Source organism: Plecotus auritus (assembly GCF_963455305.1).
Source record: "Plecotus auritus genome assembly, chromosome: 4".
Taxonomy (NCBI): Eukaryota; Metazoa; Chordata; class Mammalia; order Chiroptera; family Vespertilionidae; genus Plecotus; species Plecotus auritus.
The window spans coordinates 135,239,214-135,364,788 of NC_137775.1; the positions used below are offsets into that span (position 1 = coordinate 135,239,214).

At 41.5% G+C, this 125,575-nt stretch overlaps 1 protein-coding gene across 1 annotated transcript; it reads left to right on the forward strand.

Annotated features, from left to right (window-relative positions):
- The first annotated feature begins 17,536 nt into the window (after positions 1 to 17,536).
- UBN2 (ubinuclein 2) lies at positions 17,537 to 115,032 on the forward strand. Its single transcript, XM_080665259.1, has 17 exons — positions 17,537 to 18,343; positions 24,133 to 24,225; positions 42,945 to 43,046; positions 49,637 to 49,774; positions 50,647 to 50,750; positions 55,984 to 56,473; positions 74,853 to 74,923; positions 80,952 to 81,081; positions 87,906 to 88,024; positions 88,853 to 88,966; positions 89,552 to 89,695; positions 92,826 to 92,876; positions 97,041 to 97,083; positions 99,640 to 101,187; positions 107,768 to 107,999; positions 108,420 to 108,509; positions 112,981 to 115,032. Exons 1-17 carry the CDS (start codon positions 17,873 to 17,875, stop codon positions 113,028 to 113,030), a joined length of 3,990 nt encoding a protein of 1,329 aa, XP_080521385.1. The 5' UTR covers positions 17,537 to 17,872; the 3' UTR covers positions 113,031 to 115,032.
- Positions 115,033 to 125,575: the final 10,543 nt, after the last annotated feature.

The window sequence follows — 125,575 nt, forward strand, 5'->3', positions numbered from 1 at the left end:
AAAGAAGAAAGGGGAAGAAGAAGGGAGAAGAAAGGGGAAGTAGAAAGGGGAAGGAGAAGAGGGGGAAGAAAGGGGAAGGAGAAAGGGGAGAAGAAGGGGGAAGGAGAAAGGGAAGAAGAAGGGGAAGCAGAAAGGGGAAGAAGAAAGGGGAAGGAGAAAGGGGAAGAAGAAGGGGGAAGCAGAAAGGGGAAGAAGGGGAAGGAGAAAGGGGAAGAAGAAGGGGGAAGAAGAAGGGCGAAGCAGAAAGGGGAAGAAGGGGGAAGGAGAAAAGGGAAGAAGAAGGGGGAAGGAGAAAGGGGGGAAGCAGAGAGGGGAAGAAGAAGGGGGAAGGAGAAGGGGAAGAAGAAGGGGGATGGAGAAAGGGGAAGAAGAAGGGGGAAGCAGAAAGGGGAAGAAGAAAGGGGAAGAAGAAGGGGAAAGGAGAAAGGGGAAGGGAGAAGGGGAAGGAGAAAGGGGAAGGAGAAGGGAAAGAAGAAAGGGGAAGAAGAAGGGAGAAGAAAGGGGAAGTAGAAAGGGGAAGGAGAAGGGGGAAGAAAGGGGAAGGAGAAAGGGGAAGAAGAAGGGGGAAGGAGAAAGGGGAAGAAGAAGGGGGAAGCAGAAAGGGGAAGAAGAAAGGGGAAGGAGAAAGGGGAAGAAGAAGGGGGAAGCAGAAAGGGGAAGAAGGGGAAGGAGAAAGGGGAAGAAGAAGGGGGAAGAAGAAGGGCGAAGCAGAAAGGGGAAGAAGGGGGAAGGAGAAAAGGGAAGAAGAAGGGGGAAGGAGAAAGGGGGAAGCAGAGAGGGAAGAAGAAGGGGGAAGGAGAAAGGGGAAGAAGAAGGGGGATGGAGAAAGGGGAAGAAGAAGGGGGAAGCAGAAAGGGGAAGAAGAAAGGGGAAGAAGAAGGGGAAAGGAGAAAGGGGAAGGAGAAGGGGAAGGAGAAAGGGGAAGGAGAAGGGAAAGAAGAAAGGGGAAGAAGAAGGGAGAAGAAAGGGGAAGTAGAAAGGGGAAGGAGAAGGGGGAAGAAAGGGGAAGGAGAAAGGGGAAGAAGAAGGGGGAAGCAGAAAGTGGAAGAAGAAAGGGGAAAAAGAAAGGGGAAGAAGGGGGAAGCAGAAAGGGGAAGAAGAAAGGGGAAGAAGAAAAAGGAAGGAGAAAGGAGAGAAGAAGAAGGGGAAGGAGAAAGGGATAAGGAGAATGGGGAAGGAGAGAAAGGGGGAAGAAGAAGGGAAAGAAGAAGGGAAAAGAAAGGGGAAAGAGAAAGGGGAAGGAGAAGGGGGAAGAAGAAGGGGAAGAAGGGAGAAGAAAGGGGAAGAATAAGGGGAAGAAGAAGGGGGAAGGAGAAAGGGGAAGAAGAAGGGGGAAGCAGAAAGGGATAGAAGAAAGGGGGAAGGAGAAAGGGGAAGAAGAAAGGGGAAGGAGAAGGGGGAAGAAAGGGGAGGGAGAAAGGGGAAGGAGAAGGGAAAGAAGAAAGGGGAAGAAGAAGGGAGAAGAAAGGGGAAGGAGAAAGGGAAGGAGAAGGGAAAGAAAGGGGAAGAAGAGGGTAGAAGAAAGGGGAAGGAGAAAGGGGAAGGAGAAGGGGGAAGAAAGGGAAGGAGAAAGGGGAAGAAGAAGGGGGAAGCAGAAAGGGGAAGAAGGGGAAGGAGAAAGGGGAAGAAGAAGGGGGAAGAAGAAGGGCGAAGCAGAAATGGGAAGAAGGGGAAGGAGAAAAGGGAAGAAGAAGGGGGAAGGAGAAAGGGGGAAGCAGAGAGGGGAAGAAGAAGAAGGAAGGAGAAAGGGGAAGAAGAAGGGGGATGGAGAAAGGAGAAGAAGAAGGGGGAAGCAGAAAGGGGAAGAAGAAAGGGGAAGAAGAAGGGGAAAGGAGAAAGGGGAAGGAGAAGGGGAAGGAGAAAGGGGAAGGAGAAGGGAAAGAAGAAAGGGGAAGAAGAAGGGAGAAGAAAGGGGAAGTAGAAAGGGGAAGGAGAAGGGGGAAGAAAGGGGAAGGAGAAAGGGGAAGAAGAAGGGGGAAGGAGAAAGGGGAAGAAGAAGGGGGAAGCAGAAAGGGGAAGAAGAAAGGGGAAGGAGAAAGGGGAAGAAGAAGGGGGAAGCAGAAAGGGGAAGAAGGGGAAGGAGAAAGGGGAAGAAGAAGGGGGAAGAAGAAGGGCGAAGCAGAAAGGGGAAGAAGGGGGGAAGGAGAAAAGGGAAGAAGAAGGGGGAAGGAGAAAGGGGAAGCAGAGAGGGGAAGAAGAAGGGGGAAGGAGAAAGGGGAAGAAGAAGGGGGATGGAGAAAGGGGAAGAAGAAGGGGGAAGCAGAAAGGGAAGAAGAAAGGGGAAGAAGAAGGGGAAAGGAGAAAGGGGAAGGAGAAGGGGGAAGGAGAAAGGGGAAGGAGAGGGAAAGAAGAAAGGGGAAGAAGAAGGGAGAAGAAAGGGGAAGTAGAAAGGGGAAGGAGAAGGGGGAAGAAAGGGGAAGGAGAAAGGGGAAGAAGAAGGGGGAAGCAGAAAGTGGAAGAAGAAAGGGGAAAAGAAAGGGGAAGAAGGGGGAAGCAGAAAGGGGAAGAAGAAAGGGGAAGAAGAAAAAGGAAGGAGAAAGGAGAAGAAGAAAGGGGAAGGAGAAAGGGATAAGGAGAATGGGGAAGGAGAAAGGGGGAAGAAGAAGGGAAAGAAGAAGGGAAAAGAAAGGGGAAAGAGAAAGGGGAAGGAGAAGGGGAAGAAGAAGGGGAAGAAGGGAGAAGAAAGGGGAAGAATAAGGGGGAAGAAGAAGGGGGAAGGAGAAAGGGAAGAAGAAGGGGGAAGCAGAAAGGGATAGAAGAAAGGGGAAGGAGAAAGGGGAAGAAGAAAGGGGAAGGAGAAGGGGGAAGAAAGGGGAGGGAGAAAGGGGAAGGAGAAGGAAAGAAGAAAGGGGGAAGAAGAAGGGAGAAGAAAGGGGAAGGAGAAAGGGAAGGAGAAGGGAAAGAAAGGGGAAGAAGAGGGTAGAAGAAAGGGGAAGGAGAAAGGGGAAGGAGAAGGGGGAAGAAAGGGGAAGGAGAAAGGGGAAGAAGAAGGGGGAAGCAGAAAGGGGAAGAAGGGGAAGGAGAAAGGGGAAGAAGAAGGGGGAAGAAGAAGGGCGAAGCAGAAATGGGAAGAAGGGAGAAGGAGAAAAGGGAAGAAGAAGGGGGAAGGAGAAAGGGGGAAGCAGAGAGGGGAAGAAGAAGAAGGAAGGAGAAAGGGGAAGAAGAAGGGGGATGAGAAAGGAGAAGAAGAAGGGGGAAGCAGAAAGGGGAAGAAGAAAGGGGAAGAAGAAGGGGAAAGGAGAAAGGGGAAGGAGAAGGGGAAGGAGAAAGGGGAAGGAGAAGGGAAAGAAGAAAGGGGAAGAAGAAGGGAGAAGAAAGGGGGAAGTAGAAAGGGGAAGGAGAAGGGGGAAGAAAGGGGAAGGAGAAAGGGGAAGAAGAAGGGGGAAGGAGAAAGGGGAAGAAGAAGGGGGAAGCAGAAAGGGGAAGAAGAAAGGGGAAGGAGAAAGGGGAAGAAGAAGGGGGAAGCAGAAAGGGGAAGAAGGGGAAGGAGAAAGGGGAAGAAGAAGGGGGAAGAAGAAGGGCGAAGCAGAAAGGGGAAGAAGGGGGAAGGAGAAAAGGGAAGAAGAAGGGGGAAGGAGAAAGGGGGAAGCAGAGAGGGGAAGAAGAAGGGGGAAGGAGAAAGGGGAAGAAGAAGGGGGATGGAGAAAGGGGAAGAAGAAGGGGGAAGCAGAAAGGGGAAGAAGAAAGGGAAGAAGAAGGGGAAAGGAGAAAGGGGAAGGAGAAGGGGAAGGAGAAAGGGAAGGAGAAGGGAAAGAAGAAAGGGGAAGAAGAAGGGAGAAGAAAGGGGAAGTAGAAAGGGGAAGGAGAAGGGGGAAGAAAGGGGAAGGAGAAAGGGAAGAAGAAGGGGGAAGCAGAAAGTGGAAGAAGAAAGGGGAAAAAGAAAGGGGAAGAAGGGGGAAGCAGAAAGGGAAGAAGAAAGGGGAAGAAGAAAAAGGAAGGAGAAAGGAGAAGAAGAAAGGGGAAGGAGAAAGGGATAAGGAGAATGGGGAAGGAGAAAGGGGGAAGAAGAAGGGAAAGAAGAAGGGAAAAGAAAGGGGAAAGAGAAAGGGGAAGGAGAAGGGGGAAGAAGAAGGGGAAGAAGGGAGAAGAAAGGGGAAGAATAAGGGGGAAGAAGAAGGGGGAAGGAGAAAGGGGAAGAAGAAGGGGGAAGCAGAAAGGGATAGAAGAAAGGGGAAGGAGAAAGGGAAGAAGAAAGGGGAAGGAGAAGGGGGAAGAAAGGGGAGGGAGAAAGGGGAAGGAGAAGGGAAAGAAGAAAGGGGAAGAAGAAGGGAGAAGAAAGGGGAAGGAGAAAGGGAAGGAGAAGGGAAAGAAAGGGGAAGAAGAGGGTAGAAGAAAGGGGAAGGAGAAAGGGAAGGAGAAGGGGGAAGAAAGGGGAAGGAGAAAGGGGAAGAAGAAGGGGGAAGCAGAAAGGGGAAGAAGGGGAAGGAGAAAGGGGAAGAAGAAGGGGGAAGAAGAAGGGCGAAGCAGAAATGGGAAGAAGGGGGAAGGAGAAAAGGGAAGAAGAAGGGGAAGGAGAAAGGGGGAAGCAGAGAGGGGAAGAAGAAGAAGGAAGGAGAAAGGGGAAGAAGAAGGGGGATGGAGAAAGGAGAAGAAGAAGGGGGAAGCAGAAAGGGGAAGAAGAAAGGGGAAGAAGAAGGGGAAAGGAGAAAGGGGAAGGAGAAGGGGAAGGAGAAAGGGGAAGGAGAAGGGAAAGAAGAAAGGGGAAGAAGAAGAGAGAAGAAAGGGGAAGTAGAAAGGGGAAGGAGAAGGGGGAAGAAAGGGAAGGAGAAAGGGGAAGAAGAAGGGGGAAGGAGAAAGGGGAAGAAGAAGGGGGAAGCAGAAAGGGGAAGAAGAAAGGGGAAGGAGAAAGGGGAAGAAGAAGGGGGAAGCAGAAAGGGGAAGAAGGGGAAGGAGAAAGGGGAAGAAGAAGGGGGAAGAAGAAGGGCGAAGCAGAAAGGGGAAGAAGGGGGAAGGAGAAAAGGGAAGAAGAAGGGGGAAGGAGAAAGGGGGAAGCAGAGAGGGGAAGAAGAAGGGGGAAGGAGAAAGGGGAAGAAGAAGGGGGATGGAGAAAGGGGAAGAAGAAGGGGGAAGCAGAAAGGGGAAGAAGAAAGGGGAAGAAGAAGGGGAAAGGAGAAAGGGGAAGGAGAAGGGGAAGGAGAAAGGGGAAGGAGAAGGGAAAGAAGAAAGGGGAAGAAGAAGGGAGAAGAAAGGGGAAGTAGAAAGGGGAAGGAGAAGGGGGAAGAAAGGGGAAGGAGAAAGGGGAAGAAGAAGGGGGAAGCAGAAAGTGGAAGAAGAAAGGGGAAAAAGAAAGGGGAAGAAGGGGGAAGCAGAAAGGGGAAGAAGAAAGGGGAAGAAGAAAAAGGAAGGAGAAAGGAGAAGAAGAAAGGGGAAGGAGAAAGGGATAAGGAGAATGGGGAAGGAGAAAGGGGGAAGAAGAAGGGAAAGAAGAAGGGAAAAGAAAGGGGAAAGAGAAAGGGGAAGGAGAAGGGGGAAGAAGAAGGGGAAGAAGGGAGAAGAAAGGGGAAGAATAAGGGGGAAGAAGAAGGGGGAAGGAGAAAGGGGAAGAAGAAGGGGGAAGCAGAAAGGGATAGAAGAAAGGGGAAGGAGAAAGGGGAAGAAGAAAGGGGAAGGAGAAGGGGGAAGAAAGGGGAGGGAGAAAGGGGAAGGAGAAGGGAAAGAAGAAAGGGGAAGAAGAAGGGAGAAGAAAGGGGAAGGAGAAAGGGAAGGAGAAGGGAAAGAAAGGGGAAGAAGAGGGTAGAAGAAAGGGGAAGGAGAAAGGGGAAGGAGAAGGGGGAAGAAAGGGGAAGGAGAAAGGGGAAGAAGAAGGGGGAAGCAGAAAGGGGAAGAAGGGGAAGGAGAAAGGGGAAGAAGAAGGGGGAAGAAGAAGGGCGAAGCAGAAATGGGAAGAAGGGGGAAGGAGAAAAGGGAAGAAGAAGGGGGAAGGAGAAAGGGGGAAGCAGAGAGGGGAAGAAGAAGAAGGAAGGAGAAAGGGGAAGAAGAAGGGGGATGGAGAAAGGAGAAGAAGAAGGGGGAAGCAGAAAGGGGAAGAAGAAAGGGGAAGAAGAAGGGGAAAGGAGAAAGGGGAAGGAGAAGGGGAAGGAGAAAGGGGGAAGGAGAAGGGAAAGAAGAAAGGGGAAGAAGAAGGGAGAAGAAAGGGGAAGTAGAAAGGGGAAGGAGAAGGGGGAAGAAAGGGGAAGGAGAAAGGGGAAGAAGAAGGGGGAAGGAGAAAGGGGAAGAAGAAGGGGGAAGCAGAAAGGGGAAGAAGAAAGGGGAAGGAGAAAGGGGAAGAAGAAGGGGGAAGGAGAAAGGGGGAAGCAGAAAGGGGAAGAAGAAGGGGGAAGGAGAAAGGGGAAGAAGAAGGAGGAAGCAGAAAGGGGAAGAAGGAGGGGGAAGCAGAAAGGGGAAGAAGAAGGGGAAGGAGATGGGGAAGAAGAAGGGGGAAGGAGAAAGGGGGAAGCAGAAAGGGGAAGAAGAAGGGGGAAGGAGAAAGGGGAAGAAGAAGGGGGAAGCAGAAAGGGGAAGAAGAAAGGGGAAAAAGAAAGGGGAAGAAGGGGGAAGCAGAAAGGGGAAGAAGAAAGGGGAAGAAGAAAAAGGAAGGAGAAAGGAGAAGAAGAAAGGGGAAGGAGAAAGGGATAAGGAGAATGGGGAAGGAAAAATGGGGAAGAAGAAGGGAAAGAAGAAGGGAAAAGAAAGGGGAAAGAGAAAGGGGAAGGAGAAGGGGGAAGAAGAAGGGGAAGAAGGGAGAAGAAAGGGGAAGAATAAGGGGGAAGAAGAAGGGGGAAGGAGAAAGGGGAAGAAGAAGGGGGAAGCAGAAAGGGATAGAAGAAAGGGGAAGGAGAAAGGGGAAGAAGAAAGGGGAAGGAGAAGGGGGAAGAAAGGGGAGGGAGAAAGGGGAAGGAGAAGGGAAAGAAGAAAGGGGAAGAAGAAGGGAGAAGAAAGGGGAAGGAGAAAGGGAAGGAGAAGGGAAGAAAGGGGAAGAAGAGGGTAGAAGAAAGGGGAAGGAGAAAGGGGAAGGAGAAGGGGGAAGAAAGGGGAAGGAGAAAGGGGAAGAAGAAGGGGAAGCAGAAAGGGGAAGAAGGGGAAGGAGAAAGGGGAAGAAGAAGGGGGAAGAAGAAGGGCGAAGCAGAAAGGGGAAGAAGGGGGAAGGAGAAAAGGGAAGAAGAAGGGGAAGGAGAAAGGGGGAAGCAGAGAGGGGAAGAAGAAGGGGGAAGGAGAAGGGGAAGAAGAAGGGGGATGGAGAAAGGGAAGAAGAAGGGGGAAGCAGAAAGGGGAAGAAGAAAGGGGAAGAAGAAGGGGAAAGGAGAAAGGGGAAGGAGAAGGGGAAGGAGAAAGGGGAAGGAGAAGGGAAAGAAGAAAGGGGAAGAAGAAGGGAGAAGAAAGGGGAAGTAGAAAGGGGAAGGAGAAGGGGGAAGAAAGGGGAAGGAGAAAGGGGAAGAAGAAGGGGGAAGCAGAAAGTGGAAGAAGAAAGGGGAAAAAGAAAGGGGAAGAAGGGGGAAGCAGAAAGGGGAAGAAGAAAGGGGAAGAAGAAAAAGGAAGGAGAAAGGAGAAGAAGAAAGGGGAAGGAGAAAGGGATAAGGAGAATGGGGAAGGAGAAAGGGGGAAGAAGAAGGGAAAGAAGAAGGGAAAAGAAAGGGGAAAGAGAAAGGGGAAGGAGAAGGGGGAAGAAGAAGGGGAAGAAGGGAGAAGAAAGGGGAAGAATAAGGGGGAAGAAGAAGGGGGAAGGAGAAAGGGGAAGAAGAAGGGGGAAGCAGAAAGGGATAGAAGAAAGGGGAAGGAGAAAGGGGAAGAAGAAAGGGGAAGGAGAAGGGGGAAGAAAGGGGAGGGAGAAAGGGGAAGAAGAAGGGGGAAGCAGAAAGGGTAAGAAGAAAGGGGAAGGAGAAGGGGGAAGGAGAAAGGGAAGAAGGGGGAAGCAGAAAGGGGAAGAAGAAGGGGGAAGGAGAAAGGGGAAGAAGAAGGGGGAAAGAGAAAGGAGAAGAAGAAGGGGGAAGCAGAAAGGGGAAGAAGAAAGTGGAAGGAGAAAGGGGAAGAAGAAGGGGGAAGGAGAAAGGGGAAGAAGAAGGGGGAAGGAGAAAGGAGAAGAAGAAGGGGGAAGCAGAAAGGGGAAGAAGAAAGTGGAAGGAGAAAGGGGAAGAAGAAGGGGGAAGGAGAAAGGGGAAGAAGAAGGGGGAAGGAGAAAGGGGAAGAAGAAGGGGGAAGCAGAAAGGGGAAGAAGAAAGGGGAAGGAGAATGGTGAAGAAGAAAGGGGAAGGAGAAGGGGGAAGAAAGGGGAAGGAGAAAGGGGAAGGAGAAGGGAAAGAAGAAAGGGGAAGAAGAAGGGAGAAGAAAGGGGAAGGAGAAAGGGAAGGAGAAGGGAAAGAAGAAAGGGGAAGGAGAAGGGAAAGAAGAAAGGGGAAGAAGAAGGGGGAAGAAAGGGGAAGGAGAAAGGGGAAGAAGAAGGGGGAAGCAGAAAGGGGAAGAAAAAAGGGGAAGGAGAAAGGGGAAGAAGAAGGGGGATGGAGAAAGGGGGAAGCAGAAAGGGGAAGAAGAAGGGGAAGGAGAAAGTGGAAGAAGGAGGGGGAAGCAGAAAGGGGAAGAAGAAGGGGAAGGAGAAAGGGGAAGAAGAAGGGGGAAGGAGAAAGGGGGAAGCAGAAAGGGGAAGAAGAAGGGGGAAGGAGAAAGGGGAAGAAGAAGGGGGAAGCAGAAAGGGGAAGAAGAAAGGGGAAAAAGAAAGGGGAAGAAGGGGGAAGCAGAAAGGGGAAGAAGAAAGGGGAAGAAGAAAAAGGAAGGAGAAAGGAGAAGAAGACAGGGGAAGGAGAAAGGGATAAGGAGAATGGGGAAGGAGAAAGGGGGAAGAAGAAGGGAAAGAAGAAGGGAAAAGAAAGGGGAAAGAGAAAGGGGAAGGAGAAGGGGGAAGAAGAAGGGGAAGAAGGGAGAAGAAAGGGGAAGAATAAGGGGGAAGAAGAAGGGGGAAGGAGAAAGGGGAAGAAGAAGGGGGAAGCAGAAAGGGATAGAAGAAAGGGGAAGGAGAAAGGGGAAGAAGAAAGGGGAAGGAGAAGGGGGAAGAAAGGGGAGGGAGAAAGGGGAAGGAGAAGGGAAAGAAGAAAGGGGAAGAAGAAGGGAGAAGAAAGGGGAAGGAGAAAGGGAAGGAGAAGGGAAAGAAAGGGGAAGAAGAGGGTAGAAGAAAGGGGAAGGAGAAAGGGGAAGGAGAAGGGGGAAGAAAGGGGAAGGAGAAAGGGGAAGAAGAAGGGGGAAGCAGAAAGGGGAAGAAGGGGAAGGAGAAAGGGGAAGAAGAAGGGGGAAGAAGAAGGGCGAAGCAGAAAGGGGAAGAAGGGGGAAGGAGAAAAGGGAAGAAGAAGGGGGAAGGAGAAAGGGGGAAGCAGAGAGGGGAAGAAGAAGGGGGAAGGAGAAAGGGGAAGAAGAAGGGGGATGGAGAAAGGGGAAGAAGAAGGGGGAAGCAGAAAGGGGAAGAAGAAAGGGGAAGAAGAAGGGGAAAGGAGAAAGGGGAAGGAGAAGGGGAAGGAGAAAGGGGAAGGAGAAGGGAAAGAAGAAAGGGGAAGAAGAAGGGAGAAGAAAGGGGAAGTAGAAAGGGGAAGGAGAAGGGGGAAGAAAGGGGAAGGAGAAAGGGGAAGAAGAAGGGGGAAGCAGAAAGGGGAAGAAGAAAGGGGAAGGAGAAGGGGGAAGGAGAAAGGGAAGAAGGGGGAAGCAGAAAGGGGAAGAAGAAGGGGGAAGGAGAAAGGGGAAGAAGAAGGGGGAAAGAGAAAGGAGAAGAAGAAGGGGGAAGCAGAAAGGGGAAGAAGAAAGTGGAAGGAGAAAGGGGAAGAAGAAGGGGGAAGGAGAAAGGGGAAGAAGAAGGGGGAAGGAGAAAGGAGAAGAAGAAGGGGGAAGCAGAAAGGGGAAGAAGAAAGTGGAAGGAGAAAGGGGAAGAAGAAGGGGGAAGGAGAAAGGGGAAGAAGAAGGGGGAAGGAGAAAGGGGAAGAAGAAGGGGGAAGCAGAAAGGGGAAGAAGAAAGGGGAAGGAGAATGGGGAAGAAGAAAGGGGAAGGAGAAGGGGGAAGAAAGGGGAAGGAGAAAGGGGAAGGAGAAGGGAAAGAAGAAAGGGGAAGAAGAAGGGAGAAGAAAGGGGAAGGAGAAAGGGAAGGAGAAGGGAAAGAAGAAAGGGGAAGAAGAAGGTAGAAGAAAGGGGAAGAAGAAGGGGGAAGAAAGGGGAAGGAGAAAGGGGAAGAAGAAGGGGGAAGCAGAAAGGGGAAGAAAAAAGGGGAAGGAGAAAGGGGAAGAAGAAGGGGGATGGAGAAAGGGGGAAGCAGAAAGGGGAAGAAGAAGGGGAAGGAGAAAGTGGAAGAAGGAGGGGGAAGCAGAAAGGGGAAGAAGAAGGGGAAGGAGAAAGGGGAAGAAGAAGGGGGAAGGAGAAAGGGGGAAGCAGAAAGGGGAAGAAGAAGGGGGAAGGAGAAAGGGGATGAAGAAGGGGGAAGCAGAAAGGGGAAGAAGAAAGGGGAAAAAGAAAGGGGAAGAAGGGGGAAGCAGAAAGGGGAAGAAGAAAGGGGAAGAAGAAAAAGGAAGGAGAAAGGAGAAGAAGAAAGGGGAAGGAGAAAGGGATAAGGAGAATGGGGAAGGAGAAAGGGGGAAGAAGAAGGGAAAGAAGAAGGGAAAAGAAAGGGGAAAGAGAAAGGGGAAGGAGAAGGGGGAAGAAGAAGGGGAAGAAGGGAGAAGAAAGGGGAAGAATAAGGGGGAAGAAGAAGGGGGAAGGAGAAAGGGGAAGAAGAAGGGGGAAGCAGAAAGGGATAGAAGAAAGGGGAAGGAGAAAGGGGAAGAAGAAAGGGGAAGGAGAAGGGGGAAGAAAGGGGAGGGAGAAAGGGTAAGGAGAAGGGAAAGAAGAAAGGGGAAGAAGAAGGGAGAAGAAAGGGGAAGGAGAAAGGTAAGGAGAAGGGAAAGAAAGGGGAAGAAGAGGGTAGAAGAAAGGGGAAGGAGAAAGGGGAAGGAGAAGGGGGAAGAAAGGGGAAGGAGAAAGGGGAAGAAGAAGGGGGAAGCAGAAAGGGGAAGAAGGGGAAGGAGAAAGGGGAAGAAGAAGGGGGAAGAAGAAGGGCGAAGCAGAAAGGGGAAGAAGGGGGAAGGAGAAAAGGGAAGAAGAAGGGGGAAGGAGAAAGGGGGAAGCAGAGAGGGGAAGAAGAAGGGGGAAGGAGAAAGGGGAAGAAGAAGGGGGATGGAGAAAGGGGAAGAAGAAGGGGGAAGCAGAAAGGGGAAGAAGAAAGGGGAAGAAGGGGAAAGGAGAAAGGGGAAGGAGAAGGGGAAGGAGAAAGGGGAAGGAGAAGGGAAAGAAGAAAGGGGAAGAAGAAGGGAGAAGAAAGGGGAAGTAGAAAGGGGAAGGAGAAGGGGGAAGAAAGGGGAAGGAGAAAGGGGAAGAAGAAGGGGGAAGCAGAAAGGGGAAGAAGAAAGGGGAAGGAGAAGGGGGAAGCAGAAAGGGTCAGAAGAAAGGGGAAGGAGAAAGGGGAAGAAGAAGGGGGAAGGAGAAAGGGGGAAGCAGAAAGGGGAAGAAGAAGGGGGAAGCAGAAAGGGGAAGAAGAAAGGGGAAGGAGAAAGGGGAAGAAGGGGGAAGCAGAAAGGGGAAGAAGAAAGGGGAAGAAGAAAAAGGAAGGAGAAAGGAGAAGAAGAAAGGGGAAGGAGAAAGGGATAAGGAGAATGGGGAAGGAGAAAGGGGGAAGAAGAAGGGAAAGAAGAAAGGGGAAGAAGAAGGGAAAAGAAAGGGGAACGAGAAAGGGGAAGGAGAAGGGGGAAGAAGAAGGGGAAGGAGAAAGAGGAAGAAGAAGGGGGAAGGAGAAAGGGGGAAGCAGAAAGGGGAAGAAGAAGGGGGAAGGAGAAAGGGGAAAAAGAAGGGGGAAGCAGAAAGGGGAAGAAGAAGGGGGAAGGAGAAAGGGGAAGAAGAAGGGGGAAGGAGAAAGGGGAAGAAGAAGGGGGAAGCAGAAAGGGGAAGAAGAAAGGGGAAGAAGAAGGGGGAAGGAGAAAGGGGAAGAGGGGGAAGCAGAAAGGGGAAGAAGAAGGGAGAAGGAGAAAGGGGAAGCAGAAAGGGGAAGCAGAAAGGGGAAGAAGAAGGGGGAAGGAGAAATTGGAAGAAGGGGGAAGGAGAAAGGGGAAGAAGAAGGGGGAAGGAGAAAGGGGAAGAAGAAGGGGGAAGCAGAAAGGGGAAGAAGAAAGGGGAAGGAGAAAGGGGAAGAAGGGGGAAGCAGAAAGGGGAAGAAGAAAGGGGAAGAAGAAAAAGGAAGGAGAAAGGAGAAGAAGAAAGGAGAAGGAGAAAGGGATAAGGAGAATGGGGAAGGAGAAAGGGGGAAGAAGAAGGGAAAGAAGAAGGGGGAAGGAGAAAGGGGAAGAAGAAGGGGGAAGCAGAAAGGGGAAGAAGAAAGGGGAAGGAGAAAGGGGAAGAAGAAGGGGGAAGGAGAAAGGGGGAAGCAGAAAGGGGAAGAAGAAGGGGGAAGGAGAAAGGGGAAGAAGAAGGGGGAAGCAGAAAGGGGAAGAAGAAGGGGGAAGGAGAAAGGGGAAGAAGAAGGGGGAAGCAGAAAGGGGAAGAAGAAAGGGGAAGGAGAAAGGGGAAGAAGAAGGGGGAAGGAGAAAGGGGGAAGCAGAAAGGAGAAGAAGAAGGGGGAAGGAGAAAGGGGAAGAAGAAGGGGGAAGCAGAAAGGGGAAGAAGGTGGGGGAAGCAGAAAGGGGAAGAAGAAGGGGAAGGAGAATGGGGAAGAAGAAGGGGGAAGGAGAAAGGGGGAAGCAGAAAGGGGAAGAAGAAGGGGGAAGGAGAAAGGGGAAGAAGAAGGGGGAAGCAGAAAGGGGAAGAAGAAAGGGGAAAAAGAAAGGGGAAGAAGGGGGAAGCAGAAAGGGGAAGAAGAAAAAGGAAGGAGAAAGGAGAAGAAGAAAGGGGAAGGAGAAAGGGATAAGGAGAATGGGGAAGGAGAAAGGGGGAAGAAGAAGGGAAAGAAGAAGGGAAAAGAAAGGGGAAAGAGAAAGGGGAAAAAGAAGGGGGAAGAAGAAGGGGAAGAAGGGAGAAGAAAGGGGAAGAATAAGGGGGAAGAAGAAGGGGGAAGGAGAAAGGGGAAGAAGAAGGGGGAAGCAGAAAGGGATAGAAGAAAGGGGAAGGAGAAAGGGGAAGAAGAAAGGGGAAGGAGAAGGGGGAAGAAAGGGGAGGGAGAAAGGGGAAGGAGAAGGGAAAGAAGAAAGGGGAAGAAGAAGGGAGAAGAAAGGGGAAGGAGAAAGGGGAAGAAGAAGGGAAAGAAAGGGGAAGAAGAGGGTAGAAGAAAGGGGAAGGAGAAAGGGGAAGGAGAAGGGGGAAGAAAGGGGAAGGAGAAAGGGGAAGAAGAAGGGGGAAGCAGAAAGGGGAAGAAGGGGAAGGAGAAAGGGGAAGAAGAAGGGGGAAGAAGAAGGGCGAAGCAGAAATGGGAAGAAGGGGGAAGGAGAAAAGGGAAGAAGAAGGGGGAAGGAGAAAGGGGAAGAAGAAGGGGGAAGCAGAAAGGGGAAGAAGGAGGGGGAAGCAGAAAGGGGAAGAAGAAGGGGAAGGAGAATGGGGAAGAAGAAGGGGGAAGGAGAAAGGGGGAAGCAGAAAGGGGAAGAAGAAGGGGGAAGGAGAAAGGGGAAGAAGAAGGGGGAAGCAGAAAGGGGAAGAAGAAAGGGGAAAAAGAAAGGGGAAGAAGGGGGAAGCAGAAAGGGGAAGAAGAAAGGGGAAGAAGAAAAAGGAAGGAGAAAGGAGAAGAAGAAAGGGGAAGGAGAAAGGGATAAGGAGAATGGGGAAGGAAAAATGGGGAAGAAGAAGGGAAAGAAGAAGGGAAAAGAAAGGGGAAAGAGAAAGGGGAAGGAGAAGGGGGAAGAAGAAGGGGAAGAAGGGAGAAGAAAGGGGAAGAATAAGGGGGAAGAAGAAGGGGGAAGGAGAAAGGGGAAGAAGAAGGGGGAAGCAGAAAGGGATAGAAGAAAGGGGAAGGAGAAAGGGGAAGAAGAAAGGGGAAGGAGAAGGGGGAAGAAAGGGGAGGGAGAAAGGGTAAGGAGAAGGGAAAGAAGAAAGGGGAAGAAGAAGGGAGAAGAAAGGGGAAGGAGAAAGGGAAGGAGAAGGGAAAGAAAGGGGAAGAAGAGGGTAGAAGAAAGGGGAAGGAGAAAGGGGAAGGAGAAGGGGGAAGAAAGGGGAAGGAGAAAGGGGAAGAAGAAGGGGGAAGCAGAAAGGGGAAGAAGGGGAAGGAGAAAGGGGAAGAAGAAGGGGGAAGAAGAAGGGCGAAGCAGAAAGGGGAAGAAGGGGGAAGGAGAAAAGGGAAGAAGAAGGGGGAAGGAGAAAGGGGGAAGCAGAGAGGGGAAGAAGAAGGGGGAAGGAGAAAGGGGAAGGAGAAGGGGAAGGAGAAAGGGGAAGGAGAAGGGAAAGAAGAAAGGGGAAGAAGAAAGGGGAAGAAGAAGGGGAAAGGAGAAAGGGGAAGGAGAAGGGGAAGGAGAAAGGGGAAGGAGAAGGGAAAGAAGAAAGGGGAAGAAGAAGGGAGAAGAAAGGGGAAGTAGAAAGGGGAAGGAGAAGGGGGAAGAAAGGGGAAGGAGAAAGGGGAAGAAGAAGGGGGAAGCAGAAAGGGGAAGAAGAAAGGGGAAGGAGAAGGGGGAAGCAGAAAGGGGAAGAAGAAAGGGGAAGGAGAAAGGGGAAGAAGAAGGGGGAAGGAGAAAGGGGGAAGCAGAAAGGGGAAGAAGAAGGGGGAAGCAGAAAGGGGAAGAAGAAAGGGGAAGGAGAAAGGGGAAGAAGGGGGAAGCAGAAAGGGGAAGAAGAAAGGGGAAGAAGAAAAAGGAAGGAGAAAGGAGAAGAAGAAAGGGGAAGGAGAAAGGGATAAGGAGAATGGGGAAGGAGAAAGGGGGAAGAAGAAGGGAAAGAAGAAAGGGGAAGAAGAAGGGAAAAGAAAGGGGAACGAGAAAGGGGAAGGAGAAGGGGGAAGAAGAAGGGGAAGAAGGGAGAAGAAAGGGGAAGAATAAGGGGGAAGAAGAAAGGGGAAGGAGAAAGGGGCAAGAAGAAAAAGGAAGGAGAAAGGGGAAGAAGAAAGGGGAAGGAGAAAGGGGGAAGGAGAAAGGGGGAAGGAGCTGAAACCGGTTTGGCTCAGTGGATAGAGCGTCGGCCTGCGGACTGAAGGGTCCCGGGTTCGATTCCAGTCAAGGGCATGTACTTTGGTTGTGGGCACATCCCCGGTGGGACGTGTGCAGGAGGCAGCTGATTGATGTTTCTCTCTCATTGATGTTTCTAGCTCTCTATCCCTCTCCCTTCCTTTCTGTAAAAATATCAATAAAATATATTTAAAAAAAAAAAAAAAGGGGGAAGCAGAAAGGGGGATGAAGAAAAAGGAAGGAGAAAGGGGAAGAAGAAAGGGGAAGGACAAATGGGAAAGAAGGGAGAAGAAGAAAGGAGGAGGAAGGAGAAGGAGAAAGAAGAGAAGAAGAAAAAAGATAAAATATGAATCATAAAATGGCAATAAATACATATCTATCAACAATTGAATCTAAAAATCAAAAAACAAAACAAACAAGGAATCTAATGAACAAACTAAACGCATGAATAAAATACAACCAGAGGCATTGAAACATGAACAGACTGAGGAATCTCAGAGGGAAAGATGGGTGGGAAGAGATTAACCAAAGATTTTATATGCATGTATGCATTACCTATGGACACAGACCATAGTGGTAAAGGCCTGGGGCGGGGCAGAAACCAGGTGGAGGGGGCAATGGGAGAAAAATGGGAGACATCTGTAATACTCTCAACAATAAAGATTTAGAAAATATATGGTAAAAAGGAAACAACATGAGATATATAACATTGAATTTACAAATTAATAATATATGCATGCAAAATTATGCATATTTACAAGCTCCCACGCAAACAAAAAGTTAAATTTTAGAATTTCTGTTGGAGGTACAGGTTGATAAGAAAAATTTCAGAGAGAGGGAGAGAAAGGAAAGAGATATTGAGAAGGGCCTTGCATAGACCAATGAGGATAATGTACCACAAACTAAAAAAGCTCCTCAAAGTCACTAATAATCTCCATTTGCCAAATGCAGGAATCATCTCCCAGTCCTCCAGACCTGGCCCCTACCTCTTGCTGGGATTTATCTCCTTTATCTCTCCCCTATTTGTTCGCTGTGCTCCAGCCATTCTGACCTTTCTTCCAATCCTTCAAGGTCACTCCCTCTGCAGACCTTACCTTTGCTTTTCTTTCTATGTGGTACCCTCCTTTATCATCTTCCCAAGACATTCTGTCTTAAATATGCCTTCCTTAGAGAAGATTAGCATAAGAAGTCATGAACTGTATTCCATGCTATCTATTAATGTTGATTCTGTTTGTCTCTGACGTTGCCAATGAAGTTTTTCCTAACTTCTAACTCAGGAGGGCAAACCATCTTACTTTGCAGGTAAATTGCAGCTAGGACAAAGAGTGATATAATACTATAAAAGTGTTTTAGAAGTAGTAATATCGCTCCATTGCAAGACTGGAGGAAAAGAGACTGAAGACAGAAAGGTGACAAAAATGCGACTCTAATGCAGGATCAGAAGAGGAGCAAAGGGAAAGAGGATACCGGAGGTAAAACAGAGTGCCAAGGGGAAAACGACAGCATGTTAGAGCCGGGAGGGGCCTCTGGATATTCCATCATCATCTTCAGGGAACGTAATAGGAGAGCAAAAAAAAGTAACTACTCAGAATTCGTCTGTGACGTCACACGACTCAGCATCGTTAATGGGTGGCATTGTTCTTATCCGGTTAATGGAATTAACAGGATTTCCTTCAGGGATGTGGAGGGCGAGCCCTGAAATTTACTTCCTACTTAATGGATAAAAACTGACAGTAATCGTCATCCATTTAATATGTAATCTAATTAGTTTATCTGGGAGTGCCTGCAAGGCGTGCCCAATCCAGGTTTCTCCCCCACCCTGAAGTGGATCATTCAGCACCTACTTTCAGAGTATGTCCCCTAAAATACCACCAAACCCTCTTAAGCACTTTGTGATTAATATCAACACTTTAGTCTTTATGAAAGACCCCAGAGCTGTTCACTTGCTTGTTCCATTTCCCAACTGCAAAACGTTTTTGAGCATTTTCGACCCTGCCACACACAATCCCCTCCTCACCCCCCCTCCTCCCCCGGCCAAGCAAGGAAACTGTCGGTCTAGGGAAGGGCGGCCTGTGGGAGTCAGTGTTGTGCTCAGCGGAGGGAAGCCGCCGGGCGAGTCTGGCTGGAGTTAGCCATTTCCTTTTTCCCCTCGATAAACTAGGGCTGCGGGAACGCTGGGCGGGCAGGTACCTCGGCTGGTCCTCGCATCCCTCTACCCTTTCCCCGAATCCGCCTGGAATAACCACCTGACAACACAACTCTAGAGCCGAGAGCGGGTGGCACGTGCCCGATGAGACTCAGCGCCATGACTAGGTCGGTCCCAAGCACATCCAGACGCTCGCCCTAGGCTAGCGCCTCGGGTTTCCGGATGCTAATAGGAAGCTTCTCGGGAACCCCCCCAAACCCCTCCCTTTCAGAAAGGGCGCAGACAGCGTCTCCGTTTCCAAGGAAACCGGCCTTAATATACGTCACTTCCGCTGACCTGTCTGGACTCCCAGACTGTTGGGAGGAAAACTGAGCCACAGCCACGAAGGTGGACGGGAGCGTCTCCTGACTGCGCATGCGCCCGCTCGCGGCCTGCTTCTATTTATGTGGGGGATCCAACATGGCGGCTGCGGCGACCCTGGCGATGGCGGTGGAGCCCATCAGGACATAGTGGCGGGGAAGGGGGCACGGTCCGCACTCACGGTGGCGTCGGCGGAAACGGCTGAGGGTGGTGGAGGGAAGAAAAACGACGGAGAGCAAGAGAAAGGGCGGATAGGCAAACAACTCGGCACAGACCTGAGCGCCGGCGCGAGCGAGGGCAGAGGGCCAGAACAGTTGGGATGGCGGAGCCGCGCAGAGTAGCGTTTATCAGCCTGTCACCGGTGAGGCGGCGCGAGGCCGAGTACCCTGGGGCCGAACGCGAGCCCGAGTACCCTCGCGAGCCGCCCCGGCTGGAGCCGCAGCCGCACCACGAGCCGGTCCGGGCGGAGCAGCCGGTCCCGCGGGAGGCTGCCCCTCGGTCGGACGCGCAGCCCCCGCCGCGGGAGAAGCCGCTCCCCCAGCGCGAGGGCAGCCGCCCCGAGCCGCCCATGTCGCTGCAGCGCGAGCCCCCGCGGCCCGAGCCGCCGCCGCCGCCGCTCCCGCAGCTTCACTTGCAGCCGCCCCCGCCGCGGGAGTCGGCTTCCCGGCCGGAGCCGCAGCGGAGGCCGCCGAGGGAGACGGTGCGCCTGGAGCTGGTGCTCAAGGATCCCACCGACGAGAGCTGCGTCGAGTTCAGTTACCCGGAGCTACTCTTGTGCGGAGAACAACGGGTACAGAAGGTTCCTCCCTCATCCCCGAGACCCCGGGAGCCTCAGGACCCGTCCACCTTCCCCAGTGGTTTGCACTTCCTGACGCCCACCCTGCGCGTCTCGGGTCGCCCTGGAGGGTGGGCTGGTGAAGGGGGCAGGGGCTGAGCGGGTGGACCAATGGTTGGTGCTGCTTTCCTCTGCTTCGCGGGGTGAGCCTAGGCTCCCCGCGGCTCCACCGACCCCCATCGTGAGCCGAAAGCCGCTCCGAGCCGGTTTTCCTCCGCACCTTTCGAAACAGATTTTCCTCCTTTCTTTTTGCTTCCCACACAGATTCTGAGGGCCCTGCAAGTTGTGTGGGTGGGTTTTCCGTGTCGAGCTCCAGCTGCCCTTTCCAGTAGAAAGGAAGCGAAAACCTTGGGGGACACGCCCCTCCTCCCAATCAAGCAGGAAAATTGTGTAACCCCTCCAGTATTATCCTCATCTTCATCTCTATTTGTTATGCTTGGCGCTGTGGCTGCTGAGATGCACTTGTGAGCGTGCAGGATTTTTCTTAATGGAAGGGTTTTTAAAAATAATCTAAACATTTTCAGACTAAGAATTCCACTTTAAAAATGAAGAAGTGTTAGTTATCTGGTTACTTGTTTTTCTCTCTTGTGTTAGTCTTGGTAAACCTTTTCATATTTTTCTTCGGGGCTTCGTATTTTAATTGAATGGGAAGGTGACTCCTGTTTTATTTGGCACCTACACTTTCTTCTTTGAATGCATATCATTAGTTAATAAGTTTGAGTTGGCGGGTATTGCACTTGGCCATTGTAATTTTTGGAGAATGATGAAAAAATGTTAGCTTTGAATTTTTAAAAACATTATTGATAATATATAGCTGTGCCTTTTATAAAACTGGTAAACAATGGAGATAGAAGAGAGATTTGTTGGTAATTGAAATTTTTGTCATGCGTTTGTGATTTTCAGAAGTAAACTAAAAAGGGAAATGATAGAGTAACAGTAATAAGAGAATCGTTTCCTCTTGTTTAGAAATTATGTTCTTTATTAGGTTTTGCTTTAGCACAGGTCTAGTGGACTCCAGAAGTCACTTGTTTAGTTTTTATCCTCAACTATCTTTTTAAAAAATATGTATTTTTATTGATTTTAGAGAAGAAGTGAGAGGGAGAGAGAGATAGAAACATCAATGATGAGAGAGAATCATTGATTGGCTGCCTCCTGGATCAGCCAGCAACCTGGGCATGTGCCCTGACTGGGAATCAAACGGTTCACAGGTCGACACTCATGCACTGAGCCATGTGGGCTGGGCAATCCTCAACTATCTTCATAGTTGAAATGAATGACTTATTAGTTTAAAAATATCATTTTAAATAGTGTCACTAGATTTTCTTTATTTTATGGCCAACTAATCTTTTGATCATTATTTACAAATGTTTGGTCATTACTAAATGTTTTCAACCAAAATGAATTAAGGGTAGAGATCATTTTGGTCACTTCCTCATAACATTTTACCCTTTAAGCTCATTTTAGTGTCCCTGTTAATTATAAATGTTGTCATTTTTTTCCCCAAAACATTTTTTAAAATATTGGATTGCTGCATTTTTCAAATAAATTGTATTTCATGTTGTAATCTAAGTAGGTTGCAGTTTTACTTCTTAATCTGTTATAAATTGCAGATGAAAAGCATCCTTTTTGAGTGAAAATACATAAGAATATCTAACATTTACTTAGTTCTTACAGTGTACTAGGCACAGTTCTAAGTATGGTGCATGGTTTATCTAGTTTTGTGCAGCAGAACTTCATGAGGTAGGAACCATTATCTCCATTTTACAAAGGAGGATGCTAATGCATCTTTGCAACAAAGATTTGTCAGATTTTCCTATGATTGCTTCCAAAGAACATATTCATTACATAATTATAGAAAATACTTTTCTAAAATAAAGTTGTTTTAGACCCATGAAAGGAAATCCTAGGAAGAGAGACCATTAAAAAGCAAAGTGTGGACATTATAATTGGTCTGGAAAGTGACAATTCCCAATTTTGGTTTTTCTTCTCTTTAGGGGAAATCCAATTATTTTTAGGGATGTTGTAATATTTTCTAAAGAGCTTTAATTTTGAGTTACGTAATTGAACAACATACCATATACCGGAGTAAGAGTGGAAAGGGGAGGAAGAGAGATCTTATAAAAATTAAGAGAAAAAGATTCTAAAATTTTGAAACAGCCTTCTATCATTGAATAAGAAAATTTTAGCTTCAGATCCTTAAGTTGATAGGTATAGGTATAAAAAATGTGTTACCTGTGAACACCATCTATATTGAGGTGCATTTAAATCATCTCCCTTCATAAATACAAAATGAACAATAAAACCCTAATTACCTGAATGCAATATAGAATTTTTTTATACTCTATATTTTTATTAATGAGGAAAAGCGAAATTAAATGAGCAAATGTTGGCAAAATATGAAAATCAAAATATCCTTCCAGGTTGTCAGGACACAGATTAGCTAAACCCTTAACCTTTGTTACTTCTGTAGAGTATTGAGTCCTCAATTAAGTGGTTCAGGATGATGACTGAGGCATTGCAATCATCTCTATCCTGAAAGATTAATTTGTTCACCATTTCTGGCTAAAGGGAAATAGTACAATTTAGGAATACATTTTGGCAGTAATTGCTACAAAAGAAAAAAATTTTTGACTCTTGCCCTAACCGGTTTGGCTCAGTGGATAGAGCGTCGGCCTCTGGACTGAAAGGTCCCAGGTTCGATTCAGGTCAAGGGCATGTACCTTGGTTGCGGGCACATCCCCAGTGGGAGGTGTGCAGGAGGCAGCTGATTGATGTTTCTAGCTCTCTATCCCTCTCCCTTCCTCTTTGTAAAAAAGCAATAAAATATATTAAAAAATTTTTTTTGACTCTTAGTAAACCAGAAAAACACTTAACCAGAACATGAATTTGTTTTGGCTTTTTTTTTTTTATTAATTTTATTGATTCGAGAGAGGGATAAAACACCAATGATGAGAGAGAATAATGGAGTGGCTACCCCCTACACTCCACTCCCCCCACTGGGGATTAAGCCCGAAATCAAGCCTGCAACCCTGCCATGTGCCCTGACTGGGAAGGGAATCCTGGCAATGACCTCCTGGTTCATAGGTCTATGCTCAGCCATTGAGCCACACTGGCTGGGCTTCTTTTGGCTTTTTTATGTATCCAGAATGATTAATTGAACATTTACTATAAAAGGAAAAATAAAGATAATCATGTTAACGTGATTATACGGTTATAGGATTCTATAGTATTCCATTGCCTTTTGAAAAAAATTGTGTTTTGTTTTTTTTTAAATTTAGAATTTTTTAAAATTGATTTTAGAGCTAGAGGAAGGGAGAGAGAGAGAAACATTAATTATAGAGACAAACATCCATTGGCTGCTTCCTGCATATTGGGAATCAAACCTGAAATTTGGCATGTGCCCTGACCAGAAATTGACGGTGACCTCTCTGTGCCTGGGACGGTGCTCAATCAACCTAGCCACACAGGCCAGGGCCCGCTACTTTTTATATTGCATATTTTGGGTAACATATACGAAAGATCTCCTGAAAATGGTTTTGAGTTAAGGTCAAAGAACAAAATTATTTTCTCAATTTTGCCTGGTGGCAGTTGGTAATTTTGATATTTACTAATTTTCAGATCTTTTTCACCTGAAAAATCATACAACTTACTTAGAGCCTTAGTTATAGGTAGGGAGTTATTTCTTAACTGTGAAAGAACAGTGAGTCAGTTTTTGTAAAGTTATATTTGTAGATTGTCGAGTAAATACGAGATTTACTATTGAGGCTTATATAAAGTCTACATAAAATATTTTAGAATGTCATATAAGGTGTTCTTCTTTAAAACAAAACGTGTTTGTTTGCACATGTAAAACGAGTCAGACCAGTAGTAAGACCTAATATTTGAACTTCACAGTGACATGAAGGAACAGTTTATAATGGCAAGGCAAGGTGATTGCTCACTGTCCTTAATGTCCTTAACTTTAGTCTCAACATAAGGTCGTACCCCGAACATGCCTAGTATTTCTTATTTTATTATCAATCAGTTCCGGCTAGGTTATTTTCTTTCAGATCATGTTTATATTTTCCATTGGTGATTCTTATTGGGATAAAGGATTCTGTAATTTATTAGTTTATAATTAAAAAATTGATTCTAAAGTTATTTCCTTTAAACTTTAAGGATTATCCCTTTATTCTAAATGCCCTAAGTATGATGAATTGTTTTGTATTCATCCTGTCCATTTTTTCTGTCATATTTTTTAGACTGATTATATCTCAGCCTTTGTATCCAGAATGAAGTGTCTCAATTTCACAGTGTGCAAATATTTGTCCTTTGTGCATTTTTCCCCTTGCTCCTCAGGGTTAACCAAATTTGTATCTAGTATTTCAAATTTTCACATACTTTCATTATTAATTGCTTGAAGATGCTACTTCAGTAAAAACATGGAGCATCCCTTTTTTTAAAAAAAATTAACTTTCTAGTCAATTGTCTTGTAGCTCTTTATTTTGGCTTTTTTTGTATATTGAAAAGCCATATGTATGAAATGTTTCTGTTAAAATAGTAAACTTGAGTAAAAGATGTGATTTATTTTATTGTTTGTTTTGTTTATACTTTGTTTTGATAAAAATGGAAAATGTGGGATCCTAGCTGTGTGTGATTAACACGTATTATAATAAAATTTCACTCTCCCCTGCTAGAAGTAAACTATGTAATGTTTTCTGTTTGCAGTTATTTCATTTTCTAGCTTTGTTTAAAAGTGAAATGTATTCCCTGAATGGATAGCCAGTGACAGGATGTAGGTGATGTAGAGGTTGATTCTGGGCCTCAGCAGAAAGCCAAAGCAGCTATAGATAACCTAGTGCAGTGGTCGGCAAACTGCGGCTCGCGAGCCGCGGTTTGCCGCTCTGTTGACTAATGAGTTTCCTGACCACTGACCAAGTGATAACACAGGGCAGATGATTAAATGCTGACTCTAAATTAATAACCTAGAGATTCCTTTAGAAGCATTTCCTGACCAAAGCAGTTAATCTTTGTTGGGAAGATCTCAAACTACAGTTATAAGTGGGGTTTTTATTTTTACCTAATTTTCTTAGAGTTCTTTTGCCTTCTTTTCTTTTTAAAATTTTTTTTCTTTATTGATTAAGGTATTACATATGTGTTCTTATTGCTCCCCTAACCCCCCCCCCCCACACACACACACACACTCATGCCCTCACCCCCTGGTGTCTGTGTCCATTGGTTAGGCTTATATGCATGCATACAAGTCCTTTGGTTGATCTCTCCCCCCTACCCCTGCCCTTCCCTACCTTCCCTCTGATGTTTGATGGTCTGATCAATGCTTCTCTGTCTCTGGATCTGTTTTTGTTCATCAGTTTATGTTGTTCATTATATTTCACAAATGAGTGAGATCATTATATTTATCTTTCTCTGACTGGCTTATTTCGCTTAGCATAATGCTCTCCAGTTCCATCCATGCTTTTGCCTTCTTTTGAATGGGGTGACCATACAATCACTTTACAGTAGAGACAGTTTGCATTGTTAAGTTCTTATCCACCAAAAAAAAAATTTTTAGAATGTATAAAAATCAGTTAAAACTGTAAATATTTTTATTACAAACCAACCTTTCTAGTTATTTTTAATGCTTCTAACTTAATATTTGTTAATATTTGGAAGAATGGTTCTCATTGTTAAATTTAAGGATATATTCAACTCTGATTGAATTAATACTAATACTTTTATTTCTTTTCCCACTCACGTTGAATCAGAAGAAGCCCATTCACTCAGAAGACCCATTTAATGATGAGCATAAAGAGAGGCAAGAAGTGGAGATGTTGGCTAAGAAGTTTGAAATGAAATATGTGAGTATAATAAAGTGTTTCACCTAGGTAATTATATCCTATTGGCCGATTTTCTTTCTGTGATGGGTTGGGAGAGCATATAATATCCATTGTCTACCTTATCTTGTTCTCAAAAATTGAATCCAAATAAATGGTTATAGATAGTCAAATAGACATTCTAATAGGCTGGTGATGGCTATAACACTAGCCATCATTATTTTATTCTTCTAGAGTCAGGCAGTTTGCTTAACATATATTAACTCCAATCCTTATAACAAAACTACAAGGTAAGTGGATTGACCACATTTTATAGATGAAGAAACAGGCTCTGAGCTCAAGGTTAAGGAACTGATCAAAGGTCCTCCACTGGCAAGAACTAGGCTGCATATCAAGGTCTGTCTAACTCGAATCCTTTGCCCTTTCTACTGCCATTGAGAATGATACTTTAATGTCCTTGGTGTAGTAGTTCTCAACCCTTCCTGCCTCTTCAGGGGTAAGAGAATAAATGTGTGTACTTCTAGGCCCCTGAGATCAGAATTAGAAGCAGCCTGACATTTCTTTGAAAGTGTTTTGTTTACCTTAAAAGTTCATGTACTTTTAATATTGTATGCCACAATAGATTGTTTCTTTTTCATAGCAAAGCTTTTTATTGCAGTTATTAGTGGAAGTTGCACTTCAAACTGAAGCTAAGCAACATTAAAACCGTTAGTCTTTTTTAAAATCAAGGATTAAAAACAAATATAACAGTCTGGCCAGTATGGCTCATTGGTCAACCAGTGTAACAGGAGGTCCTGGTTTGATTCCCTGTCAGGGCACATGCCTAGGTTGCGGACTCGATCCCCCAGTAGGGGATGTGTAGGAGGCAGCCATTCGATGTTGATGTTTCTCTCATCGAAGTTTCCTCTCTCTCTCTCTCTCTCTCTCTCTCTCTCTCTCTCTCTCTCCCTCTCCCTCTCCCTCTCCCTCTCCCTCTCCCTCTCCCTCTCCCTCTCCCTCTCCCTCTCCCTCTCCCTCTCCCTCTCCCTCTCCCTCTCCCTCTCCCTCTCCCTCCCTTCCTCTCCCCCCCCTTCCTCCCTCTCTCTCAAAAACTCAATGAAAACATATTTAATCAAACAAAAAACAAATATAACATACAAAGAGAGCCTTTTCTCTCTTTTTTTAAAAGTTGCATGGTATTCCATTGTATGGACATACCACAATTTATTTAACCAATCCCCAAATGATTTAGTTTTCCAAAAATCTGCTCTTGTAAATGGTGCTATAGTAAATTATTAGTAGCATGGCATTAAGTCTTGCTGGGGAGTCCTTGGGTAGTACTTGACAGAAAAATAAGTGTTCTGAAATTAGTTGATGTGTAAACTTAAGTTTCCACTGACTGGTGTATATCCAAGCATTGTCATTGTGCAGGGATAAAATGTTGCTCTTATTCTAATCCAAATTAAGGGACTGTATTTCTTTCCTAGATTTTTATTTTACCTACTTACTCTCTGATTTTCATTCTTTTTATTTTTTTATTTTTATTGATTTCAGAGAGGAAGGGAGAGGGAGAGAGAGAGAAACATCAATAATGAGAGAGAATCATTGATTGGCTGCTTCCTGCAGGCTCCCTACTGGGGATTGAGTCCACAACCTGGGCATGTGCCCTTGACCAGAATCAAACCTGGGACTCTTCAGTCCACAGGCCGACGCTCTAGCTACTGAACCAAACCGGCTAGAGCTGATAAAATACCTTGCCTCACAGCCGATCAATGATTCTCTCACATTGATGTTTCTCTATCTCTCCCTGTCCCTTCTTCTCTGAAAGCAATAAAAAAATTTTTTTTAATAGTGAGGATTAACAAAATAAATAAATAAAATTCCCCTGTCTCATGAAGGCTTTATGTGCATAAACCTAAAAGGACATGTAGTGGAGGTACAATTGATGTTTCTCTCACTCCCTCCTTTCTAAAATCACTAAATATATCCTTGGGTGAGGATTAAAAAAAGAAAATCATTAATCTAAAACAAAGATTTTTATTGGTGCTTAGCGGTAGCAAATTCAGTTGTCTATAGGTATATTTATATTTTTAAGTAAAAAAAATCTTTTATATATATGTAAAATCATGTTAACCCTCTAAAGTTAGATTTTCTTTTTCTAATTATTTTTTCACCTGATGAGAAAAAAGAGAGCTTAATTATTTAAGGTTTATAAACACAAAACTTGTATCCCTAGCTACCTTTTCTTATTTTTGTTTCCTTCATATTACAATTTAGATGTTTTTGTCATTATATCTGAAAATTAATGAAGGCTGTTTCTAGCCTTTGTTTCTTGGAATGAAAGATGAGTTACTTGTTAAATTTTGTGTAGAAATAATGAAGCATTGAGCATTTACAATGGACGCAAAATGCAGCATAACAGTTGCCATCTCCTGGAAAAATCTTTCAAAATAATTGGTAAGACGAGATATGTATGATATACAAGTGCAGTGCCAAACAGTTCCATAGAAATGAATGACTCTCCTTTGGGGATCTGAAAGTGAGTGAAGGGCCAGTTCTGTTCTTGAAATCAGAATGAATTTTGTAGACTTTGGTGCAGAGTCATTGAATAGATACTTCCAGTCTCCTGTTGAACTACATTTCTCTGTAATCCCTGAATAGCTTTTCTACCCTTTGTAGGATAGTAGTGGATGAGAGGCAGTAGAGGCAGTGTATTGTAATGGAAGGAGCCACAGGACTTACGAGTTAACACAGCTGGATTCTGGGCCTATCTTTGCCACGTGAACTAGGGTGACCTTAGTGAAGGCTCTTGTCTTTTTTATGCTTTGGTATCTGTGAGGGGCAATAAGATCTGCCTAGCCAACCTTATAGCACAAGGGTTTTATCAACATCAGATTAAAAATTAGAATATTAGTCTTAGCCGGTTTGGCTCAGTGGATAAGAGCGTTGGCCTATGGACTGCAGGGTCCTGGGTTTGATTCCGGTCAAGGACATGTACCTTGGTTGCAAGCTCAATCCCCAGCCCTGGTTGGAGTGTGTTCGGGAAGCAACCAATTGATGTGTCTCTTTCACATCAGTGTTTCTCTCTCTGTCTCTACCTCTCCCTTACACTCTCTAAAAATCAATGGAAAAATATCCTTGGGTGAGGATTAACAAACAAACAAACAAAGAATATTAGTATGTGAAATATTGGAAGTGCTTTCTAACTGTGAAATACTTTTTAGTCATGTAAACATATCACTCCTTTGAAGAACTACTTTTTTATTCTGTACATGTCATAAATGCTTTTTAACATAAACATCTATGGGATTTTAACCTCTGTTAATTGAATACCCCACTGATTTTGATCTTTTAGCTCAGGCATTCTATTCCAAATGGACTTTCAGTCACTTTTAACTGATTCTTCTTAACTATTGTGGTCTTCTTAAAGACCACAACAAATTATTTGGAACCTTTTAAGAAAATCATCACAGTAAAAGTGACCTGGGAGAAGATAACTTGTCAATGTAGGTGCTCACAAAAGATCACTCTTAAACAGCCAACAAAAATCTTTATTGACTTAGTTTACTGTCCTATAGTTTAGAAATAGCAAATTTCACATGTCCTCACGATTTTTGCTGTTCAATCAGTGAAGTAGGCCAGATGGACAATAAATGTGGACAGTTGTCCGAAATAGTAGATAGCACGTGCCCTATCTAAAGGACCAGCTGTTACTCAGCTCCATCCCTTTGTTACTCTGTAGGAACCTGGGCTTAGGTTCCTCTAATAACTCACTTATTTATTTATGTGTTTATTTATTTATTATGTTTTTATTGAATTTGTTGGGGTGACATTTGTTAATAAAAGTTATATATGTTCCAGGTGTAATTCTGTAATACATCTGTATATTGTATCGTGTGTTCGCCACCCCAAGATAATCTCTTTAACGTTTCTTATTTATGTATTTACTTATTTATTTTTTAAATATTTTTATTGATTTCAGAGAGGAAGGGAGAGGAAGAGAGAGATAGAAACATCAATGATGAGAAAGAATAATTGATCGGTTGCCTCTGCACGCTCCACAATGGGGATCTAGCCTGCAATCCAGGCATATGCCCTGACTGGGAATGGAACCATGACCTCCTGGTTCATAGGTTGATGCTCAAACACTGAGCCATGCTGGCTGAGCTATATATATATATATATTAACTTTAATGTTGAAAGAACATCTCTTTCTTTTAAATGTTGGTTTTTAATTAGAACACCTACTGGGCCAAACAAAATACAGCTGTGGGTCAGTTCTCAAAGCCTGGTTTCAGATGTTGATGAACTTGCTTTACTATTTTTTTCCTACTATATTGAACTCACCAGTTCATCTACTTTTACATTTTGCCTTTTCTCCTCTGTGAGCAGTGGTTGGTGGTATACTTGGTGTATCAATTAATAATGCGGATTTTTTTCAATAGATGGAGTTACACATATGTTGATATATATGCAATTTGATATGTATGCTATTTTGTTGTATTGACAGCAAGCTTCAAAACTTCATATGTCAAATTTGCTGAAGGTGTTAACATCATAGATATTTTTATGTTTAAAAATGTCGAATTTCGTGCCAAAAAAAAGAGCATTTGCAGGAAGTTTTAATTCATTACTTTATTTTGAAGAAAAAGTTAGCATATACTTCGGGAAGCTTATGGTGAACATGCTCCATCACAAGATACTTATGAACGCTGGTTTAAACGCTTTACAAGTGATGATTTCGATGTGAAAGACAAAGAACGTCCAGGTCAACCAAAAAAGTTTGAAGACCAACAATTATAAGCATTATTGGATGAAGATGCATGTCAAATTCAAAAACAACTTGCACAGAAAGATTAAATGTTGCTCAGCAAACAATTTCTGATTGTTTACAAGTGATGGGAAAGATTTTAAAGGAAGCAAAATGGGTGCCACATCAACTGAACAAAAGAAAAATGGAAAACCGGAAAGTCATCAGTAAAATGTTGCTTCAACGGCATGAAAGAAAGTCTTTTTTGCATCTAATTGTGACTGGAGATGAAAAGTGGATTTATTTTGAGAATCCCGAACACACAAAATCATGGGTTGATCCAGGTCAACCATCAACATCGACTACAAGGCCAAATCGATTCGGAAAGAAGACAATGCTCTGCGTTTGGTAGGATCAGGAAGATGTGGTGTATGATGAACTTCTAAAACCAGGTGAAACCATTAATACTGATTGCTACCGACAACAAAGAATTAATTTGAACCACACGTGAAACGACCAGAGTGTTCCAGAAGACATGGCAAAGTAATTTTGCTTCATGATAACGCACCATCACACACTTCAAAACCAGTTAAAGACATGTTAAAAGATCTTGCCTGTGAAGTATTAACCCAACCACTGTATTCACCAGACCTTGCTCCTCCAGATTACCACTTGTTCCAATCAATGGCACACGCACTTTCTGAGCAGCACTTCAAAACATACGAAGAAGTGGAAAATTTGGTCTCTGAATGGTTTGCCTCAAAACAAGAAAAGTTCTATTGGGACGGTATCCACAAGTTACCTGAAAGGTGGGGGAAATGTGTAGCTAGTGACGGACATTACTTTGAATAAAGCACTTTTGATGTTTCTCTTGAAATTATCGTGTTTTTGATTACAAAATCCGCCATTATTTACTGGTACACCTAGTACGTGGGAGGATATGCCATTTCCATTGTGGAGGAGAATGTGTTTATAAGAAGTTTCAGAGAACTGAGCAAGTTAAACTCAATTGGGAGTTTCCAGATTTGAGCAAAGATAATTGGTGATGTTCGTGAATGCTGTGGTTGGAGAAAGACCCGAGTGGCAAGTTCATGGGCTTTTTGTGGTATTTCACATGTGTAGCTGTTGCTTGTGCTGAAGAGGAATTGCATGAAGTGGAGCAGGCTACCACTTAAGGGAGAAGGGAAGGATAACCTAGATAGGATGTGTCCTTTCTCTGTGGCAGTTGCTTGGGGTAGAAGGATTGAGTAAGTAGTTGAAAAGCAGTGATAACAGAAATTAGTTAAAGGAGCACCCAGTATTGAATAGTTTGTGGTTTTCTTTTCCTGGTCTGTCCTATATTCATTGCCTATGTCCTATTTCCTGTTGTGTTGCTCTTTAGATGATGTGGCAGTGCATAGTCAGCATTGATTGCTAAATTTTTGGGGGTGGGGGGGAAAGGGGTATTATGACCTAGTGATTACTAAATTGATTTTTATACATAAATCTTATTAAATAACTAGGTTCAAGTTTTGACATCTTGATGGGCTCCAAATTTGTATTGGTTACTGTAGAAGGGAAGCAGGATACCGTTTAAATAGGCCCCCTGCCTTTCCTTGTTGACAGTTTTTTGTTTTATTGTTGTTTTTTTATATATATGTTTATTTTTTATTTTTATTGATTTCAGAGAGAGGAAGGAAGAGGGAAAGAGATAGAAACATCAATGATGAGAGAGAACCCTTGACCTTCTGACTCATGAGTCAATGCTCAACCACTGAGCCACACTGGCCAGGCCTTATTCTCAATTTTAAGGCTCCAAATATTTAGGCTAAATATCCTAGTTTCCAGTTCAGTTTTTAGATAGTTTCTAGGGTGAGTTCGCTTTTTCTGAGGCCACGTATATTCTTGACAGGGAATGAGGTTGAGTTTGATGGGTGTAGATTTGTAAGCCTTCTAGGGCTGATGTTTGGAAGATTTCTTTTTGTGTGTTTTTTCCTCACTCTGTTACCCAGCCATCTTGAAAGGTCATGCTATCCTAGAATTGGGTATAAATTCAGCAATCTAAATGAAAGTATGTAGCACAGTACTTGGTGCCTAGCAGGGGTTGAGTTAAGACTATTTGAATCTGAATGACTCTCTGAATAGGAAGGTATGTATTCTGCCAGGCATTTATTAGTATTTATGAAATCACACTATGACTTTAAAATCTACTTACTATAATGCGTAGACTTTGAATACCACTTTGATGATTAATTCTATGTGATTTTGGACTCTCAGAGTCTAGTAGCTTCGTATTTATTTTAAAGATAAGAATATATGTGATGCTATGAAAGTAGTTTCTGAATAGTCTTTTAAATAAAAGTTGATCAAATTGAAGTAACATTGTTTTTACTAAAAAACAAAATCTATATATATAAAAGGCTAATATGCTAAGTGTCCCTCCCTCCATCCAACTGGTCACTATGACGCGCACTGACCACCAGGAGGCAGATGCTCAACACAGTGACTTGGCAGTGGCGGTTCTCGGGTGATGCATCCCAAAACTAGAGTGGAGGGAGCCCAATTCCTCAAGGGGCTGTGCGATTCCACCTGCGGCCATGGGTTATGTTGTTACTGGGGCACTGTCGGCCCGAATCTGGTTTACTGCACACTTGCATTTGCGTTCCACACGCTGTATGACAGCAACTTTGCAGAGTGCCCTCTCGCACTCCGGGACCCCTCGTGGGATGTCAGAGAGCTGGTTTCAGCCCAGTCCCCGCAGGTCCGGCTGAGGGACCCCACCTGCCGGAGGGACCCCGCTCACTCCACAGATGCCTTTTGAGCCACAGCACCACCCCAGGTGTGGCCAGTCTGGGAGGGACTGCAGGAGGTTGGCTCCAGGGCATGTCTAGCCTGTCTCGCCAAGTACCACCCCGCCGGCCACCTTCTAATTAATTTCCTTTTAATTGCACAAATCCGTGCAACAATTCACTAGTATATTCATAAAAAGTCTCTAGTGTGTGTGTGTGTGTGTGTGTGTGTGTGTGTATCTTTTGTTTTTTTAAAACTGACTTTGTCCAGCCCTAGCCGGTTTAGCTCAGTGAATAGAATGTCAGCCTACAGACTGAAGTGTCTCAGTTTCAGTTCCAGTGAAGGGCACATGCCTGGGTTGTGGGCTCAAGTCCCAGTAGGGGGCGTGCAGGAGGCAGCCGATCAATGATTCTCTCTCATCATTGATGTTTCTATCTCTCACTATCCCTTCCTCTCTGAAATCAATAAAAAATATTTAAAAAAAAAATTGGACTTTGTCCAGAGAGGTTTTTGTTGTTTGTTTTTTTTTAAATGTTTATTTATTTTTAATATATTTTTATTGATTTCAGAGAGGAAGGGAGAGAGAGAGATAGAAACATCAATGATGAGGAAGAATCATTGATCAGTTGTCTCCTGTACGCCCCCTCCTGGGGATTGAGCCTGCAATCTGGGCATGTGCCCTGACTGGGAATCAAACTGTGACCTGGTTTATAGGTTGACATCAACCACTGAACCACACCAGCCAGGCCAGAGAGGTTTTAAAGAATAGCAATATCTTAGAATATACAATTTCCAATGAGTGACTTCTTCATAGTGAGTACCACTCAACTGAGTGGAAAGGATATATATATATATATATATATATATATATATATATATATATACACACACACACACACACACACATATATTTTAACATATTGTTATTGATTTTTTTTTTAACAGAGAGGAAGGGAGAGGGATAGAGAGTTAGAAACATTGATGAGAGAGAAACATGGATCAGCTGCCTCCTGCACACCCCCCCTGGGGACGTGCCCACAACCGAGGTACATGCCCTTGACCGGAATCGAACCTGGGACCCTTCGGTCCTCAGGCTGACACTCTATCCACTATACCAAACCGGCCAGGGCAAGGATATATATTTTTATACTTAAAATAATTATAAATTTTTATAGTAATAAAAATCAATAATTACGGATTTTTTTAAAAAAAGGTGTCCACATATATGGGACTGACACAAGTGGGTGTTATAAAGCACTTATGCACTCTTGCTGGGAGTTTTAAGAATTCTGTCGTTTACTCACATTATTAGTTGATCATTCACACTTACTGAGGGGTTACAACCTTTTAAAAATATATATATTTTATTGATTTTTTACAGAGAGAAAGGGAAAGGGATAAAGAGTTAGAAACATCAATGAGAGAGAAACATTTATCAGCTGCCTCCTTGCACACCCCCTACTGGAGATGTGCCCACAACCAAGGTACATGCCCTTGACTGGAATCGAACCTGGGACCCTTCAGTCTGCAGGCCGCCATTCTATCCACTGAGCTAAACCGGTCAGGGCAAGAGGTTACTTTTTTGGGAACTTTCTTGACTAGTTTTCCTGTTTGTTTTGGCCTTATGTTGTGTCTGCTCACTAAGGATCAACTTGGAAGGGCTTCAGGTAAAGCAGCTTGGCCAAACTTCTTACCTCCACCAGCAAAATAAATTCTACTTACAAAGCACAAATAACAGTGTTAGTTTCTATAGACCAACAACAGTATGATATTACATATACAATAAAAATATAATAACATTTTAAAACAAACTGAAGGGGGGTGTTAAAAAGGACAAGAAAGAATTCTCAACGCAAATAATAGTTTCTTTATTTAAGTTATTGATTGTAAACACTTGTCATGACTTGCCTTTTAATTCCTTGGCCTCTTTGAGCTGAATAACTCCCCTCAACTTCCTTAAATCCCTTAGGAACAATTGAGAATCAGCAGTTTTAGGGTATCTGGGGGGAAGGCCCTGAATCCATAGTGGTGATTATAGAAATCTGGGTGTACTATTTCTGTGCTGTGAAATCAGCTCTTGGCTCTCTTCCACTGATTTAAATCTCTACTATTTCTTTTTTTTTTAAATATATTTTATTGATTTTTTACAGAGAGGAAGGGAGAGGGATAGAGAGTTAGAAACATGGATGAGAGAGAAACATCAATCAGCTGCCTCTTGCACACCCCCTACTGGGGATGTGCCCGCAACCAAGGTACATGCCCTTGACCGGAATCGAACCCGGGACCCTTGAGTCTGCAGGCCGACGCCTATCCACTGAGCCAAACCGGTCAGAGCTACTATTTCTTGTTGATAGGTTAAGACAGCCGTGGGCAAACTATGGCCCGCAGCCCGGATCCAGCTGTTCTATCCGGTTCTTTTGCTCTCCCCTCCACTCCTTTACTTTGAATTTATATTAGTTCACACAAACACTCCATCCATGCTTTTGTTCCGGCCCTCCGGTCCAGTTTAAGAACCCATTGTGGCCCTCGAGTCAAAAAGTTTGCCCACCCCTGGGTTAAGAAAATCAGCAGAGGTGGAGAAAGATTAGGTTGTGACAGGACTGGGACAAATAGGAAAGCCTTGTGACCAGGGGATATTTTCTTCTAAAATGTAAGATTAAAATCTTAGCAGTAAGTGTCATGCTTGATCTGTCTTCCATAGGTGATAAATGGATGTTGGTTATTAATTAGATTTCTTATTTCTTGGAGGCAATAAGGGGTCCTGTACCAACAGTATCTTGTTTATATGTTTTCCAGCTTAGTGTGTTACAGTGTAATCAGACTGCATTATCTTGAAACAGTGGGATTGCAATCAATAACTGAATATCAAGTTAAGCAGATACTAATGACTCAGTAAGTAATTTTCTTCTGAGTCATAGTGAACTAATACCCTAGGGCAGTGGTCGGCAAACTCATTAGTCAACAGAGCCAAATATCAACAGTACAACAATCGAAATTTCTTTTGAGAGCCAAATTTTTTAAACTTAAACTTCTTCTAATGCCACTTCTTCAAAATAGACTCACCCAGGCAGTGGTATTTTGTGGAAGAGCCACACTTAAGGAGCCAAAGAGCCGCATGTGGCTCGCGAGCCGCAGTTTGCCGACCACGGCCCTAGGGGAATAATCTTAAAAGGGTTCCTTCATTTTAGATGTAGCAAAAATTCAAGGGTTTGTTTTTTTTTTTTTTTAATTTGGAAAATCTGTATATATAAAAGGCTAATATGCAGTGTCCCATCCAGAGTTTGGGAGAACGGGAGTTTGATCACTCGCAATGACATGCGCTGACCACCAGGGGGGCGGCATGGAACATGGTGGCGACCAGCGGCAGTGGTGGGGCGCTGAGGGAGCGAGGGAAGGAGGAGATGGGGAGGCCGGGAACCTGATCGCCCTGATCTCCAGCGAGGCCTAGGGACCATACTTGTGCATGAATTTTGTGCACTGGGCCTCTAGTACATTTTATATTTTTATAAGATGTATTTATTATGTAAACTGTTAACATTGACCACAGAGATCCAGAGAATTTATCAAGTAAGACTTTGATTCTGCTGCAAGGAATATTCTTGTTAAGGATCCTGAAAAAGCACTTCAAAATAAGTGGTAGGGAATAAACTCTAAAATAATCCTTTGCCAGTCTATTTTGAGTTACTTTAGATGTAATGTTAATATTTTTTAAAAATATATTTTTAGTGATTTCAGAGAGGAAGAGGGGAGAGAGAGAGAGAGAGACATCAATGATGAGAGAGTATCATTGATTGGCTGCCTCCTGCACACCCCCTACTGGGGATTGAGCTCGCAACCTGGGCATGAGCCCTTGACCGGAATCAAACCCGGGACCCTTCAGTCCACAGGCTGACAACTCTATCCACTGAGCCAAATTGGCTAGAGCTGTAATGTTAATATTTATGAATTAACTAGTTTGTGCCTTTTTTGCAACTGTCAGAAGTTTGGTTCCAATTTGTACCATTTGCATGTCACTGACTTTTGGCATAATTGGGGAACTAGAGAACTGAAGTTGGAGAATATAAAAGGGGAGGGGGAAGGCAGGAGACAGGCAGGGGAGAAGTTTTTCCAGGGAAGGACAGAAGCTGAAGAAAAGTAAACTGAGGTCAGAAAACTGGTGGCCTCTATGTTGAAGGAGGTAATTGGATATGCCTGAAAGCCATTAATAGGTAGAGAAAAGACTGTAACCTTGGCTATTGGAGAGGGATTGAAGGAAGAGCCATTAAGGCATGGGTGTGTCAAATATAGGTTATCCAAAGCTCTTTGCCCACAGTGGGATTGCAATCAATAACTGAATGCTGTTGAACATGTGATGGACCAGACCTAAGAAAATAAAATTTCTTGAATGGGTAATATATGTACTTAATAAAACGTCAAAAGATAATATGAAAAGTAAATCATCTCTCTATCCCAGCCAACTGGTTTCCTCCTCAGAGATAATTGCTGTTTGAGGTTTTTGTTCCAGAGATCTATGTTTATATAAACATTTATATATTTCAAATATTTTGTTCATTGTAAAGAATGTATTAATACAGATAAACAGAAGGAAGTAAAAATCCCCTAGTCATGTATAAATCCATTGCTAGGCATAACCACTCTTAATGGCTTGATGATTATCCTTTCCGAGCTTTTGTTTTTAAAAAAATATATATATATTTTATTGATTTTTTACAGAGAGGAAGAGAGAGGGATAGAGAGTTAGAAACATCGATGAGAGAGAGACATCGATCAGCTGCCTCCTGCACGTCCTGTACTGGGGATTTGCCCGCAACCCAGGTACATGCCCTTGACCAGAATCGAACCTGGGACCCTTCAGTCCACAGGCCGACGTTCTATCCACTGAGCCAAACCAGTTAGGGCCTTTCCGAGCTTTTTGAAATGCATGTGTGCTTAGATATATGCTCTCTTGCACCTAAAAATTGCTTTTAATCACCTGAGTAACACATGAATACATTCCTGTTATTAAAAACAAATTCAAGTAATACATATTAAGCCAAAGTTTTTCTTCACCACTGTCTCCAATTATATCCTTTTTCATTGCTAATAACCACAGTTCTCTGCTTGTTATGATTCTTTGAGCATTTTATATATATACTAGAGGCCCAGTGCACGGATTCATGCACCAGTGGTCCCTCAGCCTGGCCTGCGGGGATCGGGATGAAACTAGCTCTCCAACATCCCCCAAGGGGTCCTGGATTGCAGGAGGGCGTAGGTCAGGCCAAGGGACCCCACTGGTGCACAATCGGGGCCGGGGAGGAATCACAAGAGGGCTCCAGGGCATGTCCAGTCCGTCTCGCCCAGTCCCAATTGGCCAGACCCCAGCAGCAAGCTAACCTGCCGGTCAAAGCGTCTGCCCCCTGGTGGTCAGTGCGCATCATAGCGACTGGTCAAATGGTTGGACACTTAGCATATTAAGCTTTTATTATATAGGATTATTATTTTAGTTCTTTATTGTTGAAAGTATTACATATGTCCCCTTTTTCCCCCCCTTTGCCCCCCTCCAGCTCGTCCCCACCCCTCGCCCCAGGCCTTCACCACCCTATTGTTTGTGTTCATGACATATGCATATATGCATACAAGGTCTTTGATTACCTCCCACCCACCCACCCTCTCCTGCCTTCCCTCTGAGATTCCACACTGTTCCATACTTCCATGCCTCTGGATCCACCCTATATAGCAGATGTCTGTGAGAAAGATGACCTCACAGGAAACCGGGGTGTCTGCTTTGTGAGCTCTTACCCCAGAACCCCGATCTTGGCTTCTGCTCACACAGCTCCAGTCCACTCTGCCCTCCCTCTGTTGGAGCACAAGGTGAATGGCTGCACGTGGAATTTTGTGCATTGGCCCTTTAAGAGGATGCCTGCATTTCCAGCCATTTCTCTGCAGGCAGCAACCCCACTGCTTTTCACAGCCAGATGTTATGTGGGTGCCCTCTTCAGTTCTGTTGTTCTCTGCTGGGGGACCCAGCTTGGGGATTAGACCCCAGAGTTCTCAGTGGCAACCCCCCACAGCTGAGATATCTCTCCGGAACTTCAGTTGCTGTATGTGGAAGCCTGGCCAGCCCTTTCGCACCTCTGCTTCTCCTACCATTCTCTATTGTGGTCTCCACTTTCGGTCCTCGGTTATCAGGGTTCTCTCAAATGAGTCTTCATTTGATTATTCAGGAAGTCTTTATTTCAGTTGCAATTGCAGTCTGTATAGCATCCATTTACTCCCCTGCCATTTTTAATCTTCCATTGATTTTTAGAGAGTGAAAAGGATGGGGGAAAGGGGGAGGAGAAAGAAATGTTGATGTGAGAGAAACACATCAGTTAGTTGCCTATTTAACCCAAGTACGTGCCCTTGAAGAGGAATCAAACTACAACCCTTTTGTGTGGAATGATGCTCTAACCATGTATCAGCACCGGCCAGGGCAACTATGGTTTTTGTTTGTTTTTTTAAAATATGTTTTTATTGATTTTAGATAGGAAGGGACAGGGGGAGAGAGGTAGAAACATCAATGATGAGAAAGAATCATTGATTGGCTGCCTCCTGCACGGCCCCTACTGGGGTTGAGCCCGCAACCAGGCATGTGCCCTTGACCGGAATTGAATCCGGGACCCTTCAGTCCGCAGGCTGACACACTATCCACTGAGCCAAACCAGCTGTTTTTTTTCCCCAGGGCAATCATGTTTTAAAATGATTTACTTTACTTATTTAACCACTAGAGGCCCGGTGCACAAAATTCGTGCACGGGGGTGTATGTCCCTCAGCCCAGCCTGCACCCTCTACAATCTGGGACCCCACGAGGGATGTCCAACTGCCCGTTTAGGCCCGATCCCGCCAGGATCAGGCCTAAACAGGCAGTCGGACATCCCTCTCACAATCCAGGACTGCTGGCTCCCAACTGCTTGCCTGCCTGCCTTCCTGATTGCCCCTAACCGCTTCTGCCTGCCAGCCTGATCACCCCCTAACCACTCCCCTGTCAGCCTGATTGATGCCTAACTGATCCCCTGCCAGCCTGTTTTCCCCTAACTGCCCTCCCCTGCAGGCCTGGTCACCACTAACTGCCCTCCCCTGCAGGCCTGGTCCCCCCCAACTGCCCTCCCTTGCAGGCATGGTCCCTCCTAACTGCCCTCCCCTGCAGGCCTGGTCCCTCCCAACTACCCTCCCTTGCTGGCCATCTTGTGGCGGCCATCTTGTGTCCACATGGGGGCAGGATCTTTGACCACATGAGGGCAGCCATCTTGTGTGTTGGAGTGATGGTCAATCTGCATATTTCTCTTTTATTAGATAGAATAGATGCCTGGTGCACGGGTGGGGGCCAGCTGGTTTGCCCTGAAGGGTGTCCCAGATCAGGGTGGGGGTTCCCTTGGGGTGTGGGGCGGCCTGGGCGAGGGGCCTGTGGTGGTTTGCAGTCCGGCCACGCCCCCTGGCGACCCAAGCGGCGGCCCTGGTATCTGGGGTTTATTTATCTTCTACAATTGAAACTTTGTAGCCTGGAGCGGAGCCAAGCCTTCTGCTTACTCCGTGGCGGCAGCCATTTCTGTTGGGATTTATGTATCTTCTATAATTGAAACTTTGTAGCCTTAAGCGAGGCCTGGGCCGGCCAGGGTGTGCAGAAAGCTTGGCTTCCTCCATTGCCGGGGGCAACCCTAGCCACCTGCTCTCTCCAGCTCCGTGGCTGCCGCCATTTCTGTTTGGATTTATGTATCTTCTATGATTGAAACTTTGTAGCCTTGAGTGGAGGCCTGGGCCAGCAAGGGCAGGCGGAAAGCTTGGCTTCCTCCATTGCTGGGGAAACCCAAGCCTCCTTCCTGCTCTCTGTGGCTGTAGCCATCTTGGTTGGGTTTATTTGCGTATTTGCTCCTGATTGGCTTGTGGGTGTAGTGGAGTGATGGTTAATTTGCATATTACACTTTTATTAGATAGGATTTTCTGCATATATTAGATTATTATGGTCTCAGAACTATTAAAAACAACTAATGTTTTCTGTGGTAACTGCTGGTTTCCTTGACTAGACTTAAAATGTTCCTAAATTTCCAATTATCCATAAGTTATTTATACTTACGCATATGGCTGATTCTGCCTATTGCAGCAGAAGCTATTTGGTTTTTATTGTTGTTATTTTTTTAGTTTTCCCTAGGTCAGTCTCATAGGCAGCTAGTGCCTAAACAAAAAAAAAATATGTTAGGACAGCAAAAAAAGATCATTGTGATTTTTAAGTTGAAAGCACCAAGGAGAAAAGATTTAAAACTTGGGTTGAGCTGTGAAGGTGGGAGAATTTAAAGAGGATTAAAAGATTATTGCAAATAAGGGGAAAGAATGAGGAAAGATAAGCAATGTGTTTGGGGTGAGTGGATAGATTGAATGGGTCAAAGTGTTTAAGATGGAAAATTTTAAGAAAAAAGTTGGAAAGTTAGTTTTGAGTCAACATGTAGAAAACATTTTATTGATGCCATAGTAAGGGTTTTAGATTTATCTTATAATAGGTAGATTGCTTCTAAAGCATTTTGAGCAGGGGAATGATATGAAATGGTATTTTAGAAATATTAATTAAATGATGTTATGTAGGATAAATTAAGGATAAGGGACGAGAGGCTAATTAAGGCATTCATTAAATTTTTTTTAATATATTTTATTGATTTTTTTTTTTTTACAGAGAGGAAGGGAGAGGGATAGGAAACATCCATGAGAGAGAAACATCAACCAGTTGCCTCCTGCACGCCCCCTACTGGGGATGTGCCTGCAACCAAGGTACATGCCCTTGACTGGAATCGAACCTGGGACCCTTGAGTCCACAGGCCGACGCTCTATCCACTGAGCCAAACCGGTTAGGGTGGCATTCATTAAATTTAAGTGAAAAATAATAGCCAGCATTATAGCTATGGCAGAATGGAAAGAAATCTATAGGTGTGAATAATCATGAATAAAGCTTTGTAGAGGGAGGGAGTTGAAGTAGAAATAATCACAAGAGGTTTTAAAAATCAGCATTATTGAAATATAATTAAAATAGATACAATTTATCAATTTTAAATGTGCAGTTTGATGAGTTTTGGCAAATGCACACATACTCTAACTACTGCCACAATCATGATATAGAACAATTTCTTCACCCCAGAAATTTCCCTTTTATTTCTCTACAGATAGTCCTCTCCCTCCAGCCCTGACCTCTGGCAACCTCTGATCTACCTTCTGTCACTAGGTTTTTGGATTTTTTTTTTTTTTTTTTGCCTTTTCTAGAGTTTCCTGTAAATGGAATCTTAGGATCTTATGCTTCTTTCACTTAGCATCATGCTTCTGAAATTCATCCGTGTGTTGCATGTATTAGTAGTTCCTTTCTCTTTGGTTGCATAGTAATCCAGATCCATTCACTGGATGATGGGCATTGGGTTGTCTTTAGTTTTTGGATGGTATGATTAGGGCTGCTCTGGGTACATATATATAATGGAATACGTATTACTTGACTATAAAGATTGGAATCTTACTATGGATGGACCTAGAGGGTATTATGCTAAGTGAAATAAGTCAGACAAAAGAAGACAAATACCATATGATTTCACTTATATGTGGAGTCTAAAGAACAGAATAAAAGAACTAACAAAACAGAAACAGTCTCAAAGTGGCTGTATCATTTTGCACCAGCTGTGTAGGAGTGTTTTAATTCTTCCTCTTGTTAACACTTGGTATTACCAGCCTTTTTAATTTTAGCGAATAATAAAGTTTTAAGGCAGGGAAATAGAATGAATAGAATGGTAGTTGTAGGTTCATGGGTTGATGCTCAACCACTGAGCAACACCAGCCGGCCTGTTGTTTCACTTTTAAAAAATTTTTTATTTGGAAAGAATAATAGACTCACGAGAAGCTGCACATAATAGTGCAGAGAAGTCCCTTATACCCATTATCCAGTTTCTCCCAGTAGTAATATCTTTTATGTAAGTAGAGTTATCAAAACTAGGAAATTGACACTGGCACAATACAATTAACTGTAGTACAGACCTTATTCAAATTTCACCAGTTTTTGCATGCACTCATTTTTTTATTTTCTTGTATGTCTATGTGTATAATTCTATGGCAGTTTTAAAAATAAGAATAGTTTTGTTTATTGGAAAGTTGCAAAGCTAATACAAAAGATTCCTATATAGTCCTCACCCACTAATGTTCTTTTTAGTTTTTTTGGATACCATCCAGTGTACAGCAGCACACTTAGTCATTGTCTCTTGAGGCTCATCTAGACTGTGACAGTTTTTCATATTTTCCTTGTGGGTTTTTTTATTATTGATTTCAGAGAGGAAGGGAGAGGGAGAGAGAGATAGAAACATCAATGATGAGAGAGAATCATGGATCGGCTGCCTCCTGCACGCTCCATCCTGGGAATCACCCGCAACCCGGGTGTGTGCCCTGACTGGGAATCGAACCTGGGACCCTTCAGTCCACAGGCCAATGCTCTATCCACTGAGCCAAACCAGATAGGACTTTCCTTGTTTTTTATAATCTTGACAACTTTGAGGAATACTAGTCAGTTATTTATAGAATATTTCTTTTTTTTTTTTTTTTTTTTTTTTTTAAATATATATTTTATTGATATTTTACAGAGAGGAAGGGAGAGGGATAGAGAGCTAGAAACATCGATGAGAGAGAAACATCGACCAGCTGCCTCCTGCACACCTCCTACTGGGGATGTGCCCGCAACCAAGGTACATGCCCTTGACCGGAATCGAACCCGGGACCCTTCAGTCCGCAGGCCGACGCTCTTTCCACTGAGCCACACCGGTTTTGGCTAGAATATTTCTTAAATTAGTTTATTTGATGTTTTTCTCATGGTTTAGTTTGTTAGGATGCTTTTCTCATTGTTAATCTATAACTGGGATTATAGGCTTTTGAAAGAAAGAGCACAAAGGTAAAGTGTCATTTTTATCACATGATGTCAAGGGTATATACTATCAACATGACTTACCATTGTTGATGTTGACCTTGATCACCTGGCTGAGGTAATGGTGGCAGGTTATTTACTGTAAGGTTCCTTTGGCTGCTCTTTTTCATACTCTGCTCCTTGGGAGCAAGTCCCTAAGCACAACTTACATTCAAGACATCAGAGGACTTAAATTCAACCTCCTGGAGGGGAGATAGCCTACAGAAATTATTTGGGATTCTTCCAACATGTATTTTTCAACTTTATGGAAATAGCATGAGTACTGAATCATTCTAACGTATTTGTTCTTTGCAGGGTGGGAAACCCCGTAAACACCGGAAGGATCGGCTACAAGATTTAATTGATATAGGCTTTGGCTATGATGAGACAGATCCATTTATTGATAACTCAGAGGCTGTGAGTAATGCATCTTTAATATAGCAGTAATTACTTGTTGGGAATAGTAGAAGTCAAGGGTAAGGTAAAGTAAGTAAAATAGTTCAGTGAATGTTTTTACAAACTAATCCCCTTTTGATATACTTTTAAATTGTTTCTAGTTTTATGTACCTACAAATAATTGAGCGTCTGTGTACACTTTGTGTACTTGATTAAATATGTGTGTAAGATAATTATAGAGTGCAAATATATGTGTAGGATAAATTTCTAGCAGTGGAATTTATTGATTAAAGGGTATTTACATCTTGAATTTTTATTGATATTCCCAAACTTGGGCCAGGTGTGTTTTCAAATGACTTCCATATAAGAATCATGTGATCTTGAGAATTGGAGCTACTGGGTTAAAGTTAATCTGGAGACATCTTTAAAATTTACTTGATTTCGATTTTTTTATTGCTGCCAAGACTTACTACAATGGCGGTAATTTAATGCCAGCCTTTTACCAGCCTGTTTTGATCAAGCCCTATGCCTTTTCTCCTGGAATCCTCTTTCTCTTATAAAAGGAAGGGGATTTAAGAGAGCATTTAAAGCCTATGGCAGTCCATTGATCCCATAGCAAATGAAGGAGGGTATGTCATGTTTTGGGTAGGTAAGGTATATGTTCTTACATTCTTCTCAGAGTACTAGTGTAGTCTAAATATTGTTATGATATTCTTTTCAGTGCACAGTGATTATGTAGGATATATAGAAAGTGACACTGAAGTGATTATTATACTACCCACAAATTAATATGTCTTTTTCCTGTTATGACAGTGCTTGGTTGCATAGATGATGACAAGGCATATGATGTGGTAGGAGAGTGATAGGATGGGCTTCCAGCATGAGACATACTGGAGACCCTGTCATACTTCTAAGTTACTTTGGTGTTCTGACATAAACTGGTTAACCCTACCAGGCATCCTGGCTTATAGAAGTAAAATACTGACTGTACCCTTTAGAATAGAAGTTGTCAGTGAGTAGGTTAGGCCATGGCATATTGTCAAGAGTCTTGACCTTGATTTGGAACTCAAGTCAAAAGTCCTATATTCTAGACCTGACTCAGTTTCTAATTTGCCATAGACCCAGAGCAGGTCTTTCAGCATCATCCACTTTGCTATGATTGGCTTGTCCAGCAGAATTACTCTGAGACTCCAATAAGATAATGACATGCTGAAAAGCGTAAAGCATGTAAAAAGCTTTAAAGCCAACATTATATGTAAAATAGACTTTGAATTTAAAATAACCCATAAAGGAACTTAGACATATATAAATGGACATTTCATGTACCACGGCTTATATAAAAAGCATTTTTAAAAATTAATAAACTTAATTTAAGAGGAATTTTAAGTTCATAGCAAAATAGAGCAGAAGGTACAGAGATTTCCATGTATTCCCTGTCCTCACACATATACAGCCTCCCCCATTATCAGCACTCCCCCACTAGAGTGGTACATTAGTTACAAGAAACCTACATTGACACATCATCACGCAAAGTCCATAGTTTACTTTAGGGTTCACTCTTGGTGTTGCACATTCTGTGGGTTTTGACAAATGTGTAATGACGATTATAGTACCATACAGAATAGTTTCACTGCCCTAAGAAATCTCTGCCCTGCCTATTTGCTCCTCCCTATGCCCTGGCAACCACTAATCATTTTACTGTCTCCATAGTTTTGCCTTTCATAAATAGCATTTTCAATATTTTCTTCTGTAGTATTCAGAATTTTCAAATAAAGTGTTTTGCAAACTGACTTTTGCAGTCCATAATTGGATTATATATAAATTTAGAGAGTGGCCAGCATTTTTAAAGGAAGTGAGATAGAAAATAGTAGGAGCTGTCATAGTAAACCACTGATAGGCTCTGTGATTTTGTTTATGTGCATGTGTGTGTTCATGTGCACTGGATTTTGATGTTGTTGTGTAATGTATTTTTCACCTGGTTGTGGTAAAGAAAATTTGAAAGCTACAGCTTTAATAAATAAGGAAAAATTTTGTAGGTATAAGTTGTATAAAAGTTATATAATTACTTACATTATAGGATAAGGCACGTCATTGTTTTATAACACGGAATCAAACTCAAAGTTCAGGTTGTTTAATGACAAACAAATAATTATATATGGTTGTGTTTAACAGATTATTTGGTTCTTTCGATGAGATAATTCAAACATAAAACAGTGTGATCCAAATAAATGATTCGCTGTTCTTATTATTGATTATGTTGCCAGTAAGCTTTTACTGTTCTTATATTATTTCATAGAGAGTGAAAATAATCTGTTATAATTAATTTTCAGAATCGTGTACTTATTGCTATAAATACATGAAAATAAATGACATTGAAGATATTTTTAGTCTCACACTTAAATGCTTCCAAATTTTTAAAAGACTGAAAAAAAATTTTTTTTATTATTAATAAATAATAATACGAGACATGAGTAACACTTTTATTTAGGTTGTCTTTTTAATTTCACTAGAACTTTCCTCTTGTGTTACAATTCCAAAATATTGATGTTAAGTGATTTGCTCTGGGTCACAGTAACTAATCAGTGGCTAAGGATTTGAATCCAAGCCTTCTGATTCTCAAGTGCAGTGCTCCATTGGATCTTAACACATTCTACCTGAAAGAATAAATGACATTTGCATAGAGAATTTGCTCTCCTGAAGAGTGCTCTGGTAGGGAAAGCTCAGCAGAATACTGCGGAAGACACATGTTAAGCACATCCACCTGCTCGAACACCTAGTGATGAGGGTATTTCCCAGGTGAGAAGCCACTTGGGGTAGTGGATGGGTGGGGAGTCAACCAGTAACTCTGCCATAAGCTAATAAAATTACTCTGGCAAGGTTCTTGACTGCTCTGAATCTGGTTTTCAAATGGAAAAATATTTGCCTTCCTTACCTCACAAGGGTGTCAGAAAGACCAAGTGAAACAATGTATAAGAAAAAGAATTGTCAGAGGAAACCAAGATGGTGGCATAGGTAAACACCTAAACTACTGCCTCGCACAACAATTTCAAAACTGCAACTAAAAGACAAAACGGACATCATCCAGGACCACAGGAAGTCTGGCAGATTGGAAATTCTACAACTAGAAGGAAAGAGAAAAGCACACTGAAACTCAGAGGAGCTGCAAAAGGCAGAGGTACGGAGATGCGCGTACAGAGAGGACTGGCAACTGAGTGCGCGGCTGGCTTTCTCAAGCGGGAGGGAGACAAAAGCTCCCGACTGCACTGAACTCCAGTTCCGGGAGAGACTCTGGGGACCCAAGACTCATTTGGGGAGAAACTGGACTGTCTGGCAGCGGGCAAAACTCAAGGGCGGCTTTTTCTCAGGTGTTTGCAGCAATTACCGAGGGACACTGAGACCCAGGGGTCTCTTAGGGCAGGGCTGACGGGAAGCCAATGCTGTCTGCTCCGCCCTGAAACTCCGCCCCATCCAAGCTGAGCACAGAGGCTTTTGCAAGTCTTGTCTCATAAGGGTGTCTCCAGCACAAGTTCTCCCAGCGTAGACACAGCTGATCCTCACAGCCAATTGGCCTGGAGGTCAATTCCTCCCAGTGATACTAACAGCAATCAAAGCTTAACTACAACAAGACTGTGCACACAGCCCACAAAGGAGTGCACCAAGAGTGTTCACCTTAGGCAACTGGGAGGCTGAGCCACTGGGCCCTATAGGACACCTAACACAAAGACACTATGTGAACTCAGGGAAACAGTCAAAATGCGGAGACAAAGAAACAGGTCACAAATGAAAGAAATGGAGGAAAGCAAACAACTGGATATAGAGTTCAAAACCACGGTTATAAGGTTTTTCAAGAATTTTCTAGAAAAGGCCAATAAATTTAGCGAGACCCTCGAGGATGTGAAAAAGGACCAAATGGAAATTAAGCATACAATGACTGAAATAAAAAATAATACACAGAGATCCAACAGCAGACAAGAGGATCACAAGAATCAAGTCAAAGATTTGAAATACAAAGAAGCAAAAAACACCCAACGGGAAAAGTAAAAAAAAAAAAAATCCAAAAATATGAAGATCGTATAAGGAGCCTCTGGGACAACTTCAAGCGTACCAACATCCGAATTATGGGGGTGCCAGAAGAAGAGAGAGAGCAAGATACTGAAAACCTATTTGAAGAAATAATGACCGAAAACTTCCCCCACCTGGTGAAAGAAATAGACTTACAAGTCCAGGAAGCGCACAGAACCCCAAACAAAAGGAATCTAAAGAGGACCATACCAAGATACATCATAATTAAAATGCCAAGCGCAAAAGACAAAGAATATTAAAAGCAGCAAGAGAAAAACAGTTAGTTACCTACAAGGGAGCACCCATACGATTGTCAGCTGATTTCTCAACAGAAATCATGCAGGCCAGACGGGAGTGGCAAGAAATATTCAATGTGATGAATAGCAAGAACCTACAACCAAGATTACTCTACCCAGCAAAGCTATCATTCAGAATGGAAGGGCAGATAAAGAGCTTCACAGATAAGAAAAAGCTAAAGGAGTTCATCACCAGCAAACCAGTATTATATGAAATGCTGAAAGGTATTCTTTAAGAAGAGGAAGAAGAAGAAGAAAAAGGTAAAGATAAAAATTATGAACAACAAATACATGTCTCTCAACAAGTGAATATAAAAATCAAGTGAATAAAAAATCTGATGAACAGAATAAACTGGTGAATATAATAAAATCAGGGGCATAGAAAGGGAGTGGACTGACAATTCTCGGGGGGGAAGGGGGTGTTGGGGTGCAGGAAGAGATTGGACAAAAATCTTACACCTATGGACGAGGACAGTGGGGGGTGGTAAGGGCATGGGTTGGGATGGGAACCGGGTGGAGGGGAGGTATGGGGGGTGTGGGGGGAAAGAGGAACAACTTTAATAATCTGAACAATAAAGATTTATTTAAAAAATAAATAAAAATGCCCCTCCAAAAAAAAAAAAAAAAAAAGAAAGAAAAAGAATTGTACATTATAAAGCAGTGTACAAGGATATATAAGCAGAAGGACAGGTGTATTTATCTTATCTAAATTACACATTTTCAAAGTAAATACGAAATAAAAGTCTTTTCACTTCTAATCCTTTACTCCTTCCATCACTCCTTTACTTGTAGATAGTACTGGACCCCTTCTGAAAGTCTTACCTGTAGATCTTTATGTGGCCCATGGAGTGGAGCAACAAGAAAACTCTTCATGGATTTTTTTTTTTCTTTTCTCACTTCATTTCTTTTTTTGATTCTAGATGATTAAACCAGATTTTTTTTCTTTTCCATTTTTCATATAATTTAAAAGGATATCTGTTAAAATCAGAACTTTTGTACTTAACCTTAATATTCTTATAGCAACTAGTATATTGTATAGATTTCTTGCCAATGGCAAAGAACTTTCTTTAAAAATCTGACTTCCTTAAAGACTAGTTATATAATAAGAACCCTTAAATAGAGTTCTGGAGACTCCAGGTAGCAGATATCATGTTTCTGTTAGATAAGTAGTTTCATTTTTCTCTCCTGCTACAAATGCCTTCATTTGGTTAAGATTGGCCATTTAATAGTTGCACTTTGTCCATCTTCATAAGTGAGGTATGATAAGCTTTAAAATCCAGATTTAGTGGACATCAGCTTTAAGGATATTCTAAGTCAGACATTCAGTCTGATTTAGGCAATTTGAGTCTCTTGCTCCAAGCAAAGTGCCTAGCTAATCATTAGGCCCCAGTGTGTGCTTATTGAACGTGGCAGTTCCTTTTCTGCTTCCCTTTAAAATATGTACATGCTGTTTTCCTTCTGAACGTTTAAAATTTTTTCTCCACTTAGAAACTTAGAGCTAAGACAAAAGAAATAACTTTGTTACTTTTTTTCTTTTCTTAAACATTTTATGCATTTATAGTGGTTTTCCTCATTAACCTTATTTTTTATAATCTCCTTATGAATAAAATTATATACTGATAGAGTAGGAAATGAAATTTATTATTTGTCCGGACATTTATTATTAATTATTTATTTAGAAATCCTCACTCTAGGATATTTTCCCATTGATTTTTAGAGAGAGGGTAAGACAGACAGAAATATCGATGTGAGGGGAACACATTGATTGGTTGCCTCCTGCAAGAGACCCAACCAGGGCCTTGGCCAAGGAGGGTCCTGCATCCAAGGTACGTGCCCTTGACCGGAATCGAACCAGGGACCCTTTGGTCCGCACACCAACGCACCATCCACTGAGACAAACCAGCTAGGGCTGCCTGGACTTTTAGTCATCTGTTTTAACTTGTTTGAATTTCTAATCAGAATCATTGTCACTAAAAATAGTAGCAGTGATCCTTAAATTTTTCTTAGTAGATGATATATTTAGAATTTGTTCCATTGTTCCAGATGTGCCTATCTAATAAATGCTGAATGATTAGAGCTTATTTTTATTCTAGATACTAACTTTTTCTAAACTTATTCCAGAAACATACTCACTACTGTTAGATTTGCAATTAGGATTTACAGAAGATGCTGACCTGGTGATTGAATTTATTTGGCATATTTATAGAATTAAAGATAATAGGATATATATGAAACTTTTTTTTCTTAATCTAGTATGATGAATTAGTTCCTGCTTCTCTAACAACAAAATATGGAGGATTTTATATCAACACTGGCACTCTACAGTTTCGCCAAGCTTCAGATACTGAAGAAGAAGATATTGCAGATGACCAAAAGCACAAACCATCCAAAGTGAGTTTATTCGAAATTGCAACAGTAATGATAGCATTCAATGAATAACATGCTTTTTGACTTTTACTTGTGCTTTACACTGTGACTAGAAGGGAAAGTAAATTGCTAACCATTCTTTAATGAATCCATAGTTAATTACATGCTTTAAAGTAAAATTATGTAAATATGGGGAAGTGATATTTATATCACAGAACTATATTTTAAAAATTTCTCTCTACATATGTTGTCTAATAATCTGTTTCTGGGATATGGTTAAATTTCCAGGATATATGTTAAATCTTGGTATAGAAATGACTATTAATAACCATTACTTTTTCTAAGATATAATTTGTAAAGCAAATTCTATAGAATATATATATTGTATTTGGGAAATGGAGAGAGTGTTCTTAGATATGTGTTCTTTGAAGTGTGGCAAAGATGTACCAAAATCACCAAAATGTTTGTTAAAAATAAGATTATAAGGACCTATCACAAATAACTGAATCAAAACTGGGCTGGGAGTGCTCATGGACCCCAAGAATCTGCATTTTCTTTTTTATATGTTTTTATTGATTTCAGAGCGGAGGGAGAGGGAGAGAGAGAAATAGAAAACATCAGTGATGAGAGAGATTCATTGATGGGTTGCCTCCTGCACACCCCCTTCTAGGAATCGAGCTGAAACTCGGGCATGTGCCCTGACCAGGAATCAAACCAGGGCGTCGCACAGGTCGATGCTCAACTACTGAGCCATGCCGGCCGGGCAAAATCTGCATTTTCAAAAATTAATGCAAACTGAAATTTGAGAAAAAACACTGCCCTTGGTGCTGAATTACTAGCATCAGAGAAAAGCGTTGATACTTAGATAAGTGGTGCATTCTTTTATCATTTTGCAGATTCCTAAAATAAAAGAAGATGGTATTGAGATGAAGAAGCGGAAGCGGAAAGAGGAAGGGGAAAAGGATAAGAAGCCAAGGAAAAAAGTACCCAAACAACTGGGGTATGTGAAATTAAACGTAAGAGAACTGTTGTCACAGTGTGACTAGTTCTCCTTTTAGAAAAATATATTTAGCATTAAATAATGTAGCTCAGCTGGGTCTAATTTAATACAGTATTTATGAATACCAATGACCTATTAACTTACATTTTGATAATATTGTATTTATTAGTAAGTAGAAGTTAATAGGTCATTGGTCATCTTAGAGCAGGGGTGGGGAACGTCCAGCCTGCAGGCCGTTTAAGACCCTGGAAATCATTTAGTCTGGCCCTGCCTAGGCATTCTGGGTGAGTTAATAAAATGTTTGACCAAATATAGTAGACTAATTTTTTTTAGGGGATTTGTATAAAGGGTTGAAAACTTTATTTTATGTAATAGCAGGCTAATTTTTAAGTTGATAATTTTGTATGGCCCACAAATAATGTTATAAATATCTAAATGGCCCTTGGCAGAAAAAAGGTTCCTCACCCGTGCCTTAGAGCCTCACAGTGTATTAGATCAGATTTAGAAATTGGTTCATTAAGTATTTTGCTTATTACAGCATTTTACCAATAAGAACCAGTTTGAAAAGATCGTATAAACGTTGAACAAATGATTTTAATCTTTTTGTACTAAAACTAAACTTAGCTATCGGGAGATTGAGGATTGGCAGTAGTCTATATGTAAATGAGTTATATTGTGTTAATATAAAATAATCATTTATTTACCTATCCTTAACGCTTGTGACTTTAGCTAATGATGTTGCCTCTAAAAACCAAGTTAGAATTTCGCAGAAACCATCAGTCATAAGAAAAAAATGTTTGTACTATCTATAATAATAAAAGCTTAATATGCTAATTAGACCGAATGTCCTGGATGACCTTCCGGACAAAGCCGGGGCTGTGAGGGAATCCCAGGTGCCTGCCCGAGGCCGAAGGAAAGCCCAGGTCCGGGGTGCCAGAGGGAAGCCGGTGCTGGCAGCAGGGGGAAGGACGGCCTACTCTTGCCCGAATTTTGTGCATCGGGCCTCTAGTGTAATCATAAAATTACTAATTGCCCCTATCTCTCTATGGCTTTCTAAAATACTAAGGTACAGCCCTAGCTGGTTTGGCTCAATGGATAGAGCATCGGCCTACGGACTGAAGGGTCCCAGGTTCAATTCCGGCCAAGGTCACATGCCTGGGTTGCGGGCTCGATCCCCAGTAGGGGGCATGCAGGAGGCAGCCGATCAATGATTCTCTCTCATCATTGGTGTTTCTATCTCTCTCTCACTCTCCCTTCCTCTCTAAAATCAATAAAATATTTTTAAAAAATACTAAGGTACAGAAACTTGTGAGAGGCTAGATATTTCTCCCCTCCTTACCAGGGCAGGTACATCTGAATTTTGGACTATAGATATCCAAAAATTTGAGGTAGGAAGGTATTTATACCCTCCTTAGTATGAGATTATAGTGACATTTGAGTTAGTAAGAAGTTGTTAAGCCCTGGCTGCTGTGACTCAATTGATTAGGCATTGTCCTCTGCACTGAAAGGTTGCAGGTTCAGTTTCTGGTCAGGGCACATGCCTGGGTTGTGGGCTTGATTCCCAGTAGAATGTCCCAAAAAAACATAATGCACACTTTGAATAATTATAAACACAATGTTTATTAAAATACATTTCATTTTCAAAATGTAATGGAAATCAGCTGTTAAAATGTGTATACTTTTTTTTTGGGACACCCTGTATATATAACTAAAGGTTGTTTTAAGTGATTATTGTTTACTAGAGGCCTAGTGCATGAAATTTGTGCACTCGACGGGGTGAGGTGGGGTCCCTCAGCCTGGCCTGCGCCCTCTTGCAGTCTGGGAGCCCTTGGGGGAATGTCTGATTGACGGCTTAGTGGACTGGGCCTAAGCCAGCAGTTGGACATCCTTAGCACTGCCACGGAGGCGGGAGAGGCTCCTGCCACTGCCGCTGCATGTGCCAGCCATGAGCCCGGCTCAGGCTTCTGCCTGAGCTGCCCTCCCCGTGTGGGAGCACACTGACCCCCAGGGGGCAGCTCCTGCATTGAGCGTCTGCCCCCTGGTGGTCAGTGCGTGTCATAGCGACCAATTATTCTGAATATTAGCCTTTTATTATATAGGATACGTAAACTTCTTTGGGAATAAAAACTATACACAATGGTTTTTATTGAATTTACTAGAGGCCCGGTGCTTGAATGTGTGCACGGGAGGGGTCTGGCCAGCCCTACTCTGATCGGGGTGGGAGGGCCCGATCAGGGCCAGGCCGGCTGGGAGGAGGGTCCGCAGGATGTTGGCCGGTGGCCCCACACCCATTGGGTTGGGGGGCCAGATGGGGAGCTGGGCCATCCAGGGGGAGGGGCTGCGAGAGGTTGGCCAGCCAGTTCCAGCCTGGGGGAGGGGCTGCCCCATGTTCAGGCCAGTTGGCCAGCCACAGTGCGCATCACAGTAACCAGTCGTTCTGGCTGTTCCAGCGTTCCCAGTTGCTTGGCTTTTATATATATAGATCATTTTCTCAAATTTATGATCTAGTCGTTGAGTAAATATTTGTTAGGTACCTTTTGTATACCAGGCACTGTTCTGGTTGTGGGTATATATAACAGTAAATGAAACATGGGCCTACCTTCAAGATTCTAATAATCTTTTAGGTTCTATAAGTACACATCTATCTATACTAATAAAAGAGTAACATGTTAATTAGACCGGGAAACCTTCCGGACAAAGCCATGGTGGTGGGGCCGAGGCAGAGGTGGTTAGGGGTGATCAGGCTGGCAGGGGGGAGGCAGTTGGGGGCAACCATGCCAGCAGGGGGGCAATTGGGGGTGAACAGGCTGGCAGGGGGGACAGTTGGGAGTGAGCAGGCCAGCAGGAGGGGGCAGTTGGGGGCGAGCAGTCCGGCGGTGGGGGGCAGTTGGGGGCGAGCAGGCCGGCAGGGGTGGCAGTTGGGGGCAAGCAGGTTGGCAGGGGGCGGCAGTTGGGAGCGAGCAGGCCAGCAGGGGGCAGCAGTTGGGAGTGAGCAGGCCGAGAGGGGGGACAGTTGGGGGTGAGCAGGCTGGCTGGGGGGTGCAGTTGGAGGCTATCAGGCTGGCGGGGTGGGGCAGTTGGGGGCGATCAGGCCAGCAGGAAGAGTGGTTAGGGGCAATCAGGCAGGTAATCAGGTGAGTAGTTAGGAGCCAGTGGTCCCGGATTGCAAGAGGAATGTCTGACTGCCCGTTTAGGCTGGATTCCCAGGGACATTCCCCATGGGGTCCCAGATTGCAGAGGGTGCAGGCCAGGCTAAGGGAGCCCTCCCTACCATGCACAGATTTCATGCACCGGGCCACTAGTAGAAACATATAAACCATAGAATTTAGAAAAGATTTTTGTCTAGCTGATTGCCTCACTACTGCTGTTCCTGGAATGGAAAATAAAAAATGACCAGAAGGTCGTAGCAGATCAAATAGGATCTAGAGAGAGAGCATGGTGATGGATGAAGGCTCACAGATTGATACAGAGGATTTTGTATTTCTTTGGCAGTTTGTAGCACAGCTTCCTGGGATATAAGTTTGAAGGTGTACTATGTGGGTTTCTCTGGTTGTAAAGCAACTCTGTTTTCAGCAGAAGTACATTTCTCTACTTGGTTAATTCTGTAGGTAACTACTTTATAGATGTGTTAAAGAATGTGAACAGTCCAAAAGGAATAGTAAGTTAAACTTACTATGCTTTATTAAACCTAAGCTGCTTTCATTTTGTTTCTGTTGACTTTATTCCTTTCATTTTCTTCACTCAAATGTTCACATACTTATCTACCTTTCATAAGCAACAATCCAGATGATGATGATGAAGATGCTATTGTAAAAGTATAATTTAACTAGAGGCCCGATGCATGAAATTCGTGCAAGATAGGCCTCCCTTCTCCCGGATGCCTTCTCCCGGGACCTGGGCTTCCCTCGCAGCCCTGGTTTCGTCTGGAAGGTCATCCTGAAGGACATCTGGAAAGACATCTGGTTAATTAGCATATTATGCTTTTACTAGAGGCCCGGTGCACGAAATTCGTGCATGGGGGGGGTTGTCCCTCAGCCCAGCCTGCACCCTCTCCAATCTGGGACCCTAACGGGCAGTCGGACATCCCTCTCACAATCCAGGACTGCTGGCTCCAAACTGCTCACCTGCCTGCCTTCCTGATTGCCCCTAACCGCTTCTGCCTGCCAGCCTGATCACCCCCTAACCACTCCCCTGCCAGCCTGATTGATGTCTAACTGCTCCCATGCCAGCCTGTTTGCCCCCAACTTCCCTCCTCTGCCGGCCTGGTCACCCCTAACTGCCCTTCCCTGCAGGCTTGATCGCCCCCAACTGCTCTCCCTTGCAGGCCTGGTCCCTCCCAACTGCCCTCCCCTGCTGGCCATCTTGTGGTGGCCATCTTGTGTCCACATGGGGGCAGCCATCTTGTGTGTTGAAGTGACAGTCAATTTGCATATTATTCTTTCATTAGATAGGATTAGATAGGATAGAGGCCTGGTGCAGGGGTGGGGGCCAGCTGGTTTGCCCTGAAGGGTGTCCCGGATCAGGGTGGGGGTTCCCTTGGGGCATGGGGCGGCCTGGGCGAGGGGCCTGTGGTGGTTTGCACGCTGGCCATGCCCCCCGGCGACCCAAGTGGAGGCCCTGGTATCTGGGGTTTATTTATCTTTTACAGTTGAAACTTTGTAGCCTGGAGCGGAGCCAAGCCTTCTGCTTGCTCTGTGGCGGCAGCCATTTTTTTTGGATTTATGTATCTTCTATAATTGAAACTTTGTACCCTTAAGCGGAGGCCAAAGCAGGTCAGGGCTGCTGAAACTTGGCTTCCTCCATCACCAGGGGCAACCCTAGCCTCCTGCTCTCTCCAGCTCTGTGGCTGCCGCCATTTTTGTTGGGATTAATTTATCTTCTATAATGGAAACTTTGTAGCCTTAAGCGGAGGCCTGGGCCGGCCAGAGTGTGCGGAAAGCTTTGCTTCCTCCATCGCCGGGGTAACCCAATCCTCCCTCCTGCTCTCTCCGTGGCCACAGCCATCTTGGTTGGGCTAATTTGCATACTCGCTTCTGATTGGCTGGTGGGTGTGGCTTGTGGGGTGTAGCGGAGCGATGGTTAATTTGCATATCACTCTTTTATTAGATAGGCTTATTATAGATAAGAGATTTACTTTCCTGCCTGTCAAATGATAATCTGTGTCTGCTTAATTACATGGGGCTTTAATTTTGAAAATCATACATAGCCTAACTGATTACTTTTTTCTTCACAGAGTTGTAGCTCTGAATTCACACAAGTCTGAAAAAAAGAAGAAACGTTACAAAGATTCTCTTTCTCTAGCTGCCATGATACGAAAATTTCAGAAAGAGAAGGATGCATTAGAGAAGGAGTCTAACCCTAAAGTCCCAGGGAACTTAATGACCGCCTCTTTGAATAAACCCCCCTCCGCTGCTGTAACATTGGGAAATGATGTCTCAGACTTAAACATGAACAATGCTGATCCGGACCTCCCCATTTTTGTTAGCACAAATGAACATGAACTGTTTCAGGAAGCTGAAAGTGCCCTAAAGATACTAGATGATATTGACTTTGACAGATTATTGGATGCTACTTCCGATGGTAGCCCCCTCTCTGAGTCAGGAGGAGAGAATGGAAACACCACCCAGCCAACCTACGTCTCTCAGGTTATGCCCAAGGTGATACCTATACTCCCAGAGGGTTTACCTGTCCTTCTTGAAAAACGTATTGAAGACCTCCGTGTAGTAAGTAGAATAATTCTCTTGTGTTGTTTTTTTTTTGTGTGTGTGTGTGTGTGTGTGTGTATTTTTTTTTTTTTACTTGTTGCACAAATATAACAATAAATGTAATTTTAAGACAAAAATAATAACTGACAATCCCAATACTCATATAAGCAACATATAATTTCTTTTTAGTTTTTGACTGTGCATAAACATTTGTTTTTACTTATTTTATTTATACTTATTTAAGTATAGTTGGTATACAATAGTATATTAGATTCAGGTCTACAATATAGTGATTTGACATTTATATACCTTATGATGTCATCACACTAAACTAAGTCTAGTAATTATCCATCACTATGCAAAGTTATCATAAAATTGATGACTATATTCACCTTCACCTTTTTCACCTATCCCCACCTCCCTCAGCTCTGGCAGCCCTCAGTTTGATCTTTATTTCTATGAGTCTGTTTTTGTTTTGTTTGTTCATTTGTTTTTTTTATATTCTCCATGTAAGTGAAGTCATATGGTATTTGACTTTGTTTGATTTAATTCCACTTAGCATAGTAACCTCTAGGTTTATCCATTTTGTCTCAAATGGCAAGATTTCATTCTTTTTTATTGCTGAATATTTCATTGTATATACGTTTGACATCTTTTTAATCCTTTCCATGGACACCTAGGTTGTTTCCGTATTTTGGCTATTGTAAATAATGCTGCAGTGAACATAGGATGCATTTATCTTTTTAAATTAGTGCTTTGAATTTTTTCAGATAAATACCCAGAAGTGGAATTTCTAGGTGATGTGGGTATTTCTGTTTTTAGGATTTTGAGTAATCTCCATACTCTTTTACACATAGGGGTTGCACCAGTTTACACTCCCACCAACAGTGCACCAAAGATTCCCTTATCTCAACGTCCTCACCAACACTTGTTATTTTTTTACTTTTTTGATAATAGCCATTCTGACTGGTGTGATTTGGTATTTCATTATGGTTTTGCTTTGCATTTCCCTGATGATTAGTGATTTTGAGCATCTTTACATGTTGGTTGGCCATTTGTATGTCTTCCTTGGAGAAATGTCCTATTCATGTTCTCTCCCATTTTTTGATCGGAGTGTTTATTTTTTTTTTTTTTATCTTGAGTTGTATGAGTTCTTTATATTTTGGATATTAACCCCTTATTGGATATATCATTTGCACAAATATATTCTGCCATTTAATAGGTTGTCTTTTTGTTTTATTGATAGTATCCTAAAAAGCAGAAGCTTTTCAGTTTGATGCAGTCCCATTTGCTTATTTTTATGGTTGTTGTTCCCCTTCCTCGAGAGGACCTAGCCAAAATGATATTACTATGACTTATGTCAAAATTTACTGCCTATCTTTTCTTCTAGAAGTTTTATGATTTCAGGTCTTATATTTAAATCTTTAGTCCTGTCCCTGTCCTGGTAGTTCATTTGGTTACAACATTGTCCCAATATACCAAGGTTACTCAGGTTTGATCTCTGGTCAGAGCACATAAAAGAATGAATGCATAAGTAAGTGGAACAACAAATTGATATTTTTATCTTTCTCCCTCTCTCTCTAAAAGAAAAATAAATAAAAAATAAATAAATAAATAATGCCCTAGCCAGTTTGGCTCAGTGGATAGAGTGGCAGCCTGCAGACGGAAGGGTCCCAGGTTCGATTCTGGTCAAGGGCACATGCCTGGGTTATAAGCTTGACCCCAGTAGGGGGCGTGTAGGAGGCAGCCAATCAATTATTCTCTCTCATCATTGATGTTTCTTTCTCTCTCTCCCTCTCTCTTCCTCTCTGAAATCAATAAAATATATTTTAAAAAAATGTTTAGTTCAATTTGAGTTTATTTTTGTATATGGTATGAGGGAGTGGTCCAATTTAATTTTTTTCGCACACATCTGTACAGTTTTCTTAGCACCACTTATTTTGGGGTTCTCTGTTGTTTCATTGATCTTTGTGTGTGTTTTTGTGGTAGTACCATACTGTTTGGTTATTGTATCTTTATAATGTTGTTCGAAACCTGGGAATGTGTTACCTCCAGTTTTTGTTTTTTTGGTTTTGTTTTGTTGTTCAATAAATTCAGCTTTATTAGTGATGTTTATATTTGTAATTTGTTAAAATATATTTTTTATTGATTTCAGAGAGGAAGGGAGAGGGAGAGAAAGATAGAAACATCAATGATAAGAGAGAATCATTGATCGGCTGTCTCCTGCACACCCCCTAGTAGGGATGGAGCCTGCAACTTGGGCATGTGCCCTGACCAGAAATCAAACCATGACCTCCTGATTCATGGGTTGACACTCAACCACTCAACCAGTGAGCCACAGCGGGTGGACTAGTATGGACATTTTAATGGTATTAGTTCTTCCAATTAATTAGCATGGTATATCCTTTCTTTTATTTGTGTCCTCTTTAATTTCTTAAGTGTGTAAAAGTTTTCTGAGAATATAGGTCTTTTACATCCTTGGTTAAATTTATTCCTAAGTATTTTACTATTTTTTATGCAGTTGTGAATAGGATTGTTTTCTTAATTTCTTCTGATCATTCGTTATTTGTGTATAGAAATGTGACAGACTTTTGTTATTATGTCATCTGCATATAGTAACAGTTTTACTTCCTTCTTAATAATTTGGATGCCTTCTATTTCTTTTTCTTGTCTGATTGCTATAGCTAGGACTTCCAATACTATATTGAATAATAGTGGTGAGAGTGGGCATTCTTGTCTTGTTCCTGATTTTAGAGGAAAAGCTTCCAGCTTTTCACCACTGAGTAAGTTGTAGCTATGAATTTGTCATATGTAGCTTTTATTATGTTGTGCTAAGTTCGCTCTATACTTACTTTACTGAAATTTTTTTCATAAATAGATGTTAAATTTTGCCAGATGAAAAAAAAATTTGTCAGATGCTTTTTGTGCATCTATTGAGATGATCATATTTTTATCCTTGGTTTTGTTGATTCAGTGTATTGTGTTAATTAATTTGTGGATATTTAACCATCCTTACATTCCTGGTAACCACTTGGTCATAGTATGTAATATTTTTACTTTATTGTTGAATTTCATTTGCTAGTATTTTGTTGACAATTTTTACATCTATGTTCATCAGTGCTATTGGCCTGCAATTTTTTGTTTTTGTAGTGCCTGTTTGATTTTGGTATTAAGATAATGCTGGCCATATAGAATGAGTTCCTTTCTCTTCAGTTTTTTCAAGGATAGGTATTAATTCTTCTTTAAATGTTTGGTAAAATCCACCTGGGAAACTGTCTGTTTCTGAACTTTTGTTTTTTTGGGGTGTTTTTTAATTACTGTTTCAATATCATCACTAGTAATTAGTCTATTCAGAGTCTGTTTTTTTTTTTGTTCAGTCTTAAAAAGATGTATGTTTCTAGGAATTTATCCATTTCTTCTAGATTGCCCAATTTATTGGCATATAATTTTTTATACTATTCTTTAATGATCCTTTGTATTTTTGTGGTGTTGATTGTAACCTCTTCTCTTGCATTTCTGATTTTATTTATTTGGGCTCTCTTTTTTTCCTTGATGAATCAATCTGGCTAAAGGTTTGTGGATTCTGTTTATCCTTTCAAAGAACCAGCACTTAATTTCATTGATCTTTTCTATTGTGTATTTTTTGTCTCTAAATCTTATATTTCTGCCGTGATCATTATTATTTCCTTTCTTCTACGTATTTTGGGTTTTGTTCTTTTTCTAGTTTTGGTATAAAGTTAAGTTGTTTATTTGGGATTTTTCTTTCTTTAGATATGTATGTATAGCTATTAATTTTCCATATTAGAACTGCTTTAGCTGCATCCCATAAACTTTAGGGAGTTTTGTTTTCATTTTTATTTATTTCAAAATATTTTTGAATTTCCACTTTAATCCATTGGTTGTTAATAGTTAATAGCATGTTGTTTAGTCTACATGTGTTTGTGTGTTTTCCAGTTTTCTTTTTGTAGTTGATCTAGTTTCATATCTTTGTCGTCAGAAAAAATTTTTCTATTTTCAATATTATTGAACTAATTGACACTTGTTTGTGGCCTAATATGTGATCAGTCTTGGAGAATATTGCATGTGCACTTGAAAAAAATGTGTACTCTGTGGTTTTTACATGAAATGTTCTAGGATTGTCTATTATATTGATCTGATATGACATTTAATGTCATTATATTAATCTATCTTTCATTTGCCCAATGATGTTAGGAGTATAAAGTCCACTAATATTGTATTGCTGTTAATTTCTCCATCTATGCCCATTAATATTTGCTTTATATATATATATATTTTTTAATATATTGATTTCAGAGAGGAAGTGATAGGGAGAGAGAGAGAGAGAGAGGTATCAGTGATGAGAAAGAATCACTGATTGGCTGCCTCCTGCACACCCATTACTGGGGATCGAGCCCACAACCTGGGCATGTGCCCTTGACTGGAATCGAACCTGGGACCTTTCATTCTGCAGGCCATTGCTCTATCCACTGAGCCAAACCGGCTAGGGCTGCTTTATATATTTAGATGCTCCTATGTTAGGTGAATAGATATTTACAATTGCTGTATCTTGCATTGACCCACTTATTATGTCTCCTTTTTTTTTTTTTAATATATTTTATTGATTTTTTACAGAGAGGAAGGGAGAGGGATAGAGAGTTAGAAACATCAATGAGAGAAACATTGATCAGCTTCCTCCTGCACACCCCCTACTGGGGATGTGCCCGCAACCAAGGTACATGCCCTTGACTGGAATTGAACCCGGGACCCTTCAGTCCGCAGGCCGACGCTCTATCCACTGAGCCAAACCCGTCAGGGCTATGTCTCCTTTTGTAGTCCTTATTTTAAAGTCTGTTTTGTCGCATATAAGTATTGCTACCCCAGCTTTCTTTTCTATTTGCATGTAATATCTTTTTACATCCCTTCAGTTTCAATCTGTGTGACTTTTTATCTAAAGTGAGTCTTGCATAAGCAGAACATAGATGGCTCTTGTTTTTTATTCATTCAGCTACCCTAAGTCTTTTCATTGGAACATTTAAGCCATTTACATTTAAAGTAATTCATGTTAGGCATGTACTTGTTTGTTGTTGTTGTTATTCTTTGTTACTTGTCTTGATCTCTTTCCTTTTGGTTTACTGGTTTTCTCTAGTGTTTTGTTTGGGTCTTTTGCTCTTTATTGTTCTGTATTTTTTGTGTTTTTTGTGTGTGTTTTTTTGGTTTGTGGTTACCATGAGGTTCATATATACTAATCTGTATCTATAGAAATCTATTTTTTTTTTACTCTTTATTAAAGTATTGCATAAGTCTCCTTTTTCCCCCATTGACCTCTCCCCAGCCACTCCCATTCCATATAGCAGTCTATTTTAACCTGATAGGTGTTTAAGTTCAAGCACATTCTTTGAATTTTAATGATGAGTTTTGTCCACTTATATTTCTTTCCTTTTGTTTAATTTATATTTTTTATTGATTTGAGAGAGAGAAAAAAAATCAATTTGTTGTTTCACTTATTTATGCATTCATTGGTTAATTATTTATTTTTTTTTATTGATTTCAGAAAGGAAGAGGGGGGGGGAGAGAGAGAGAGAGAGAGAGAGAGAGAGAGAGAGAGAGAGAGAGAGAGAAATCATTGATTGGCTGCCTCCTGCACGCCTCACACTGGGGATTGAGCCCATAACCCGGGCATGTGTCCTGACTGGGAATTGAACTGTGACCTCCTGGTTCATAGGTCAATGCTCAACCACTGAGCCACGCCAGTCGGGCCCATTGGTTAATTTTTTATGTGCCCTGACTGGGGATCAAACATGCAACCTTGGCATATCAGGATGATGCTCTAACCCAGTGGTCAGCAAACTCATTAGTCAACAGAGCGAAAAACCATGGCTCTCGAGCCACCGTTTGCCGACCACTGCTCTAAGCTACTCAGCCAGGACAAATAGGAAATACATTCTTAATCCAATAAAAAAAAGTTCTAAAAACAAAACAGCACTAAAGATGTCTATATAAATACGGACAAGTTTTTCTGTTTACTGAATTTGTCCCCTCATTTGGCATATTGGTTAACATTGGAGGAATTAAGCATATAACCAAAGACACAGTATAATCTACAGTTTTGTTCATCCAAAAGTTTTTTTATTTAATCTTCTCAACTAATCCAAGTATGAAGTATAGGTATTGTTTTCTTTTTTTTTTAAATTTTTTTAAATTTTTTTATTTTTTATTTTTTATTTTTATTTATTTTTATTTTTTTTAATGTTTTTTTTATTAAGGTATTATATGTGTACATATCTTACCATTGCCCCCCCCCACCCCACTCCCATACATGCCTCACCCTCCAATGTTTTGCATCCGTTGGTTACTCTTATATACATGCATATAAGTCCTTCAGTTGATCTCTTATTTCCCCCACCTCTCCCTAACCTTACTGCTGTAATTTGACAGTCTGTTTGATGCTTTACTGCCTCTGTATCTATCTTTTTGTTCATCAGTTTGTAATGTTTTTCATTATCCCCAAATGAGTGAGATCATGTGGTATTTTTCTTTCATTGACTGGCTTATTTCACTTAGCATAATGTTCTCTAATTCCATCCAGGTGCCTACAAATGGTAGTAATTCCTTCTTTTTTATGGCAGCATAGTATTCCATTGTGTAGATGTACCATAGTTTTCTGATCCAGTCATCTGCTGACGGGCACTTAGGCTGTTTCCAAATCTTAGCTATGGTAAATTGTGCTGCTATGAACATAGGGGTGCATATATCCTTTCTGATTGGTGTTTCTAGTTTCTTAGGATATATTCCCAGGAGTGGGATTACTGGGTCAAATGGGAGTTCCATTTTCAGTTTTTTGAGGAAACTCCATACTGTTCTCCACAGTGGCTGCACCAGTCTGCATTCCCACCAGCAGTGCACAAGGGTTCCTTTTTCTCCGCATCCTCGCCAACACTTGTCGTTTGTTGATTTGTTGATGATAGCCATTCTGACAGGTGTGAGATGGTGTCGCATTGTCGTTTTGATTTACATCTCTCGGATAATTAGTGACTTTGAGCATGTTTTCATGTGTCTCTTGGCCCTCCTTCTGTCTTCTTTCGAAAAGATTCTATTTAGGTCTGTTGCCCATTTTTTTTATTGGATCATTTATCTTCCTTTTATTAAGTTGTATAAGCTGCCTGTAGATGTTGGAGATTAAACCTTTATCAGTGATAACATTTGCAAATATGTTCTCCCATACAGTGGGGTTTCTTGTTGTTTTGTTGATGGTTTCTTTGGTGTGAAAAAGCTTTTTATTTTGATGTAGTCCCATTTGTTTATTTTCTCTTTGGCTTCCATTGCCCTAGGGGCAGTATCAGTGAAAAAGTTCTTTTGGCATATGTCTGAGATTTTGCTGCCTGTGGCTTCCTCCAGTATTTTTATGGTTTCCCGTCTTATATTTAAGTCCTGTACCCATTTTGAGTTTATTTTTGTGTATGGTGTAAGTTGGTGATCTAGTTTCATTTTTTTGCATGTATCTGTCCAATTTTCCCAACACCATTTATTAAAGAGACTGTCTTGACTCCATTGTATGCTCATGCCTCCTTTGTCAAATATTAAATTCGCATATTGGTTTGGGTCGATACCTGGATTCTCTATTCTGTTCCATTGATCTATATGTCTGTTCTTGTGCCAGTACCAGGCTGTTTTGAGGACAGTGGCTTTGTAATACAGCTTGAAATCTGGTATTGAGATCCCTCCTACTTTATTCTTCTTTCTCAGGATTGCTGTGGCTATTCGGGGTCTTTTTTTATTCCAGATGAATTTTTGGAGAGTTCTTTCTAGGTCTGTGAAATATGCATTTGGTATTTTAATGGGGAGTGCATTGAATCTATAAATTGCTTTGGGTAGTATGGACATTTTAATGATGTTGATTCTACCAATCCATGAACATGGTATGTTCTTCCATCTGTTTACATCTTCCTCTATCTCTTTTTTCAGTGTCCTGTAGTTTTCCGCATATAGGTCTTTTACCTCCTTGGTTAGGTTTATTCCTAAGTATCTTAATTTTTTTGGTGCGATGGAAAATGGGATTGCTTTTTTAGTCTCTCTTTCTGTAAGTTCACTTTTGGTGTATAGAAATGCCATAGATTTCTTGGTGTTAATTTTGTATCCTGCTACATTGCCAAATTCATTTATTAAGTCTGTTAGTTTTTTTATGGAGTCTTTCGGGTTTTTTATGTACAATATCATGTCATCTGCAAATAAGGACAGCTTTACTTCTTCTTTTCCAATTTGGATGCCTTTTATTTCTTCTTCTTGTCTAATTGCAGTGGCTAATACTTCCAGTACTATGTCAAACAGGAGTGGTGGGAGTGGGCATCCCTGTCTTGTTCCTGTTCTTAGGGGAAATGGTTTTAGTTTTTGCCCATTGAGTATGATGTTAGCTGTGGGTTTATCATATATAGCTTTTATTATGTTGAGGTATGATCCTTCTATTCCCACCTTGTTGAGAGTTTTTATCAAGAAAGGGTGTTGGATTTTGTCAAATGCTTTTTCTGCATCAATTGATATGACTATGTGATTTTTATCTCTCAATTTGTTTATGTGATGTATCACATTTATTGATTGGCGGATATTGAACCATCCTTGCATTCCTGAGATAAACCCTACTTGGTCATGGTGTATGATCTTTCTGATGTACTGCTGGATCCTATTTGCTAGAATTTTGTTGAGGATTTTGGCATCTACATTCATGAGGGATATTGGCCTGTAATTCTCCTTCATTGTGTTGTCTTTATCTGGTTTTGGTATTAGGGTGATGCTGGCTTCATAGAAGGAGCTTGGAAGTGTTCCTTCCTCTTGAATTTTTTGGAATAGTCTGAGGAGGATAGGTTTTAGTTCTTCCTTGAATGTTTGGTAGAACTCTCCTGTGAAGCCGTCTGGCCCCGGGCTTTTGTTTGCCGGAAGCTCTTTGATGACTGCTTCAATTTATTCCATAGTTACTGGCATGTTGAGCTGTTTAGATTCTTCCTGATTGAGTTTTGGAAGGTTATATTTTTCTAGGAATATGTCCATTTCCTCCAGGTTGTCCAGTTTGTTGGAATAGAGTTGTTCGTAGTATTTTTTAACAATCCTTTGTATTTCGGTGGGATCTGTTGTTATTTCACCTCTTTCATTTCTGATCTTGTTTATTTGGGTCCTCTCTCTTTGCTTCTTGGTGAGCCTGGCTAGAGGTTCATCAATCTTGTTTATCCTTTCAAAGAACCAGCTCTTGGTTTTGTTGATCTTTTGTATTGTTTCTTTGGTCTCTATGTCGTTTATCTGTGCTCTGATCTTTATTATTTCCTTCCTTCTGCTTACACTGGGCTTTTCTTGTTGCTCTTTTTCTAACTCTTTGAGTTGTTGGGTTAGGTAATTTATTACCCCTGTTTCTTGTTTTTTGCAGTAGGCTTGTAGAGCTATGAACTTCCCTCTCAAGACTGCTTTCGCTGTGTCCCATAGATTTTGGATTGTAGTGTTTTCATTGTCATTTGTTGTCATGATGTTTTTTATTTCTTCTTTGATCTCTCTGGTAACCCAGTCATGGTTTAATAGCATGCTGTTTAGTCTCCATGTGTTTGATTTCTTTGGGTTGTTTTTATTGTAGTTGATTTCCAGTTTTATGCCACTGTGGTCTGAGAAGATGCTTGATATGATTTCTATCTTCTTGAATTTGAAGAGACTTTGCCTATGTCCCAACATATGGTCTATCTTTGAAAATGACCCATGTGCACTTGAGAAGAATGTATATTCTGTGGCTTTGGGGTAAAATGTTCTGAAGATGTCAATTCCATCTGGTCTAGTGAATCATTTAGGATTGATGTTTCTTTGCTGATGTTTTGTTTAGAGGATTTGTCCAATGGTGATAGTGGGGTATTAAAGTCTCCTACTATGATTGTATTGCTGTCAATCTCTCCCTTGATATCCTCCAGGAGTTTTTTTATGTATTTGGGTGCTCCTGTATTGGGTGCATATATGTTTACCAGAGTTATTTCTTCTTGTTGGATTGCTCCCTTTAGTATTATGAAATGGCCTTCCTTATCTCTTGTTATGTCCTTCAGTTTGAGATCTAATTTGTCAGAAATAAGTATTGCTACCCCAGCTTTTTTTTTCAGTTCCATTTGCCTGGAAAACCTTTTTCCATCCCTTCACCCTCAGTCTGTGTGCGTCTTTTTTTCTGAGGTGGGTTTCTTGTAGACAGCAGATATATGGGTCGTGTTTTCTTATCCAATCCGTTACCCTATGTCTTTTGATTGGGGCATTTAATCCATTTACATTTAAAGTTGTTATTGATAGGTACTTATTTGTCGCCATTCCTATTCTTTACCCCTGTGTTACTTCTTCGCTTCCTGTTTCTTTCTTTCTTTCTTTCTTTCTTTTTTTCTTTTTTTTTTTTTTTTAACAGCAGACCCTTTAGCATTTCTTGCATTGCTGGTTTGGTGGTAATAAATTCCCTTAGTCCTTTTTTGTCTGTGAAGCTCCTGATTTCACCTTCAATTTTGATTGACAGCCTTGCTGGGTACAGTATTCTTGGATTCAGACCCTTCCTTTGCATGACTTTGTATATTTCATTCCATTCCCTTCTGGCCTGATGAGTTTCTGTTGAGAAATCAGTTGCTAGTCTGATGGGGGTTCCTTTGTATGTAACTTTCTGTCTCTCTCTTGCTGCTTTTAAGATTCTTACTTTGTCGTTGGTGTTTGCCAATTTAATTATAATGTGCCTTGGCGTCGGTCTTTTGGGGTTCATTTTGCTTGGGACTCTGTGAGCTTCTTGGATTTGTGTGGGTTTTTTCTTCCCTATATCAGGGAAATTTTCTGTCATTATTTCTTCAAAGAGGTTTTCTATTCCTTGCTCAGCTTCCTTTCCTTCTGGAACCCCTATTATGTGGATGTTTTTTTTTTTTTTTCGTGTTGTCCCAAAGTTCCCTTAGACTCTCCTCCTGCCTTTTAATTTTTTTTTCTAGAAGTTGCTCTACTTGGGTATTTTTTTCCATCTTGTCTTCTAGCTCACTGATGCGGTCCTCTGCTTCTTCTAGTCTACTCTTGATGCTTTCTATTGAGTTCTTTACAGCAGCGATGTCATTTTTCATTTCTTCTTGGTTCTTCTTCATTTCTTCTTGGTTCTTGCTCATATTGTCGAATTTGTCTTCCATTCTTTTCAGCCACCTTATGACCATTTCTCTGAATTCTTTTTCTGGAAGGTTGCTTGCCTCCATTTCGTTTACTTCCTTTTCTGATGATGCCTGCTTTTCTTTCATATGCGGGGTGCTTCTTTGTCTCCCCATGGTCTCTCTTCTCTGGGTGTCTGGTTATGTAGTTCTCTCTCTCCTGGGTTGATTTAAAGGCACAAACTACAGCACTACCAGGTACAACTCACAAGGCACTGAACAGGAATGTATTCACGATATTAATAACCTCCAATATAGGTGACCACCAGAGAAAGGCAAATTAGGTGATAGGAGAGAAAGAAGAAGAGGAAGGAAGGAAGGAAGGAAGGAAGGAAGAAAGAAAGAAAGAAAGAAAGAAAGAAAGAAAGAAAGAAAGAAAGAAAGAAAGAAAGAAAGAAAGAAAGAAAGAAAGAAAAGAAAGAGTGTGAAAATGAAATTGGGAAAAGGGAAAGTAAAGAAAAAAAAAGTAAGAGAGACAAGAAAGTGACTAAGAGAGAAAGGGGAACAGACTATATATATTGGGGATAAAACTCCAATAGAACAATCACTAATCCCAGCAAATGCCAGCAACAAGTGCCTGGGGATTAGTACAAACTACACCAACTAATATGGAGTGAGGCAAGGGAAAGCTGAAGCACAAAACAAACAAAAAAATAAACAAAAGAAGAATAAGCAGAACAATCTCACAAAAAAGCATAAAAATTCGATATAATCTACATTCAAGCAAACAACAACAAAAGGACAGAGAGAAGGACAAGTTTATGGATAGCTCAGACAGCGAAGGGAGAGGTGTATGTGGACTTGGAGCAGGGGATTGGAGATTAGATATGTAAGTAGGGTGAAATTTTAACAAGGGGTAAACAGAAAGAATAGGGAAAATCTAAAGCAGTAAAAGGGTAAGATAAAGAGGACACTGAAAAGGGGGAGGTTAGGCCTAAAGGTAGAGTTGAGATAGAGTAAAACGATGCTAAAGGAAAGATAAAAATAGAATGTAGAACCCTAATCCCAAAATAAAATGACACTTTAAAAAAAAAAAAAAGATAAAATAGCAGTGGTAATAATACAGATTGAAAATAAAAATGTAATAATTAAAAAGGTAAAATCAAGTGATGAAAAAAGAAAAAAAAGTTTCTTGATTAAAAGATGCAAAAAATGAAAATAAAAAAAATAAAAAATAAATAAAAGGTAAAAATAAGATGTGAAGTAGTGAAGGTCATTCACTTCCTCTGATTTTGTTTGGTACGCCTGTTTCTCAGTCCAGACAGTATTGCAGTTCCCTGCGATCCACTGCTCTTCAGTGTTGTAAGCCAGTCCTGATTTTAAGCAGGCGGTGTGTCTTAATTTCTCGTATTCCTTTATTTTTGATTACACAAGAGTCAATTTGTGATTCAGCCCCTGGTTGGCAGTGTTTCTGGATTGACTTCCGGGTCTATCTATGGCCTCTCTAGGCAGTGTTAGAGCCTTCTTTCCCTGTGGCACTCACTACCGGTTTGTGGGAGTGGGCTACCTCAGAGCTGACTCTCCGATGGTCAGTCCCTGCTCCGATCCCCAGGTTCCAGAAAAACAACTTTCCCCTGCAGTCTCCCAGGGTGTCCCCAACTGGGTGATCCTATATATTGGGCTTAGTAATCAGAAGCAAGAATTTCAAGAGGAAAAAGCCCAGATGTGCGAACTCCGGGACTGCGCGTAAGCCCAGGCACCCAGGGAATGCAGGGGCTGCGCGTAAGTCTGGACTGCCTGAAATTCTTAGGGTGTCCCTGCACGTCAGATCAAAATGGGTTGCTTTTTAGAGTGCCCTTCTCTTAGCAGCTCTGAGGACCCCTTTCCACAATCACAGATCACGCCAGCCCCTACAGCCACGGATTTTTCTAGGCACAGACTTCCTTGGTCCTCCAGCTCCCGCAAAACGCGCGTTTCTCTCTCCCGCCGGGACCAGAGACCTCACCTTATCCCAGGTGAAATCTGACCTTTCCGTGGTGGAGTGTAGAGCTCCTCTGAACCCCTGTGTTTGCGCCAATTGGGGAGCGTTGTTCTGGGGCTCGCAGTCGTTCCTTGGGTGCCGCAGTTGTGGATTCTCAGGCTTCCGATAAGCTCCACTTTCCGGATCAAGATGGCGCAGACTCCGTGTCCAAGTGGAGGGGACCCAGCCGCAGTTGGTGCTGCCAGGTCAGGGGAACCCCATTTAGCAGTCCCCCACCTCCTTCTGGAATTCAGCTGTCTCCCAACCAGCCAACAAACACTCCTTGTGCGACCCTCAGCTGTTCTTTCTTTCTGCTCCGGGACAAGGCTAGGAACACGTCTGTCTATTCCGCCGCCATTATTCCCTCCTCTGCCGCCATTTTTAATCTCACCCTTTTTTCTCTCTCTCTTTTTTTTTTTTTTTTTTTTTTTATTGTTAGTCTTCACCCGAGGATATTTTCATTGAAAAGAGAGGGAAAGACAGAGAGAAACATCGATGTGAGGGAAACATGTCGATTGGTTGCCTCCTGCACAAGCCCCAACCAGGGCTTAGGCTGGGAAGGAGCCTGCAACCAAGGTAAATGCCCTTGACCAAAATCGAACCTGTGGACCCTGTGGTCCACAGGCCGACGCTATTTCCACTGAGTCAAAATGGCTAGGGTGTATTGTTTTCTTTTTGTGGTTGAGAAACTTAAATGGTAGGTTAAATAGCTTGGTCAAGTCTAACTAGTAAGTGGTGGAGCCAGAATTTAAAAATAGGTTGGCCAGCTCTGACCAGTTTGGCTCAGTGGATAGAGACTCAGGGGTCCCAGGTTCGATTCTGGTCAAGGGCATGTACCTTGGTTGCAGGCACATCCCCAGTAGGGGGTGTACAGGAGGCAGCTGATTGATGTTTCTCTCTCATCTATATTTCTAACTCTCTCCCTCTCCCTTCCTCTCTGTAAAATATCAATAAAATATATTTAAAAAATAAAAATAAATAAAAATAGGTTGGCCAGATTCCAAAGTATGTCCTTTTTGCTATTCCCATGTTGCCCCTCCCCTAGGCGCTTTATAGGTTTTACAAAGTGCTGATGATGTGATTCAGGTTTTCCAACATGTAATTGATAATAATTGCTATTGTTTATTTAGCAAATGCCTTACTGTGTATTGAGTGGTCACAAGGCACCATTTACCACTGAGGAGACCTTGCCCTGACTGGGTTTAGTGTACTTTACATACTGTATAGTCAGTCTAATCCTCCGACAATCATGTGGGGTAGGTAGTATTCCAGGGTTAAAAAGGTTAAGTGATTTGGCCATGGTCATGTAATTTTTAAGTGGCTGAAGACATATTTCAGAGTGAAGATTTAAAGGCAGGACCATCAAGCTCCATAGTTTGCACTTCCTCTGCTGTATTATATGCAATTCATTCTCATTTAATAAACAAAACTGCTTAGTAATGAATGTGTTTTAATCTTGAAAAACTCTGTCATATTTCAGATACCAAAAACCGTAATTTTTCTCTGTAATAGTCATGCCAGGATTAAGAAGATTCATTTTATTTACTGATGTCTATGAATTCTCCATATTTGTTCTTTGAAATAGGAGATGGTGTTTTTTTCTTCAGGAGATGAGAATTTATCCTTGTGTCTGTCTGATGAGGAGTTCTTGTTGCTCTTTTCTCGCTTTAAAACATTCTTCCATTGTTCAGCCTCTTGACATTTTGTTTCTCTTTCTTGAAGTTTAGTTTTCATTCTGGCTTTCTTCCTATATTTCTACTCCCTACACATAACAGTCTGCTTCCTTTCTAAGAAGCGCTGAGACACATCTCAGAAATTTTATTCTTCTATTTACAGCATATAAAATTGTCATATGCTTGCTAGATTGGCAGAATCAGCATGTGACTATCTCAGATTATTAGATCAGGCTTGATATTTTACATCTCATGGAAGTTAAGATAAACTGTTCTTTGTGATTTTCCCAGTAAAATTTGCTTATGGTAGATTGTCTTGGTTTGTACACTCTTTGTTTCTGGTCAGGCTGGTTAAGGTGACAAACATAATGATAATGATGAAAAGATTATATCCTTAAGCTCATTGAATTAATTTTTTCTTATACCTAGGCTAATGTTTTCTTTTTTTTTTTTTTTAATAAATCTTTATTGTTCAGATTATTACAGGTGTTCCTCTTTTTTCCCCCCATAGCTCCCTTCCACCTGATTCCCCACCCCACCCCATGCCCTTACCCCCTGCCACTGTCTTCATCCATAGGTGTAAGATTTTTGTCCAATCTCTTCCCGCACCCCTCACACCCCCTTCCCCCGGAGAATTGTCAGTCCATTCCCTTTCTATGTCCCTGATTCTATTATATTCACCAGGCCATTCTGTTCTTCAGATTTTTTATTCACTTGATTTTTTTTAAAATATATTTTATTGATTTTTTTACAGACAGGAAGGGAGAGGGATAGAGAGTTAGAAACATCAATGAGAGAGAAACATTGATCAGCTGCCTCCTGCACAACCCCCTACTGGGGATGTGCCCGCAACCAAGGTACATGCCCTTGACCAGAATCGAACCTGGGACCTCTCGGTCTGCAGGGCAACACTCTATCCACTGAGCCAAACCGGTTAGGGCCATTCACTTGATTTTTAGATTCACTTGTTTGTAGGTATGTATTTGATGTCATTTTGTTGTTCATAATTTTTATCTTTACCTTTTTCTTCTTCTTCCTCTTCTTAAAGAATACCCTTCAGCATTTCATGTAATCCTGGTTTGGTGGTGATGAACTCCTTTAGCTTTTTCTTGTCTGTGAAGCTCTTTATCTGACCTTCAACTCTGAATGATAGCTTTGCTGGGTAGAGTAATCTTGGTTGTAGGTTCTTGCTGTTTATCACTTTGAATATTTCTTGCCACTCCCTTCTGGCCTGCATAGTTTCTGCCGAGAAATCAGCTGACAGTCGTATGGGTACTCCCTTGTAGGTAACTAACCGTTTTTCTCTTGCTGCTTTCAAGATTCTCTCTTTGTCTTTTGCCCTTGGTATTTTAATTATGATGTGTCTTGGTGTGGTCCTCTTTGGATTCCTCTTGTATGGGATTCTTTGCGCTTCCTGAATTTGTAAGTCTATTTCTTTCACCAGGTGGGGGAAGTTTTCTGTCATTATTTCTTCTAATAGGTTTTCAATGTTTTGCTCTCTCTCTCTTCTTCTGGCACCCCAAAAATTTGGATATTGGTACGCTTAAGTTGTCCCAGTGCTCCTTACACTATCTTCATATTTTTGGATTCTTTCTTCTTTTTGTTTTTCTGGTTGGGTGTTTTTTGTTTCCTCATATTTCAGATCTTTGGTTTGATTCTTGGGGTACGTTGATCTACAGTTGAGTTTCTGTATATTCTTTATTTTAGACAGTGTATGCTTAATTTCTTACTGGTCCTTTTCCATTTTTTTTGGCATTCTCATTAAGATCTTTAAAGGTCTCACTAAGTTCCTCAGAGGTTTTTAGAAGATTCTTGAGTAACCTTATAAATGTGGTTCTGAACTCTATGCCGTCCATTAGTTTGCTTTCCTCTATTTCTTTCATTCGTGACATGTTTCTTTGTCTCCGCATTTTGGCTGCTTCCCTGTGTTGATGGAGTGGCTTTGTGTGGTAGGTGACCTGTAGGGGCCAGTAGCTCAGCCTCCCCAATCACCTGAGGTCGACGCTCTTGGTACACCCCTTTGTGGGCTGAGTGCGAAGTCTTGGTTTAGTTAAGCCTTGATTGCTGTTGGTACACTGGGAGGAATTGACCTCCAGGCCAATTGGCTGTGAGGACCCGCTGTGTCTATAGTGGAAGAACTGCTGCGCTGGAGACACGCTATGGTGCAGGACTTGTTTTAGTGGGGCTTTGGAGCTCACTGAGTCTGCCTCTTGAATGTGTCACTTATGGATGTGAGGAGTTGCAATCTGGTGTCTCACACTGACCACTAGGTACACTGGCTTCTGGATCTCCAATGGGGTGCAGGTCAGCTACTGTCTGAGGCCACCCAGCAGGCGCTACAGCAAGAACTACCGTTTTCTCCTCTTTGCTTGGGGTTTGGAGGTTTTGGAGCTGTCTGACCTGGGCTGCAAGTTTGCTAGGTTAAGCTGTGATAGGGTAGGCCATTCATATGCTAAAGCCGCTGCTTGGAGCTTGGGTGGGTTTGTAGGTTGTGCGGGGCGGGGTCTCAGGGCGTCACTAGGCTAGAGCATGGCAAACAGCAATGGCTGCCAGTTAGCCGGCTCTGTGTCTCCGACCGCGTCTCTGCGTCCCACGCCCCAGCACAGTAAACAATTATTCCTGTGCGCAGCTCTTCAAGCAAGCCACCCTCACTTTCCGACTCGATGGCAGACAGTCCAGCTTCTCCCCATAGGTGTTTGGGTCCCCCGCATCTCCCCAGAAACTGGATTTCAGAGTAATTGGGGGCTTGTCTCCCTTCGGGTTGAAAAAAGGGAGACAGCCCGGATCGCGCGCCTCCGTACCTCAGCTTTTCAGCGCTTGTGCACGTCTCAATGCTCTTTTCTCTTTCCTTCTAGTTGTAGAACTTCCACTCAGCCAGCTTTCCCGTGGTTCTGGGTGATAGACAGTTGTAATTTTGAAATTGTGCGAGGCAGCAGTTTAGGTGTTTACCTACACTGCCATCTTGGGTCCTCTTAGGCTAATGTTTTCTTTGTTAGTATGTAATTAGATAGAACCCAGGGTGGCAGTGTTACACAGGAGAAGTCAAAACGATTCTGGTCTGAGTCCTGGGTCCACCAATTCTTAGCCGTGTGATTTAGGGGCATATCTTATAACCTATTTAAGATTTCGGTCCCTTGTTTGTAAAATGGGGGTATAATACAAGTTTGACCAGTTGTTATGAGAATTTAACATGGTAATGGGTATAAAGTGTAGAATATGAGACACATTGTAAACAATAATGTCTGTAGAAAGTGAGGCATCTGCTTTCTGTTATCTTGGAGACCACAGCAAAAATTAAGAAACAAAATACACAAGACAACCAAAACACTAAAAAACCTTATATGGAAATTTTGTGAATTTAGGAAGATTGAAAAAAATTAAATACAGACATAGAAGGAGAGAATGGTATGTATGCCAAAATTGTTTAGCACTCTTTAATTGCCTCCTTATGCCAGGTACTAAATTTGGTATTAAGAATACAAAGTGAAAAAAATTATAGCCCCATCCTCAAAGAGCTGATTCTTTAGTAAATAAATATGGAAACCAATAATGTGTTTATTAAGGGTTATATTGTCAATTTTATGTTTCTCTAGGCTGCCAAACTTTTTGATGAAGAAGGAAGGAAAAAATTCTTTACACAGGATATGAATAATATTCTTCTGGAGTAAGTACTTTCTTCTTTGATTAAAATCCTTAAAACTTATTTAAACTTTAAGAATTTATTTAAAAATATAGTAGTACTCGCCCTGGCCAGTGTGGCTCAGTTAGTCATTGTCCAGTGACCCAAAAGGTCACTGGTTTGATTCCGGTCAGGGCAGATACCCAGGTTGCCAGCTCAATCCGGATCGTGCATGTGGGGGGGGGGGGGGGGGCAGCGGTAGACGCAGCTGATCCTCACCCCTCGCCCTTCTCTCTCTAAAATTAATAAAAACATATTTAAAAAAATAAAAGGTATATAGTAGGCTTTTGAAATGCAAATACTGAGTGCCTGGCTAGTTTCATACATTAGCTCTTCCCTTTCAACCTCCCAGTATGTATGATGAACATTTGTTTCTCAGCAAAATTATGCTTCTGCATGTATATGTTCTCTTGGACCCCTATGATAATCAAAGCTTCCAATATTATAACTGCCAGAGCAAGTGACCACGGTATAGGTTGAATAGTACTCTAGGTTTATATGTATACTAGAGACCCGGTGCACAAAATTCATGCACGGCATGGGGCGGGTCCCCTCAGCCCAGCCTACACCCTCTCCAATCCAGGACCCCTTGGGGAATCAGGCCTAAACCGCAGTCAGACATCCCTCTCACAATCTGGGACCACTGGCTCCTAATTGCTCACCTACCTACCTGTCTGATCACCCCTAACTGCCCCCCCGATCACCTCTAACCACCTCTGCCTGTCAGCCTGGTCACTCCCAACTGCCTCCCCCCCCCCCCCCCGCCAGCCTGGTCGCCCCCAACTGCCCACCCTGCCGGCATGGTCACCCCCACGCAGCCTGCTGTTCAGTCGTTTGGTCATCCCTCACTAACCCCCCTGCCGGCCTGGTCGCCCTATGCAGCCTGCTGTTCTGCCGTTGCTGTTACTGTGATGATGTCTCGGATAATTTGCATATTTCTCTGTTAGTATACATTTAACCAACTTATATATGAAAACATCATTCTGGGATAGCTCTGTTTATATTAAATTTGGTATGATTTTCTATCTACTTTTGAGACTTTGGTAAAATACATTATGAACTCTTAAAGCCAAGTGGAAAGTATGTTTTAATTAAGAAATCCTGATTGTGGCATAGGATTGAGTCCACTGTGGAAAAGATAGAAGTTAGATTTAGAAGGAGAGGGTGAAGGCTGATATATGATATAGATTATATTTAAAGTAGTGATAATTTTCATACTTACAGTATGATACTAATAAAGCTGTAGATTCTAATATTGTGATCTCATAAAATATACTTACAAACCTACTAGTGGCCCAGTGCGTGAAATTCGTGCACATTAAAAGGGAATTAATTAGAGGAAATATTTTAATATTGCTATTTGCTCTTTCTCCATAATAGAAGTGTCAGAGATTAAAGAAAATTATTAAAATGTATATGAAAATATTCCTCCTTGACCCAGAATCAAGTCCCCGCCCACTCACGCGCACCTTGAAATCGTGTGAGACCCAGACCCAGCCAGCCCCACCCCCACTGGGTGAGATTCAGACCCGGCCGGCCCCACCCCCATCAAGCCCCACCAGGTGGGGGGCACAGCCTCAGGTGCCCCGGCCCAGCACTGGGCAGGGGGCGCAGCCTCAGGTCCCCCATCAAGCCCCACTGGGCGGGGAGTGCAGCCTCAGGTCCCCCAACGCACACCAGGCTGAGGGCACAGCCTCGGGTCCCCCGGCCCGGCACCGGGGTTGGGGGCGCAGCTTGAGTTTCCCCGGGCCAGCACAGGGGTGGGGTCGCAACCTGAAGTCCCCAGCCAGGTGCCAGGGTGGGAGGGCGCGGCCTGAGGTCCCCCGGCCCAGGCCAGGGCGGGGGACATGCCTTGAGGTCCCCCCTCAAGCCCTGCTGGGTGGGGGCGCAGCTTCAGGTCTCCCGCCCTGCCCGGCTCAACGCACCCTCAGGTCCCTGCTGATCGCTCATTATGGGAACCCTGCCTCCACTGTGGGTGCAGCCATCTTGTGTTACGGGAACCCTGCCACAGCTGCGGGTGCAGCCATCTTGTGACTGTGTGACAGTTAATTTACATATTACCTCTTAATTATATAGGATTGGCTTATAAATTTTGACCATTGGAAATTGGATATATAATTGGCTGCAAGCAGAACTGCACCAAAAATAAAAATAAAAAAAGTGATTCTGGGGAAAGCAGCAAAATTTACTTTTCTGATGAAAATAATGTGTTGGTGGTTCAGTAGCATCATATAGAAAGAAACAGAAAACCAATGTTTCTAATACTGTGATTTCTCTTTTAAATATATAATGAAGAGCCCTAGCCGGTTTGGCTCAGTGGATAGAGCGTTGGCCTGTGGACTGAAGGATCCTGGGTTCAATTCCAGTCAAGGGCACATGCCTGGGTTGCAGGCTCTATCCCCAGTAGTGGGTGTGCAGGAGGCAGCCGATCGGAGATTCTCTCTTATCACTGATGTTTCTATCTCTCTCCCTCTCCCTTCCTCTCTGAAATCAATAAAATATATATATATATATGAAGATAGTTTCTCAAGATAGAAAGGATGGACTGGTTTGTTGGTTCTGATAACCATTTTAATTAATTGCATTCTCTTATGCTGTTTTAAGTCCCATGGACTTCATGAAACATACAACCTAGTATGCTACTTCTAATATGGTGAAATTTTGTTCCTATTCTTTATTTAATCCAGGGCTTTTCAAGTTGTTTCTGTTTGCCTGAGAACAACGCAAATGCTTCCTGTTGGCACCAGCTCCTTTTACCTAGCTCCCTTAAAACCCCAGATTCAATAAACAATATAACATTTCTCATCAGAGCTGTCCCAGATTCTATTATCAGGGATCTGCCTAGCTCTTCTTTTTCTTTCCATTTGAAAGCACTAAGTTTACTAGATCGGGTCCTTTTCCTAAGACGGAGACAATTCTTTTTTATTTTACTTTTCTGTAAGTGGGAATAGCTACTAGTGTATCTCCCCTGAGAGAATCAAAAGACCATCCTTGGGAAATAACATCTCAAATAAGCAGAATAGCAGCATTCCATTAACTGGCTACTCTGCCAGTTCCTCTCATATCTATTCTAAAACAAATCCTCTAGTTTTTTGGAGCCCACCTACTTAAAAAATTTTTTTAATTTATTAATTTTTAGAGAGAGAGAGACATTGATTTGTTGTTCCACCCATTCATGCACTCATTGGTTGATTCTTGTATGTGCCCTAACCAGGGATGAACCTGCAACCTTGGTGTATTGGGATGATGCTCCAACCAACTGAACTACTGGGCCAGGGCCCGTCTATTTTTTATTTCATAAAAGTTTTGGCTGGGTGGATAGAGTGTTAGCTTGTGGACTGAAGGTTCCCAGGTTCAATTCCGGTCAAGGCACATGCCCGGGTTGCAGGCTCGATCCCCAGTGGGGGGGTGTGCAGGAGGCAGGCAATCAATGATTCTCTCTCATTATTGATGTTTTTATCTCTCTCTACCTCTTCCTTCTTCTCTGAAATAAATTTTAAAAAGAAAGTGTGCCTCCAATTCTACAAGCCGTAGTGTTTAGTTGAATTTTTTTCTCTTTTAGTCACTTTATTATACCACCCTTGCCTCTTTTTCCACTTTCCTGACCCCACATCCCTTATTTCTCTGGACTGAGTTGATCTTCTAAGGACATATGGTAGATGATTATTTGTTGTAGTTATTCCCATGAAGGTATTCAGGTGTATTGGCTCTGCCTCACCATTGCTTCGTATGCTGGAGATATAAAGAGACAAGTTTGTTGGAATAGAGTACCTTTTTACTTTTAGCCTAATGAATTTGACCTGGATCAACAAATATACAACATGCTGGCTTGATTTCATCCCCTATTTCCTCCTTTACTTCAAGCTGACATTGCTAATAAAATCTTGATGCTTTGCCTATTATTCCAATTCAGCCTGACAATTCTGCTCAACAAATGCTTTAGGCAGGTACTACCAATCCTATTGGATATTTGTCAGTGAGATCTGTCTTCCTTCATTATTAGATGCTCCTTTATTAAAAAAAAAAAAAAAAAAAAAAAAAAGGGCTAATATGCAAATTGTTCCCTTGACTGGGAGTTCGACCAGAGCGCAGGGCCGGCCGGCTGGCCAGCCAACTGCCCTCCCCTCCACCAGCCAACCCTCTCCCTGATCGGGGGCATGGCCAGCCTGCCAACTGCCTGAGGCCCCTTCCCCTGGCCAGCCCAGCCCTATCGGCCCAATCAGGGCAGGCCACCCGGACCCCACTCATGCACGAATTCATGCACTGGGCCTCTAGTCTCAATATAAATGGGCTTACCAATTGGTCTGCCTGTCTGTTTCTCTTTTCTTTGAAATGAAGGTTAGCAAAGTGAAAGTGTTGATCACAAGCCACAGCTTTTCCTTACTCTCTTGAGGGGCTGCTTTGCAATTGGAGGAATCCCAAACAATTTTTCAAACATATTTCTAACCTGTTCCATACCAAGTCTTCTTTGGATAACCCTAGAACTAGCCCATCTGAATTAAGTAGTTATTCAGGGACAAGAGGGATGAACACACCTCTTGTCTACTATTAGTTAACACATCAACAGATTTTTGAATTCTTGCTTTAAGGTAAAGAGATATTTGGGATTTTGAATTTGGGTTATTGTTCCTTAAGCTTTCTTCAGTTAGTAGTTTTCAGTGGTTGTATTATTTGGATAATATTGGTAAGATATCTGGAATACTTGAGGAAACTCCAGGAAATTCAGTAGATTCCAGAATTCATTTGGACTGAGTTTTTCTTTTATTAGTGTTTTAAATTTATTAAGAATGATTTTTTAGAAAGAGGAAGTTGACATGGTAGGAAGATGTGCCATTTATCACCTTTGGGAAAATGACTGTATTTCTAAAATTCTGTGTAGAAAGGATGATACCATAGTCGTTATCACTAAATATTCCTAAGTAGGAGAATCTTGTTTATAAAGATGGCTGTTGCTTCCACTACAGATTTCCATGTTTCATTTCTTTGAAGCTTCTCTAGAGACAAAGGAGAGCCTTGTGTAGACAGGGATATAAAAGTGAGTGTCCAGCCTATTTACTCAACAGAACCCCATATTTGTTCTCTAGTGCATTTAATAACAGATGGTCCCAGTATATTTTCATTCATTTAGAACCTGTAGTGATCTCATGCTCATAATTTATTTTCAGATTCAAGGCCCATTATTAGTAACTTTCATGCATAGAAATCTGCCTTTGGATAGATTTCACTTAAAGAAGGAAAAAGGAGCCTGGTAGAAAGTGGGAGGCAGGGCTCAAGAAAGTTCACCACTTCAAGAGAACTTTGTTTCTCTGTGAAAATAACTGACATTCACACTTTGGGTGCCAAGTGTTTTTAGTTGCTTCCAGCTACTTATGGAGACTTAGAAGATTGGAATTCTTAGGAAAAAAATATTAAAGTGGATCTGTGAGAGATGTGTACTTAAATACACTGCTTAAGAATGGGGGTACATTCTGAAAAATGCATTGTTAAATGATTTCATTGTGCAAACCGGCTATTAAATACCTAGTTTGTAATCCAGGCACAATAAAGTAAACAAAGATGGATGAAACTGTCTGTATGTGCAGCCAGAAAAGTTTTACCTCTTTTGAATCTGAAATTTTCAAACAACTAAGGAAAAAGTACTCTGAGAACTCATATGTGACTCACTAGTATAGTAATTGCAAGGGGTGAAGGGAGTATGATATCTCTATGAGGAAATGAACTTCTGGTTAATAATGGAGTTCCTGTGCTTTCTTTACCCAAAAATGTAGACTTTGTTGCAGCCATGAAAAATATTATTTGCCAGCTTGCTTGAGATTATATAAGTTCTCTGAAACTATGCTCATCGAAATTTTCTATAGCATCACTATTTATTAATTTCTTTTCCTTGAAAAATACAATCTAGAAAATCGTGGAAATGTAAAATGAGAAAAGAATCACTTCCTTTGCCTCCTTGCTTGTCTGTTGCTACCTGAAAGAAATTCTTTACTATTCATTTGTTGTTATTTTTGGTCAGCATTGAGTTACAGCTGCAGGAACTAGGCCCTGTCATTCGAAGTGGTGTCTACTCCCATCTTGAAGCTTTTGTGCCATGCAATAAAGAAACACTGGTAAAACGTCTAAAGAAGTTACATCTTAATGTCCAGGTAAGGGGAGAAACAATGATATCTACACTGGGAGTTTTATCACCTGTAAAGAGGCTGGTTTCTTGTGGGGGATTTTGCATATTAATTGCTTTATAGTCATGTTGTATGAATATTATTGGCACATTGGACCCCCTGAAAAAAATTACTTTTCAATAATTGATAGGTTTAGGTGAGAAATATTTTCTAAGGCATAAATTCTTGGACTAGTAAATTAACCTATTTCACAGCTAGCACAACTTTGCCTCCAACAAATAAACTGACATATTTATAAGTCAATTTTCTTATTCTGGAAATGGATCTCTACAGATATTATACAGACCAATAAATAGAATCACATGATTGCATGTATATTTAAAAATTATCTAGTCCATCTTTTGCTAGATTCTCCTTGACTACAACCCCACTAAGTGATTGTCCAAGATGGACAATGGTCAGAAACTAATTTCAATACTGGAGGCCTGGTGCACGGGATTTGTGCACTGGTGGGGGGCGTGGCCTTCGGGGATCGGCCGCTGTGGGAGCGCCACTCATCCCGGTTAGCCGAGCAGCGCTCCCACTGTGGGAGTGCACTGACTACCAGGTGGCAGCTCCTTTGTTGAGCATCTGCCCCCTGGTGGTCAGTGCACATCATAGCAACAGGTCGAGAGGTCGTTCTGCCATTGGGTCACTGGGCTTTTATTATCTAGAGGCCCGGTGCACAAAATTCGTGCACTGAGGGGGGCGTTGTCCCTCAGCCCAGCCTGCACCATCTCCAATCTGGAATCCCTCTCACAATCCAAGGCTGCTGGCTCCTCACCACTCGCCTGCCTCCTGCCTAATCACCCCCTAACCGCTCCCCTGCCGGCCTGGTTGACACCTAACTGTTCCCCTGCCGGCTTCATCGCCCCCAATTGCCCTTCCCTGCCAGCCTGGTCACCCAGCTGCCTTCCCCTGCCGACCTGGTTGCCCCCAACTGCCCTCCCATGCAGGCCATCATGTCACAATGTGGGGGCGGCCATCTTGTGGTGACCATCTTGTGGCAGCCATCTTGTGATGACGTGATGGCATGAGGGTCAATTTGCATATTACCTCTATATAGAATAATAATAAAAGGGTAAAATGTTAATTAGACCGGATGTCATTCCGGACGCCCTTTCTGACGAAGCCAGGGCTGGAGGGAAGCCAGCCCAGGTCCCAGGTGCCTGTGGACAGCCCGAGAGAAGCAGCCCGGGTCCAGGGTGCCTGTGGACAGCCTGAGAGAAGCAGCCCGGGTCCAGGGTGCCATAGAAGCCGGTGCCAGCAGCCGGGGGAAGGAAGGCCTACTCTTGCACAAATTTTCGTGCATCGGGCCTCTAGTATAGGATAATATCAGAAAGTTCTTCCATGCTTTGTGCCAAACCCAGGTGCTTTCTAAGCTGTTGGTCCTAATTCTACCTTTGAATTCATACACAAATCTAATCATTTGTCCACTTCATGGCTTTCATGTTTTTGAAAGCTTTTATTATGTCTCCTTCTTCACTTCATATAAAATGGTTTTTCATACCTTCATTGTTCTGATTACTTATCACTTAATGATTTTTTTGCCTCCATACATAAAAAATATTTATAAATTACAAGTAATAGAAAATGACTTGAATGTAATTTAAGATAAAAGAGGACTTTTTTTTAATGAATAAAGGTTTTTCATGGAATTAAGGGCAAGAATACAGCCAGGAAGGATGGGAACTGATCATTTAGATTAGCTCTTTTTCTACCTCTCTCCCCACATCTCACCTTTATCTCTTTATGTACATCTACAGATAAGATTACTGGATTCTCAAGGTTTTACATTACACAGAAAAGCCACACATACAGACTGACACAGCTCACGCATCCCAATCCAAATTCCTGGGTCAAAAAATCTGATTTTAATATTTTGGGACAACCTAAACTTTTCTGGTTGGGTGTGGGAGTCAAACAGCACAGTTTGGCTATCCAAGGTCTATCATGGTGCTAATGGGAGAATACATGTGTCTGGCTCACTGTACTAGGTGTGATCTGACAGACACAGAATTCTTTTTTTAAAAATATTTATTTTTATTGATTTCAGAGAGGAAGGAAGAGGAAGAAAGGTAGAAACATCAATGATGAGAGAGAATCATTGATTAGCTGCCTCTTGCACACTCCCTACTGGGATCAAGCCCACAACCTGGGCATATGCCCTATCTGGGAAATCGAACCAGTGATCTCTTGATTCCTGCATCAATGCTCAATCGCTGAGCCACACCCAGCCAGGCAGACATGGAATTCTTTACTGTAGGTACTCTGCTTCTGTTGATAAAATACTTCTTTGAATTGAGGAAACTATAGTTTTCTCAATTCAAAGCAGTTAATGAACAAGTGAAATTTATCTAAGGTCTCAGAATTTGTCTCTTTGCCTGCCTCCTTCAGGCATTTACAGTTGGAGCTTATAGACATAAATTCAAATGACATAAATGGGTATTAATAAAAATAATAATTAGAAGTAGGAAGACAACTTTTTGCATATTGTAAAATATTTTGTAAGGGACATTTCAGGTTCAATATTTGAAGTTATTTAATATCTACTGGCTAAGGAAGAAAGGTATCTTACCTTTGCTTTTCTTTATATGATTTTTATCACAAATATTTGTAAACATAAGCATTAAATTGTTTTGTTTTACATGTTTTTGAGTTTCATATAAATTGAGTCATCGGTCTATTTTGTTCTGCAGCTGGCCTTTTTACACTCAACATTATGTAATTCAAATTTATCTGTCTGTGCCTGTGGTGGAACGCCATACAGTTTTCTTTATTTTCTTTTGAGAGTATGTTTATTAAAGTGAAACAAGGAAGGACTTATGATAGAAGAAGCAACAGGAGAGACCCTAGGTGGGGCTGTTCTGGTTCTCTGGAAAGTCAGAGAAAAAGGGGCCTTGGAGACAGGTTCAGGGGGTTAGCCCAAGATGAGATGCTGCTGACTATTGCTCCCCTGGTTGCAAGTCTTGTGGGGTCCCATAGAGTTTAGAAGATGAAGGCCTGAGTGGGAAGAAAGGGGAGAGCGTGCCTCCATACAGTTTTACTGCTGTGTGAACACTGTCACCCAGGAACCATGTGATACTGAATGTTCACATTTTGAAAAATGGGATTTTTATAGCAGACAATTTCATGTTGCAATAATATTCATTGGCATGCCTGAAAGAGGTAAATTCTTATTATTAATAATATTTGAGTTTGGTTTTATTAATAAGATAAATGTTTATTAATAAAATAAAACATTTTAATTTGTAAAATATACCTGCCATAAAATGGTTAATGCATTCCTAAAAATCCTCTCCTTACCAGAAATCACATTTTAAAAATAGTTGTGTCAGTGAAGAAAAGCAAAGTTTTATAATATTTCTGCACCAATGACAGTAATAAAAATGTGTTTTAATAACATATATTGTAACTTGCAAGATGAAAATAATTTAATTGCTTAACTAAAGCTGTCATATACAAATTTACTTGCTTTTTGCCCTGAACCCATGTGAATAAGAGTTTCCCAATTTCCTTTTTCATTTTGGCCTTACTTTGCATTTTTGCTTGCAACACAAGTCACAATTACTAACAATAAATGAGAGAACAGGATGCCAACCAACATCCTGTTGGTAGTCTTCCACACTGTATCATGAGTTACAGTGTTCCAAAGCAATTTGTCTCCTTGTGGTACTTGTTCCCCATCATAATGAGATTACCCACTAGTGGTCTGCACAATATAGATTTTGTTATCTATTTAATCATTTGTATTACAGTTAAAGTATTCATGTAATTTGTCAGCCAAACATGAAGCATTTCTAACGTAAAGGAGCATCTATCTATATCCTATCTAATAAAAGAGTAATATGCAAATTGACTGAACCTCTGCTACACCCACAAGCCATACCCACCAGCCAATCAGGAGCGAGTATGCAAATTAACCCAACCAAGATGGCTGCAGCCATGGAGCTGCAGCAAGCATGAGGTTTGGGTTTCCCCAGCAATGGAGGAAGCCAAGCTTCCCTGCCACCCTGGCCTACACTCAAGTCTACAAAGTTTCAATTATAGAAGATAAATAAATCCCAACAAAAATAGCGGCAGCCACGGAACTAGAGAGAGCAGGAGGATTGACTTGCCCCCCGCGATGGAGGAAGCCAAGTTTCCACAGCCCTAGCCTGCCTTGGCCTCCGCTCAAGGCTACAAAGTTTCAATTATAGAAAATAAATAAATCCCAGATACCAGGGCCTCCGCTTGGGTCACCGGGACGCATGGCCGGCCTGCAAACCACCACGGGCCCCTCACCCAGGCTGCCACCTGCCCCAAGGGAACCCCCACCCTGATCCAGGACACCCAGCTGGCCCCCACCTGTGCACCAGGCCTCTATCCTTCCTATCTAATAAAAGAGTAATATTCAGAAAATCAACATCACTCCAACACACAAGATGGCTGCCCCCATGTGGACATAAGATGGCCGCCACAAGGTGGCCAGCAGGGGAGAGCAATTTGGAGGGACCAGGTCTGCAAGGGAGGGCAGTTGGGGGAGATCAAGCCTGCAGGAGAGGGCAGTTAGGGGTAACCAGGCCGGCAGAGGAGGGAAGTTGGGGGTGACCGGGCCTGCAGGGAAGGGCAGTTGGGGGGGACCATGCCTGCAGGGGAGGCCAGTTAGGGGTGACCAGGCCTGCAGGGGAGGCCAGTTAGGGGTGACCAGGCCTGTAGGGGAGGCCAGTTAGGGGTGACCAGGCCTGCAGGGGAGGCCATTTAGGGGCAATCAGGCTGGCAGGGGAACAGTTGGCATCAATCAGGCTGGCAGGCAGAAGCGTTAGGGGCAATCAGGAAGGCAAGCCAGCAAACAGTTGGGAGCCAGCAGCTCTGGATTGTGAGAGGGATGTCTGGGCAGTCGGATATCCCTCAAGGGGTCCCAGATTGGAGAGGGTGCAGGCTGGGCTGAGGGACACCCTCCCTCTGTGCACGAATTTCATGCACCGGACCTCTAGCCCTATCTAATAAAAGAGTGATATGCAAATTGACTGTACCTCCGCTACACCAACAAGCCAATCAGGACCGAGTATGCAAATCAACCCAAACAAGATTGTTGCAGCCACAAAGCAGGAGGGAGGCTTGGGTTTCCCTGGCAATGGAGGAAGCCAAGCTTCCCTCCTGCCCTTGCCTGCCCCGGCCTCCACCCAATGCTACAAAGTTTCAATTATAGAAGATAAATCCCAACAGAAATGGCACGTAGCTGGAGAGAGCAGGAGGCTAGGGTTGCCCCCGGTGATGGAGGAAGCCAAGCTTCTGCAGCCCTGGCCTGCTTTTGTCTCTGCTTTAGACTACAAAGTTCCAATTATAAAAGTTACATAAATCCCAACAGAAATGGCTGCCGCCATGGAGTGAGCAGAAGGCTTGGCTCCACTCCAGGCTACAAAGTTTCAATTCTAGAAGATAAATAAATCCCAGATACCAGGGCCTCCGCTTGGGTCACCAGGGGGCGTGGCTGGCCTGCAAACCACCACAGGCCCCTCGCCCAGGCCGCCCTCACGCCCCAAGGGAACCCCCACCCTGATCCGGGACACCCTCCAGGGCAAACCAACTGGCCCCCACCCATGCACCAGCCCTCTATCCTATCTAATAAAAGTAATATGCAGATTGACCACTTCAATACACAATATGGCTGCCCCCATGTGGTCAAAGATCCTGCCCCCCATGTGGACACTAGATGACCACCACAAGATGGCCAGCAGGGGAGGGCAGTTGGGAGGGACCAGTCCTGCAAGGAGGGCAGTTGGGGGTGATCAAGCCTGCTGGGGAGGGCAGTTAGGGGTGACCCGGCCGGCAGAGGAGGGAAGTTGGCGGCGGCTGGGTCTGCAGGAAAGGGCAGTTTGGGGGGGGGGGGGGGACCCAGGCCTGCAGGGGAGAGCTGTTGGGGGGTACCAGGCCTGCAGGGGAGGTCAGTTACGAGTGACCAGGCCTGCAAGGGAGGGCAGTTAGGGGTGACCAGGCCTGCAGGGGAAGGCAGTTAGGGGCAAACAGGCTAGCAGGGGAGCAGTTAAGCATCAATCAGGCTGGCAGGGGAGTGGTTAGGGGGTGATCAGGCTGGCAGGCAGAAGCGGTTAGGGGCAATCAGGAAGGCAAGCAGACGAGCAGTTGGGAGCCAGCAGTCCTGGATTGTGACAGGGATGTCTGACTGCCCTCGAGAGGTCCCAGATTGGAGAGGGTGCAGGCTTGGCTGAGGGAGACCGCCCCCCCCCGCTGTGCACGAATTTCATGCACCGGGCCTCTGGTATATATATATATAAAAGCCTAAGTGACCAGTCAGTAGCTATGATGTGCACTGACCACCAGATGGGAGACACTCAACGCAGGAGCTGCTGAGCTGCGGTGACATGGCAGTTGCAGTTCTCGGGTGACGCACCGGGAACCAGAGAGGAGGGACCCCAATTCCTGAGTGTATCTCCCAAGAACTGCCCTCTCGCAATCCAGGACCCCTCCGGGGATGTTGAAGAGCCAGTTTTGGCCCATTCCGCACAGGCCAGGCCTAGAGACCCCACCCGTGCACAAATCCATGCACCTGGCCTCTAGTTTTTATTAATTACACTAGGGCAGTAGGCAAAACCTGAGATTCTCCTTGGCTATCTGGGAAGTATGGTCATACTAATTTTATATCCAGTGTGCATTATGAAAAGTCAGTGTTGTAAAACCAATGTCCATACTTAAATATATAAACATTTCATAAATGTAATTAATGTCTAAAAGCATAAATGTTAATCATTTGAGGACCTGCTTACAAATCTAGTTTTGTAAATATGTTTGAAAAAACTTTATTTGTTTCTCAGGATGATCGTTTAAGAGAACCTCTGCAAAAACTGAAACTGGCTGTTAGCAATGTCATGCCTCAACAGCTATTTAAATACCAGGAGGACTGCCAGGCTCGTAGTCAAGCTAAGTGTGCCAAGTATGTACTTACTCTATTTGAACTGGGTTTTGTTTCATAAATATTTAGATGTTAAGGGTTGGTGTTAAGTGGACTTTATCACCAAGTAGACATCTACATTTACCTCTAAAATGGTATATATGGGTCTTTGTACTATATGTGGGTATTATGCCAATAGGTGGGACTTTATCTAAATATTTAAAATTTAACCTAATAAATATATTCTAAATGACACTTCACTTCCCACTTAATTGCTTTGATTTCAAAGGCGAAAGGTCTGTTGATTTATTGTATGGGAGTGATCAAAGCAAGAGGTGACACTGGTCAGACATTTCACATGTTGACCAACTTGACTGTCTGAGATTGGACACAAATATATTCTGAACTAAAAAATAAGTATTCGTGCCTTTATATTATAGTTTGAAGACCTTATTTACCAAATGACTTTATAACCCCAAATGAAATTCAAAGTATTATGTAGAAAGGTAGATTCCCTATTTACCTTGTCTTTTGAATTAACATCCAAATATGCAGTTCAACAAGTTTCTAGGGAGTGTATTATTATATGCAATGTTTAATTAAAACTCTGGCCGAAACCGGTTTGGCTCAGTGGATAGAGCATCGGCCTGCGGACTGAAGGGTCCCGGGTTCGATTCCGGTCAAGGGCATGTACCTTGGTTGCGGGCACATCCCCAGTGGGAGGTGTGCAGGAGGCAGCTGATCGATATTTCTAACTCTCTATCCCTCTCCCTTCCTCTCTGTAAAATACCAATAAAATATATTTAAAAAAATAAATAAATAAAATAAATAAAATAAAACTCTGCTCCATAAAATGTTTTTTATTTTTAGGTTGCAAACAGATGAAGAAAGAGAAAAAAATGGATCCGAGGAAGATGATGATGAGAAACCAGGGAAACGTGTCATAGGACCAAGAAAGAAATTCCACTGGGATGACACCATTAGGTAAGAAGTAACCAAAGCCTTTACTTCTAACTAAGTAGATAATAGAGATGTAAGGTTTTCATAAAAAGAATCTACAGTAAGTCGAAGACTAAATTGGGAACAACCAAAAATAAATATATAGAAAAAATTTATTCAAGGGAAGGTTGACATGGTCCTAATATTTTTAGAATGCTATCACTTTTATTTTTATATAATGGTTTTTTAAAGCTAATTATTTAATTATCGAATAAGTCATGTACTGGTTTCAGAAGGTGAAGGACTCAATGTACTTGTGTAGTCAGTCATCTTGCTTATCAGCAGTTCGGTACCCCAAGTAAGGGTTTAGTTGGAATATCTCTTTCAGTATTTGGTGCCTAGATTAAAGGTATCAAAGGAAATTGTTTCATGTGGGGATTTGGCTATAGTACAATGAATAATATATGATAGAAATTACTTATCTTCATGTCATCTTCTGATTTCTTCAGATAATAATTCTTTACTATTGCTGTCAGATTTATGTGCTTTTTAAAAAATCTGTTTCAAGCTTAATTTTCTACAACTTTTCACTCAGATTTATATATAAATATATATTTTTAATCTGTTTAGAACTTTGTTATGTAACCTTGTTGAGATCAAATTGGGATGCTATGAGTTAGAGCCAAATAAAAGCCAGTCTGCTGAGGATTATCTTAAATCCTTTATGGAGACAGAGGTGAAACCATTGTGGCCTAAGGGCTGGATGCAGGCAAGGTAAGAAATATGACATCCTAGATTTTATTTATTTAAGTCCTTTTTTAAAAAAATTTAATAAATCTTTATTGTTCAGATTATTACAATTGTTCCTCTTTTTTCTCCCATAGCTCCCCTCCACCCTGTTCCCACCCCACCCACTGCCCTTACCTCCCCCCACACTGTCCTCATCCATAGGTGTATGCTTTTTATCCAGTCTCTTCCCGCACCCCCCACACCCCTTTCCCCCCGAGAATTGTCAGTCCACTCCCTTTCTATGCCCCTGATTCTATTATATTCACCAGTTTATTCTGTTCATCAGATTTTTTATTCACTTGATTTTTATATTCACTTGTTTATAGACATGTATTTGTTGTTCATAATTTTTATCTTTACCTTTTTCTTCTTCTTCCTCTTCTTAAAGAATACCTTTCAGCATTTCATATAATACTGGTTTGCTGGTGATGAACTCCTTTAGCTTTTCCTTAACTGTGAAGCTCTTTATCTGCCCTTCCATTCTGAATGATAGCTTTGCTGGGTAGAGTAATCTTGGTTGTAGGTTCTTGCTATTCATCACATTGAATATTTCTTGCCACTCCCGTCGGGCCTGCATAGTTTCTGTTGAGAAATCAGCTAACAATCATATGGGTGCTCCCTTGTAGGTAACTAACTGTTTTTCTCTTGCTGCTTTTAATATTCTCTCTTTGTCTTTTGCTCTTGGCATTTTAATGATGATGTGTCTTGGTGTGGTCCTCTTTGGATTCCTTTTGTTTGGGGTTCTGTGCACTTCCTGGACTTGTAAGTCTATTTCTTTCACCAGGTGGGGGAAGTTTTCGGTCATTATTTCTTCAAATAGGTTTTCAGTATCTTGCTCTCTCTCTTCTTCTGGCACCCCCATAATTTGGATGTGGGTATGCTTGAGGTTGTCCCAGAGGCTCTTTACACTATCTTCAAATTTTTGGACTCTTTTTTCTTTTTGCTTTTCCAGCTGAGTGTTTTTTGCTTATTTGTATTTCAACTCTGACTTGGTTCTTGCGGTCCTCTAGTCTGCTGTTAGATCTCTGTATAATATTTTTTATTTCAGTCAGTGTATGTTTAATTTCTAATTGGTCCTTTTTCATATCCTCAAGGGTCTCACTAAATTTATCGGCCTTTTCTAGGAAATTCTTGAAAAACCTTATTACCGTGGTTTTGAACTCTATATCCAGTCATTTGCTTTCCTCCATTTCTTTCATTTGTGACCTGTTTCTTTGTCTCCGCATTTTTGCTGCTTCCCTGAGTTAATAGAGTGGCTTTGTGTGCTAGGTGTCCTATAGGGCCCAGTGGCTCAGCCTCCCCAGTTACCTGAGGTGGACACTCCTGGTGCATTCCTTTGTGGGCTGTGTGCACAGTCTTGTTGTAGTTATGCCTTGATGATTGTTGGTATCACTGCGAGGAATTGACCTCCAGACCAATTGGCTGTGAGCATCTGCTGTGTCTATGCTGGGAGAACTTCTGTGCTGGAGATACTCTTATGAGACAAGACTTGCAAAATTGCAAAAGCCTCTGTGCTCGGCTTGGATGGGTGGAGTTTCAGGGCAGAGCAGACAGCCTTTGTTTCCCGTCAGCCTTTCCTATGAGGCCCCTGGGTCTCAGTGTCCCTCGGTAATCACTGCAAGCACCTCTGAGAGAAAGCCGCCCTCGAGTTTCTCCCGCTGCCAGACAGTCCAGTTTCTCCCCAAATGAGTCAGGATTCCCAGAAACTTACCCGGAACTGGAGTTCAGCGCACTCGGGAGCTTCCATCTCCGTCCTGCTTTAGAAAGCTAGCCGCGCACTCAGGCTCCCGTGCATTCAGCAGTCAGTACTCTCTGTACGCACACGCCCCCGGACCTCTGCCTTATGCAGCTCCCGAGTCTCAGTGTGCTTTCTCTTTTTTTGACAGTCCAGATTCCCCCCGAATGATTCTGGTTTCCCAGTGACTCGCCCGGGGCTGGCGTTCAGTGCAGTCGAGAGCTTCCTTCTCCCTCCCACTTTAGAAAGCCATCCGCACACTCAGCCGCCCGTGCATTCAGCAGTCAGTCCTCTCTGCACGCGCGCCTCCGGACCTCTGCCTTCTGCAGCTCCCGAGTCTCATTATGCTTTCTCTTTTCCTGACAGTCCAGAGTCCCCCCCAATGAGTCTGGTTTCCCAGCGTCTCGCCCAGGACTGGAGTTCAGTTCAGTCGGGAGCTTCCTTCTCCCTCCCGTTTTAGAAAGCCAGCCGTGCACTCAGCTGCCCGTGCACATAGCTGCCCGTCCGCTCCACGTGCGAGTCTCCGTACCTCAGCCTTTTGCAGCTCCTCTGCGTCTCAATGTGCTTTCCTCTTTTCTTCTAGTTGTAGAATTTCCACTCAGCCAGCTTTCCTGTGGTTCTGGATTGTGTCTGTTTTGTCTTTTAGTTGTAGTTTTGAAACTGTTGTGCGAGGCAGCAGTTTAGGTGTTTACCTATGCCGCCATCCTGGTTTCTCCTTATTTACTTCCTTCTTATTGGCTGTTATTAATGATACATATATAAACACACATATATGACATTCATTTTGCTAAGAACCTAATGTGTTTAAAATTCTGTATAATCATCTCAGATGATCTGTGCTTTGCAAACTTCAAGTACTTAAAAGACTAAAGAATGAGTCACATGGACATAGAGATGTAGAATATACATAAAGGTGATTTTTTTAAGTGACCACTTTTACTTTTTCATATCTAAATTTTGTAGTAGGGAGAAAATGGTTTTGAACTTTGGAAGGGGAACTTCATATGGGTATTGTGAAGAAAAGGGACTGAATATAAGATTTAGAGGCATAACCATAGGTTCTGTTGAAAGTATTCAATATAAAGTAGTATCTCAAAAACTAATTTACAGTTTAAAGAGTTAAGTATTAGACTTGACTGACTCAACCTGTCATCTTAAAGCATTCCATCTTAAATTAACAGAAAACATCTGTTGATCTGTTAAAGATCTAAAATAGAGGTAATACAAAACTCTGTGTAAGATCGATTATTGAATTTACTGATAACTTTTATTTGGTAAATAAGCAAGTAATAGTTTGTTGAAAATCAAATGATTAAAATGATAAAGTGATTATCATCTTATTTATATACTATAAAAAATTGTGTCCTTTAAATTTTCCAGAATGCTTTTTAAGGAAAGTCGGAGCGTGCATAATCATCTTACTTCTGCCCCGTGAGTAAATTCAGACTCTATTTTTATTCAAATCATGTGCTTTAGTAAACAGAAGTATCATTTATTGAATGCTAGTTGAAACCTGACTTAAACGTACATTTAGACAATCTCCATGTTACCACTGCCTCTTTTAAAAAGATCATTTTTACCTTTGACTACATAGACCTCGAACACACTTATCTACTGAACAGTTCTCAGGGTAGTTTCAAAACCTGAATCCATAATGTTAACATGTATTGGCCTAAGATGTGGTAGTAAGGAGCCATGTAAACAACAAGGTTCATGTGGTTTCCTTTGTTCTTGGGAACCATAACATATCGTAACCTGGGTCTGTGCCCTGCAGTTCTTTTGTGCCCTTTTTCTCCCCCTCTTAATGACTATCTACATAGGTAACCCTACACCTTGTGCTTTCCAAGACAGTTCAGTATACATACCTATAATTCCTGGCCTTGCAGAGTGTTTTATTCCACAAAGTTAACCTACTCTTCATGTCCTTCCTCTGTTCAAAACCAGGTTTTTCCTTAGTGATGTGATTACTAAAGAAAGCTTTCTTATCCTCCTTACAGGCAGTAAAAAAAAGGCATGGTTACATTTTTAATGAATACGGGTTAACTCAACAGAATTTTATTTTTACCTTCAACTTAGGGCTAATTCCCTGTAGCCTTAAAGTGTAGTATTAAGGGGTTAATAAAGAATAAAATTTAGCAAGTTACTGAGAATTTACTGAGCACTCTAATTCAGTATTCTGCTAAGAGGTCCTGGTAACATCCTCTGGGTAATATTACAAAATTCCCCCTCTCCTTGTATAAGTTATAATAGATGGAATTTTTTTGCCGCTGGTAGGAAGGACATTTTCTTAGTACACCATCAGAGATGTATTGAGTTAGTTGTGGTTTTCAATTCTTACTTTTATTATTTTAGTATAAATGTGAAATAGCTTGGTTTCATCTACACAAATAAAAGAGAGATATGCAAATTGACCATGCCTCTGTGACATCCACCAGCCAATCGGGAGTGAGTATGCAAATCAACCGAACAAAGATGGTGGGTTAATTTGCATACACAGGTGTGGAGTGGCCGGGCGGGGCAGGATGCCTGCTATGGGAAGGGGGGAGGAGAGGGGGGGAGGAAGCTACAGGAGCGGCTCTGGCCGGAGCGAAGGCGGAAGGCGGCGGCCGCAGCAAAGGCCTGGGTCCCGGGTGCCGGAGGAAAACTGGTGCTGGCAGCCAGGGGAAGGAAGGCCTGAATCTTTGTGTAACATGCTTCTAGTATATTATAGGTGTACTTTGTTGCAAGTGGTTTAGTTATCCTACGGTGGGGAGATAGATATGACTAATTTTCTGTTTTGTTTTGTACCAGAAAGTAGGAATCTATGGGATAGGTGAGCCTGGAAATCTTTTGCTCAAGTGCTCTTTATTAAAAAAAACTTTAAAAAAACACACACACTTTAAAAATTACTATTGTCTTAATAAAGCTGTAGATTGGCAGTTTTAATTAAGATATTTGTTAATCTAATTCAATTAAGTGAAATACAGATATTCATACAATGCTTAGTGAAATACAAATATTCAAACAATGTGAGGTATTTTAGCTTGTCAACCCTTCAATTAGTCAACAAATATTTGAGTACTTTCTCCTATTATGGAACTTACGAGTGTTTTAATCTTCAAACTTTTTCACACTGGCTTCCAAAGTTTCCATGGTATTTTTTCTTGCATTTTTTTTGGTTGTTTCAACATTTTTATTTGAGTATTTATGTTAAAAAATAATTTTTTAAAACATTTTTTAAAATGGCCCTAATGGTTTGGCTCAGTGGATAGAGCGTTGGCCTGCGGACTGAAGGGTCCCAGGTTCAATTCCAGTCAAGGGCATGTACCTTGGTTGCGGGCACATCCCCAATGGAGGGTGTGCAGGAGGCAGTTGATCAATGTTTCTAACTCTCTATTCCTCTCTGTAAAAATCAATAAAAAATATTTTTAAAAAATTAAAAAACATGAAAGAAATCCTGTATGTCAACTGTAATTGGGAAAAAAATTCAAAGACAAATTTTTGCAAAAAATACAAATATATAGCCTATCTAATAAAAGAGTAATATGCAAATTAACCATCACTCCGCTACATCCACAAGCCACGTCCACGAGCCAATCAGGAGCGAGAATGCAAATCAACCCAACCAAGATGGCTGCAGCCACGGAGAGAGTAGGAGGGAGGCTTGAGTTTCCCCGGTGATGGAGGAAGCCAGGCTTTCCGCACACCCTGTCCGGCCCAGATCTCCGCTTAAGGCTATAAAGTTTCAATTATAGAAGATAAGTAAATCCCAACAAACATGGCGGCATCCAGGGAGCTGGAGAGAGCAGGAGGCTAGGGTTGCCCCCGGTGATGGAGGAAGCCAAGCTTCTGCAGCCCTGGCCTGCTTTGGCCTCCGCTTAAGGGTACAAAGTTTCAATTATAGAAGATAAATAAATCCCAACAGAAATGGTAGCCGCCACGGAGCGAGCAGAAGGCTTGGCTCCGCTCCAGGCTACAAAGTTTCAATTGTAGAAGATAAATAAATCCGATATACCAGGACCTCCACTTGGGTCGCTGGGAGGCATGGCCAGCCTGCAAACCACCACAGGCCCCTCGCCAAGGCTGCCCCACACCCCAAGGGAACCCCCACCCTGATCCAGGACACCCTTCAGAGCAAACCAGCTGACCCTCACCCATGCACCAGGCCTCTATTCTGTCTAATAAAAGAGTAATATGCAGATTGACCATCACTCCAACACAAAAGATGGCTGCCCACATGTGGTCAAAGATCCTGCCCCCATGTGGACACAAGATGCCCAGCAGGGGAGTGCAGTTGGGAGGGACCAGACCTGCAAGGGAGGGCAGTTGTGGGCAATCAGGCCAGCAGGGGAGGGCAGTTGGAAGTGATCAAGCCTGTAGGCTAGGGCAGTTACGGGAGACCAGGCCGGCGGAGGAGGGAAGTTGGGGGCAAACAGGCTGGCATGGGAGCAGTTAGACATCAATCAGGCTGGCAGGGGAGTGGTTAGGGGATGATCAGGCTGGCAGGCAGAAGCGGTTAGGGGCAATCAGGAAGGCAGGCAGGCGATCAGTTGGGAGCCAGCAATCCCGCTTGTGAGAGGGATGTCCGACTGCCCTTTTAGGCCCGATCCCACCGGGCATTGGGATTGGGCCTAAACGGGCAGTCGGACATCCCTCAAGGGGTCCCAGATTGGAGAGGGTGCAGGCTGGGCTCAGGGACACCCCCATCCCACCCCGTGCATGAATTTCGTGCACCGGGCCTCTAGTGTGTGTATATATATATATCAGGGATGAAGGGAGAGAGAGAGAAACATTAATGATAAGAGAGAACCATTGGTCAGCTGCCTCCTGCATGCTCCATACTGGGGATAGAGCCTGCAACCCAGGCATGTTCCCTGGCTGTGAATCAAAATGTGACCTTCTGGTTCATAGTTAGACATGCAGCCACTGAGCAACACCAGCTGGGCAAAACTTTTTTCCCTTTAAAATCCTGAGGATTTTGTGTTTTGTTTTAATGTTTTATTGACTGACTGATTGCTATTTTAATTTTAGAAACATAGAGAAGGGGGTGTAGAGACAGAGAGACAGACATTGATTTGTTGTTCCACATATTCATGCATTCATTGGTTTACTTTTGTATGTGCCCTGATAGGGATTGAACCAGAAACCTTGGCATATTGGGTTAACATTCTAACCAACTGAGCTATTGGGCGAGGGCTTTGTTTTGTTTTTATATATCTCATTTACAATTTCTTAGCATGATTTAATTTGAGTTGGAAGTTTTTCAAAGCTGTTTTCCTATAAATAATTATAATTTTTTACCAGTTCTTTGAAGTGAGAAGCCTTAGGCAACTTCATTAGCCTATTTTGAGTTATTTTATTGTGAATATTCACATTTAATTTTTAAAAGAACTTTATCATCCTACATTTCATATTTTGGTTGTTCATCAAAATTGGGGGAAATGTTGCTGTCTATTCACATATGAATTGAGCGCTTACATATAGTTCCTTCCTTCAAGGAGTTTTCCAAATAGCAGAAGAAATTATTTACCCATGTAATTACAAGATTATGTTATACTTTCCTAATGAGTGACCTAACTGCTAATGAATGCTCTCCTTTTTAAATTTTTGTGTTAGAGCAAAGAAGAAGGTGATTCCTGCACCTAAACCCAAAGTAAAGGTAAGTTCTGAATTAAGTCTTATATTAGTCATAATGATGACTGTTGAAATGCATTCTTTTTAATTTAATTAATTAATTGATTTGTTTATTTTTTAGATAGGTTTTTATTTATTTTAGAGGGGGAGAGAGACAGAAACATTGATGTGAGAGAGAAACATTGATTGACTGCCTCCAGCATGCACCCTGACTAGGGATTTATCCCATAACCTGGGTATGGGCCCTGACCAGGAATTAAACCAGTGACCTTTTGGTCCATGGGACAGTGCTCAAGCAACTGAGCCATACTAGGCAGGGCTTTTTTTGTTGTTAAAGGTGGGGTAGAGCCACTCTGGACAGATTTGGCCTTCTCACCAGCTATGTGTAAAAAGTTTTTGTTTGTTTGTTTGTTTGTTTGTTTGTTTGTTTTCATTGATTTTAGGAAGGGAGGAAGGGAGAGAGAAAGAAACATCAATGTAAGAGAGCCACACCAGCTGTGTGCCTTCTTTAATTTTAGAGGCTCTTTGAATACAGAGCAGCACTGTTCTTTTTTTTTAGTAACCAAACTACTTTGTCTTCTAAATAATATTGAGACAATATTTTATTAAAGCTGTTGAGTTCGTGCTTTATTTTCACACCTTATTTTTAAACAACTAATACCCTTCATTGAGAGTTTTTTAAATTTTGATACATCTGTTTAGATGTGATTAATTTATCAGAACTCTAATAATGGAAGTGTTAGGATACTATAGGGAAGTTACCTGTTTTGTTTGTGATTAAATTACTTTTTCCTTTTTCCAAAATGGAAAACTGTATTGCTGACTTTTTTCCCCATCCTGCCATCCCTCAGATATCTATTTTAGTTAGAGAGGTAATATAAGGACATGCTTACAGTAGAACATGCAAACAATAGGGAAAAGTAAGGAGAAAAGTAGAAATTTCTGCTCACTCATAGAGAAAAAAAACTTTTAACTTTCTGGTTCACAGGTGCCCTCCCTTTTTCTGGATCTTTGCCCCTACCTCACCTCCTTCCATCTATCTTTCCAACCATTCATTTATCCAGATTGAGTTAACGTTTTGTTTCAGTGGGATAACCTGCTTTTTTTACTCAAGTATACGTCCTGAACAGTTTTTCTGCCGATGTAAATCTCCACAGTACTATGGATTTGTTATTGTTTTTTAACTTTATTTATTGATTTTGGAGAGAGAGAATGGAGAGAAAGAGAGAAACATTGATTTGCCATTCCACTTACCAACTTATTGATTGCTGCTTGTATGTGGCCTGATTGGGTATTGAACCCGAAAACTCAACATATCAGGATGACGCTCTAACCAATGAGCTACCCGCCCGGGGCCTGATTTGTTTTGTTTGTTTTTTGGGTTTTTTTAAATCCTCACCCAAGGATATATTTACCAGTCTGAGAGAGATAACAGCGATTGGTTGCCTCTTGTACGCGCTCCAACCTTAACCAAACTAGCAACCTAGGTATATACCCTGACTGGGATTGAACCCGGGACCTTTCAGTATATGTGACGAAGCTCCAACCAACTGAGCCACACTGACCAGGGCCTGATTTGTTAATTTCATAAAGAAAAAATATTAATTAATAAGGTTACTTAAAACAGCAATTTTAGTCCTAGCCGGTTTGGCTCAGTGGCTAGAGCGTCACCTGGGGACTGAAGGATCCCGGGTTCAATTATGGTCAAGGGCTCATGCCCAGGTTGAGGGCTCCATCCCCAGTGAGGGGCGTGCAGGAAGCAGCCAGTCAGTGATTCTCTCTCATCATTGATGTTTCTATCTCTCTCTCCTCCCTTCCTCTCTGAAATCAATACAAATATATATTTTTTAAAAACACCAGCAATTTATACTGGTAACACTCCAATATTATTCTGATACACTCCCCTAACCACAGTTTTTGTACTTTTTATTATAATGGAATTTTTTACTAATGGTGTAATTACATGGCAGCCAAAGTGAACATGTCACATCTGCATTAGCCATTCATGCTAGCAGACAGTTTTGATCTTAATGCAGTTACCATGCAGACTTCTGAGAGGCAGTAAGGTTTTCAGTCAGGGCTTTTAGAACAGAAACTTAGAAAAATTGCTCAGGACTTTAGAGTGCAACAGCATTCTTAACAGCTTGTTTACTGTAGTACCTTAGAAGGTGATGGTAAAGACCCTTCCTCTCCATTCTTTCCCACTATGGTTAAGGTAAGTGCTGTGGTCCTATAAATCAATATATAAGGTAAGACCTTGGGCCTGGGTTTGTTTTTGTTCTTTTTAATCACCACCCAAGGAGAGAGGATATTTTCCCCTTGATTTTAGAGAGCGAGTGGAGGGGAGGGGATGAGAGGGGAGAGGAAGAAAAAGAGAGACATGGATGTCACAGAGATGCATCGATTGGCTGCCTCCCACATCCACTCTATGCTTTAAAAAAAATTGGTTTTTACAGTCTCTAAAGAAGAGTTCCAGTAGAATTTTAGTAATCATGAGAACTTCTTAGTCTTTTAAAAACCAATACTTGTAACTTTTTATTAATCATTGTATTTTTTTCTAATACAATGCTGTTTATACTAGGAGTGTAGTCCAAAAAAGGACCAGAAAACTCCTGCATCCTTGGTGGCTTCAATTGGTGGTCCTTCAAGTTCTGTCACATCTGCCATGGCCTCCACCAGCTCTAGCTCTACTCCAGCCCAGGAGACGATCTGCCTTGATGACTCACTAGATGAAGACCTTTCTTTCCACCCACCTGCACTGGATCTTGTTTCTGAAGCTTTAGCTGTTATCAACAATGGGAACAAGGGCCCTCCAGCTGGCTCAAGGATAAGCATGCCAACTGCAAAACCTCGTCCAGGACTGAGAGAAGAAAAATTAGCAAGTATAATGAGTAAGCTGCCACTGGCTACTCCCAAAAAACTAGATTCTGCTCAGACTGCACATTCATCTAGTCTTATTGCTGGTCACACAGGGCCAGTACCAAAGAAACCCCAGGATTTAGCTCATACTGGCATCTCTTCAGGCCTTATTGCTGGTTCTTCAATTCAGAACCCTAAAGTTTCCTTAGAACCTTTGCCAGCCAGGCTACTTCAACAAGGACTACAGAGGTCAAGCCAGATTCATGCTTCTTCCTCTTCACAGACCCACGTCTCCTCTTCTTCCCAAGCCCAAGTTGCTGCCTCCTCTCATGCTCTGGGAACATCAGAGGCCCAAGATGCTTCTTCGTTAACGCAAGTAACAAAGGTGCACCAGCATTCAGCTGTCCAACAAAATTATGTGTCTCCACTGCAAGCAACCATTAGTAAATCACAGAGCAACCCAGTGGTGAAATTAAGTAATAATCCCCAGCTTTCCTGTTCATCCCCACTTGTTAAGACTTCAGATAAGTCACTTATGTACCGCCTTCCCTTACCTACTCCCTCACCTGGAAATGGTTCTCAAGGGTCCCACTCCCTGGTTTCTAGGACAGTACCTAGCACCACTACCTCCAGTAACTACTTAGCTAAGGCTATGGTGTCACAAATCTCCACGCAGGGTTTCAAATCTCCCTTCTCAATGGCTGCATCCCCAAAACTTGCCGCATCTCCCAAACCTGCCACATCCCCTAAACCTTTGCCCTCACCTAAGCCTTCTGCCTCACCCAAGCCCTCTCTGTCAGCTAAGCCTTCAGTATCAACTAAACTTATTTCTAAATCCAACCCAACTCCCAAGCCTACTGTATCCTCAAGTTCTTCCAGTCCAAGTGCACTAGTAGCCCAGAGTAGCCACTCCAGCAGTAACAACCCAGTCCATAAACAACCCAGTGGAATAAACATCAGCAGACAGTCTCCCACCTTAAATTTATTGCCCTCTAATCGCACTTCAGGCCTTTCGTCTACAAAAAATCTTCAGGCCTCATCAAAGCTACCAAACTCATCATCCACTGGAACTGTTGGGAAGAATAGCTTGAGTGGAATTGCAGTGAATGCACCTGCCAGCAGAGGTAGCAACCTTAACTCAAGCGGAGCTAATAGGACTAGTCTATCTGGGGGAACAGGAGGTGGAACACAGGGTGCTACTAAACCGTTGTCTACTCCACATAGACCATCCTCTGCCTCAGGGTCTTCAGTGGTAACAGCCAGTGTGCAGGTATGTATGTTATATACATTCATGGGATAAAATGTATTAGTGTATAACCTTTCCTTATTATAATATATAGGTTGTTTGTAATAGCCAAATAGCCAGTAGTTTATTGCCAAGGAATGTTCCTAATGTTGACATCACAGTGATGGGGATACTTGGGGGTGAGATTTTTGTTGGAACGTGGATTTATTTATTTTTCATTCAAGTAATACATGCTCACTTTCAAAAATGTCGAAAGACATAACTAAAATGCATATTTAAAACTACCTTATTAAAGTCCAAAACAAAGTAGTAACTTAGGAATTTAACATACCTTCACTTGTCTCCTTTGTTCTCCATTATAGTCCCCTTTCTCCTGCCAACTGTCTTATTTAATCAAATTTATACATGCATGTTATTTTTTCCTTTAACCTGTCTTTTTGAATAAAAATTTTATTTTGCAGTTATTCATTTATAATTCTCTGTCAAATTAGTATCAGTAATCCTTTTATACCAAAGCTTCCCTATTAGCTCTGAGTTAATAGGAGTACCTCACTCAAAGAATATTTTCAAAAAGGCTAAAATGAAAGCTATTTTACCTTAGCTCTTACATATCTGGTCATTTTTGTGCTCTCACAGTTGAATAATTATGGATTTCTTGGGTCACTAATTGTCTCACTTCAAATTTTGTAAATACTGTTCCACTGACCCTTTGTATTTAGGATTATAGAGGAGTATGAGGGTGTCTTATCAGTGATGTGTTTTCTCTGCCTAAATGCTAGTGAGATTTTCTCTCTCTTGTTGAAATTCAAGTGTTTACAGACTTTGGCTTGGTTTATCTTGTTTTCAATAATTCTGTGCCTAGAACATGGAAAGTCTTCAATTTCAAACCTGGTTTTTTCTTTTTTTTCAGCTCAAGATTATTTCATTTGATTACATGTGATAATTATTTCTGACCCATTTGGTCTAGAATTTTTGAGAACTCTTTATTACTCATGTATTTCATCTCTCTGCCTTCCATATCATCTTCTCTGTTATTGTTTCCATCTATATCCCACTTCGTATTCTGAGACTTTCACATTACTGAGTTAGTTTGTTTAATACATCATCCCCACACTGAAAAGAAATACATGCTCACTGTAGGCAAATTCAAAAAAGAAAATAAAAATCATCCATTATTCCATCACTGTGTATATTTTCCTGGTACTTTTTTAGACTTTTTTAAGAAAGTGTGTATTACATAATATTCTGTTTCATAATAAGCTTTTTAAAAATATAACATTTTATGATGTGTTTTTAGGTTCTTAAATATTCTTTGAAAACATGACTTTTATTGATTTATGGAATTCTGTTCTCTTAACAAAATGCTCTAACTTTATACTGCGTCCTGATTATGTGGAATATGAACATGTAATGAAAAAATTTTCCCCTTGGTATTCGTAGAGGTTCTCTGCTATTCAATACAAGCTAAGCATTGGTATTCAATGTACACTTAAAACCAAAATCGTCACTGCCATTACTGTAGGCTTAGAAATGAATTGATTCCAGAATTCTAATAGAGAACAAAATTCAGTTAACTGATATTTTATTAATTAGAAACTAGGATTTATTGATATTTTATCTATATAATTTTACTTTTAATCAGAAATATGAAAGTAACACTAAAAACAAACAGATTAGGGATTGTATGTTAAAATCTAAGTTATAACTTAAATCTGCAAGTTAGTCCACATTCCTGTTCCTATTACCTTTATTAAAATGCTGACTTTTTCAAATCTTTAATTTGATCAAAGGAATATTTGAGAGGATTATAATAGAAATGGCACTTCCCTACTTCATATCCTCCTGCTTACTACTTTTAACTCTCTTCCCTTTTTCTCTGGGATTTTAAATAAGAATGAATGGAAGACTCTTAATTTATTTTTTTAGTGTTGTCTTTGACTTCTCATTATGATAAATGAAGTTCTTAGCTCCCTTATATTTTTCCCATTCTCCTGAAAGAGTAAAATGACAACTTTTGGTAAAATCCATGACTATGTAAAATATTGTCTCTTTTGAGCTAAATATCGCACACGATGGTTTCATTTGCTTTCTTATTATAATATTTTGGGTTTTTCCTTGGAGTTAAAAAATTTTTTTCCACTTGTTTTGTTTTCTCTGAATTTAACATTAAATCTTTATCCTTTGTCATCTCTAGAATCTAGCAGTTTTATTTTATTTTCCAGGAATCCTTCTTGTAATCATTTATGCTAAAAGAACACAGATACTTGGTATACCAGTTATTTATCAGTTAGTTTCTCAGCATGAACATACATGACAAAATTTGTGTTTCTAAAATGTACTCCTTCCTGGTTTTCTTCCTCTCCAAAATGACTTTATGATTTGGAGACCTTAGTGTTCCTGCCTTCATATCCGATCCTTTTTGTTCACTTCTTACTGGTTTTACTGAAGAAAAGGTCAATAATTAAATAAGGTTGTTTCTAACTTTTGGTGACCTAAGGGTTTTTTGTTTGTTTTTTTTTAATATAGCATCTCACTGAAATCTTATCAGCTACTTGTGGCCTCTAGATCCTGTCTCTCAAATACTCCCAACACTAAAAACAGATTTCCTATCTGTGCTGCAAAGTATGTAACTCCTGTCTGAAATACATCATCAGCTGTCTACTCATTTGCAGAGTGAAAGTGACAGGTCTTGAGTTTAACAGAAGTTAAAATCTTTCTGGGTTCAGATTATTACCGCTACCTGCTTTTTATTGAATAATTTTCCTCTCAACGTGTTCCTCTTCTTTCTTGCCCTTCAACTTATTGATTTTCTATGAATCCTGTCTTTGCCACTTGAGAATTCTGAAAATAATTGCTTTGTTAAGCAAATGCTTACTAAGTGTTTAATATGTGCCAGGCACTGTTCTAGGTGCTGGAGAAATAGGGTGAACATTCATATTCAAACCCCCTTCTCTTTATGGAGCATATAGAGTATTTTAGGTAGGAAAATAAAACACAAATTTTAAAAATATGTGAAGTGTTATGAAAAAATAAAATGGATTAATATGATAAAGTGTGATTGTTGCTAACATAGATTAGGGAGTTGGGGAAGGCCTCTTTGAGGAGGCAGCATTTAAGTTGAGAATTGAATGAGCAGGATTCAGCCTTTGGAAATAAGAGGGAACAAACAATCCAGGCAAAGTGGGTGGTGGGTGTGAAGACAGAAAAGAACAGGCCTGTAGACCTGTAGAAGACGTGTAGACCTGCATGGCGAGACTAGGAAGGGATGGGTAGGTGATGAGGTTAGAGTTCAGCAATACCATGTGATGAAGCACCTTGTAGGCCATGATAAAGACTTTGGAATTTATTCTGTGTGCATTGGGAAGCTATCAGAGGGTCTTTTACAGGGAGGGCCGTGGTATGGTCTAATATTTCTAAAGATCACTCGATGTTGTAGGGAATGGGGTGGGAGGGGTGGATGCACTTACCAAAATATAAAACGTGGTTAAAAAAAAAAGTAATGCTAACCACAGGAAGAGAGAGCAAGGTTCTCTTCATATGTTCCCCTGGGAATGAAATGTGGAGATCATACAAAGTATTTTTGATTATGGGGCATTATCCTGAGCTGTTTGCCTACTTCAGGTTGACAGCTTCTCCTGTGTGCTTCTGAATGATACCACTGGTGGGATGCCTCACTTTGAAAGGTCTCCATGTTTTAGGAGAGAGAAATTTATACCCATGTAACATAGATAATCTGATATTTCATTTTAGTTTTATGAACAAAATTAGATACAGAAATGCTGACCATACAAAAATGTTAGGCACTTATGGCATGAAACCATTTTTTATTGCTAATACTCAATTATTTAACTTTGGAAATTGCCTTAATTTACATTTTCCATCTATGTTTATTGGGGGTTTTGTTTTTTTGAGAGAGAGAGATGGATCGGTTGCCTTGAGTACACACCCCAATCCAGGTATGTGCCCTGACAAGGAATCAAACCTGAGACCTTTCGGTGTGTGGGATGACGCTCTAAGCAATTGAGCCACACTGGACAGGGCGTTTCCATAGATTTTAATGCTTCAGTTAGCCTCCTCCAGAAAAATAGTTTTCTTTATTAGCAGCAGTTGTTTACTGTTTCTCACTAGGGGGCTCTGTTTAGGGTGCACTGCCTTGAAGAATATGCCTCATATTATCCTGAGACTACAATAGAATTATGACTAAAAAGAAGAACTGTTGTTAATTCTCAAATTGATGCAGGATCCTTTCTATCTAAATTGCTTCCCTTATTATTAGTTTTAACTTAGTAATTCTTTCCTTAATGTGCCCATTTTTTATATCACGATTGGCACAATAGAGAGAAAGATTGGAAAATAAAAAAGATAGTTAATTCCAAGCAGAAAGTGATAAAGACTTATACTTGAGTGTTGGAGGAAGTTGTGGAAACAAAGAAAGAATGTGTATGTTGCCCACGAGCTCACCTTGTCCTTTACTTTTAATGCCTGAAAACTAAGGTGTCAAGCCTAAGTGGCAGGTAAGAACCAGACTGTTGACGATAGCAGTTAACATAGCTGGTGATGATATGTTTAGTTGTGGACATGCCAGGTAGGTGAGTGTTAGATATCCAAGTTAGATTCTTCATTGAACTTGTAGATATACAGGATTGAAATTGAGATGAGAGGTCAGGAGTGTGGATATAAATTTGAGAGATTAAAATTAAAGGAGATAATGGGAGGGAAGGTTATTGGAGAGAATGGACAAAACAGAATGGGAAGCTTCTTGAGGTTGTTCTGCAATTCATGTGCAGCAGTAGCATGGACCACTAAGTATATACTAGTACTATGTAATGTGGCATAGATGGATGGGAAGATCACCTATATTATTCTCATATATTAACTAAGTAAATTGATTCAGCCTTTATTAATGAATAATGTTTACTGGTTGAATAATCAACACATAAAATAAGCCTGACAGTGGCTAACATATAAAATATTTGGTCAGGAAAATTTAGAGTTAGTAAAATAAGGCTACAAAAGAAAACTTAACAGTTGCAGAAACTATAATAGATAATATATAATACTGAAAAAAGCTTATTATAATCTTTGTTAATAAATTCACATAGAAAAGAAATAAGTCAAAATGGGAAAAGTTATTTAATTTCTGTATATAAAATTGTTCAAAGAATTAAATTAGCTTAATGAAGTATATTTAAGTAATTGCTCAATGAAAATTCATCAGTGTTAGCATATTTAGCATATTTTTTATTTCAGTGTTTTTATTCATAAACAGCATTAAAACCCAGGTAGGGCCCCGGCTGGTGTTGCTCAGTGGTTGAATGTCAACCTATGAACCAGGAGATTACGGTTCAATTCCTAGTCAGGGCACATGCCCTGGTTGCAGGATCTCCATCCAATAGAGGGCATGGAGGAGACAGCTGATCAATGATTTTCTCTCATCATTGATGTTTCTATCTCTCCCTCTCCCTTCCTTTCTGAAATCAATAAAAATATATTTTTTAAAAAAAACAAAGAAACAGATAGGGGAGTGTCAAAACACCCTCTAATTTACCTTTACCTTAAGGAGTTTAAACTCAGAAAAGTGGTAGAGATGGAAACGAACTTACAGGGGGTAAGGAGAGACTAGATAATGTGGAAAGAGGAGGCTGTCATTCAGTAAGTTTGAGGATAAAAGGAATATAAATAAGTCAGGTGGTTTCTAGAGTTGAGGAAGAGCCAGGAATAGGTGGTTGTAAAAAGAGATGAGTCCTGGCCGGTTTGGCTCAGTGGATGGAGTGTCAGCCTTTGAACTGAAGGGTCCCAGGTTCGATTCCGGTCAAGGGCACGTACCTCAGTTACGGGCTCAATTCCCAGTAGGGGCCGTGCAGGAGGCAACTGATTGATGATGTTCCTCTCTCATCAATGTTTCTATTTCTATCCCTCTCCCTTCTTCTCTCTCTAAAAATCAATAAAAATATTTTTTTAAAAAAAAGAGATAAGAATTCTCTGTATATGAGAAGGCAGAGGAAACATGGAAAAAGTGCGAATACTAGATTATTTGTACCAGGAAGTTCTACATTGATGGGATTCATGGAATAGGCCAGTTCATAGGTTATAGCTTTTGGAGAAGAGGCAGGTGAGGCTGATGAGGAAGAACATCCCAGGTGGTCTCATCTCTTCAAGGTGTTAGGATGAAAGTAAAGGACACAGAGTTAGGGGCTCTGAGAGAGTAATAATAGTCTGTAGCAGCAACTACAGGGACTGTGCCAGGAAAGAGTATAAGACAAATAGCAAGGGACCAAGCAATTTCAGAGACCACATTGAAATTGGTTCAGATCCAGGGGAATCTAAGGTTAGAAGTGAATGGATTGAGAGGGTGAATGGGTGTTCATATAGGCAATAAAATAAGGAAGAGTCTAAATGTGATGAAGAGTTGAGTATAGGATTATTTACAAAACCACTATTGGTAGCTCTTTGAATTATATTGTTCACCTCCGTCTTCATTGCTATATCAAGGTTTCTGTTAGAGCAAATGTAAAACATAGTCTTGTGCCCATGAGGATATTAAATAAATCAATTCAGGTTAAAGATTTGATTTCTTATGTATTTTGACCCCTGGTTTCTGCAGTCTACAGCAGGAGCGTCATTATTGGCTAATGCCTCACCTCTGACTCTCATGACATCACCTTTGTCTGTAACAAATCAAAATGTGACTCCTTTTGGGATGCTGGGTGGCCTTGTTCCAGTGACCATGCCCTTCCAGTTTCCCTTGGAGCTACTTGGCTTTGGAACGGACACAGCTGGAGTGACAACCACCTCGGGATCTACCTCAGCCGCTCTCCACCATAGCTTAACTCAGAGTAAGTGGGGCCCTTTGTTTACTTGGCTACCTAGTTTGACAGAATAGGAAACAAAATTATACTCATTATACCAGTTGGACTTGTTTAGATTATAGAATTTTTTAAAAAAGAAATGCATTGTATTTTATCTATGTATAATCAAATTACTGGACTCTGAGATTTTATTTATAATTTTTAAATGAACCACTATACCACATTTCTAAATGAAATTTATAATAAGAGGACGTCAGATTTGCTGAGTGTTTGCATTCACAGTACATTTATATATGTAAGTTTTTTAACATGTATGTACTCTAATTTAAGAAGGCCTTTGAAGTCAGGGCTGTGCTTACATTAGATAAATTAAACTATTTTCATTTTTGCTCTCAGAGGGCTCAACCAGATTTAAGAAGATCACTGACAAGTCTGTTTTCCTCTCAGATTTACTAAAGGGTTTACAGCCAGGAGCTCAGCATGCAGCAACACTTTCCCACTCACCTCTGCCTACACATTTACAGCAAACATTTAATGGTAAGAAAGCCACCTCTTTCTTCATCTCTTTGTTGTTTATATAGCTATATAGATTGGACTGGACATTTTTTTCTGAAAACGTGAATGAAATGACAAAGGTTGAAAAAAACAGACTTTCATATGACTGAATCCTCATTAGCAACAAACTCCTTTTAAGAGAAAGGAAATAAGTAAAATGAAATCTCTTGTTACATGTGAAGAGAGTGGTTTTGAAAGTGTTATATGGAAGTGATGACAAAGAAGAGGGTTCATAAGGCAATGTGCAAAAGTCATATCCAGTAATTAAAATAGTTTATATTTATGGGAAGTTTACCAAGTGCCAGATAATCTTGTGACCACTTACATGTATTAGCTAATTTAATCTTTACAACAAGCCTGTGAATGAGATAACAATCTCCATTTTATAGATGAGGAAACTGAATCAGAGATAAGCAGCTTGCCCTAGATGATACACTAAGGTGTTCGACCTGAGATACAGATCTAGGAAGTCTGACTCCACAGACAGCTCTTAACCATTAAACTTTGCAGTCCTTAAATTAATATCATCTAAACTCTATGCATTATATCCTTGCAGCACAGCTATATCTTTCTAAAATTAGGTAGTAGACACTGGACATACACATCAGCCTCTAGCAGTTGACTGCTGATAGTATTCGGAAGGCCATTTTGAGGATCTTTTGAGCAGAAATAATTGCTCATCTGCCCTCTTAACTTTGAAGTTGACTGGGGCTTCACTGTTCTTTTTGGCCACTGCATTTTATATTATCTTTGAACAAGTGTACAGTTGGTCACCACGTAGAAATGAAAGCTATGTAGCAATTTCAAAGCAACAAGTTGTAATGAATCCTGTAACAGACCTACATGGTAAGAATGAATATAAAATCACTGTTGTACAAATAGGGGACACAAAATAGACACAGATTCAGCAATCCTGATCTTCCTGAACTAGGTTTTAATGCTTAAGGAAAGTTGCCCTGTGACTAAAGCAGTTGCTGGTATAATGAGTTCAGTTTAGAGCTGTTTTTTCATGGACAGACTGGCATGAACCTGTAAGGAATGAGACAAACAGGAACCTCATGGTTCAACATGACCCCAGTAATCCAGCTTTTATATGAACTTTCTTGTTGTCTGAGCAGCACCACTCTTCCAGAGGGAGAAAGGAAAGTTTACAATTTTTTTATTTTAAAGACATTTAAAAGTATAAAACACCGAATTTGAGAATTAGGCTTCGATTTTTGAATCGCAAGACTGCCACTCAGAGCAAGTTTCTTAACTCGGTTGACCATCACTTTCTCTTGCTTGTAAACTGGGGACAAGAAGATGTTTTTAATAGGCTTCTTATGAGAATTTAATGAAAATAATTTATTTAAGGTTTCTAGCATAGTGCCTTATACATAGTAAGAGTTCAGTTCATTAATGTCAATTCTCTTACTTTAAAGACAGAGATCAGTAAGCTTTTTTTCTATAAAGGCCTAAATAATAAATATTTAGGCTTTGCAGGCCATTTAGTCTCTATCACAAATACTCAACCCCATAGTGTAGTGAAAATAGCCATAGACAATATCTAATATGAGTATGGCTGAGTTCCAAAACAACTTTATTTATAAAAAGAGGTATAAAAAACAAACAAACAAACAAAAAAGAGGTGGTGGCCAGGTTTGGCCCTGGGGGAAGGTCTTGCTCTAAAGACTCTCAAGAGTCCACTTAATATGAGTATTTTATTTTGCTAATTAGCCAAAGCTGCTTTGAGCAAAATTCCACCTTGCCATTTTATAAATTTAATTATGCCTGCAGTTAAATAATTTTTCTCTACAAATGCAAGTATATAATATCTCATTATCAATGAAAAAGCCAGTTCCTTAGATGTTGTCACCAAACTTATTTTAATAGTATTCTGTTTATACAGCTTTTGAAATAATCATCATATTTTGTTGATACATCTTTTCTTTAGTAGAGGCATTTTTTTGGTTTGTGTTTTACCAGAGTAATTTAGATATCACATGAGTGGACCTAGCAATATGACTTTTGTGCTCTCCTCCAGCCTTAAAGTTGTTATTGTAGTACAATATTTTATTCTTTTCACCTGTGTATTTCTACCACACCTCCCTGTCTTTTTCTGTTAATCCTATCGGGTGGGGGTGGGGAGGTGTCTTATTCCTTGTTAAGGCAGTGACCTGTTAGATACTCCCTTCTATATTTTTTTGGCTTTCAAAGTCACTGGGTCCAACTCTTACCTAGTTTAAATTTTCCTAGTAAAAGTTAAATAACCATATGTAGAACTAGAAACCCTTGTTCCTAGTAGCAGACTTTCCAGTCAGTTAAACTTTCACAGGTTAAGGCCAAAAAAAAGACTCAGCTGGATTTTTCACTACCAATGTGCCCCATCATTTACATAAATAATTGTGAATTATCAAATGGTATGTCATGGCAAGAAATTTAACTTTACTTGCAAAAGAATGAAAATGACTTTGTCTTCTAAATGAATCTATGTGGTATGTCCCTTGAAGGTGGGGATTATGTTTTATGATCCTTTATAATCCTCACAACATTCAGCATATTGTCTGTGAGGTGTGTGTGTGTGTGTGTGTGTGTGTGTGTATACACACACACACACACACACACACACACACTAGATGCCTGGTACATGAAATTCGTACACAGGGGTGTGTGTCCCTCAGCCCAGCCTGCACCCTCTCCAATCTGGAACATCCCTCTCACAATCCAGGACTGCTGGCTCCAAACTGCTCACCTGCCTGCCTTCCTGATTGCCCCTAACTGCTTCTGCCTGCCAGCCTGATCACCCCCTAACCATTCCCCTACCAGCCTGATTGATGCCTAACTGCTCCCCTGCCAGCCTGATTGCCCCTAACTGCCCTCCCCTACAGGCCTGGTCACCCCCAACTGCTCTCCCCTGCAGGCCCGGTTCCCCCCAACTGCTCTCCCCTGCAGGCCTGGATCCCCCTGCAACTACCCTTCCCTGCAGGCCCAGTTGCCCCCAACTTCCCTCCTCTGCCAGCCTGGTCACCCCTAACTGCCCTCCCTTGCAAACCTGGTCCCTCCCAACTGCCCTCCCCTGCTGGCCATCTTGTGGTGGCCATCTTGTGTCCACATGGGGGCAGCCATCTTGTGTTCACATAGGGGCAGCCATCTTGTGTGTTGGAATGATGGTCAATTTGCATATTACTCTTTTATTAGATAGGATAGAGGCCTGGTGCACGGGTGGAGGCCGGCTGGTTTGCCCTGAAGGGTGTCCTGGATCAAGGCGGGGGTTCCCTTGGGGCATGGGGTGGCCTGGGCGAGGGGCCTGTGGTGTTTTTCGGGCCGGCCACGCCCCTTGGTGACCCAAGGAGAGGCCCTGGTATCTGGGATTTATTTATCTTCTATAATTGAAACCTTGTAGCCTTGAGCGGAGGCCAGGGTAGGCCAGGAAACTTCGCTTCCTCCATCGCCCGGGAAACCCAAGCCTCCTGCTCGCTCTGTGGCTGCAGCCATTTTTGTTGGGAATTATTTATCTTCTATAATTGAAACTTTGTAGCCTGGAGTGGAGGCCAGGGCTGGCCAGGGTGTGCAGAAAGCTTGGCTTCCTAAATTGCCAGGGAAACCCAAGCCTCCTACTCTCTCTGTGTCTGCAGCCATGTTGGTTGGGTTAATTTACATACTTGCTCCTGATTGGCTGGTGGGTGTGGCTGGTGGGCGTAGCGGAGTACGGTCAATTTGCATGTTTCTCTTTTATTAGTGTAGATAAGCCTAAGTGACTGCCCAACCATTTGACTATCTGACCGGTAGCTGTGTCACACAATGACCACCGGGGGGCAGACACTCAACACAAGAGCTGTGGTGACTTGGCAGCTGCGGTTCTTGGGTGACGCACCCAGAACCAGAGAGGAAGGAGCTCAGTTCTAGCGTGCGTCACCCAAGAACCGCCCTCTTGCAAGCCAGGACCCCTTGGGGGATGTCGGAGAGCCGGTTTTGCCCTGATCCCTGCTGGCCAGGCCGAGAGACCCCACCTGCTGGAGGGACCCCGCTCACTCTGCAGATGCCCTTCGAACCCCGGCACTGCCCCAGGTGCGGCCAGCTGGGGAGGGACTGCGGGAGGTTGGATCCAGGGTGTGTCTGGCCATCTCACCCAGTCCAGCCCCGCCAGCCTCTTTCTAATTAATTTCCTTTCAATGTGCACGAATCCTTGCACTGGGCCTCTAGTAATAAATACTTGTTGAAATAGTATTTATAGGATGCTGAAAACCTATTAAACCACAGGCATTTGAGATAAGGGAATCATTCTTGTTGAGTTTTTATCTCCTTAATGTTTTCTCAACCTCTATAATGCTATATATAGCATGTTAGATGTTAAAGGTTATCTCTTTAGCAATGTAATCCATATAAAAATTGAAAGTTAATTATTCTTTTTGCCTTCTTAAATCTATTTTTAATACCATGCTTTCCCATACCAATTAAACATCTCTTTTCTTAGATGGAGGCCAAAGTAAAGGGGACACTAAATTACCACGGAAATCTCAGTGACTTCCCAACAAGCAAAGGTCTCAGTGACTTCCCAACAAGCAAAGGAGATGAGACACTCAGCTGGCTGATGGAATCTACCTGATGGGAAAGTACTCATGTGGTCATAGGGCTGCTGTTCTGTCGATGTTTACATTCTCTCGTCCCAAGCACTGTGGTGAGGAGGAAAAAGGAAAGAAAACATTACTTGAGTTAAAACCAGGTGCAGGAGGAAGAAATGCTTTCTTGCAAAGTTAGTGACCTTTGGTCTCTTCTAAAGAAAGACAAAGTTACCATATTAACTGAATTGAAAGAGACTCAGTTGTCAAACCCACAGAAGTACAAATTTGTTTTTCCCCCTGAGGGAGGAAGAAGGAAAATTGAGGATTTGGGTAAACTCCATCCATCCTGGGGGTTGGATCTGAACACTTAAAGTCATAATTGCATAATAAAAGGCAGTAGTATATCTGGAATTAGGTCAGTTTGTCAGGAGTAAGGATCATGTCTATTTGAGTGGACTGTGGAGCAAATTTGCCATACAAAAAAAAAATAATAATAATGACTTTATGTCTGATACAGACCATAGAAAATACTATACCCTCAAAAATCCTGAACAAACTTGAATCTTCCCCAGTGTGTAGCAACTCCCCATGTGAATCAGTGGACTAAAGATGCTTCAGGAAAGTTATTTTAGCACAGTGATATGTATTATTAAATCATCCAAATTTTTAAAAGTCACGAAATTGAGCCTGTTGCTCTTAACAGACGAAACTTAGATGTCCCCTTTTTATAAAAGGGTCAATTTCATCTTCCTTTCAGAAGCAGGTACTTAACTCTCTTCTTCAGGTGATTTGTGCATCTGGTATTGACTTGTTAATTCTTATTTCCATTCTTGATGTTAAAATGTGACTGTTCACATTTTTATCTTGAGAAATGGGGATCTTTGCTGTAGGGCTGCGGCTTTGATGCTCTTAGCCCTTGCAGGTCTACACTATGAACTAATTTCTCCCAACTTCACCTCAGTTCACAACTTCTGTTCTGTTAGCTAAGTGGTACTTCAGGTGACTATTAAATATTAATATAAACAGGTATAAGTGTGTACTACATATGCTTCTGCTTTGGTCATTCAAATAGCATATATATGTATATTTTTGGAATTTTCAAGATAGTATTTTAAAGGGAGAAATGACATTAGAATCATGTGTGTACAAGGGATTATTTTTTATAAAAATCACAGTGTATTTTTACTCCCTATATCCAGTATAGTGAAATTGATTTGGATCATTTCCTAATATTGACTCAGAATATTGACATGTGAGTAAATCTGCAGATAGTAAGACTCCATAGTTATCATGGCATCCTTATGCAAATAACATTCAACAGAGGACATTAAGGGAGAAATTTATGGTTTTGTTTGGATACTTTTTTTTTTTACACCTCATCAGTCTAGTCTTTCTTTTCTTTCTCTCTTTTTTTCCTTCCTATTTAGGCTTCTAAATGTTTTCAAATTGTACCCAAGAATGGTGTAAGCTTGGTCCATTTTTAATGATAGACTAACCTAAAAAGCAGCATCAGATTGATAGATGCAACATTTCTTGTATATATTTTCATAACAAATGACCCTATACTGTTAAGTTTATTCAAATAAGAGTATTAACCAGGCCCTTTTTTTCCTTTTATAAGAAAAAGTCCCAACTAGCCTGTAGGACTGTGAATAAATTACCACAGACCTGTTCAGATCTGTAGACCTATATTTGAATTCAAAATCAGATTGGCTGGCTTCACAACAAAAAGTTAATAAGTAACTGAAACCTTTAGTTCCAAGAACTTGTTACAGTAAGAACAAAAGATTATTTCAAAGGAATCATTGATATAATTTCTTGCATCTAAGAATTTAGATTACCAGTAAAACAAATCAGAATATTGCATCAGCCCTGTTAGATATTTTGGGAGGATATTGGGATGTTGTAGAGAGGTTTGACTTGAATTGAGTATGTTTGATTAAAATTTGTTTTTTTAATTAGGCAAGCTTACCCAATTCTTGAGTTATTCCAATGTAGCATACCTCTTTTATCTAACTTTTATCTAATTTGGGGGGAAACATCTTTGCTAATGCTATGTAGGAGTTTTCCTTTGGGAAGCTAGCCTTTGTTTTACTTCCCATACCAGGAGGGAAGTCAGAGTGCATGTTAATCTCTTCCTGCTGATAATTGTGCATGTATTCATTTGTGTGTGTGTGTGTGTGTGTGTGTGTGTGTGTGTGTGTGTACATATATTTATTCATATATAACTTCATTACTATTTTAAGTCAAGAAATAATAATTTTAATTTCTTAATAACTCCATCATCAGTTCTGAATTATGCCTTGTGAGGATCCCTGGTGATTCTGCTGTCATTGGAGAAGAAGAGGATTATCAGTTCTTCCCCCAGTAACATTTTATAACTAACCATTAAAAGTAATCTGAAGGCCCTTGGCCATGAGAAGTCCGCATATATGGAGATTATGTTCTGTTCTCTTCAGTCTTGGTACCTTGGGAACTGCTTCCAGACCCCACCTTGCCCTCCCCTCCTCTGCCCCCCCCCCCGAGTTTTCACTAACATATGTCCATTTCAGACAAGACTACCCTTTTTTTTTTATGTTAAACAAGTGAAACAAACATCCTTATATTTCTTAATAGATAAGTATGATCAGCGAATTTCTACATGTAAATACAAAACTTTCTTTTCTAGATTGTAACATTGAAAATGATGTCCATATTTATGGTCAGCTATCTTTACAGTTTCTTACTTAAAAACAAACATATAATTGGTTATTTTTAGGACAGAGACTTGTGACTCATAGTATATTTTTGCATTTATTTTTTAAAATGGTGAGTTATTAAAAAGGATATAGAGCAATGTGTATTTCTGAAGAGCATTAATAACATCCCAATGCAAAAATAATCAGCACACTTAATTACATCCCATTCAGCGGGATTCTTGAATCAGGAAAATTAAGCTGTTTGTTTTCAATTCTCTTATATTTTAAATTGCCTTCACTGATGTATAAGCTATTACTGTACATACAAATTAATCCTCAGTATTCACAAGCAATAATGGTCGGCAGAGTTGTCTTCAGAGATAGCAGTGCTGAGCCCCCGTTGGAGACTGGGAGCAAAGTGTTAAGCTCATTCAGAGCCTCCAAAGTCAATGCAAGCAATAATTCCATTAAAAGTCTATTATAATTCTTTCTCCTGTGCTTCTGAAATTGAAGGGTAAAAGAAATCATGGTTTTAAAACAGCCTGAAGAAAAGGTTTTGGGAAGAGAAGTGAGGTTAATCTGAAGTCACAAAGTCCTGATGGTGTATTAGTACATTATTTCATGCCTACCCCCCCCTTTGATGGATGTTGTTAGCCCAAATAACATTTTATATCATAGAAGTTGAAGAGGGTTATTATATTGCCAAGGTAGGAGGAAGATCCAGGCGCATGCATGTTTAAAGACTGTGGGTTTGACACCTGTTTGAAAACCGCTTACTGAACAGCGTTTTAACCCAGAATCTCTTCTCCCAAAGCAGATCTAAGTTGTTTACTGCCCAGGGTTGGAGAGGGCGGACGCCTCTAGTCTTGCTCCTCTGGTTGCCCTCTGCCACATCCCTTTCCGCCTCTACTTGATTCAAGACATTTTCTGAAATCGAAATGCTACTGTCTTTCAAACTGCCACTGATTGTGAGAACACTATGTCCCAGGATCATCTCTTAGAACTCCAGTTCTCTATCATGTTTGCTGCTACGTTTGTAGAATGAACTTTGCCTGTATTGATTGACTTTAACCTAATTTACAGTTCTTTATTTCTAGAAGGTTTTGTCTTATCATTTGACCCATGTATAGAATTAGGATACTTTATTTTAGGAGTATACCATAAAGGAATACTGGTTCTTGTATTCTTTTTATCTTCACTTAGGCTTTGAATTTGAGTTTGCTTGTTTTGTTTTGCTTTAAATTAGAAATAGAAGAGTGGTAAAACCTATAATCAGGCCAAATTCAAAAAGTTCCTGTGCTTCAGCACTGTAGTTTCTGCTGACCTTCCGTTCTCAGATGGGGCACTTTTACTTTATGTTGTGCATGTATGATTGTGTTTGTTTTGTTTTGTTGTTTTTTGCTTTGAGGGGCTTTTGTTTTTGTAATAATGAAGCAGAAGAAAAATGCAGTAGTAGGTAAATGACTGGTTACAAACATGCAATTTTATTTTATAAAATCTAAGGGGAAAAGTTTAACTCTCTGTAAATCATTTCTTAGCTCTGATAAAATGCTTATATTGCGCCTCTAAAACATGCTCAATTCAGGCCTTTCTCTTTTTTAAGTGCCTTTTTTTCTCTCCCCCCTCCCTCCCTTTCAAACTGTTCTCATATACCCTGAAGTACAGGCTAATAAGTCAGGGGATTCAGGAGGAAGAATCTCAAACTTGCCAACTTCATGTCATGCTGTACCGTTCTTCCTTTTCTTTATATGTATATGGATATATGTATAAGATACATACATACATATATATGTGTATATATATGTATACATATGTAATATATATATATATATATATAACTAGTAGCTGCTGTACCATTGCATCCTTTCTGAACACTTCCCTGTCAGTGTTTGCAAGACGACTTCTGCCTGTTTATTCCACTGCTTTTAGTCAATTCAAATGGATGGACTGGGAAATTGTCTTTCCCCCTTTGAATATCTGTGTGTGTGTGTGTGTGTGTGTGTGTGTGTGTGTGTGTGTGTGTGTGTGTGTATATATATAATAAGTAGTTATTACAAATAAAATGAATTTAGCCGACTCATTGACTATTCCTGGGTTTAACCCACTGCTCTTTGCCCTTCAAACTTGGCATGAGTAATACTGGAGAAAGCATTGAAGTAACAAGTCTTTTGTGGGTCAAGTCAATAAGGTGCACTATGGCAGGCAAACAGCCATGGGGGAGCTAGAGTTAGAATCATGCTATTGTATCTGAATACGTTATCTGAATAAGTTTTCAAGGAAGTTAGCAAATTTGTCAGCATTGTAACTGCATCATACTGTCTTTGGGGAAATTCTTTTTGGAGAATTCATATAGCTATTTTGCATATCTGTCAAAGGTTAATAAATTTAGAAGTAGAAAGACTTCAGATGCTAGGGAAAACACTCATATAACCTTTGGCTTAATCTGCTTTTATGGTTACTTAAATCCCTCCCTTGAGTAAAATAACATAATTTTCAGCATCTAAGATTCATTCTTTTTTGTTGAAAACATATTTGACATGTTAAGGGAGACTAAGTTGAACCAATCCTCAAAACCCAGTACAAATATCTAATAAGTGCTCCCTTTTAAATACATTTTAATTGGGAAGAGAAGACTAGTGGCTAAAAGGAGAAGGCAGAGGCTCCTGGTAGTGTTACCTGATAGCAACACTGTTATTAGGCAGCCTCTGTTTAGTCATGTTACTCTTGGATTACTATGTTAGGGGGAATATCATTTAACCTTCGTGCCTCAGATTACCCATTAGAATATTGGGTATAATAATATTCACCTACCTCCCAGGGATATCAGAGACTTTACTATTTCAAAAATACTTTGAGTTTTTCTAAAATGTCCTATATAATTAAAAAAGTATTATAATCGTCCTGCAGAGGCTAAAGAATGGGTATAAAATGCACCATTTAATTTTTAAGTTTAAAATAAATCACTGGAATTCTAATTAAGATACATATTTGTTATTTAAGTATATTATATTTGTGGTGGGGTAAAATGGTTACTTTCAGATTAGTAAGGAGGGAGGGGGAAGTAACACTTGTTTCTTAATCATATGTAGATTTTTTTTTTTTTTTAGCCTTTTATGGTATTATTTATTACAGGTGTGATTTTTGTCAAGGTTTCAGAGCTGAAGCTAGGTAAAATTTAGATGGTTTGTCATTGGAGTTAATTAATGATCCCGAAAGTTTTATCTGCCTCACTTTTCCATCTTCTCCATCTAATTTTCTTGTATTACTTGTTTGGTGATGCATAGCAAAGCGTTTAACTATCTAAGAAAGAATGGGAGTCTCCTCATTCTTGTAAATTGGAAATAGTGTACTATTCCTGTAACTATAGGTTTATCCATCTTTGCACCAAAGAGGCAAGCACTACACACAGTCAGCAGGGTACACTTCTAGCCAGTTTACCTTTGTAACTTATGCTTCTTCAACCCATGAAAGAGTTGGAGCCATCAACTGCTCAAGTTGTAGGAAAATGGGAGTGGGGAGGCAGGATTCACTTCCTAGCTGGGGCAGGGTTGGGAGGCTGGGGGTAGAAGGTAACATGGTTTGCCCATCTCTGAAGAGGAAAGGAAGATCTTTTTATCCTACCTTCTATCCCAGCGTATTAGGTAGTAATACATAGAATTTTCCTTCTATCATTTAAAACAACAGGAAAAATGGATGCTGCATTTCTAGTTAGGAATAAATGCTGAGCAACAATTGCTGGGGGTTGAGTGCTGATTTAAATTGTAGCACATGTTCAGGATTAGCAAAGAACATGTAGGGAGATGAGGAACAAATTATCTAGCTCAAGTGAGTCAGGAGAAAGCAGCAGGCCCAAATAGACAAAGCACTGGGCTGATGCCCAGAATTGGCCAAGGCTCATTTAACCTCTAGTGATAGGACGTTATTACTTTTTCCAGATAAGGCCTTAGTAGCCTCTGAGTATCAACTATGCAGATAAATATACTCTTTATTTTACACATTTTTTCTTCTTATCCATTCTTTAAATAGCAGATGTTAAGATTCTACCCAAAGAAATAAGGCATTAAGGTTTTGTTGAATGTGTATCTGTTCCGCTAGAGAAAATTAACAGAAGCATAAAATAGAGATATTTTATTTGTTCTTCTATCCTAAAATGTGAATCTTACATTAAAAAATTAAGTGCACATCCTTTCACTGGTGCAAAACTTAGAATCATGGATTACCATTGGGTTGTTAAGATACATCATCACCCCAGCGTTCAATTCTGAGAAAGATTTAGGTTCTGCAGCACAGTGTTCAGGTTTGTAGAGCTGAACAGATTGTCCGACTCTAATTAAAAATAGCTTTGTAAATGTTGAATTCTTCCTTATTTCCTTTAGTCTTCATTCTTCTTTCCTTTAATTTGAGCTCTTAAGTTAACCATTTCGTCAACCAGTTGCTACACTGGAATATTGCGTATTGCAAAGAGTCTGGGGAGGAAAGGTTAACCCGTCTTTCACCTCCTTTTCTCACTCACTTGGCTATCTCTCCTGTGTCCCATTGAATTCAGAAGTAAAGACTGTTCCAGGAGACTGTTCCAGGAGACTGTTCACATCCAACACAGACTCAGAGAGAGACGAGGGTTCTAATCATACTGCCTTTGAATAACTTGACATTAAATTGCCTTTTTCTTAGACACTCCCAAAGTACCATTTGCTTGAAAGTAACTGTTTGTGGTCTTTAATTTCCTCATACTGTAATACTTCTACTTCACTTCTCAATCTTTCTTACATATTTTCAGTTTATAACAGATTAATACTTAAGTTTCTGACACTTTTCCAAACTGTTAACCAAACAGGTCAAGAATACTTTCAGAAGTCTTAGTAGTGTAATTAATGGGGTCTATATTTCCAGGAATTAGAATTATCACTGGTAACCAGAATTTTTTTTCTCTTCTCCTTTGTATTAAAAAATAATTTCTCTACTATATAATGTAGTAGCTACAATTCATGGCTTCCTCTTGATGCTTTCGAGGTTGTTCAGAAGAGGCACAGGCCTTTGTTAGGGGCTTAGTTCTTATAATTCTCTGCCTAGCTTTTTTTCATACTTCCCTGGGGGAAAAACCTACTTTGCAAAGAGTTAAGTCAAACAGGTCATATGAATCCTTAGTACAGATTTTATGTTTTTCAGAAAACTCTTTCTACATTATTTGCTCCCATTTTGCTAATAATAATATAATTCTACTAGAGGCCCGGTGCACAAATTCGTGCACCAGTGGGGTCCCTCAGCCTGGCCTGCGGGATCGGGCCAAAACCAGCTCTCCGACATCCCCCGAGGGGTCCCAGGTTGCGAGAGGGCGCAGGCCAGGCCGAGGGACCCAACTGGTCCATGGTTGGGGTCGGGGAGGGATGCCAGAGGTTGGCCAGCTGGGGAAGGACAGTGGAAGGTCTCCAGGGCATGTCTATCCCATCTCGCTCAGTCCCAATCAGCAGGATCCCAGCAGCAAGCTAACCTACCAGTCGGAGCGTCTTCCCCCTGGTGGTCATGGCACGTCATAGCGAGTGGTTGAGGGGCCTTAGCATATCATTAGCATATTATGCTTTGATTGGTTGAATGGACGACCAGACACTTAGCATATTAGGCTTTTATTATGTAGGATTTTATCTTAAATCTAGTGTTAAAATATTTTATAATGGAGCATTAATGGAAACCTAATTAAATGCAAAGAAGATGACTATTACCCAAGATAACTCGGAAATACTTCAATTTTTGAAGTCAACAGCTCCATTCAGCTTCTAAGCACATTTAGGAGTTAGCAGTAACCAAGACCAGCTGTTGGTAGGTTTTTCTATTTGACAACCTGCCCTTAATTTGTCAGACCTCAGCTGTCTTGTATTTTCTGTCCTTGCAGCCATAACCTCATGTTTATTGTTTGTTTTGTTTTCTTGCTTATCTCTGCTGCTTGCGAGGGTATTGTGCTCTGCCGGCACATGGGGTTTTCTTTCCCATACCTGCAAAATTACCAAGGATTACCCCAATTTGGGCTACAGGCATTAAAAGAGTTTTTCTCAATTAACAAAGGTATTACTGTTTTATATAGTTAGTTAGAAAGTTGGCCACCTTCAGCCAACTTTTAAAGTCCTGGCTCTGCCTACATAATTAATTACATATACCTTCTGAGACCTTTAGTTACACAAGGGCCCTTCCACCAGTAGAGGTGGGGTCCATGGCCAGCCTCCAGAGAACAGACTCAAGCTTGGTACTGGGTGTCCTTTGTTGGCTGTCATGGAAAAATTTTATTATAGAAAGTATCAAAAATATAAATTGTTCTTAAGGAGAGTAGGCAGATCTGAAGCTTGCCATTGTGTTTTGCTTGCTAAACATTGTCAAGCTTAAAAGAAGAGGAAAAGAAATCTCTGGCTGACGAAAATTTTGTGCCCCAAATAATGTGTTAAAGTCTACCAAGGTAACGAAGTGATGGGTGTTTTCTCCCTTTTTTATAAGCAAGAAAGTTTATTTGTAGTTGTAAAAATTATTGTGGGACTGCAGATCTATTTGCTGATTGGAAATAAGGATTCTGAATTTTAGTCTGGCTAAGCACATATTTCCAACTTTTACACTATAAATTTTGATAAGGGAAAGGCTTTTGTTTGTTAACAGAAGGAAAAACAGGACTTACTTATACAGTGAATGTTCACTCCGTAGAGGAACTTCCCTCCAGTTACATCATCTTCCTCTTACCGTAGCCACCTCCACACCTGTTACAGATGCCAGTATGTTTCACAACCATCTTGAAGGAAGGAGCCTGAATAATTGCTCCTTTGAGGGAAAGGCACTGCTTATCGTATCACGTGTATTTACAGGGAGGTGCATTTATACTAACTTGAAGGGATATACTGTATTTTAAATAAGTGTGTGACTTAATATTTTGGGATTATTTTTCTTCCTTTAAAACTGGACCTGAACAAAGCTTTGAGTTGATATTTGTAATAATCTCAGGACCTGAAAGATTGTAGCATTTAGTGTGTCTTAAAAATTATGTACTGTACCAGCCATGGATTTTTGTAAATATACCTGTCTCCCTTTTTTGTATTATTTTAGTAAAAAATAATAATAATAAATTTAAATAAAAGGGGATGGTGATGACATGTGAATGGGTGTGGTATGTATGTGTGTGTGTTTGTATAAGGCTCTTTTGAGATGAACTGGTGCTTGTTTAATTTCCGGCTCTAATCAGAGCAGGAATATGGACAACTGCTGCTACTGTACTCTGCACTGAGCCTAGGTATTTCCATTTTATCTTTTCCAGTGGTTGATTAAAAACGAGCTACCAGGAAATGACTAAGAACTTAAATTCTTCCCTCTGCCATCTTGCTCTGTATTCTGAGTTCTGCATACCCTTTGAAGTTTAATGGTAAAGCTTTCCAGTCTTTGGGGGGTTCACTGGTCTCTAGTTTTTAGAGAACTCTTGTCACTATTTTCTAAGAAGAAAGAAGGACAGATAAATTTTTTAACCAAAATCACACATTTCATAAAACCCTGATGAGTTATGGATATGTGAGAGGGCTTAAACATTCCTGAATATGGATCTTTGAATTTGGTAAATTAACCCCATGGATATACTCCTTCAGTGCAGGGGAATTTTTTCTTTTTTCTTTTTTTGCAACAGCCTTGCTCATATTCCAGATGTAGCTAGCGAACCCCTGTTTTAAAGCAGGAGCCTTATTTGATTTAGTATAGATGTTTCCTGTCAATCCTTTGTGACAGGGCCTTTTACATGAGTGGTTTTTTCTTTTTGTATGTGTTACGTGTTTATTGTATTAAATAAAGAGGAATGTGCATATTATTCTTGTGTCTGTTGTATTATTGGGCTAACTTGGATTTTAACATCTTGTTCTTTCAGTAGTTGAGTGTCTGTTGTCTATCTCACTGCACTAGGCACTATGGGATACAGAAGTAAAGTACACAGTCCCCACCCTCAATATATTGACAGTTTACGATCACATGACAGGTTAAAAGATGCCACTTCAAACTTTGTCACAAAGTTGTGGTCCATTGCCACCTGACATTTAGTTCAGAGCAAGGGAGAAATTAGACTAGAGAGATTTGGGAAGACTTTCAAGTGAATGGTAGTTGAGCTGGGCCTCTGAAGATAGGTGGGATTTGGCTAGGAAGAAGGAAAAGGGAATGTCCCGAGTGGACAGGATGAAGCAGGAAGTAGACCAGACTGGTGTGAGGTATACATAGGGATTAGTAGCAGCCAGATTGAGGGAGTCCTGGAATGCAGGACTTTGGGTTATAGGGTGTGTGTGTGTGTGCCAGGATGCTACCAGGGTCAAGACTTGAAATGTAGACATGGGAATTATCTGCAAAAGTGATCATTTTTTTTTTTTAATATATTTTATTGATTCTTTACAGAGAGGAAGGGAGAGGGATAGAGAGTTAGAAACATCGATTAGCTGCCTCCTGCACACCCCCTACTGGGGATGTGCCTGCAACCAAGGTACATGCCCTTGACCGGAATCGAACCCGGGACCCTTCAGTCCGCAGGCCGACGCTCTATCCACTGAGCCAAACCGGTTTCAGCAGTGATCATCTTTTAAAGCCTTACTTATAGAGCACTTCTAGGTACGGTATTACTAAGAGAAAAGAGTAGAAAAAAAAAATTCAGCCTCAGAAACCTAACTAGGGAATGGGAAAATGGGTGAAGAGCTAAAAAGCAACTTGTCAGGAATTGAAAAGTTTGTCATTTACAAGTGTATATAGAAAAGGAGTGGTAGTATGAGTGATTTTTACTTTTCCTTTCACTTAAATGTGTTTTCAGTGTGTTGTCCTCAAGATGAAGAATTTTGAAAAGCCATGGGTCCTCATGCATGGGGGAAAGAATAGGCTGCAAATGCCTTTATTAGAAAAAATGTTTAAGGACAGTTTTGCGAAAGTGTGTTCTTGGGAGTAGTAGTCCCTTAAGAAAAGTATGCTTAAATAATTTGACTACACTTAACTATGTTGTTGCCATCTTATAATTGTATTTGACTTTTTTTTTTTCTGATCCTCACTTGAGATTATTTTTTCCATTGATTTTTTTTTAGAGAGTGGAAGGGAGAGAAAGACACACATCTATTGGTTGCCTCCCACATTCCCCGAACTGGGGCCGGACCAGGAATCTGCAGGCCGACACTGTAACCACTGAGATAAACTGGCCAGTGCTATATTAACATTTTTAAAAGGCCATTGTTAAACAAGATTTTTTTTAACCCATAATTTCCCCTTATTTGACCCTGGGACACCTTTTTATTATCACTCATACTAGTTCTGTTTTATCATATTTATTTTAAGACGTTTTTAAGAGAAAAACTATGACCCAAGGAGTTAAGGACTTCAAGAAGTAAGCAGGTAGAGAAGTGCAACCAATTCTATAGAGTTGAATGAGGATCAGTATCCAAAACGTGGGGTTGTTCAAGGGAGTATAGAAAAATATATGAAATGGGAAGTATGTTTTACACTTGACCACATAGGCAGGAAATGTGTCAGACCTGAGTTTTGGCACAGGGAAATAACTGCTTTTACAATATTTTTATAAGGGGAACATGGACTTGTACAAAGGTTTCTGTATAAGAATATTCATCTCATTGTTGCTCATAACAGTAAAAGTTTGAAACAATCTAATGCTGTGTTAGAAGGGATTGGTTCAGTAAATAAAAATAATATTAAATAAAAAATTTTAAGATAAGACCAAGATGTGCATGTATTAAATGAAGGAGCAGTTAGAAATGAAGGTGCACCTAGGCACAGGAAAACATTTAGGGCATACACACTCCAGAACAATAGAGTTGTGTTCTATTTAATTGTGTTT

What these genes read in the sequence shown, in the direction of transcription:
- UBN2 (XM_080665259.1), top strand. Translation starts at nt 17,873, where the DNA reads ATGGCGGAGCCGCGCAGAGTAGCGTTTATCAGCCTGTCACCGGTGAGG. An exon ending in AAGGGCTGGATGCAGGCAAG is followed by an intron (nt 89,696 to 92,825) that starts GTAAGAAATATG and finishes TAAATTTTCCAG; the next exon opens with AATGCTTTTTAAGGAAAGTC. An exon ending in CACCTAAACCCAAAGTAAAG is followed by an intron (nt 97,084 to 99,639) that starts GTAAGTTCTGAA and finishes TGTTTATACTAG; the next exon opens with GAGTGTAGTCCAAAAAAGGA.